The 144,179-nt window shown below is 36.6% G+C and overlaps 1 protein-coding gene and 2 non-coding genes across 8 annotated transcripts; 2 read left to right on the forward strand and 1 right to left on the reverse strand.

Annotated features, from left to right (window-relative positions):
• Positions 1–19,644: 19,644 nt before the first annotated feature.
• Positions 19,645–85,509, reverse strand: MTX2 (metaxin 2). 6 transcript variants are annotated; one of them, XM_036254796.1, is made up of 13 exons: positions 74,987–75,062; positions 73,985–74,116; positions 67,054–67,205; positions 56,970–57,017; positions 55,933–55,979; positions 47,353–47,408; positions 36,711–36,783; positions 31,416–31,492; positions 30,069–30,161; positions 29,539–29,577; positions 29,044–29,169; positions 27,943–28,019; positions 19,801–20,106 (listed from the first exon to the last, which is right to left on the reverse strand). In XM_036254796.1, the coding sequence occupies exons 7-13, from the start codon at positions 36,769–36,771 to the stop codon at positions 19,923–19,925; spliced, it is 657 nt and encodes a 218-aa protein (XP_036110689.1). In that variant the 5' UTR covers positions 36,772–36,783; positions 47,353–47,408; positions 55,933–55,979; positions 56,970–57,017; positions 67,054–67,205; positions 73,985–74,116; positions 74,987–75,062; the 3' UTR covers positions 19,801–19,922. The 6 variants fall into 6 exon arrangements, with proteins under 6 accessions (XP_036110685.1, XP_036110686.1, XP_036110689.1 ...); XM_036254798.1 differs by lacking the exon at positions 67,054–67,205; XM_036254795.1 differs by lacking the exon at positions 47,353–47,408 and having other exon boundaries at positions 74,987–75,061.
• A 28,014-nt stretch (positions 85,510–113,523) lies between these two features.
• On the forward strand, positions 113,524–113,630 carry LOC118625894. The gene has a single exon (XR_004958752.1). It is a non-coding gene; the product is annotated as a U6 spliceosomal RNA (small nuclear RNA).
• A 12,373-nt stretch (positions 113,631–126,003) lies between these two features.
• LOC118625971 lies at positions 126,004–126,110 on the forward strand. The gene has a single exon (XR_004958805.1). It is a non-coding gene; the product is annotated as a U6 spliceosomal RNA (small nuclear RNA).
• The last annotated feature ends 18,069 nt before the right edge of the window (positions 126,111–144,179 follow it).

Genomic DNA, 144,179 nt, shown 5'->3' on the forward strand with positions numbered 1-144,179 from the left:
CCTTTGGAAGACAGTGCTGTGGAGGGCATACTTGTTAGCACCAGTTGTAAATAGAAAAGGTTACACCTGCAACTGGAAGGTGTCATGAGTTCTAGGAATTTGCCATTACTATTGATGAGGGTAGAGGGAATTGTCACCTCTGCAAAATGACATGACAAGGTAGTTCTCCTACAGATCTATATCAAGCTTTAGGGACTTAGGATTTTCTTTTATGTATATATGTGCGCACGTGCACACACACAGACACACACACACACACACGATACAAATGAGATCCTAAAATGTCATTTCTAAACTATTACAATCTTTTTTTAAGAGCTTTCCAGAACCCAGACATGCAATTCAAGGCAGAATACATTATTTTTCTCTTCCTGTGATCCTCTGTTTTTACTGGGGAGGGAGAGGGGCAATAGAGGAGAACTGAGTTTAAAGATTGTCCCAAAGGGATCTGCTTAGACATCAAATAGCTTTTACAAAACCATGCATTTTGATGAATTACATGTAAATTCATCAGAAACATATGGATTTATTTTCCTATAAATTCACATGGACATAAATACCTTCCCAACCTCCCTTTTTCAGTGACGGGTGGTCGAGGGGACTAAAAGAAGACATGTGATATTTAATTCTTGTCCTCTATCATAAACAAAAAACTTTTCAAACATAGACTTTGAAAATTCAACCAAAAATACCCAATTTTAATTAAAAGAAATAATTGCTTAAAATCAATTTATAAAACAAAAAATTAATGATGTATTTGCCAAGGGAAACAGTATCCTCCCTAGGACCAGTTATGCTTAAGGGAGTAAGTGAAATAAAAGCCATCAAGACTATCTTAGTAGTGACTCTATGTGATATGATTTCCAGAAATTGAATTCTCTCAATTGAAAATAACAGTCCATTAACATTGTTCCATCAATATTTGCCACTTCTGATGATCTGTACCTCTTTCAATTAATGACAAGAAGGAAGAAAGCGGAAACATACATATGTTAATAATAAAATTATAGAAAAACAGGCATGATGAATTTTGTGAATTTACATTTGGGGAGTATGTAAGATGTGGCCAGCAGCCCCTTTAGGAGAGTATCCTGACAAGTTTCATTTACGTGTTTTTAAGTGAGCATTGTCAAGGTTGACAGCCAAATTACATCCAGTTTACCCCCTCCTCCAGGCTTTTGGTTCTTTTACACCCTAAAAATTCCAAGGATATGATTATTAAAGATCTCTCTTATGTACAAAAGCTTTTCAAAGAGATTCATTAATTTAGAACTGTGAAAATTTTAATGTCTTTTTACACTGCCTACGAACCTTTCCACTTGGATGTCCAATTCAGCATGTCCGAAACTGGCCTCCAAATTGTCAGTGTCTCATGAATTTGCTTTTCTATCAACTATACCGTTTTTGTCATTGAGGCTCAAAATCTTGGATGCTACTTTTTCTTTCACCACTTCTGTTTAGCTTTCAGCCCTGTAAGCTTTTCCTTCTGAGTTTTCATCAGCTCTGCCTCCCTGTTCCCTTTTTCTTGGCCACTGTCCTAATCAAGCCCTCATTACCTCAAGTCAAATTAATGACGAGGTCGTTCACGTTTGCTTCCCAGCTGCAGGAGGCAGATGACACGCCACTTCTTGATCAGTCTTGCTCCATGGCCAATTTAATCATATCTTATTCTTCTCTTCAATAAAAATAATAGTTTGGGTTTGTGGAATACTTCAAAATTCACAACACACTTTCACATTAGTAAATTTTTTTTTTTTTTTTTTTTTTTTTTATCTTCACACCCAGCCTGTGAGGTGGGCAGAACATGTATGGACAATTCTGTTTTGTGGATGAGGAAGCTAAAACTTGGAGAGGCACTGGCCTGAGGTTGTATACGTAGCCACCAACTGGAGCAGGAGTCCAACTCAAGGCTTTTGATGCCAATCCCAGACCAGTTTCCAAGACACGATTCTGTCTAAGATAACTGCACGTAGCCTAAATGTGGAAAGTGCTTAAGTGAACTCAAGGCCTTTTGTAATCAAGTCCAAACTTACACTTACTTATAAGTTTGTCTTTCATCCTACCCTACAGAAATCTTCTGAGGCAGCTGCATTGCTTTAGCTGTTGTCCAAAACTTCGCTGGGCACTCTTTACTCATACTGTCATCTTCTAATAAAAGTCTCCCCATTCAAAGTCTACCTACCTACCTTTCAAAATGCAATTCAGTTTACCTTCTCCATGAAGCTTTCTACAACCATTCCATTGAATGTCAATAACTTTTTCACATGTTTAAACTCAGCGTAATTTTTTTTGAACACTAGTTTGGCCCTGATCCCCGTCTGAGGCAATACCTGTCTGAGGCTCCCTCCATTCGATGCCCATGCTTTTCAGGTGATCTTTCTACTCGGACTGGTGGGAACACAAACAGTTTCCAGCCCTCTGTGAGTTCTAAAGATCGTTCTGCTTATTCTTTTTCAATGTTTTTGTGGGGGTTTTTTTTGTATTAAAAAAAATAAATTCTTTATTCTCTTCTGGAATAAAAACAACTACACCAACAGTTCTTTCCTGAGTCTTGCTGGTGTCTTCACATGGCTGTGATGATAAATACTCGGTGGAAGTCTCATAGCAGAACCCTCTACAGCTCTCCCCAGCTCTCCCTCTGTGCAGTTATCTCGTCTCCAGCGCTCTGCTTTCTGAATTCTCGCCACATTGGCCTTCTTGAACTCTGAACTCTTGTCTTCTCGGCTCAGGGAAGCTCCTGGGCGCTGTTTGTGCCCCTCTCCTGTGCCACAGCCTGGAAACACTCTCTAAACACAAGCTGGGTAACTGAAGGGCTCCCCTTGTTTCCCTTTATGCAACGATCGCTGTCCTGAACTGACTGTTGTTTCACGTCTGAAAACCTTTGTTTCATATATTTTGTCTGATTTCTTTAGTTGTTTAAAGCAGGAGAATAAATCCAGTCCCTATAACTCCTATCCTGACAGTACGTGGACATGCTCAGACAGCATTCTGAGATGTAAAGATTGCTCTAGGAGTCAGAGTAAAAATACGCCTTTCTTACTTGCAATTGTCAAAAAATAAACAACAACAACAAAACAGAAATGAAAATTTACTCTTTCTAAAATAAACTCTTCAGCAATGGTATTTAGTTCAAAGTAGAAAAAGTAAGATCTATCAAGTCTTTAGAGTGAAATCTTCATATGAGGAGGTAACAACATTTTAAAAGTAATTTACTTACCTAACCGCTTTCAAACTCACTTTAATATCTTAAAGGTCACAAAAAAACAAAACATTGTTTCAATAGCCAGAAATATTTTCCGATGTACTATTAAAATATAAGGTATTTCTCCATTTGTGTTGTTTAGTTGCAAACAAGGGGGAGGGGGGCTGGCAACACAAATCTATTGGTAGTCAGAGAGAGAGAGAGAGAGGAAATAAACAGAAAAATTGGTCTGAGCAAGCTAGTACTTTTTTTCCTTACATGCTCCACTTTGTATTGGTAAGACCAGATAATGAGTAGCACTTTTTCTTTGTAACAATTCATTAATCAGAGAAATGATCCTTGCTAGTGTTTAGATGTTTTACTTAATTTGGTACCTCTGGCCTGCTGCCCCACTAGTGCCAAAATTATTATTTCTCACCCAGCAGGTGATAAATAACAACTTCAGTCATGATTAATACCATGAATCCTTCAACCTGACTAATGCAAAAAAAAACTTGAGACCTACAGAACAAGTGGGTGATAATTGTTGTGAGAACTGCTGAAGCTCTGCTCAGTTTGTGAGGAAGAAAATCCACAGGAAATGGAGCGTTTGCTCTCAGTCCAGCTGATCTGGAGGCTTCATTAAGCCCATCTCAACGACATTCGCCATTTGAACACCATTGTCAGATTCTCTCCCTTTCAACACTAAGTTTTAAGTATCTTCAGAGACAAGAAACCACTAACTCACTTTTGCATACATTTAAATATTTATTGAATGGATGAATGCATAATAAATGAGAAAATAGAAATCTTGCCCAAGTACTCGTCATTGTTAATATGGGTCATTTGAGAGCTACATATGGTTATCTCTTGTCATTTCTCTAACAATGCAATTGTGCACAAATGTAGTTTTGCTAAAGCCCATAGCAAAATTAACATTCTCTGCTGGCGAAAAGAAAACTGTTAGTGATGACCAGTAAGTGAGGCCACATGGTGCCATCATCTTGATTATTATCACTTAGCATACCAAGGTAGTATACCAACAGTCCTCAATTAGGCAGATGGCAAGGGAAATATGTATTGTTTGAAGGGCTTCCCTGGATATTCCTTGCCTCCTGAGAAAATTCTTTAAATGGTACAATCTGTTTTAAGTCACAAGTCAATGAATGGTGGTCAACCAGTTGAATATGGCTTACAGATATACTTGTCTGGCAGGCAGGTTGTTTTAATTTTTTGCTATTTTAATGCTTTAGGTGGTGGGATGCATTCTCCAGTTTGGCACAGCCCCCACTATTCCTATTGCCTTCATGTCCAGTCTGTCTCACTCTAGTCGTCACAGGCCTGGCTTCTGAATTGAGTTTGTGATCCCTGGCTAAATGGGGAGGTGCGGGGGCTGGGGGAGACTAAGAAAATAGCTTGGATTGAGATATGTGGCTAAGTACAGTGTGTGGCAAAAATAGGACCACAGTTGTTGATGTTGTAAACCTACTTTTGCCCCACCCTGTATATCCAGAGATTTTCAAGAATGACAAATTATCTAAATATCAATTTCCTCAGTGGTTTAATTACATTTACTTAATAACTAATGACAGTAAGCTTGTGTTCATGTATTCATTAGCCATGTATATGTATTCTTTTCTATAATATCCATGTAACCTCGTTTCTTTCGCCTTTTTATTAAGTTCTAAGAGTTCTTTATCTGTTCTGGATACATAATTTTATCAGCTATATTGTTGCAAATATTTTCTCCCTGTCGGTGGCAGGACTTTTCATTCCAAAAGTGTTTCAGAAGTTTTTAATTTTGATGAAGTCCAAAAATTATTTTGCAAATTGTCTTTGTTCATATGTATTTTCTATATCCGATCTACAAAAATTTTGCCTACCTATAAGGTCCCAAAGATTTTTCCAGTGTTTTCTTCTAGAAGTTTTAGAGTTTTAACTTATACACTAGATCATTTTTGCATATGGTTGAGGTAAGATTTGTTTCTTCTCCATTTGATATTGAAGTATTCCAAAACCATCTGTCCAAAAAACTATCCATTCCCCTCACTGAATTATCTAAGATTTTATCGGTATTCTCTATTATGTCTGTTTTCTATGTCATATTGGTTTATTTTCTCTATTGTTTTTATAGTTCCTATTTTATTGATTACCATTCTTTATTATTTCCTTCACAGTACTTTTCTGCTAGTTAATTGCTCTTTTTTATCTGGATTCTAAAGGTGGAAGCTGAGATAATTAATTGTAAGCTTTTTTTTTTTTTTTTCTAATATGAACATTTAAAGCTATAGTTTTCCCCCTAGGCCAGTGGTTCTCAACCTTTCTAATGCCACGACCCTTTAATGCAGTTCCTCATGTTGTATGTGGGGGTATCTGCATGTGGGCGAACCCGCTTGGAGACCGATAGAGGAGCGGTGTCTCGGTTCCTGAGACCATCAGAAATATGTGTTTTCCGATGGTTTTAGGTGATCCTGTGAAAGGGTCATTCCACCCCCAAAAGGGTCGCAACCCACAGGTTGAGAACCACTGCCCTAGGCACTGCTTAAATTAAATCCCACAAATTTGGGTATATTTTCATTACTCCTTTTTCTATTGTTGACACTATTACAGATGCCCTCCCCCCATTTCCCTCCCCTTTGCTCATCTCCACCTAGCACCACCCAGTATCCCTTCCTCTGGCCTTCACCACACTGTTGTCTGTATCCATGGGACTATGCAAATTCAACCTATTTTCTAATTTTCTGGTGTGATTTCTTCTTTGCCCCTGTGTCATTTTGAAGTGTGCTGTTAAATTTCCAACTCTTAGGGGATTGCCCCATGAACTAAATTAACTCAATAACTATGTGTTGAGCACCTACCGTATACTCAACAAGTATAAGGGGGCTAGGAACTAGTCAGCAGATCTTTATCCAGACTATTTATATTGCATAATCCCTGGCAAACTAAAGGTGTTTATTGAGTGACTGAAAATAAATACTTTGTGGGATGTAAACATAAATTTTATTAGAAATTAACTCTCAAGAGTATTAATCTAGTGATGAAATACTATACCAAGAGATAAAGACTATATGCGTATCCAAGAACTTGACAAAATAATACTTCTTCGTGCTGTCCAATGAGAATTTCAGTACTTCTAACATCTCCAGTGGAACAGATAATGTATGCTTAATATGTTAGAGCCATGGGTCAGAAAAACTTTTAACATCATCTAATCAAATGACTGCCGGTAAATGCTACAGTGGATCTACAGATATGAATAATGTGTTAAATTATTGTTTACTGTATCATAGATTTTTAAACTAATTTTCCAGTCTATATAAAACATCAACTACTTAGCATGATAAATAACTAGATAGTTAGAGAATGATCTTTCCTATGTAAAAGCCTGAACATTTACAAAACTCATTAATTGCTTTAATTTCATTATTAGCTTTGTCTTTCCACTTTTAGACTCCTTGACTGGTCAGTCACGAGCCTCTCTAATGTGCTTTTTCTCATGTCATTTTCGTCTTGTCTTTCAGTTTCTTTTTTCATGGTATACCTGGAATGAATAAATATTGTATGCCAACTATATTTAAATTTAAGAAAAAAAACAGTAAATTCTCAATACTATCCTTAAGTACATACCTTGCTTCTTTCAACAGAAAAAAGTAAATGGGACCAGAATCCAAACTACATGTCTACAACAAAAACTAAATATAGCAATATCCTTAATGTTTTATTTTTAATTCTCTCTGGTTTTATAGGAGTGAAACGTTATACTGGTGGAAGTATATGATGTTAAACTCGGTAAGCCAACATTTCTAATTTAAAGAATAAAAAAATCACCATAAAATTTATAATTTTTCTGGATTATATTATAGTTTTTACACATTATTATTATTTTGTTCACTTGTTTTATTTGTTTTTACACATTATTATTTTTAAAACATCTTTTGTTTCATTTTAAAACCTAGCCAATGAAAAACAGTAAGGTGCTAATCCCCAGAAATAAGTTTATGCTTATGAATAGTCTTTCTTTTGAATGTATGATTAAGCCAAAATGATATAATTACATGTTTAAAACTCACAAAATACACATTTGTTATATGGGAGCAGAGATATCTAAGTATGCTGTTCCCCCAGGAACACAATTTCAACTTCAGAATCATTGAAAATACATACATTAAATATTTAGGTGTGAAATTCACAAATGTACTGAAAACATCTAATACGCCAAACTTAGGACATTGATCTAATATTCGGTGTAAGTTAACTTAATCCATCACCTAAGATATTAACTTAGGTAATATTTGTAATATGACATATTTGGTAAAGTTTTCAAACTAGTACATACAAAGTGTTTGTTTTTAAGGTACAGCCTTTTACTACCTCTCACAATGAAAGAAGGTAGGAGTCAGGATGGAGAAACATTGTTTTTCAAATTAAAATCAACAATACTTTTTCATTCAATACAACCTTATCAATACGTGAGGATAAAATGAATATTGTACATCTTCAGTGTTTAAATAGGATGTGAATAAATCAAATAAACTATGTTTTAGAACTTTATAAAAATTAATAATTGTGATCTAAACATATATATCTAGAATTCTAGCAAATAGATATATCAATTAATTGGTACTGAAATTCTTCACTCTAACTGATTTTAATAAAAATTACCCTGAAGCATTACAATATCCTAGAATACCTTCGAATTCATTCTGAGAAATTAAAATTATGTCTGATGCAATTTCACTATTACATTCTACTACATTTTAATTATTTAAAAACTGACAATCCATGTACAGTGATACCTCGGTTCTCGAACATAATTCGTTCCAGGAGGACGGTCGAGAACCAAATTGTTCGAGAACCGAAGCAATGAAACCCAATAGGAAATAATGGAAACTGGATTAATTCGTTCCAAGCCCCAGAAAATGCCTATTTACTGGCCTAATTTGTATATAATATGTAGAAAAACATAAGTCTCCACAAGAAATAAAAGTGTACAGTATGTCTAAGGGTTAAATTCAGTGTAAAGCGTGACTCTCTCCACAAAGCGTGACTCTCTCTCTGCACTCACACTGACGACGCAAGCAAGGCGCGCTGGGCCGAATGAACGCCATTCGGCTCAACTCGGCTCATCTCGGAAGTTCGAGTTCCAAATATTTGTTCGGATTCCAAGACAAAAGTTTCTCGAATCTTCTGGTCGAATACCGATTTGGTCGAAAGTCAAGGCGTTCGAGAACCGAGGTATCACTGTAATATAAAATACTATAACTTTTCATATAACTAAAGTTTCTGTAACATTTATGAAAACATTTTCAAATTGGAATGTAGTATGATGGATACGGCATTTCGAATCAGTGAATTCATACAATGGTGGTGGGACAACTGGCTAGCCATTTCATTACATAAGTAAATAAATAAACATACAAACAAATAATAAAGCCAAATTCTTAACTCTCTTATTTCTTTCCTCAAGATAATTTCCAGATAGACCAAAGGAAGCACACAAATCAGAAAGCATAATGGAAAAGAATGCTAGAACTCAATACACTTAAAATTTTTTAATTTACTTCTGGAAAAAGTCAAAAGCAAATGCCAAGCTGCCCTGGCCAGTTTGGCTCAGCAGTTAGAGCATCAGCCAGTGGACCAAGAGATCACATGTTCAATTCCCCATCAAGGGCACATACCTGGGCTGTAGGTTCTATCCCTGGCCCCAGTCAGGGTGCATGTGGGAGGCAACCAATCCATGTGTCTCTCTCACATCGATGTTTCTCTCTCTCCCTCCCTCCCTTCCATTCTCTCTAAAAAACACTAGAAAAGCCCTGGCCAGTTTGGCTCTGTGGTAGAGCATTGGCCTACAGACCAATGAGTCATGGGTTTGATTCCAGCCAAGGGCACATACCTCAGTTGCAATTCATCCTAGCCCTGGTCAGGGTTGTGCGAGAGGCAGCCAGTCAACGTGTCCCTCTCATGTCAATGTTTCTCTCTCTCTCCCTTACTCTCCCTCTCTCTCCCTCCCACTCTATCTGAAGATAAATGGAAAAATACTCTCAGGTGAAGATTAAAAAAATAAATATAAATAAAAATCACTAGAAAAAATAACTTCAGGTGAAGATTAATTTTTTGAAAAAAGAAACATATGGAAGCATGACACATTTATTGTAAAAGTAGTGATACTTTCCCAAGTAATTCAGAGATTCAATGCAAATCCAGTCAAAATCCTAGTTTTTGGTGGGATTCTAACATTTAAATAGGGCGAAAGTCCAACGTCAATTCCTGAAAATAAAGAATAAGATGGGGGATGTGCCTCATCAGATATTAAAACTTGATACAAACTATAATAATTAAGAAAATTTGAGTTTGATGCAAATAGAATAGCCAATGTAATAGACCCATGCAATACAATAGATAAGAAACAACCCTATGTGCAACCTGATTGATAGTACTACTACAATTGTGGGGGTTTTTTTGTTTTTGTTTTTTTGTTTTTGGTAAGTGCCACTAGCAGGAACCCAACTTGGGACTCTCTGGTCCGCAGGTCAACGCTCCAACTGCTGAGCCAAACCAGCCAGGGCACTACTGAGATTGTGTATCAGCAGCAGTAAAAGTCAGACCTGTCAATAAAGTCAATAAATAGTGCTGGGAAAATTAGTTATCCATGTGAGAAAATGAAATTAAATAGCTATCTCACACCATTAAAAGATATCCAAGATATATTAAGAACTTTAATATTATGAGAGGCTAAACTTGTATAAGAAAATATTGGGGAATAGCTTTATAACTTCCAGAGTGATGAATAAGGTGGATTGATGTTCAACATCTACTGTATCACCCTTTTCAGACTTCCTCTCCTGCAGAAGCTAGAAAGTTAAAAACTACACTTTCCAGACCCCTTTACATATAGGGCTCTGGATGTTATTTAAGTTCAGCCAATCCAATGCACTTGTGAATGATTTGAAAAGCAAAAGTGAGGTGGAAGGTACAATTCTACTGTTTCTCTGGCTAAGTTACAATAAAAGCTCTGATTTTTCTGTAGCAGCATCAGCAGAGGTCCTAGTATCTAGTCACTAGCACTGTGACAGTGGGGAGCAGGGCTGGGCATTTTCTAGTGTGTATACAGCAGGCACTGTGTGGTTCTGGGCAGAGTGTTACAGTGGTGGGGCGGGCATCCCATTAGGGTGCTTCTTGTCACTGCAGTGATGAGATGGTTGTGGAGCCCGTGGCTTCCTGATCACAGAAAAGGTAGACATTTGACCGGTGACAAAGTTCTGCGGAGTCATTCCAGAAAGTACAACTGAGAGTGTGTCTTCAGTATTCTCAAAGATTCTGCAAGCCATTTAATATCTAAGTTCCTTCCAGCTTAATTTATCTAGAGTACAGTGTAGTGGGTTTTTAAAAATATTTTAGAGGAATTGCTTATTAATAGAGTTATCATAAATTGTCATCAAAACACGCTGTATAGAGCACAGGGGCCAGGTGAGCAAAGTTTAGTCCTTTGTAGGATCATTGACTCCCCCCTCCCCGAACTTTATACAAGAACCTGCAGTTGAAAATTACAGTCGTCCCTGGTTTATGGTGGTTAATCTGCTCCAGACTCGAGCGGTTGCACCTGGCGTTGAAGGACTCCTGGGGTGCTCGAATACATACAGTAATTTTAATTTTAATTGTAATACAGGGGTGTATAACTGACTCAGACAACCGAGCACGTGCTGTATCATTTTCACTGTCTCCGTCAACTTTTTAATGAATATATTTGAAAAAACTGTGATAGAGTGAAGCCGCGAAAGTCGAAGCGCAAAGTGGCGAGGGACGACTGTATGCCTTTCTCAACATATTTGATGTCAATTTCCCATTTTTGTCAAAATTTCAACAAATTTTGAGAAAAAGTAAATTGAACGTGCTTAGGAATTTCCATTGTCTTTGTTGGTATTGCTTTTGACATACAGTTTTTTTACGTCTCCCTTCAGTTGCAAAGGAGGCAAAAAGGTACAAGGGGACACTATCATACACAGAAATGTTTTGCTTCAGATCACACAACAGGTTTAGTTTCCAGCCGCCTGCTCTATGACTCTGAGGTCTACTATGCCATATTGGATCCTAAGACTGATCCACTTGATGGGTTAAAATACAGAAAATTAACCAGCCTCGAGGGCTTAGGAGTCTTTCCATTCAGAACAGTAAGGCCTTCTTATTTTGGAGTCCCATAAATGATGAGACTCTAAAACTCGACCCTGACTTCTATGCATTGGGAAGGATGTCCTAAACCCAGGCACAAAAAAACTCAAATAATTAAGGAAAAGAATGATCATCACTTTGACTATATAAAAATTAAGAACTTCTATATATGAGAACACACCATATGAGGAGTGAAAAGACAAAACACAAATTAGGAGATATTTGTAACATTTATAACCAAGTAGGCATTAATATCTATAATACAATAGGACTCCCATAAATCACTAAGACTAGGCAAACAACCCAACAAAAAATAGGCAAAGCTACTATTAATAGTCATTTCACCAAAAAAACAAAGGGGAGAAGGAAATGACCAATAAATACTAACACACAACACACATATCTCTGCTCACTGGTGATCTGGAAAATGCAAATTAAAACCACATTGAAAAAACCTAATAATTTCAAATGTTGACAAAGAGGTGGATAAGTGTAAGTGTGTAAACTGGCACAAACATTTAGGAAAACAATGTAGAATTACCGAGTAAAGTTAAATATACACATACCTGACAACCCAGGAATTACACTCTTACGTATACATCCTGGAGAATTTTTTTGCACACTTATACCAGGAGCTATAAACAGGACTGTTCATAAGCAGCACTTTTTATAACAGCAAAACTCCAGACACAACCAAAATGTTCACTGACAAGAGAACAGAGAAATAAAGTGTTGTCTTGGCATATAAAAGAATACTGTATAATAGTGAAAATTAACCACTGCTAGATGCAACACAATGAATGGATAAAATTAAAAAATGTAATACTGTGTGAAAGAAGCAAAACACAGAAGAATGCACATGATATGATTCCATTTACATAAACATCAAAAAGAAAATAATAAATCATGAGAATGATTAACACAAAATTCAAGATAGCAGCAACCTCCAGTGGTGGGGTATAGAGCTGAGATTAGACTGACATGGTGAAGCGTCACATAGAGGTCTTTAAGATACTAGTAATGTACTTTTTTATTTTTAAACCTAGATGTAAATATGACCTACATAACAAAAAAATATTAAGAAAAAAGAAAATATTTATATATTACATCTTAAAAAGAAGACTTACATGAAGTCATTGCAACAAATATTATTAAGTACACAAAGCATATAAAAAAGAATGCAAGTATATACAGCCCCGAGCTGGTAACTGTTGAAGCTGGTTCCTAAGTACATGGAGTTCTTATTTTCTCTTCTTCTGTATTTAAAACTTTTCATAATAAGACCTGTTTTAAAAATCAGCACTTTTAATTCTAAATGAACATTTATCTCAAGAATAAAACACAACCTAGATTTCGCACTTTATTTTTTTATCCTCACCAGAGAACATTTTTCCACTTTTTGTTCAGATAGAGTAGGAGGGGAGAGAGAGAGAGAGAGATCTCTACATGAAAGGGACACATCGAGTGGCTGCACCAGGGCCGGGGACAAACTGCAACCGAAGCACCTGCCCTTAGCGGGAACCGAAGCCAGGTCTCTCTGGACCGCAGGCCGACGCTCTACCCACTGAGCCAAACCGGCCAGGGCTAGATTTCCCACTTTAAAATGTAGAAAGCTGACTTGCCAGTGAGACAGCTGCAGCCTGAAAGTGATGCCGTGAGGGAGACCCTCCCTTTTGAAACGGATGGGCCCACAAAGCAGGAATGTGGGCCTAAGAACCTGGAGCCATGAAGGGCTGAGAGCCAGCAAGGTAATGGATCCTCAGTCTTACAGATGCAAGGAACTGAATTATGCCAGCAACTTAAATGATCTTGGAAGTAGATTCTTTTCTCCAGGCTCCAGACAAGAACTCAGTCTAGTTGGCATTTAAATTTCACCTTAGAAAACCCTGAGAAAGTGAATAAGCTATGCCATACCTGGGCTTCTTACTTACAGAACTAAGAGATAATAAATGGGCATTGTTTTAAACCACTAAGTAATAATAATAATAATAATAATAAGTAGAAAGTTAAAATGAGCATTACTTCCACCTTTACAATAAAAATGAACATGGGACAATCTGCAAATTCATCCCAGTTCTTGAGCCCAGAGGTTACAAGGCCAACTAACCCAAAGTCTGAGAGAAGGAAACTGAGAACTTGTTTACGCAAAACAGATACTAAATGACAATGGTAAGAACCAGGCAAAATTTTTTAAAGCTGAGTGTGGGCTAACAAAAGAGTATTAAAACTCTGGGGGCCACAGACCAAAGAAGTCACACTCACAGGCTCTTCTCCAAGGAGAGGAAGTTCACACACAAAAAAAAATCTGGAAACGTGGGAGTCTGGGAAATGTCCTTTGTGGTCTCTTGGAGAATACTATTTGTTGCAAGAAAGACACACGGCCCTCACCTGATTCCTTCTCCCCTATCTCTCACATGAAACAAAAGGTACCAAAGAGTTTCAATTCCTACTACAACGCATACATTAAAATTAATTCACTATGCACCATACATTTAAATGCTATAAGAGCTAAAACAATAACTTTTTTTTTTAATCCTCACCCAAGGACATTTTTCCATTGATTTTCAGATAGAATGGGAGGGAGGAAGGGAGAGAGAGAGAAACATGGATGTGAGAGAGACACATCGACTGGCTGCCTCCCACACAACCCCAACCAGGGCTATGTGCCCTTGACCAGAATCAAACCCGTGACTCTTTGGCCCTCGGGCCATCATTCTAACCACTGAGCCAAACCAGCTAGGGCATAAAACAATAACATTTCTAAAAGAAAACATAGATCTTAGCCTAGTGTCCATCAGCAGATGAATGGATTAAAAAGCTGTGGTATATTTACACAATGGAATACTATGCATGTGTGAAAAAGAAAGATCTCTTACCCTTTGAGATGACATGGAGGGCCTTAGAGAGTATTATGCTAAGTGAAATAAACCAGTCAGAGAAAGACAAATATCACATGACCTCACTTTATTTGTGGAATATAATGAACAAAATAAGCTGACAAACAAAACAGATCCAGAGACATGGAAGAAGGGAACAGACTGGCAACCTCAGAGGGAAGGGGGGGGCCGGAAGAGATAAACCAAAGAACGTATATGCATATATGCATAACCAAGGGATGCAGACAACAGTGCAATGAAGGGGGGAAGGGAGAGGGGAGGAGGGTATCAATGAGGGGAAAAAAGGAAGGACATCTGTAATATTTTCAACAATAAAGATAAATTAAAAATGTAGTATTTCAGCCCTGGCCGGTTTGGCTCAGCAGTTAGAGCATCGGCCTGCAGTCCGGAGAGACCTGGGTTCGGTTCCCGCTAAGGGCACGTACCTTGGTTACAGTTTGTCCCCGGCCCTGGTCGGTCGTGCGGGTGGCAGCCACTCGATGTGTTCCTTTCACATCGATGTTTCTCTCTCTCTCTCTGTTCCTCTCTCTCCCTCCCACTCTACCTGAACAAAAAAATGGGAAAATGTCCTCGGGTGAGGATAAAAAAAATGTAATATTTCATATATTTTAAACCTCATTTAAAAAAGAAAAAAACAGCCCTGGCCAGTTTGGCTCAGCGGTTAAAGCGTCGGCCTGCGGTCCGGAGAGACCCGGGTTCGGTTCCCGCTAAGGGCACGTACTTCGGTTGCAGTTTGTCCTCGGCCCTGGTTGGTCGTGCGGGTGGCAGCCACTCGATGTGTCCCTTCACGTCGATGTTTCTCTCTCTCTCTCCCTCCCACTCTATCTGCACAAAAAATGGAAAAATATCCTCGGGTGAGGATTAAAAAAAAACAAAAAACAGAAAATCTTTAGAATTTTGGATTAGGCAAAGATTTTTTAGATATTATCATGTAATTAGCTAGTTAATATTAATAAAAGAAAGCAAAGAGGAGACCAGATATTGTAGGCATGGTCATCTGGGCAGCTTCACCAGGAAGCTATAGCTTCATGCCCCCCAGGGAACCACCAGCCCATTCCCTGCAAATCACTGGGGAAAGGAATCAAAGGGGGAGATGGGTACATGCAGTGAAGTCAGAGTGATGTAGGGAAGGTGCTTGCCTGTCAGTCTAGCCTGAGGAACAGTGGATGGCTAGGGAGTGGACCCCATCACAAGTGCACAATATCTTGGAAAATTAAAATCCCCAATTCCCTCTTGCTCCGCTTGTTCACCCTTTTCTCTCTCTTTTACTCTGTGACCTGCACTCGCTGGTGCACTAGCCTATTCTCTCTTCATAGCCATGTAGCCTTAAGTAGCCACATGACCCATGGCCACGAAGATCCCACATACAATGGATTGCAGCTGGGAAGACAAACTAAGCTAGCCAGATGTTGGACTGGACTGGACTTTAATAAGGAACAGAAATTCTGGGCAGTGGCCTTAATCCTGGCCCTGCTGAAGACAAGATCGGACTTCTTCCATGGTGAGGACAGAGATGGGACCTTGGAGAGGAACCCCCTTAATTTTACATCATTAATAAAGCTTTCCACAAAACCCCATCCTCCTGTGGGGGCCTCAAAAATTATTTTCCTTGTAGCACCCCCAAAAACTCCACTTCCACTGATAACAATATGACAACAAATGCATAATCCATAAAAGAAAGATTTGATAAACTGAACATCAAAATTAAAAATTTCTGCTCTTCCAAAGACACCACTGAGAAAATAGAAAGATAGCATAAACTGGGAGCAAAGTAGTATTTATTATTTGAACATAGACTTTGGTTAAAGATTATATATATATATATATATATATATATATATATATATATGTCAGGTAATTCAAGATTTAACTCTAAGCTCTATTTTTTTCTTTATTGACTTTTAGAGAGAAAGGAAGGGAGACAGAGAGAGAGATAGAAACGTGGATGAGAGAGAACATCTATTGGCTGCCTCCTGCATGCCCCCCACTGGAGATCAGGCCCACAACCTGGGCATGTGCCCTGACCGGGAATCAAACTGGTGACCTCTTGGTGCATTGGTCGACGCTCAACCACTGAGGCGCACCGGCCAGACTAAGTCTAAGCTGTTTCTAAGCTGTTAACTCTAAAATGTTTATAAGAAAAACATTTTAAATAAAAGGATATAAGTAGGCTAAAAGTAAAATGATAAAAATATATCGACCTTGCAAACATTAGTCTAAAGAAATCTTAGGTAGCTATATCAGATAAATAACTAAATAAACTTAAATAACTAAATAGATATAACTTCCAAGCAAGAAACATTACCAGGGATAAGGATAGTACATATCAATAAAGATATTCAATTTTCCAAGAAATCATATTCCTAAATATATATACACCTAACAAGAGATTTTCAAAACGCATGAAGCAAATTGTTAGAAAAGGAAAATGAACAAACAAACCCACAACTCAACACGCCTTTCTCAGCAACGTAGAACAGCTCTCGCACAGCAGTGTAGGAAAAGTAGACAGAAAACTAGTAAGAATATAAAAGACCTACCTGAACAACACTATCAGCCAATTAAACCGACTTAATATTTAGAGAATACTCCATCCAAACTAGCAAAATGTAAACTCTTTTCAATTGAACATGGAATATTCACCAAGATAAACCATATTCTGGACCATAATGCAAACTTTAACAAATGTAAAAGAACTGAAACATAAAGTGTGTTCTAGAAATATAACAAACTAGAAATCAGTAATAGAATATCTGGGAAATCCTCAAATATTTTCAAATTTAAAAATATAAATAACCCTTGGGTCAAAGAAGAAATCACAAGGGAATGAGAAAATATTTTGGTATTATTTCAATGAGGGGAAATAGGGCAGGGACATATGTAATACTTTCAACAATAAAGATATATCCGAGAGAGAGAGAGAGACATAACTGCACTGCTGGTGGGAATGCAGACTCATGCAGCCACTGGGGAAAACAGTATGTAGTTTCCTCAAGAAATTAAAAATGGAACTACCTTTTGACCCAGCAATCCCACTTCTGGGAATATATCTGAAGAAACCTGAAACATTAATTTGAAGAATATTATACACACACACACACACCTAAAACCAAATGAAAATAAAAGCCCAACATCTCAAAAATCCCTCTAGCCCTGGCCAGTTTGGCTCAGTGGTTGAGCATCGGCCTGTGGACCAGAGAGTCCCGGGTTCAGTTTCTGCTAGGGGCACATACCACTAAAAAAAAAAAAAAAAAAAAATCCCTCTAACCAGTGCTTAAAGGGGAATTTACAGTATTAAATCTTATATTAGAAAAGAAAGTTTCAAATTAGTCTAAGTTTCCATATTAATTAAAATGTAGAGCAAGTTAAACCCAGAGCAAGTAGAAGGAGGAAAATAATAGTGATAAGAGCAAAGAGGAAACTGAGAACAACAAAACTACAGAGAAAAATCAATAAAACCAAAAAGTTGGATTTTTGGAAAAATAATAAAATCGATAAACCTCTAGCTAGACTGACCAAAAAAAAGAGAAGACAAAAATTACGAACATGAAGAAGGAAAAGGAGATTATTACAGATGCTACAGACACTGGAAAGATAATAATGAAATACCAAAAACAACTCTATGCCCATAAATTCAACAACTTAGAGAAAATAGACAAATTCCATAAAGGCATATGCCAGAGTTCACTGAAGAAGAAATAGATGACTTGATGTCCTAAATCTATTAAATACATTATAAGTTAAAAATCTTCCAACAAAGAAACCTCCAGGCCTAGATAGCTGCATTGGTAAATTGTATCAAACATTCTAGGAAGAAATAATACCAAATCTAAACTTTTCCAGAATACTTATAAGGGAAATACTTCCTGACTAATATAGTGAGGAAAATATTAACCTGATACCAAAACCAAACAAAGGCATTACAAAAAAACTGGAGACCATGAACATGGATACAAACATCTTTAACAAAATACTAGGAAATCAAATCCAACAATATATTCAAAAGATTAATATATCATGACCATATGGTGTTTACCCAAGAAAACTCAAAAATGATGCAACATTTGGAAAATCAATTAAGATAATTTGCCATTTCTACAAACTAAAGAAAAAAATATCCTTTCAATAGATACAAAAAAACCTTTGGTAAAGGACACCGTTCACTCATGATTTAAATACACATATACACATACTTAGCAAACCAGAAATATAAAGAAAATTTACAGGTCATCTACAAAAACCTACAATCATACTTAATGATGAAAGATTGAATACTTTCCCCCTAAGATCACAAATAAGGCAAAGATGTCTATTTTTACTACAACTATTCAACATTGCACAGAAGTCCTGGTCAGTGCAATAAAGCAAAAATAAACAAAAAACATAAGCAAAAGGCATAGCGATTAGAGTTTTAAAAAACTTTCTGTTCACAGAAATAGGATTGTCTAAATAGAAAATCTCAGAGAACCTACTATAATCTTATCACAAATTCAATTACCATAATTTGATAAAAATGTAACAAGTTGAACTCCTAAGGGGTGTTGTAGTAGTTATATTAAACTCAGTAATGCACATCATTTAGAAGTCATCAAATGACACTATAGTCTGTACCTGTCTTGATTTAAAGTTTCTCACTACTTAAGATTAAAATTTTATTTTAAATAAGGGATCAGGACACTTACGTTAAAATTCAATACCCACAGCCATGGCCGGTTTGGCTCAGTGGTTAGAGTGTTGGCCCTCAGACCAGAGAGTCCTGGGTTCAGTTCCCACTGAGGGCATGTACCTCGGTTGCGGTTTGTCCCCGGCCCCATTGGGGTCATGTCGGTGGCAACCACTCAATGTGTCTCTCTCCCATAGATGTTTCTCTCTCTCTTCCTCCCCTCTCCTTACTACTCTATCTGAAGATAAATGCAAAAATGTCCTCGGGTGAGAATTTAAAATATATATATATATATTCTTGTCTCAAAAGTTTCCAAAAAATAAGGTCCTTGAAACAATCCCTTTATCAAATGTAAATTATAGGGGCTCTGATGAAATGTTTTAGTTTTATTTATTTTTTTTATTGAATTTATTGGGGTGACCCTGGTTAACAAAATTATCCAGGCTTCAGGTGCACAATTCTACAACACATCACCTGTACTGTGTGTTCAGCACCCGCATATGAAAAATGCTCCTAAATGGTCATCTGTGCCAGGATTTAACCACCTTGTAATCACTCACATTTTCCAAGAGCAAACCTGTTAAGAACATTTTTTCTATGACCAGGTTTACCATGTATCTAGCAAAATAACCTTGGGAATAGGAACACAAATTACTTGCTTTACAAAAGACACTGTTTATTCCATGTATAAAGCTCAGAGAGTGGTTTTCAGAAAGATCAAATAAATACACCAACCGTACAGTTGTTTAAGGTTTATTTTTATATGCATACAAGTTTCAAGAAAACAAAAATTTCAAGATACAGAGTATAACATATCAAATAAAGTCATTCAGAATTATTTCAATGTGTACATAAACAACAGTATAGAGCACATGTATAAGATACATTATATAATTTGTTTTGAGGTTTCAAAAAAGCAGTGTTTTGGTTCTTAAATTCTGATACCATTATATCATTCAAGTAATACATATTTCCAAAGTTCAGTTTTTTTAAATAACTAAATAAACACATAATTCTAAGACAATCTGATAGATGAGCTGCCTTTACCACGATCTTCGAAATAGTGCTGTTCAATTCTTCTACAAAAAGCAAGAAGGTTGCTATAGTTTTTCACCTTCTCAGAAAGTTCATCATTGGTCAATTGTGTGGTCAGAATGGTGTACAGATGGCCAAATACCAGTGCATCTAGTTCAGTAGGCCTAGAACAAAAGTAGAAATGAGAGTAACATAGTGTTTAATTTGTATGGTAGGATATATACTTTTTAAAAATATTTATTTATGTATTTATTTATGTATGTATGTATGTTATAAATGTTTCTTCTTTTTCTCCCATTGACTCCCTCCTCCTGACTCCCATCCCCGCCCCCTTCACAGTACTGTTGTCTTTGTCCATTGGTTATGCATGTGTGCATATAAGTTCTTTGGTTTATCTCTTCCCACCCTCCCCCCACCCCTTCCTCTGAAGTTGGTCAGTCTGATCCCTACTTCCATGTCTCTGTGTCTATTTTGTTCATCGACTTATTTTGTTTAGTATATTCTACAAATAAGTGAGATCATGTAATATTTGTCTTTCTCTGGTTGGCTTATTTCACTTAGCATATATACTATTTTTAAAAACACTTTATTCATCTATTTAAAAGAAAAAAGTCACAGAAAAAAGTAAATCCTACCCCAACTTGATAGACTTATTGTTTTTAGAGTTTGTTATAAGATATTAAAAACATTTTCAACTATTATTTGCTAGTTGTGTGATTTGCTTTTTGAAGTAGTAGTATTATTTAAATGTGTTAAAATAATTGCTAATAGTTGATCATATTCATTTTATTCATTAATCTATTTACTAAATAAATATAGCAGGTCTCCAATATGCCAGAACTGTGCTAGATACTAGAGATGTAAAAACAAGAAAGATATTGTAAGACATGGGGACAAAACACAAATTACCACAACAAAATTTAGTTAAGTGCTTTAATAGATGTATAAACACAATGTTGTCAAAGCACAGAAGATTTCACTGTGGTGACGGGACAACAAAATGATACCTGATTATCCAATCATATATTAACACTATGATTTTAATTTGACTTTAAAGTAACTTAGCTTTCTAAAAGAGATTCGTGAAGATGGCTTCAACGAACATTTTTCTAGAATTTTTCCCCTTTCATTAGATATTACTAACAAAAACAATAAAATTTATCACCTCACTACTAATGGTCAATATCATGGAGTATCTCCAATCTACATTATATTAAAATAGTTACTAATACAATATTACAAATGTAGAAAATACCATCATAATTATGGACTGATTGCTGCTGTTAGTCCCATAGTGATAAAGTTGTTTTTTGTTGTTTTTTATCCTCACTGGAGGACATTTTTCCATGTTTTGTTCAGATAGAGTGGGAGGAAGAGAGAGGAAGAGAGAGAGAGAAACATCGCCGTGAAAGGGACACATTGAGTGGCTGCCACCCGCATGACCAACCAGGGCCGGGGACAAACTGCAACCAAGGTATGCGCCCTTAGCACGAACTGAACCCGGGTCTCTCTGGACCGCAGGCCGACACTCTAACCACTGAGCCAAACTGGCCAGGGCCCATAGTGATAAAGTTTTTGAGAAAACGTGTTAGTCCACCTAAATGTGAAAAAATGTTGCAGTAATCTGGTTTGTGAGAATCTAAGTCTGAATCCTAAAGCTGCCACTTACTTATACCTGTGTGGCCTTGGTCACTATTGATGAATGAGTTCATGCAGTTCCGTAGCTTTAAATACCTCCTTTTTTTTGTTTTTAATCCTCACCCAAGGATATTATTCTATTTATTTTCAGACAGAGTAAGGGGGAGATAAAGAGAGAAAGATATCGATGTGAGAGACACATCGACTGGTTTGCCTTCCGCACGACTCTGACCAGGGCCAGGAACTGAACCACAACTGAGGCATGTGCCCTTGACCAGGAATCGAACGCAACACTTTTTGGTCCACGGGCCCACGCTCCAACCTCTGAGCCAAACTGGCCAGGGCTTTAAATACCTCTTGATGCCACTAATCCCCAGACATGTACCTCCAGTTCCAGTCTTGCTCCTAAACTTCAGAATCATATATTCAACAAATCAATAAAAAGTTGATGTACTTCTCATACCATACTATAACTGTATTTACTCAACTATCCCCTACCCCAATTATGCTCCAAGCTACTTAAAGGTAACACTGCAAATACTTTGATATTCCTAGTTCTTAAAATATCTAAGGAATTGAATCTGTATTTGCTGAATGAATAAATGAAAATAAAAAGAAAGCATCCTGCCTAAGGTGTGTAGAATACTAAATTTTCAAAGCCTTCTCTCTTTCTTTTGACACATTCATAAAGTTTTCATCAAAGTCATATACACAGTGGATGGCCATGTTTGAGAGGGTAGATAACAGAATAGTATTAAAAAAACACAAGTGTCCTTATACTTACTTGCACCATGATCCTATTACTATAAATGGACTATCAATAACAAATAGATCCCTGAAATGAATCAGGGATGTAGAAGGTGGATAAATGTAGAGCTGAGGCACTCTGAGAAGTAATACAAACATGAACTCTTCCATATCCCTAAACATATTACTTAAAAGATATATCTTATCTTACCAATGCAGAATTTATTTTCCTACTCCTTTTTTAGGGTTAACTACCTTTTGTTTCTTATATTAGAGCCTAAAAAAGGTGAATATACCCTGATGCAACTTCCAGTAGTGTCAATAGGCATCCTTTATTAATAAATGAAGGCTCTGGCCCTGGCCGGTTTGGCTCAGCAGTAGAGTGTCGGCCTGCGGTCCAGAGAGACCCGGGTTCAGTTCCCACTAAGGGCATGTACCTTGGTTGTAGTTTGTCTCCAGCCCTGGTTGGGTCATGCGGGTGGCAACCACTCGATGTGTCCCTTTCACGTCGATGTTTCTCTCTCTCTCCCTCCCCACTCTATCTGAACAAAAAATGGAAAAATGTCCTCGAGTGAGGATTAAAAAATAATAATAAAAATTAAAATTAAAAAATAAATGAAGGCTCTGAATGAGTTCAAGTACAAATGTATGTTTAACCTGGAGTGGTCTAGAAGTGCCCGTGGAGTGGTCAAAATGTTATTAGCTGTAAATATATATCCATATAACTCAAAAGGTGCTGAACTGCTTATGGATAACAAGCATACAAAAACCAATCTGAAGTTATATAAAGACAGTAACTTGTTAGAATATCTAACAGGAAGTATAATACAATATACAAAGTCAAACAAAACACATCCACAAATTTTAATGCATATTTGTTGCCATCTTTACAAATTTCAGCAACTAATTATATTTACTGACTCTGACATATACAAGTTACCAACTCTCTCAATCTTTTCTTTTTAAAAAGTATACTTATGGTAGTGGTTAACACAACTGTATACAATTACTAAAATTTATAGAACTAGACACATAAAAGTGTCAATTTTATTAAATGTAAATTATACCATGATAAACCTGACTTTATAAAAGCAATAAACTCAGAAAAATATTTGCAACTCATATGCAAGGCAAGCACAAAAAATACACTTTACCCAATATTTCTACTAAATTGTTTAGTCAAGCCAAGATCTTTAAGTACTTCCAATTTTAATTACCTTTCCTATACCATATGAAGAGAAAACATAACATTTCTACCCTTCTGCTTTCTAAATAGTTGGTAGATTATAATTTGGATATAGATAGCAACTCTCCTTCTAAGACTTTTAACGTCTTCCATATATATTTTTACATTTATCTTTATAGACACTTTATTAGAAAAATATTCCAGGGTGACAAATATATTTTTAAAGTCCTAAGCAATTTGTTGCCTTATCTTGTATTATCATTCTTTCCACATTTCTGTTGGTTATCTATTATTCTTTCATGTGAGTATTAAAATAAAAACAGTACTGTAAAATGTGAATGTTTTCCTAATTCTTCCCATTTAAAATGTTTTTACACTCATCTTTTTTTGCTATATTTATTATGATTCCATATTTTTTCTTTCTTTCTGATACCTTTCATAGTCAGTCTAGTTCATTTTGTTTGAGTGTCCCTAATCTTTCTTTCCAATTACACTATTAACTTGTCATGTATGCATACCACTAGAAATAATCTACATATCCTTTCTTTATAGACTGGCCACTAATCTTTAGGACTGTCATTCAAGTCTGTAAATCAAGCCCCTTGCCATCAACCTTTCCCATATTTTGCCTCTGGATATTTTTTAGCTATTTTCCCTTAATTTTCTTAACTGGTGATTTCTTAATTAAATAAACCTCAATAAAATCTTATTCCTTCCTGAAATTTTTCATCTTAAAATTCCCAAGTATAATTATTGTACCATTTCTTCAATATAGTTTCCCATCTGTATATGAAGGAATATTTTCTAATTTTACCATTTACTTAATGGTTACTAGCAGTATTTTTTCTTCTTAAAATCTAACTCCTTTTCCAGTTTCTCACTGAACTTAACCTAATTTTAACCAGTATTTATTGAGCTTCTTCTAGCTAACAAGCTTTGTTTGGAAAACACAAACCTGCAAGGAGGTCATAAATGCTTTAGAATATTATAACTCTTCCTATCCTCAATATACTTAAAAATACATATATATTTTTCTACTCTTTTTCCCCCTTTATTAAAAAGGTCACAGAGCCCTGGCCTGTTTGGCTCGGCAGTTAAAGCATCGGCCTATCGACCAAAGAGTCTCGGGTTCAATTCCAGTCAAGGGTACTACCTCAGCTGCAGTTTAGTCCCTGGCTATGGTCAGGGTCATGCAGAAGGTAACCAATAGATGTGTCTCTCTCACATCGATGTTTCTCTCTCTCTCCCACCCACTCAATCTGAAGATAAATGGAAAAGTATCATCGGGTGAGGATTTAAAAAAAAAAAAAAGGTCACATAGAAATATCACTTTAAAAAAAGTTTTAGTTTTTCATTCCAAGTCTACACTTGAAGGGAACAAATGACCTAGTAGTCTTTGTGTAGGTGTCTTAACAGATATCACACATCAGCAAGATAGCATAATACTGATTTTCTCTTTGTTGCATTTTGGAAATATGACTTAAATACTTAAAAGCAATCAACATTAAATATTTTGAAGGATAAAAAGCCACATATTTTAGTATCTACTTTATATAATTTCTAATATTTTTCAAATTCATTTTTCTTCTGCCTTTCCACCACTTAGCTTCTTTGCCTTCCTTTCAGTTACTACTCTTGCTGCGAGCTATCCCTCAACTACCCTTTTTCCCTTTCTCTCATCAAGTAAAGCTATTAGGTTTCTTTCATGAGCCCTCTCAACATCCCTAGAAGGTAAGCTAGGAGAAAAACTGATTCTAATTTAAGAGGGTAAGGGAAGGACACACAGGAAAATAAAGTAACCTGCCAAAGTTTGGTATGTGTTAGAGCCAAGAATAGAATTCAGGGCCTCTGACTTAGAATCCAGTACTACAGATCTTGACTTAAGCCAGTGCTCTTTTCACTAAGGTCTAGTGTCTTACAACATAAATACTCCCGGGACAGACAAAGAAATGAGAAAAATTCTGCCACAACAAAGTGAAAATACAAGTTACTTTTTCCTAAATGTAGTTTACTTGCATGTTTATATTAATTAAATAATTGGGTAAAATTAAAACTAAAAACTAAATCTATTATATTATTTAATCATAGCTGTTAGGGAAAAATGTTTATCTAGGTTTCATATAAAGTAGAATTTTTCAAACACCTACATCTTAACATCAATTAAACTGTTCCTCGATAGGAAACCTTTGGTTTTGTAACTGTTTTAGATTTTTTTTTTTTTTTTTTGGTACGTGCCCCTAGCGGGAACTGAACCCAGGTCTCTCTGGTCTGCAGGCTGACGCTCCAACTGCTGAGCCAAACTGGCCAATGCAAGATTTTTAATTTTTCATTACAAGTTTATATATAATTGTACCCTTATGAAAAAAAACTATTTTAATACTTTCACTAAATCACATGCCAAACGTCACCTGGTTACTAACTCTTTGACACTGAGTTCAAATAAAAAGAACAAGTTAGCTCTATTCTGCCAAGACAGGGTATATAATAATAATAACTCCTAACGCAGAATGATGCACTTCAAACAATAGAACATACCCCTTCTGAGCTTTTCAACACCTAGAGCTTTTGAACTCTATGACCTTTCTTCAGAGATCAACAGAGACTCCAATTTTATTTTAATACCAGTTACATATAGTATACATTAATATAACTTAAATATTTCCAACCTATCAAATAGTCATCTTTGCTATAAATATTAATATCTGTACCAAAAAAATGTTTGATATGGTTATGGAAGACAAATATATAATAAATAACAGCAAATACAGCTTTATAAAATTATCAATCTAAAAAGCAAGAAATTTTATTAAAAAGCCAAGAAAGGGCCCTGGCCAGTTTGGCTCAGTGGTTAGAGTGTTGGCCTGAGGACCAGAGAGTCCCAGGTTCAGTTCCCACTAGGGGCACGTACATTGGTTGCAGTTTGTCCCTGCTCCAGCTGAGGTTGTGTGGGTGGCGGCCAGCTGATGTGTCTCTCTCACATCAATGTTTCTCTCTCTCTCTTCCCCCCTCTCCCCCTCCCACTCTATCTGAAGATAAAAGCAAAAAAATGTCCTCGGGTGAGGATTAGAAAAAAAAAGCCAAGAAAGGTTAGAATTTCTAAGCAAACCACTGAGATTAAAATGTTAATTTAAGCCCATCTTAAGCTGGATCACAGGATAGCTAACTGTGATACACTAAAATTATAACTTTTTATTTAAAAAATAAAATTCACTCTTTGCCTACATTAGATACTCTTTTCCAAATTACCAAAAAAACTGTCTAAATGAAACATGAATTAGCCTATATATATAAATATTTAATTAATCCTTCATATTCACTTCTGAGCTTTGCAAATATTTTCACTACATTTTAAAGTTCATAATCATGCTTGTCTATCCAACAATATTTTTATTGTTTAGTTTTATTCACTTGTCTAGTGGTCAGGGTATCACACTACATAGATAAGTGTGGTTACACTTCATATTTTATTTTTATTTATATATTTTTTTGTTATTAATCCTCACCCAAGGATACTTTTTTCCATTAATTTTAGAGAGTGGAAGGAAAGGAAGAATGGGGGGGGGGGAGAGAGGGAGGGAAGAGAGAAGAGAGAGAGAGAGAAATGAATGGATGTGAGAGAGACACATTGATTGGTTGCCTACTGAAATGGTGGAACAGGGGCCCAAGAGGGGCAGGAATCAAACCTGCGATGCAAGTATGTGCCCTTGACTGGGAATGAACCCGTGACCCTTCAGTGCTCTGGCTTATGCTCTAACCACTGTGCAACACCAGCCAAGGCCAGTTAGTATTTTAATAGTACTTTGCAAGTTTAGAATTCTGTTAATTTAGATGTCGTATTTTGCCCTGGCCGGGTGACTCAGTTGGTTGGAGCACTGTCCCATACACCAAAGAAGTTGGAGGTTCGATTCCCAGTCAGGTCAGTGCACATACCTAGGTTTCTGTTAGATCCCTGGTTGGGGAAGCAACCAATTGATGTCTCTCTCTCTCTCAACCAATCGATGTTTCTCTCTTTCTCTCTCTCTCTCTCTCTCTCTCTCTCTCTCTCTCTCTCTCTCTCTCTTTTTCCCTTTTCATCTCTCTCTCTCTAAAATCAATAGAAACATAAACTTGGGTGAGGATTTTTTAAAAAAAAGGATGTCGTATTTCCATACAAAGCACCTTGAATTACTACCTCTAGAAGAATCTCTATCATATCATACATTAATGAGAAATTCTTAATGGCAAAACTGCATTTTAGAAATCTCAGTGTCCCACAACCTAGCACTATGCCTGACACCCAAGAAATGCTAAGTAAATGTTTAATAAAGGCAAAACTAAATTTAATATAACTAAATCTTTTCACAAATATTTCTTGATAAAACAACTCATGATAAAATAAGTTTATAACCTAACAATACAGAAAAGAAACTAACTTAAAAAAATTTCTTACTGTTTATTGAAGAAATATGGTTGTGTTCCCAGTCTTTGAGAAAGAGCTTGACAGCACTGGTCAACATCTTCTAAGACCTTGTATAGGCAATAGACCCCAAAGAGAAATATTTAAATTAGCAAAACAATAAATTTAGGTAATCTTTTATAATATATTCAAATCAGAGTATAGGTTACATATAAAATATAAATAAACTTTCTATATAAGAAATACAAAGAAAATTTGAGAGCTAATTTCCTTTCAATGCAAGTACAATTAAGTTACTTATAAAGATTACCAACAAGAAAGTTTTTACCTCAAAACTCCACTCCCTACAAAAACTGTTTTCCTGAGTCCATATATTCAAATGATTTTACATATATTAAAAAACCTTCTTCATAAAAATGACACTGCCGCAGTTGTTTTTCCACTAGTGGAGATGGATTTTATTTACTCGATGCCTGTTCATTTATCCGATCCCCCTTATGGCCAAAGGCACATATTAATTGAGTTGGCTGGCTAGGACTAGGGGTAGCCTTGTACAAGACATTAATTAGTCTAATGATGTTCAAACTCATGACCTTGACAAGATTTATATTTTTTAATCTTGCTCCTTCAGTAAATTTAAAACCAAAAATAAAATAAATAATATATACATATATATTAAGCACTGTATTTAACAGGGTATTTTTTAAGCCCCGAAGCTGCAAATCAATGTTTATTGGCATAAAAGATGCTCGTAATGTATTGTTGAATGTAGAAAACATTAGGTTATAGAGTGGCAAGTATAATACGATCTCATTTTTAAAAAAATGTTATCAAGAGACATCTAGAAAAATGTACTCAAAAGAGTTAACAGAGGCAATTTCTAGGTAGTAGTATTATTTCAGGCCACGTTTACTTCCTTTTTAAACATTTCTATATTATATAATTTGTTTTACAACAAGCATGTGATTTTTATAAAACTACTTCATGTCAAAAAAATTAAGAACAATGTTTTGTTAGTTTTTTATTATGTTGGGATTTTTTAAAGGACCATCAATACAAAAAATTAATTTCTTAATACTTTAAAGATTTATCTTAAATGCATTAAAAGTTTTGTGAACTTCAATCTGAACTGACCTGGTCCAGAGTCTTTTTACCCCATCCAATAGCTTTCATCTTACGTTTGACTTCCCACTGTTTCTGATAAGCCAAAATATGATTCAGAGGCCAAGGGTAAGGAGATCCATACCGAGCATGTGTGATCTAAAGTAAAACAATTTTGTTATAAACAAAGCCTCTTTTTACAAATAGAATTCTAAAGGGAATATACTGCCAGAGAACACAAATAGAACAATCTGAAAAAAATACAGAGCTTGCAATCTAAAAAATTAAAATTTTAAAACATTCCCTTTAAAAATATATACACTTTTATGTACTTTGCAACCAGTTATATCAAACAATGACACAGAGCTTCCCTAAAATGTATGTGCAAGCAAAATTAAAGTAAGTGAAAAACTATATCACTAATGGTATAAACCACAATGTTTCATTTATGAGCAGGGACTTACGATTCTGAGCAAAAGTGTTTTCTCATTAAATTTTAATTAAGATAAATGCTGCAGAACCACTCACCTCTCCTACTGTAGCTTCATCACACCACTGAAGATACAACTAGGAACAAAAGAAATAGTCACTAAAATTTTAGAATACCAAAGAGAAAATGGATAAAAAGTTATTTCTTGCCACAGTAATTTTTATAAGCCAATTTTATAAGTCACATACGTTAGGGGTTTTTATCTTCACTAATGTTGCTATACATAATTATTAAATTTAATGGTTGTACTTAATAAAAATATTTCTTATTTGTATAGCACATCTCTAAATAACATTAAAGTATTTTATAGATATTATTTAAGTATACTTCACAAGGCCAAAGTAAAATAATAAGTGGGCAAGAATCCTTTCTACAAACAGAAAAATTAGAACTGAAAATGCCAGGCAATTTGTTCAAAGATAATGATGAAATAATTTGGGTAAGCATCCTAGCCCTAGAATTGCTTCACTATTTTCTTATTTCTTAATAACTTTAAATTAGCCTATAAAAAAATTATCTTTTATGAGAGAAAAAGCTTATTTTTAAGGCCTATTATTTTCTATTATACCTCTGCAGTCAACAGCATATTGTTGACTAATTCCATGTAGGCTTTCATTTCTGCTTTTTGAACTTCATCCAACCCATCACTAAGAGAATGGCCCTAAAGGGAATTTAAAAAAATTTAAGAGCATCATATTAAATATACAAAAATTTTCAGTTATGTTATTACAAGTAATATAACACCAATCTTTTTATTGTAAATGCCCAATGGATTAATTTCCAAAATGCTTTCAAAAAGAAAATTATTTTATATAAAAAAATAGTTAACATTCTTTTGCTACAAAATATTAATAAGTAGTATGTCATTATAAAAATGATTCAACAAATATTTACATTATCAACTACTTCAAAAAAGAAGAAAACAAGAATGGTCAGTAAATCTTGTTATTTTAAGAAGCTAATCTTAGTAGTAATAGAATAAATGCCAAAAGATTGGCATGTGTTACTTATAAAGTGGTCAAAGATAAATAAAGGTATAGGGTAAGAAATACTAATTTTTAAATTCTAACACACTAATGTAATGAGTGAATTCATAAAATGATATAACCTTTAGTTCAATCTGGCAATCTGTTTTATGATTTTAAAAATGTATATCCTATAACATCACAATATCACTCTTAGGAATTTATCCTAAGGAAATAATCTGAGAAGTGTACAAAAGTATATGTACAGGAATATTTATCTTATCACTCAATAATAGCAAAGAACTGGCAACAACTTAGTGTCTATCAGTAAAGAATTACTAAATTATAATATATCCATAAAACAGAATACTATGCATTTTTAAAGGAATACACACACACACACACACACACACACACACACACACTCATTAACATGGAAGAATTTCCAAACATATTGATAATTTTAAAGAGGCTACAAAATAACAAATAATAGTATGATCTAGGTTTTCCTATATACAAAGAGAAAAGTCTGAAAGAATTTTCCCCAAAATGTTAATGGAGGCTGTCCTTTAATACTATTAAAATTAATACTGAATAATTCAAATGGATAAATTAATACATTCAACTTCTATACAGATCCTATATCTCCCTTCTCAAAGGTTAACTTGACATTTTTTTAACAACCTAACAGTTTTCATTTATGACCAAAATTCTCATTAGCATAAGTTAGAAAATTATCTACCATTTTGTAAAGATCAAATTACCTCTTTTGCCACTGATTTATGTTATTCAAAAAAAACTTACACTTTAGAAATATTTCTCCAGTAGTTTATACTGGCATTTTATAAAACTAGGTTAAAATCAATGTAAATGTTATGACATGCTAAAAATGATGAATGATTTATTTAAAAGTGGCTGTAATCAAATGCATTTAATATCTTTTTTATTACCTTGGCTTTAACGAATTGGACTATTGGACCAAGTTCTGATACTACTTGATTTCCTACATGAATAAAGGGTACTTTACCTGTTGAGGAAAAAAAATGTGTGAAAACACTTTCAGTATATTAAGTTTGTGCTAATAAACATAGGGAATTAACACAAAACTGTTTTATTAATAGAGAATTTCATATTATAACTTTTGAAAATTACAATTAAGTGTGTGTTAAATTCTATAAAAGTTTATACACTGTTTACTGACATTTTAAAACAAAAGAACTATCTGAATTATTCATTTCTAGAGTATCATATATAATAACAGATAGCAATATACCCTTTTCAGAGCTAACACTATCAAATCACTTTATAGCCATAAATATTAATTATTCAAATTACATGAAGCAGACACCGGTTCATGACCACTGATAGATTTCAAAGAAATTCAACTGAGCCTTCTCTTCAGAGTACAATGAATCAATCCATATTTTAAACTACATTTGAGAAGACTTCTTTTTTTATCTTCTATTTTCAAGTCTCAAATACTCATTAAGGTCAATATTTTAAGTACATGATGTTGTATTAATAAATGTCTTTGAATCAGACATACCAGGAATTAAGAGAATTAACAATCCTTGAAGGTACATTAGTTTATTATGAATTATAGTACTAAGTATGTTCCCAATACATATGGGAAAAAAGAACAAGTAGGATGCTCGCAAAAACTGGCTTCTCTAAATAAATGCCATGTTAAAAGATTAGTTCATTCTTATAAATACAAATAGTTGGTGAAATTATCAGAGATGATGAGAACAAAATAGTCTCCAAATAGCAATAAAGTTTTCCCAAAAAACTAGAGAATAAACCTTGTTGTCAAGCCTAGTTCAAATAGAGTTCACATTAACAGCAGGCTTCTTCATGGTCCTTTTCAATAGATTCACCCCTCTCTGGCTCAGTCAGCCTAAGGGTAATGGATGAGGTGCACCGCACCAACAAAAGCTTCATCTGCATCCGTAGGATAACACATTACAAAGGAAAGCCAGGCCTTTTCGAACACAACTCAGTAGATATATTTGGAAGACATATCCATGTTACCAATATAGAAATACTGAATTCCACATTCTTTTCTTCTACTGCTTTATAAATCTTGCAATAAAGAAAAAGATTTCTTATCTGGGTAAGCATTAGGTTATATTGTTTTTTAGTGCAGGTCCTCTGAGATAAAATAATCTTAGAATGAAAACTATTTATTAATGAATGCCTAAACTGAAGGGTATTTCTGGGGTGTAACATTTTGAGAGCAAAGTGTATTTCTCATTTTCAATAACCAGTTTAGAGTTTTTGGAAGATAGATTTCATTTTTTCATTTCTTAAAAATACTTTGAGCGCTGTAGTTTCTGAAATAGGGAAGCAGGATGACTAGTCAATTGAGTACTTATATACCTTTAAATATAAAGATATATACAAAAAGCAACAAATTAGAAGTGAATAATGTTTTTTGTTACTTGCTTAATATAAAGCGGAGCCAATGTTATATCCTTATTATAAGGTAAAAGTACAGTGAGACAGTTATTCTCTGGTACCAATCAAAGGTTATAAAAGCAAATTAGAACCTTTATTTCTAAAGAAAGCAAGAAGATGTTGCCAAGCAAGTATGTAGATTTTGAGAATATTAGAAAAAGAAAAGACCTTGGATGTTATCTAATCCAACCATCCCATATTACAGATTAGAGTAAAAATTTTCCTAACACATAGCCAAGTGGTCTTCTGACTATTCCATGATGCTCTCTGCTTTAAAAATCTTCCATTAACAGCCCTGGCTGATTTTGCTCAGTGGTTAGAGTGTCAGCCCACAGACCAAAAAGTCGCAGGTTCAATTTCGGTCAAAGGCAAGTACTTTAGTTTCAGTTCGATCCCTGGCCTTGGTTGGGGTCCTGAGGGAGGCAGCCAATTGATGAATCTCTCACACATCGATATTTCTCTCCCTCATTCCCTCTCTCCCTCCCACTCTGTCTGATAATCAATGGAAAAAATATCTTCAGGTCAGGATTAAAAAATAAATCATAAATCATAAAAATCTTCCACAACAGCCCTGGCTGAATGGCTCAATTGGTTGGTGCACTGTCCCATACACCAAAATGATACACCAAAAAATTCAATTCTTGGTCAGGGCACATACCTAGGGTTCGTGTTTAATCCCCAGTTGGGGTGCGTATAGGAGGCAACCAACAGATGTTTCTCTCTCAAATCAATAAATAAAAACATATCCTTAGGTGAAAAAAAAAATCCTCCACAATAAGGACAAATAAGCAAATAAAATGAAACACATTCCCCTGATCACTCCAAACCATATGATGAAAGAGTGAAAGAAAATAATAGTACAGATATAAAATTTAAATATCTTAATAGAAAGTGTCATTTTCATCTACCTATAGAAGACCTCTCCTATGAATGAATGTATGTATGTACATATGTATTATTGCAATATTTGCTTGTCTTTCATAGTCTATTAAAATAAGATAGATATCTACCTAGGTGATACTTAAGCATTCTCTAGTCATTTTAGGAAACAGGTTGATATAGCTTCTCCTTATTTGCCAAAGATATCAACTTCAGTATTAGATTACTAACCATTTTATATGTATATCTACACTCTCTGTATGATCTGCATGACTACATAGTGGGAAAAGATAGACAAAAACCAATATAATTCATTTCTCCAGAATTCAATAAAGCTTACAAAACCTATGTATAAAATTAACACAAAATGAGTCAATTAATGGCCTTCAAGAATCTAAAATATGACTTTATAAGTCTAGAAATTCTTCTATGGAAATGTTTTAAAATGTATATCCATAAACCTATTAATACAGGGTGAGGTAAAAGTAGGTTTATAGTTGTGTGTATGCCAAACAGAGTTTATTCTTGATTTTTTTTAATGTACTGAAATTTAATCACTCATAAAAGCTGTAATTATTCTAGTAGTATTATTTATTAATTATTGTATTATTTTCCATATGAACATCTGGTAAACCTACTTTAGCCCTACCCTGTATAAATGTATTCATATAAAATTTTCAGTGTGCATGCACAGGGCATTTTCACAGATTCCTACAATTAATATTACCCTTAAAAACATAAAATGGAAAAAAATATTTAACACAAGTTATCATTATAATAAAGAGATAGATGAATGTTTCCCTAAAAAACAATGTAAAATACTTTTGCCCATCAGTTATATTCAACAAGATTTATTCAAAAAGGAATAATTCTATGTTATTATTGCTCCAGCAAAACCATAGTTATAATAACCTATATTAATTCTATTTAACATTTATTTATCAGCTTTGGGGCATTATATTTTATGTTAAAAATTATCACCCTGGCTGGTTGGCTCGCGGTTAGAGCGTTGGCCCATGGACCAAAGAGTTGCGGGTTTGATTCCAGTCAAGGGGCATGCACCTCAGTTGTGGTTCAATCCCTGGTCAGGGTTGTGTGTGAGGAAACCAATCGATGTGTCTCTCTCACATCAATGTCTGTCTCTGTCTCTGTCTCTCTCTGCCTCTCTCTTTCTGCCTCTCCTTCCCTCCCTTTCTCCCTTCCTCCCTCCTTCACACTTTATCTGAAGATAAATGGAAATATATCCTCAGGTGAGGATTTTAAAAAAAAATCATCTGAATAGTATTTCTTTAAAACTGTACTTTACTAATATATAACAAACAGAAAAGCAATACTGATTATGAAAAATAGAAAAGCTAATACCTTAATAAAAAGTATCTTAAAACCTGTTAAAGCAGCTGTGGCCGGTTTTGCTCAGTGGTTAGTTACAGCGTTGGCCCACGGTCCAGTGAGTCACGGGCTCAATTCTGGTCAAGGGCACGGGCCTCGGTTGCAATTCATCCTCAGCCCTGGTTGGGGTCATGCGGGAGGTAGCCATTCAATGTGTCCCTTTCACATCAACGTTTCTCTCTCTCTCTCTCTCTCTCTCTCTCTCTCTCTCTCTCTCTCCCTCCCTCCCTCCCTCCCTCCCTCCCTCCCATTCTGAACAAAAACGAAGGAATATCCTCGGGTAAGGATTTAAAAAAAAAAAAAGAAAAAACCTGTTACAGCAAAAAAATTAAAAATCAAAAACATTCAGAGATAACATTAAGATCCATGACAAGTTAATTTAACTATTTCACACTCTCTTCTTCCATCTTTATAATGGGAAAATATAATTTAGAGAAGTCTGTTTAGTAATAGAAAATGCGTTTTGTTTAGGAGAAACAGTCCTATGTAAGTAAGGCTGGAAAAATCTGAGATTTTGTATTTTCTTAATATCTACTATTTAAAACAATTTCTTAACTTTCCAGTAACCATCTCTGACCACAGAGCTGAAATGCATAGACATGCCCACCACGATATTGTCCAATTTGCAATTTTACTTTTTAAAACCATGGGAATCAACAAATCATCAAACAACAAGTGTTGGTGAGGGTGTGGAGAAAAGGGGACTCTAGTACACTGCTAGTGGGAATGCAGACTGATGCAGTCACTATGGAAAACAATATGATGTTACCTCAAAAAACTAAAAATTGAACTGCCATTTGACTCAGTGATCTCACTTCTAGGAATATACCCTAAGAAACCTGAAACACCAATCAGAAAGAATATATGTACCCCTATGTTCATAGCAGCACTATTTACAATAGCTAAGATCTGGAAACAACCCAAGTGTATATCAGTAGATGAGTGGATTAAAAAGCTGTGGTACATGTACAAATGGAATACTATGCTGCTGTAAGAAAGAAAGATCTCTTATCCTTTGAGATAGCATGGAAGGACCTGGAGTGTATTATGCTAAGCGAAACAAGCCAAGCAGAGAAAGACAAATATCACATGATCTCACTTATTTGTGGAATATAATGGACTAAACAAACTGCTGAACAAAATTAACCCAGAGACATAGAGGCGGGATATAGACTGATAGGCCTCAGAGGAGGAGAGTTGGGGGGAGAAGAGATAAACCACAGAACTTACATGCATGTATGCATGACCAATGAACAAAGCCAACAAAGCTGGGGATAGGGTGGGGGGGAAGGGAAGGAGGGTGTCAGTGGGGGAAAAATGAGAAATATCTGTAACAAAAACAAATTAATAAAAAAATTAAAAAATATATAAAGCCTATAAAAATAAAAAAATAAAACCATGGGGAAATTCTTCAAAGAGTAAACCAAAAATATAGGCAATTTAAAAATCTAGATCCAAACTGGACTAGTACTATAATTTTATCAATGTATTATAATAGTAGACAAGAAAAAAATACTTACCAGATGGAGACATATATTCTGCATTCGCTCTACAAACTACTTTGATAGGCAGATTACACATTTGCAAAAAAGCCTGTAAATCAAGAGAAGTATGGTAAACCTAGTGAAAGTATATGCATATTTGAACACAACGTTTTAAAAACTTCTTTTCTAAACAAGAAATCGCTTATATAGTAACACTTCATTGGAAAATAATAAATCTATTGAAAGTCAAAGATTTATATTCCAAACAAAAATAAAATAGTATTTCACTACTAAAATATCAATGGCACAGACATCAATAAATTTAAGAAGCTTAAAGCATTTATAAATTTAAGAAAAGAAATGTAAATTATCCACATTTATTTTACTGTAGTAGATATGTAAGTCAACAATACTGTATATTGCTTTAATTTTCTTTAACAGATGACAAAAATCCAAATTTTATAAGGTATTACTTAATTCTATATTCTTTGCCTTAGGGAAAAAACCCTCAAAATGTTATTTCTGCTAATTCAAAGTTCTCTCCTATAATACCAAATACCCTAAGGTGTAGTTTTTATGCTCACTAATCACAGTTTATTTTCACTCTGTTTAGAGTAACAAAAATTTTATAAGTAACTTAAATATCTAATAGGGAGTGGGTAAATCATTTATGGTGAATCCAAACCATGGACTATTATACAATTTTTAAAATCACACTTTTAAATAAAGAATTTTTTATGACAGGAAAAATGTCCACACTACAATACTTAGTGAAAAATACAAAATTGCACTGACAATATATACTAATTTTTTAAATGTTTTTAAGACATCAGTAAACTCTTTGCCAAACCTATATGCCTTCTGACTGATTCTCTCCACTATTTTTTGTAACACTCAAAGCTTACTCCCCTTCTTCTTTCTTCTATGACATCCAGGTTTCTTTTTCTCCACTCACTAAATTTACCTATCTTCTTTCTATAAAATTATTCAATTGGGGAAGTCATAGGTTATAATGGTTTTAATTTCCACATACAAATTAGAAAACAAGCTTTTTACCTATTTCAAAACTGAGGGAACTACTGTAAAAAGCAGTCAAATGTCAGTTGAGATAAATTAATAAATAATGAGGCTATTACTTATCATATATTAAGATTATTAATAGACCAGCTTATCCTAGCCAATAAAGATTTCTCATAGGGGTTGCCTATTATAATTCCTTCCTTGGTTCTATATTGGAAATCAGTCTTAAGACTCTTGCAAAGTAGTAAGAATGTTCAACAGTGATTATCTTGTACAAAGTGCTCGATTTATCTAAAAGTACATCAATTCTCTTCTTCAAATTTGTCTTCCCAAAACTCTAGTCTTCTAGGAATGCTCCTCTCTAAAAATAAACCCCACCTGAGTCTGATCCCTCTCTACTTACACCTTCTGATTCCTGCATTGCTCTGTAACTTATTTCTTCATGTCTGATGTCACCAAATATATGTAATATCTCAGAGAGCCAAGGAATAAATTTGAATTTTTTGTAATTCTGTCCCTCCAATCTTCCTCATTTTCCTACAGCTACCATAAGAGAGTACACTACTTATAGTAAGCATTCAATGCTTAGTGACTGAGTCAGCCAAAGCTCCCAGAGTTTATTGTGACAGAGGCTCTTAATTATCACCCTATATATGTTCTCCCTTTTTCTATAGTAGTAGAACTCATGAATTATATCTTCACACGTGGTTGTCTGAAATAAGAACTTTATTTCCCAGGGTCCCTTATAACTGGGTATGGCCAAAGTCTAAATTCTGGCCAATGGGACCTAAAGTTCTGGGCAACTGCTGGAAAGTTTCTTAAACAGGGACCTTTTCTTCCCTTCCTCCTGTTGACTAGAATGTGAAAAGGATGACTATAGCCACAACAGCCAAATAAATCATGAAGTGCAAGTCCAGTGTTGGACATGGTAGAACAACAAGCATAAAGAAGCCTAGGTCTTTGATAGCCATGCAGTCACCAAACCTGGATTACTTGTGCTTATAAAAAAAAAATTATATTGAGTTTTTTTGTCATTCACAAACTTAATCCTAACTAGTTCACCAACAATTACTCTTTCTAAGTTTAAGGACCACCTCACCCAACTAAAAGCTGATGCCCCTGTGTCTGTGTAAGTATATACTAACATTCCTCTAAATACTATAATCCGCATTCCCAATTTATAGTAATAGTAGTGAGCTTCTTGACTGATCTCTAAGTATAGGCCAGGAAAGTGGTTCTCCAACTTCAGTTTGGCATATGTCAAAATCATGTGAAAGGCTTATTCAAACAGTTTGTTAGGAAGAGGAGAATTAGAATAAATTTAAACAGTTCTTTCAAGAGGACTTTATGAGAAGGAAGGAGGGATTAGAAAGGTCAACTCCTTTCTATTACATATGTAACCGTACTGATGATGGAGAAAGGTTGAGCTCCTTAAAACATAAATAGAAAAGAAAAAAAAGAAAACAGTGAAAATAGGCTGAAATGACAAGAAACAGGTAGAAAAACTGATATGCAAGATCCCTGAGAAGGTAAAAGGAATGCAATAAAAGCACAGGTGGAGAGACCTGTTTTTGTCAGGGAACAAAACACTTTATCCACTGTAATGTAAGGGGTAGTCAGAATCAGTGATGTTGACTGTAGTATAATAAGAAAATGAATGTAGGTAGCGTGTTCACATTCTGTGAGAAATCATCTGCTAAGAATGACGGACTAAGGGGATTGAGGCCCTCAGAAGAAGAAAAAGAATTTGAAAGAAATGCTTACTATATCTTCTCAAAGGTCTGAATAATATTCGGTTGTTAGTTAACAATCATACTATAAGAATTGTAAATATGGTATACTGTAATTTGCTAAACTACATGCATAGTAGCAACTGTACTAATCAATATTCCAAAAAGCTGCATTTCCCCAAAAAAGATTAAGCAGAATTGTAATGTTCTGTAATCAAAGCCATACTTTCAGTCCTGTAAATTTTTACTCCTTTACTGTAACTGATTTAATTTTGTCCAGTTGAACAACACTAAACTTACCACAGACCTCAATTGATGGCATAATTCTGGTCAAAGATTAATTTTACAGCGTTTACTATAATTACTCTTCATCCCTGATTCAAAAGACATTTTCTGAAATTGTACTTCATAAAAAAGTTTGATGTCATAAACACAGTATTTTCACCCAAACTTTAAAAATGCAAAACAAAATATTGTCTTCAAGAATATAAAAATTCTACAACCAAACCAGGCTTTGATTCAAACACTATTTCCCCTTTCTCTTATAGGATGGAAGAAAATCCCCTAAAGGTTCCAAAATAGTATTTTCACCTTTCATTTTCATTTTTAATCTCTTATCAGTATCCCCAAATACTCAAAAAAAAAAAAAAAAACAGGCATGATACAACAACCTAAAACACATTTACTTTCAATTCTAAAATTGCAATCTGCATGTTTTTATTCTTATGTAAATCAAAGGAAAATATAGTTCTAATTATAATAAGAAAACTTAGGATAACTCACCTAAGTCCTATTCCTCAGTTGGATATTCTATTCCAAACTAATTCAAGTGACTGATAATATAAAATATTTGAATCAAAAACTTAGCACATTCTATTAAATAATGATCTATAAACTGTGGTATCCAATATGGTAGCCACTAGTCCATTGTGGCTATTTAAATCAAAATGAATTAAAGTTGAATAAAATTTTAAATTTAGTTCCCCAGTCACACCAGCAACATTTCAAGTGCTCAAAAGTCACATGTGGCTAGTGGATACCATATTTATTGGACAGCACATACACAAAAAAAGAGAACATTTACATCATCACAGGAAGTTCTGCTGGACAGAGTGGGTCTATAACAATGGTAATCAGTGCATAAAAGGCATCTTAGCCAGGGAGGCTGACATCATCTGAAAGTGATTAGGCTAAATATTATAAAAACAACTTGCATAATAGTCTAGTGTTCACAAACCCTGCAAGTGATCAATCAATTAAACACCACCATATTTTCAATTTCAGAGAGACTATAGGATTTACTCATTTCCTGAGCAACTCCAATTGCTAAAATGGACAGCAAAAACTAAGAATGAAAGAATAAATCGATTAAAACTACAGCCAATATATATATATATTCATTCTTTGAATATAAATTTACTAAGTACTTAAGCACATGACATGGTAAATGATTTATTTTTCTTTATATTCTTTTTTCCCTTTTTAAAATATATATTTTTTATTTTTATTGTTGACATTATTGCAGATATCCCCATACTCCGTCCCTTTGCCCACTTCTACCCAGACCCCACCCTCTCCTCCCTCTGGCCCTCCCCACATTGTTGTCTATAACCATATATATTCTTTGGCTATTCTCTTCACCTTCTTTCATCCCATCCACCCCACCCACCTCCCTCTGACATCTGTCAATCTGTACCATGTATCCATGTCCCTGTTTCTATTTTGTTCATCAGTTTATTTTGTTCATTATATTCCACATATAGGTGAGATCACACGGTTTTGTCTTTCTGACTGGTTTATTTCGCTTAGCATAATAACTTACAGGTTCAGCTATGCTGTTGAAATAGGTAAGAGTTCGTACCTTTTTATAGTTACATAGTAGTCTTTGTGTAAAAGTATCACAGCTTTTTTATCCACTCATCTATCAATGGGCACTTGGGCTGTTTCCAGATGTTGGCTACTGTAAATAATGCTGCTATAAACATAGAGATACATATATTCTTTCTGATTGTTGTTTAAGGATGCTTAGGATACATTCCCAGAAGTGGCATCACTGGATCAAAAGTCAGCTCCATTTTTAATTTTTTGAGGAAACTCCATGCTGTTTTCCACAGTGGCTGCACCAGTCTGCATTTCCACCAACAGCACATTAGGATTCCCTTTCCTCCACATCTTCTCCAGCACTTGGTTGTTTGTTGATTTATTGATGGTAGCCATTCTGGCAGGCGTGAAGTAATATCTCATGGTAGTTTTAATTTGCATCTCTCTGATGATTAGTGACAATGAACATCTTTTCATATATCTATTGGCCATCTGTATGTTCTCTTTGGAGAAGTGTCTATTTAGGTTCTTTGCCCATTTTTAAATTAAATTGTTTGTCTTCCTAGTGTTGAGCTGTGTACGTTCTTTATATATTTTGAAAATGAACCCTTTACCAGATGTATCATTGGCAAATATGTTCTCCCATTTAGTGGGTTCTCTTTTCATTTTGTTGATGGTTTCTTTTACTGTGCAGAAGCTTTTTAGTGTGATGTAGTCCCATTTGTTTATTTTCCCTTTATTTCCTTTGTCCTAGGAGATGTATGAGTGAAAATCCTGCTACTTGAAAGTGGTTGTCTCTAGGTATCAGCATTGGGGTGGGGTAAGGGTAGAATAGTAGACTGGCTTTTCGGTGATAAGCTTCTCATACATTGTTGGTGGGAATGTTAATCAATCCAATCACTTTGAAACTGTTTGGTAATATTTACTACTGAGAATATGCCTACCCTATCAGCCAACAATTCCACTCCCAGAAATTCCACTCCCAAAAAGAAATGAGGTACACTGCCACTAATATACATGTACAAAAATGTTCATGGCAGCTTGACCCATAATAATCAAAAACTGGGAACAATTCAATGTCCATGAGTAGCAAATTTCACTCTAAGATTCCTAATACCAAGCCCAAAAGGATATATAATATGTCACCAATTGCTATTATGAGAAAGAAAAAAGTAAACATAAAAGTATTATATATTTTGACTCTAAATAACACTTATTGAGAACTTTAAATTAGAGAAATTCTAGAAACAGTCCCAGAAGATGACACCTGCAACACTCTATGAAGATTCTAAATTCTATTTTTTCAGTAGTTACTTCTGAATCATATCTTCTGGGAACTATGGCTCAGACTTTTTGCAAAAATTAGGTTTGAAAAATAAAAAAATATTTACACATAATTAAAAATAAGGCCAGGAATCTAAAGAAACAAGAACAATCTGTTCAAGCCTTACAAATACCTTTTTTTATTTTTTTAATCCTCACCAGAGGATATGTTTTTATTGATTTGAGAGAGAGAGAGAAACATCCATATGAGAAACATTGATTGGCTGCCTCCCATATGTGTCCCAACAAGGGATCAAGCCACCAACCTAGGCATGCGCCCTAAGAGGGAATTGAGCCCACAACCTTTTGGTGTCTGGGACAATACTCCAACCAATTAAGCCACCCAGCCAGGGCAACCCTTACAAATATCTTAAATCCTAGATTCAAAAGTTGTATTGTAGGTAACAATGCCACTGCTTTCATTAGATTATAAAACTAGCAGCTTAAATTGTGGAAGACCCCTTTCAAATGTTGCAACTAACAGAATATCAGGAATATGGACAGGGATCCTATTACAGCAATATTTCAGTACATGGTAACAATGCTTCCTCTTGCTTCTCATTTCAGATTCCTTTGTCTTCTGAAGCTAGCTTTACTGTTGTAATTCCTATTTATATGCATGGTATATAACTGGCAGATAATGATTATCAGCTCAATGAACAAATTTAAAAAATGAAAACTTGAACCATACATCAAATCACAAAATAAACAGAGAACTCTAAATCTCAGTAAATCTACTTCTTAATATGTGATTTTTTTTAATGAAGCAACAGAAACTTCTGATAATAAATACATAACTAAAAATGCTGCTTATAAATAATTAAAAACACAAAATGTATACTCCACCACTGGCTGAAGTATAAATCAATGTACTCTTTTTGAAAGGCACTTTGGCAACATCTACCAAAATTTTAATGTGCATATTCTTTGATCCAGCAATTGTATTGTGAGAAATATATCTCATGGACATATTTGCATAAAATTATATAAGATGAATATAAGGATATTCACACCTAAGCCCAATTTATAGTAGCAAAATAATAATTACAACAATAGCTTAATACCCCATCAATACAAGACACTGGTTCAATAAACTGTGGCGAATCTATCAATGGAATATTCATAGCCTTCAAAATAGAAGAGGGTCACTCCTCAACTGAACTCATACTAAATTCCAAAAGACATTTCTCATATGGATTCTTCTATAAGGGCTACTTAATGACATGAGACAAAATACACCAAATGCATAATTGCTTTTTGTGTGATTTTTTTTTCTAAAGCCTAGAGCAAAACATAGCCCAATAAGGCCTGTAAAAGGCTAATTTATTTAGTCCAATGCGTAGCTTCCTGTGAATTAACTTTATAGGAGGATACGTTTGAATATCTAGAAGAATAAATGAAAAGCACTTATTCATTCATTCATTCATACACTCATCCTATATTTACTGAGCACCTACTATGTATCAGGGACTGTGTTCCAGATACTGGGAATAGAGCAGTGAATATAAAGTCTCAAACCTCATGGAGTTTACATTCTAATAGAGGCAAATAATAAGCAAATAAACCAGAAAATATTCATTGTAATTCTTGCTACTTAGAAATACAAAGCAGTATGAGGGTATATGTAGAGTGGTCAGATAAGGACTCACCAAAAAGGTAACATTTAAGTATAAAACTAAAGAAAGTAAGGGAGCAAGCTATGTAGAAGAGAAGAACTATCCAGGTTCAAAGGTGTGAAGCAGTCTTGTGCTTAAACTGGCATGATTGAGGAATAACATCAAGTCCAGTGTGATGATGAAGATGTAAGGAAGTGAGTGGTAAGAGATGAGATCAGAGAGACAATCAGGAGATCATGCAGGACCTAGATAATTGTAAGGACTTTGGCTTTTACTTTGAGTAAGATGAACAATCACTAGAAGGTGTTGAACTGAAGATTGCTGGAATCTGACTGACATTTTAAAGGATTACAAACAACCATACAGAGATTAGATTGTAAAGATAGAAGGGTGGAAACAAGAGAACTAGTTAGAAGAATTTTGCAAGAATCCAGGCAAGAAGTGATAATGGTCTGGACCAGAGTGGAAGTGAGGGAGGTGGTAGGAAATCAGACTCTGGCTATATTTTTAAGGTAGGGCAAAAGGATTTGCTAATAACTGGATATGGATACAGGAAAAAGAGAGGACTCCAAACACAGAATGAGAGGACTGCCATTTACCAAAATGGGATGAGCAGGTTTTGGTGGGAGGAGGGAGACTCAGGAGTCTTTAGATGCTCTTCTCCAGTCATTACTTCTCTGTCAGACTTCTGACAGGAAATGAATAGCAGACAACTCTGCTCTCCTTTTAAAGGCCTGGAGTTGCAAGGTACAGCTATATTCTTTGAAACCAGACAAGCAGGTTCTATTGAAACACTGAGAAGCCCAATTTTGAAGGCTACCCCATCTCTTTTGTGGACACAGGTGAGAGAAGTATGTACAAATCAATATCATCTTTGTTAACACCTTCCTGCAGGCCTGTAATATCAAGGTGTTAAGAAATTGGTAGAGCCTGGCCAGTTTGGCTCAGCGTCGGCCTGCAGTCCGGAGAGACCTGGGTTCGGTTCCCGCTAAGGGCATGTACTTCGGTTGCAGTTTGTCCCCGGCCCTGGTTGGTCGTGTGGGTGGCAGCCACTCGATGTGTCCCTTCACGTCAATGTTTCTCTCTCTCACTCTCCCTTCCTCTCTCTCCCTCCCACTCTATCTGTACAAAAAAAAAAAAAAAAAAAGGAAAAATATCCTCGGGTGAGGATAAAAAATAATAATAATAAGTTTTTTAAGAAGGTAAGAAAAGCCATCCAATTAGAGCAGTATTATCTTCTGAAAATTTACTGAGACATGAGTGACATGAAAGAGCCACTGCCAGCAGGAGTCCTTTAAAATCTCAGCAACTATGGCTAAACATTCAGGAGATTAAAAATAAGCATGCAGGCCACTTATACTTAATATAAGTAGGAAAGTAGAATAACATTAATGAGCAAATCAAAAACAAAACATCTCAAGGATTATGCATACCTAGTTTCTTCACATCTTTATTCATGGAGAAATATACTAATATTCCAGAAAGAAATTTGGGGAGGAAATCAATGAAATTAAATTTAAAACAAAAACATTATTCATTTCTTTTACAGAGAATAATAAATATGACAGTTCCTTACAGAAGCAAGGAAATAGAATCTACAACATTAAAAACCTTAAAATATCAAATATCCTTTGATTTAATCACATTATATCTTTTCAAAAAGGTAACTAAAACACTTTGAAAAGGGCTCAACCCCAGTTGAATGGAAACAAAATCAGTCAGTAATAGGCCTGCCTTGGGTGCTACATTTGCGCAGGGAAGGTGCTGCCTCATTAAGATACTATCCTTACCATCATTTAGATCAATTGACTTTCTGCTGCTGACTCATAAGCCATACCACTCTTAAGACTGGGCAAACCATTAGCACATTCCCACTCCTTAACTGTCACTAGTTAGGTGCCCTAGCAGAACTTAATGGATCCTACCAGAATAAAGATTTAAGAAGCAAGTTGTTTAAATGAAAAACTAGAGTATCTTTTGAAAAATGGGAATGCTCTGCATCAGTCTTAAGAATCAGCATAAAACAAAAAGGAGTTAATAGAGCAGAGCCTCCCAGTGAGACATCTCTCAGTACAGTCTTGGCAACTGACTGTGTTAGTTTGAGAAAGTTCCTTTTCCTTTACCTCATACACTTTCTGATTTCTAAAATTTTAAAAATGTATTATGCAGATTAATTGAGGTGCCATATGTAAAATACTATTTACAATCAAAATAACAAAATTGTACATTAAGATAAAAATCTCTAAATAGATATTAAAAGGGTAAATAAGGGAACATGACCAAAAGCACGTTTTAAAAGAATAATGTAAAAGAAAAGATATGATTTCTGTTTTCAATATCTATCTCATATAATATAAAACCTTTTCTAACAAGGCAAAAACAAGTGAATAAAGATATTGACAGAAACCTTTACAGATAATTTTTCAAAGTGATACACACTGATGAAACTGATAAATGAACTTGACAAAAGGCCTCCACCTCGGGAATACAAGCTCCATTAGTACATATTGACCATGTCTACCTTATTCACTTCTTTATCCTTGGCATACAATAGGCTCTCAATAGCCCAGCCAGTGTGGCTCAATGGTTGAGTGTCAACCCATGCACCAAGAGATCTCAGGTTTGATTCCTGGTCAGGGCACATGCCCAGGTTGTGGGCCAAATCCCCAGTGGAGGTCTTGCAGGAGGCAGCTAATCAAGGTTCTCTCTCATCAAGGTTTCTCTCTTTCTCTCTCCCCCCCCACACTTCCTCTCTCACTAAAATCAATAAAGAAAAAAAATTTTGTTTTAAAATAGGTTCTCAATAAAATGTGTTTAATGAATAAGATACTGATATTCATAATAATAAAAGCATACATAACTACATAGAAAACTAGTAATCTACAACAAAGCATACTGTTTTAAAAAATTAGATGTACTCCTGTTAAATTCAGAGGTATTTTTAAAAGGAAATATTACAAATTTCAATAAGCAGATAATGTTTTTAGAAAACAGTAACAAGAATTCCACTTAAACAAAATAGCTGTGTAGAAATCATCAGAAGCCACAATTCAATAATCATAAATAAGCTTTAAGTAGAGCAGATTTGTTACCACAAACATAAAATGCTATTGAGAGCACATACGAAGACAGGTCACATCAGAGGACCTTCCTTAACACAACTCTCACCTGAAAACTACTCCTGGAATATCTGACTCAGTTTTAGATACATCAACATCTGACAGCTGTAGAAAAAAAATCAAGTTCAGAAAGAAAGCAACAAAACTGATAACCAGAATAAGAAAAGATACAAACTTTCCCTGTTAGAATAAAAATAAATAAAAGTAAGTTGTAGGGTCAAAACTAAACAAAAAAATTATAAAATAGGCAAAGGAAGAGAAAGAATCATTCTCGTAACCCAAGAACCTAATGTAATACTAGTTGCATGGTTGGCACTCAATGAATAATTTGGGAATAAAGAAAAGAAACTACTCTTTTTTTCCTGAAGTCCTATAATTAATGTTTTAAAGTTTTGTATATACAGATAAAATAAATATTCCTAACTGAGAAAAATAATAATAACAAAAAAAATTAAAATTCTTAGGATAAGCTATATAGTAAATAGCAAGGATATAAAATGTATTCCTGTCATTTTAATAAAATAATAGTAACTCAATATGGAATCATTTACCAATGAGCAGTAACAACTATCTTCTTTCCTCTTCTGTATTCCAAAAACAAAATGAACATTGATCTTACAAGTAAAATACATAACAATACTCCTTAATTGCACTTAAAAAAGAAATTCAACATTGCTTCCCAATAAAGATTTTAAAATAATTCAAGATTTTAAAGAATTGTCTTTAATAAGTTTTTTAAAGATTAGATACTTTATATTGATTAATTCTGTGGAATTTAAGGAATTATAAACATAGCTTCTAAAATATATATAATCACATTAACAAAGTTATCCAAATTCTAGACAATAAACAATCAATGAATTTTCAGTCCAACCAGGTAAATCTATCCTTAAAACAGCAGACCTCAGGCTTTCTTCTTTAGGACAAAGCTTCTATTTATTTCATAATTAAATTTGAAATACTTTATGTAAAGATTCAGCAAGGACTCTTCTAAAACATGCAAAGCCATTTTCAGGACACAAAATGAAAATGGTTCTGAGTTTTAATTCATATCTTCTTTTACTAGGATACAAAGGAAAACTGTGATGACAACTGAAGAATTATTTTCCACCTTACTGAAGAGGCATGTTTTAAAAGTAAAAACCATGAATAAATCTATCTACAAAATAATTCATTTTTATATCAAACAGCTGCAGACCCTGTAATTGAAATAATGTATCTAAGGTTACAAATGAAAAGTGTTAGGTATCATTCTTGAAGTGACAGATTAAGTACCTAATCCAGTTAAAGTAATAGCCATATTTGTAGTTTAACATAAATTAAGACCTTAATTATATTTGTGACTCTTTTAAACAAAATAACAAACTCCTTTGTACCTGGAAATGTAATTTATAGAAAAGCCAGGTTCATTTTCCAAACCAATCTATTTCACACTGTAGAAGTACTTTGGTATAATGTAATTCTTGTTGTAGAATGTTGAAAGGGTAGATTCACTAAAAGCACAGAAGAGGGTTGAAGATAAATGAAGATGCTATTCATTCAAGGGTAATTTCATCTTAGAACTATATGAAAGATGTTTCACTCACACAGGGTAGTGTATGGCTTCAAATTTAAGTGTATTTTCAGCTCAAATATAATGCTGCTAGATCGATTATGTTGATACTGTATATCTAATAATGAAGAATTCTAGCCTTTTTCTGTTTAAAAAATAGACTGTCATTTTTTTCATCTTACTGTTATGTCTTTATTGCTCTGTTTAACAGCAACACATTTTAAAATACTGTTTGCTATTTACTTTTTAAACAGAAAAGTATAGAGTTGATATTCTAACTTGCGATCTCTCAGAACCACAGGAGTACAAATTTTTGCTAAGTTAAATAGATATTTATATTAGGAAATCATTATCCTTTTTAATCATTTTATAGTATTTCACTAATTGGCAACTCTAATCACCACCTAATTCTATTTTGAATATTCTTCATTTTCACTAATCTGGTAAGACTAATTTAAATATTTTATATAACCATAGCATTTGTATGACAGAATAATATTAACAATGAAAAGCTTTTAATCTGCTAAATTCTGTTTGCAATTTAAGTTTTACATATTTCAATCATTCCAGGTATTATAAGCATAAATCATAAAAATGCTTTCATACTTTTGATATATAAAAACTGATGAGGATATACATATGTTCAATCTGAAAAACTGTAGTTCAGTGATATCAAGGAAACATTGCTCACTTTAGAATACTGAAAAGGATTTACAAGTCCCCTTTATAATAAATGTTCACTAAATTATCTCTATCCCTTAGATTTCCTTTCCTTCTCCTAATCCTAAAAGTGAATACAAAAGCATCATTTTGCAGAGGACGAACAAAGTAGGAGGGATGAACAACATTAAAAAACTAAAATTTGGCCCTGGCCTGTGTAGCTCAGTGGTTAGAGTGTTGGTCTGCACACGGAAGGGTCACAGGTTCAATTCCCAGTCAAGGGCATGTACCTGGGTTGTAGGTTCGATCCCAGCAGGTCAGGACCTGTGTGGGAGGCAACCAATCGATGTGATTCCTTCTCAACAATGTTTCTCTCTCCCTCTCTCTCTTTCTCTCTCTCTCTCTCTTCCGCACTCCCTTCCACTCTCTCTAAAAATTAATGGAAAAATAACCTCAGGTGAGGATTAACAAAAAAAAATTATAATTTGGCCCCTGGCCTGGTAGCTCAGAGTATCATACCAATATGCCAAAGTTGAGGGTTTGATCTCCGGTGAGGGCGCATACAAGAAGCAACCAATGAATACATAAATAAGTGAAACAACAAATCTGTGTTTCTTTCTCTCTCTCTCTCTCTCCCCTTCTCACTCTCCTTTCCTTTCTCTCTCTAAAATAAATAAAAAATAAATTAAAATTTTCATTTTATGAAAGATATCAATTTTTAAATGTTTTCCATAATATAGTATTCTATTAATTCTCTATTAAAATATATCCACTGGTATCATCCTACTTGTATTTGCATGTTTAAATTAAACTGAGACAAAAAATTGTATACAGCCATACACAACTTGTTAAAGCAAAAATGTATCCAACTAAATTACAAATTAAAAATCATTTCCTCCAAAATTCTGCAGGTGAGCTGTACACGGTGGCCATTTCCTACACAGCATTTTCGTAATCACAATGCAGTCCCTCTGCTCTTCCTCACCACTATATCAGGGTACTACTATTTAACCACTAACTGATATGTCCACCTAACCCTGACCGGTTTGGCTCAGCAGTAACAGTATCAGCCTGCAGACTGAAGGGTCTCGGGTTCAATTCCTGGTCAAGGGCCTGGGTTTCAGGTTCGATCCCCGGCCCCAGTCAGGACTGTAGGAGAGGCAACCAATCGATATGTCTCTCTCACATCAATGTTTCTCTCTCTCTCTCTCCTTCCCTCCCTTCCACTCTATCTAAAAATCAATGGAAAATATCCTCAGGTGAGGATTAAAAAAAAAAAAAGTACACCTAAAAAGCATAATTTGCTAAAAGGAAAAAGCAAGGGTCAGCTATCAGCAGATCTGACATGTTAGTGTTCATGACCCAGCATTAATGGGGCCTATAAAAATGGTGACTTTTTAATGATAAAATATATTCAACAGAAAGAATATTGTTTTTTCCTACTGCCTTACCTTTAGTTTTTAGAGATAAAGTATTTATTCAAAAATAGAAAGGGAAAAATGAGAATATTACATGGAATAAGAATATTTCCCTTAATCTGAGCTTAACTGTTATTCTTACTTGAAGGAAAAACTTAGATTACTCTTTCATGCAACATTCTCAAAATAATCATCAGCTTGAGACACTCTCTAAAAATAAATTCAAACTTTTACAATATTTAGATTAACCCATACAAAAGAAAAACAGGTTTCTTTTTAAATTAGCTCTTAAATACTAAACAAAATCCTCTCTAAAAGTGACCAGAAATGAACATAAAGACATTTAAAAAATATGTATATAAATCTTTGAAGTCAAAATAGGCACTAATTCAGCATTTAACATCCTATGTTTTTATTGCTTTTACTTTTTTCAAAAGAATTTCCCATTTACTACCAAACTTGAACTTCATAATAACTCATAATATAGGTAAGACTTGCCTTTGTCACATTTCAAAGATGCAAAAACTAAGACATGTTTATCTTTCACATCTTAATGTAATCTATAAGATATAATCTTCTAGGAATCAAAAATAATTTTGAATTAAAAGTCCACTTATTTTTTAATCAAAATTCAAAGATCTGTATCACTGTATTTAACTGATATGCAGCAAAGTGTTATAAGTGTGAATTCTCAACTCAGACTCTCTGCTCTGGGTCTGTATTCTAGCTCTGCCAAATACTACTTATATAACTTTGAGCCAACTGCTTATATTCTCTGCCTCAGCTTCCTAATCTGTAAAATGAGAATAATAATACTACCTACCTCACAGGGTTGCTATGTGAGGATTATCTATGATACCTAAGGGGCATATACAAGACCTAGCACACAGAATAAGCTGTGTAAATTCTAGCTACATTATCATTACTGCTCTTACTAATATTATTTACAGAATGGGAATAATAACAGCACCTACCTTATACAGCTATTATAAGGATTAAATGAGTTAATAAGAATTAAGTGCTCAGCACAGTGATGAGTGCATGGTATGCACTCACCCAACACGGTTGTCTGTTTCTGGGCTCTATGACCTTGAATAGACTTTTCTAAGCTTCAATTTCCACATCTTTAAAATGAGGTTATCTTAAAGCAGTGTTATGGTAAGGACTGAATGATAAACTTTACATAAAAGCTCTATGCCTTTCACAATAAAAGCATTCAATAAATATTCAATTTTAAAATAAATCTTATTCAGTATTACTAAAATAATACTTTGATTTGAAGCATTCAATTTTGGGGGTATGGAATAAAGCATGCATGATTACAAAAATTATTGATGTTCACATAAATTAAAATATGTACTAACATTTGCTTTAACAACTTCGGTGATTTTAGGCATTATAATAAAGCCTGCAAGCTTCCATTCCTCCTTCTGATATTGATTATGTGCATTTCTCTCAAAGAATCAGAACAGAAGAAAACAATAACCAACACGCAGTGCACATTTATAATATGCCAACTACTTTTTCTAAGTGCTTTATACATTAACACATTCAATCCTCATGACACCCAAGAGGATAGCTTCTGTTATATCTCCATCATCTATTATATCTTACAGATGAGGAAACTTGAAACAAAGAGTACTGTTTAAGGTATGCTGTATTTGGAACAGAGACCAACTGCCCATTTCAACTGCTGTAAAATAGCATTTGATGAAAATCAAATAAAACAATTTTTTTTTTTGCAGAAAACTTGTAAGTAGAGTTCATAAGTGTTTGTTCATACTGTATTTCTAGACATGTGTTGTCAATACAAGAGCCACTAGCTAAATGTAGTTAGTAAGCACTTGAAATGTGACTAGCACAAACTGTGATGTGCTATAAGTGTAAAATACACATGAGATTCTAAACTTAATATAAAAAATGTAACATCCCATTAATAAATTCTGCATTGATTACATGTTAAAATGATATTTGGATACACTGGGTTAAATAAAATATATTATTAAAATTAATTTCACCTGTTTCTTTTTACTTTTTTAATGGGGCTATTTCAAAATTTTAAACTACGTATGTGGTCCACATTATATACATTATATATCTATTAAATAGTTGGTTTAGGTTTAGGGGTGAGAGTAGTAACAGAAAATTATTATCAAAGTTCTTTTACCAATCAATATAAGCTTAAGTCCTTCAAAGTGGAAGTATTATGAAATGTAAGGTTTCTCTCTCACTCTGTGTGTGTGTGTGTGTGTGTGTGTGTGTGTGTGTACTATGTATCATGAAAATTAGAGGAACACACACTACACTAGTACTTCACTATATTCAACACACAAGATTATTTTATGACCAGGCAAACACTTGAGGTAATACCAATACTGTGTAGGAAAGGAAAGCAAATCTAAGAGGAAATAACAGCCATGAGAAAAAAAAAAAATTATTTTCTTTTAAACTGAAATTATAAAGGTTCCTTTAATCAAAAAAGATCTAACCACTTAGTTTCAGGGGTATAATAAATGCCAAGTCTATGTAGTAAGTAAAATTTAAATTTCCTGATGGTTTAACTAGCAGACTATTAAAATATCTGATGTTTCATATCTGGTATCTTGTAGAAAATATCTAGTTTACGGATACCTGTCACATTGTTTTGAACAATTTTATACATTTAACTGATTCTTCTAAACGGATACTGGTCCACTATATAGATGAAAATTACTCCATAAAGTTTACATCAGATATCTGGAAAAGTCACATTTATAGTCATGGCTACTATCAGCTGTCAAGCCAAAGAATATTGAAGAAAACCAAGAATTTTTAATATATGCTGGTTAATTTATCATCTAAGTGACATATGTAGGATAAAAAAAATTGAAAATGGTTAAGTAAAATTCTGCATTTTGAAGAGTTCTTTTTTTCTGGTTTTATTTTTAATTTCAACTATGATTTGAGAAGCCATGGTGAGAAAGCAAATTAACAGGAACCATAAAAATAAAGTTGCTAAATAAAGTACATGCTAAGATAGCTTTTTCCCTTCCACAGATTATTTAAAGCATTAATTTTTTATCTGTAATATACCAATATTTTAGTTTGTAATGAAAACTCGTTAAACCATCTATTCCAGGGTTTCTCAACATTGACACTATTTACATTTGGGGCTGGGTAATTCTTTATTGTGGAAAGACTGTCCTATGCCTTGTAAGATGTTTAAAAGCATCCCTGCCATCTACCCAATAGATGCCAATAGCACCTTCCCCAGCAGTTGAGACAACCAAAAATGTCCAAACATGGTCAAATGTCCTCTGTAGGGTAGAAATCTCCCTTAGTTAAGAACACTGATATATTCATACCCAAAATACCTTCCTACTTAGTGAAAATTACTTCAGTACTTCCTAAACTACTCTTGGTAGTGGATATCCAGACAGTTTCAACAGACAGATCATATGCAACCATATGCAAAATAGTCTGGGTATGTTTTTATTTGTGTGTGTATACTAGAATGTGTTTCATCAGATCTTGAAAGAGCTATCCCAAAAATGGCAATTAAAAAATTAAGAATTAGTGCTTCAACTAAAATATTCGCTGTCTATTCAAGGCTATAAAGATTGAAAATATGAGTTTATACACAGCAAATAATTTACTGATGCTATCAATTATCAGACAAGATGCTTTTATCACACTTATGAACCCTTCATTCAACATTTACTGAGTACATTTCTATATTCTAGGCATTATGTTATTAGTATTTGAAAATTAAACTTAAATTCCATCTTTATCACCAAAAACAAATAATTTTTTAAAAATTTAAATAACAGTATAAAATCCATATTCGTTGCCTATAACCAACTAAAAATTCTGCTTCTCAAAAGTTAACATAAGAAAATACAGTAATTATAATACTAGTGCCTAAAAATGAAATAAAGGAAAATAAAAAAAACATAATTTATATTCTTGTTAAAAAGCTATAAATCCTCTAAAAGAAAGAAATTTAAAGATACTCAGACTCATATGAATAAATTATTGTCCAACACATTTCTTTCCATTTCTCCTCCTTTCCCTGCCTTAAACAAAATACAAATGTATTGAATGACATACCATGTATCAGACATGGTTATTAATCCCAGAGAATATCAAGTTGAATTAAAAAATATAATTAGATAACCAAGTGCCTACCATCATGCCTAGAACACAGCAAAAGTTTACAGTTCCTTTCCTTCCCTTTCTGTCCTCAAGATGCTCACAGTCTCATCTTTAATAAATATCACATGTCTTTCATTTCTCTTTTAAGTTATCTTTTAGATGCTGGGGGAAAAAAATTCCTCTAACAATAAACAGCAGATAAGTATGTAAAATGTTTGAATAATTATAATTCTATAATCTACATAAACATTTCTCTCTCTCTCTCTTTTTCAAGCAAACCCCAAGTATCCTATTTTTCCTACAAGTGCAGTTTAAAGTTTACAGGGCCACTAATTGTTTTTTTGGATTACAAAACTGTGATATACAACTTAAAGAAATATTGCATTCAATAAGTGGTTTGGGGATAATAGATACTAATGTAATCAATAAATGCATATAAAAAATGACTAGAGAAGAATATGTCCGCTTTAATATTACCAAATAGATTAATGCTAGAATGAGTACAATGAGAAAATGATGCTTTAAAATATGTGAATAAATCTTTACAAGTAAGTCAGAAAATAACTCTGTGTCCAAAAGTGAACATATCACCCCCCAGAAAATCAACACCATCATATCTAGCCAAAAGCAAACTAAGAAACAGAAGTGATTTTTTATAAAAACAACAAATGAAAATGTTTATTTTATATACTGACAACAATTAACTGAACAATATTACATAATAACATAACCCTTCACAGAAGAGATGTTATGTTGATCATTATAAATCACACAGAAAAATTCTAAACAGACTGCATCAAATTATCTGGGGGGTGGGGAGGTGCAACTCAAAGTGAAAAAAATATTACATTATTTATATATTTACCTGCACAGCAAGAGAAGCTGCATTGTCAGAAAGCAAAATTTGCTCCCCTGTGGAAATACAATAAAAGGTTTGAGTCAAAAGTGTGGATGCTAAAGAAGTAAGATATACTTATATTTTTATTTTTAAAAACTATTCCTAATTTTAAAAAGATATAGCCTTTCACTAACATAATTATGAAGTTCTATATCGACACTATTGTGTAATTATAATTTAAATCATATTATCATATGTAGATAATGATAAAACAAGACTATTTCTTCTAAAACAGATCATTTATCATGTTATCAGCAATATGTAATTAAAATCTCTCATTTAAAAACAAATTCATTTTTCAAATTTTCAAGATATTAAGTATATTTTAAAATTAAGTACTATTTGTATCTAGTCAAACCTCTCTAGTTAAAAGTAAAACCATTTGAAATCATATAAAACCAGCTTGCAGTTAATATTGCACAGTGTGTCTAGGTCTGTCACACAAAAGAAAGATGACAAGTTCGCTGCAATAAAAATTCCATGCTTAGAAGACTAGGGCTGCTGCCTATTAGTCTTCATTACTTTGCAGTCTTCTGACAACTGTAGCAGGCTGCTGAGCCCCAAATGGGGTCCATAATGTGATCTGATGATATATGAAGAGCTGCTAAAGGGAGCCTGAACCATCCTAGCCTATACATTTTAACAGTTCCTTTTTACTGAGAGCCCACTTTACCACAGGACTTCAAAAATCTGCTGTGTCAGCTATTGGTGCAGTAAATCTGCCAACTGCTCCTGCAACCACATCATTTTACACTGCCTACAGCAGCCAATATAATGAGTCAATAATAAACTAAGGACCTTATAGGCCATGAAGAGCTGGTTTACACTGGCAGATACAAGTTTAGGCAAAATCTCCTGGACAAATTACACAAGGGAATCCCTTTTTTTTTTTTTTTCGTATGTTTTATGTTCCCTTGCAGTAAGTTATATTATTGAGGGATATTTTTCTTGATAATAAATATATTTTGATGCAAAGTCATTTTTAATTGTGAACAAACTCCTACCTTTCAGTTGTTGATATAATGTAGCATTTTCAGGCCAAGGTTCTGCAGCTGTGGAAACAAGGCAGTGATAATTAGGTACATATAGCAAAAACATGAATAACCCACCAAATTAAATAAGCACATGCACTGGCCTAGAGCACCCAAAGTCAATTGCCAAGGTACCCTAACTGTGGCAACTAATCACACTACCTTAGATTCTGTGGTAACCTGTATAAGTAGGTTAGATAATGTTTTAAATGCATGTTTGGTTTATTGTTTGGTGGTAATTTGTTTTTGTTTTTTATGGGAAGGAGGTGGAAGATCAATCAAAAGTGAGAATTTAAAAAATAAAAGATCCGCCCTGGCCAGTTTGGCTTAGCAGTTAGAGAATCGGCCTGTGGTCCAGGGAGACCCAGGTTTGGTTTCCACTAAGGGCACGTACCTCGGTTGCAGTTTGTCCCCAGCCCTGGTTGGGTCATGCGGAAGGCAGCCACTCAATGTGTCTCTTTCACGTCGATGTTTCTCTCTCTCTCTCTCTCTTCCTATCTCTTCCTCCCACTCTATCTGAGCAAAAAATGGAAAAATGTCCTTGGATGAGGATAAAAAAATAATAATAATAAAAGATCCTATATGCTACTATTCCTTTAGCCTCCTTCAAATACAGACATATCCAAAATGTTACTCCTACATATAAAAAGATATTAAATTTTAATTCACTATAAAAACAATAGTGAAACAATATTTATAATATTTTACTATAAATGTTTAACAAAGTACAGACAACACTGCATAAAATAATCAAATATATCTGTATGATGCTGTGCATGTTGCCTTATAAGCTGGTAGCATTTAAACATACAGTGGAATCCTGTTGTATTCTAGAACATTTCATTGCCTTTACCCCACCACCACCACCCCACAAAATCCAAGGGGTAGATAGTAGCATGATGAAGCAGTAAGTTCCTACAATGTCAAATAAAACTGGTAAAGCTAATTTTAGGCCTAACATCAGGGTTGACCTTGACTCTTAACCGTTCATCTACAGAATACTCTAGTAGCTACAAAGAAAATATTAGCAACCCATCAGTGCTTGGAAAAAGCACTAGATTTAAATTTTGTCTAAACTGCACTTAAGAAACAATGTCTCCACTGATGGAATATACAGAACATTATTTGTTGAATTTTCCTTTATAAAAGCTGTAAAACATCAGAATCACCAATTCTCACATGGTAAATATATCTGCTCTCAGGAAAAAAGCAAATTAAATATATGAAATTTAGTAATAATTAGTATTTTCTTATTCTGTTTAATACAGTTTCTGTGACACGGCAAGAAATTATTTTTTAATATATAACTCTAGCTGATTTTTTAAAGAATGTTTATATGAGAAGCATTTGTTTTCTTATGAATGATCATTTAAGATGCATTAAAACAGTTCCAGTGATAAGGGAAGCCCTAAAATTTGCTTTTATTTACACTTTAGAATGAAAAGAAAAATATACTGGTAGTATTATAAATTATAAATGCTATTTTTACTTTGGTTTGGTTTGGGCTACACAAAATTAAATTCATACTTAAGGATAATACCATGAAATCATCAAGTAAATAATGAACCGTACATAGTTTTGCATGCTGTTACCCACAATATTTTATATATATATATATATATGAAGGTTCCTGAGTTTCAACTCACATACCCAAAAGGCAGTGAAACAAAATATTTACTATGTTACTGTAAACTTTTTAACAAAGTGAAACTTCAGTAAGAACCCAATTAACCTGTGTAACACAGTTTTATAAAAGTAAGGGAAACAAAAACAAGCTGACATCAGCAAATTACTCAAAAATAACCTTTTAGGATAAATTGTATGGTCAGCACACCTACACTGTTTACATCTGTAGGGGAAACAATACAATGAGGTTCATTATAAGATCCTGCATCATCAAAGATTCAATTGTATGTACTATATTAATATTATTAAAGCAATAAAGTATAGAAACACATTTTACAAAAATTCCAAAGATACTGAAACTAAGTTCCTTAAGGACACAGATGTGTTGTATGCATCTTGTGTACCATGCTGTGCATATAACTGGCAAATCAAAATTTTACTGAACTTAATATTATCAACTATGTTAAAGTAATGGGTGCTCTAATTAAATAGTCTGGTAATTTTAACTGTTGGTTAATCTGTTTTGTACAGATTAAAAAAATTTTAAACAATGGAATAGCATTCCCTTAGCACTAAATACATGCTGAATATAATTTAAGTGTTCTTTGATAAATCAGAAACTATTTCACTACTCTACAGTATCAAGAGTTCTCATATAAACAGTAATTTATGTGTTCAGTAATTCAAGTTAAGAGTTAATTTATCATCACCCCCATGGATTCTCTAGATCTATTACAACAAACATATGTAAAAGTAAAAGAAATCTTGCAACATATTACATGACTACAAATAAGAATAAAGAAGTTGCCTACAAATACAAAAGTTCGGGTATTAAGGACCTAAATGCTGAAAACAGGTGAAAATGCTATGCTTTTCTTGATCTAAGATGCAAACTATGTTCCAACTCAAAAATTATTATTGAAAATAAATTCTCAGAAAGCAACTGCCAAAACGTCTGATGCTATCTTCACAAATAGAACCTACCATTTAAAAAGAGAAGGTAAGGCCCTGGCCAGTTTGGCTCAGCGGTTAGAGCGTCGGCCTGCGGTACAGAGAGACCTGGGTTCGGTTCCCGCTAAGGGCACGTACTTCGGTTGCAGTTTGTCCCCGGCCCTGGTTGGTCGTGCGGGTGGCAGCCACTCGATGTGTCCCTTCACGTCGATGTTTCTCTCTCTCTCCCCTTCCTCTCTCTCCCTCCCACTCTATCTGTACAAAAAATGGAAAAATATCCTCGGGTGAGGATAAAAAAAAAAAAAAAAGAGAAGGTAAGGAAGTTATTTTAACAGCCTAGAATTCCAGTGCATCCATAGACCAGGAGGCAAGAAATGGTAGAGGAGGCAGAGATTGGTCAGCTATCTATCTCACCCATAAGCAGCTCAGAGTATACAAATATCGCTGATTTAAATGTGTCACCCACTTAAACCAGCTCAAATAATTACATTTTACGCATGACATGGGACAAGAAATGGCTAGTGTGGTAATCGACAGAGTGACCAAAATGAAAACCCTAAATTATGTGGATCGACAAATCAACCATGCAGATTTTTATCTAGGAAATGAGCTCTATAACTCCCTTCATAAATAAGTCCATGAATGATGAACATTATTATCCATACAAAACAAAGTGCAAAGCCTACTTCTTGGTTTGGGTAATATTAATTCAAACCTTTTTACTGAGAATGCCTATTATGTAAAAGACAAAATCCAATACAACTTCTTCCCCACTCCTCTTTCCCAAGGTTAGGCAAGTCAATACCCATCCTTCGTTTCTGACCATTTGTAAAAAAAGAGAGAGAGAGATGAAGAACTTAAATTATAGTGCTGACAATAGGCTTTTAAAATCTGTAGTATTTAAAAAGAAAAATATTTTTAAAACATTCATCTTGGACAAGTGTTACTTCTGTCGACCTAAAATGTTTTACACCACAGATTCTTTTTATTTTATTTTAAATGTATTGGGGTGACATTGGTTAATAAGATTACACACACACACATAAACACACACACACACACACGTAGGTTTCAAATGTAGATTTCTATGATATGTGATCTGTATATAGCATTGTGTACCCACCATTCAAAGCCAAACCATCTTCTGTCACCATATATGTGGTTCCTTTTACCCTTTACTACTGCCCAACCCGCTTTCCTCTGGTAATCATCATACTGCTAATTCAATAGTGAATAAAATTTCATAATTCATCCATCATATTTTCAATTTCTACCATCAAAGTACTCACTGATATGAAATGTCTTTTTAAACCTGCCTTAGGGAAGGGTCACCCTTAGATTAAATATAAAAGGTGAAACTAAAAGTTTCTGAAAAGAAGGCTGGTAGGAAATGGGAACTGAGAGAAAATGTTATCTAATGTTGTCCAGGTGCAAGTTACTGGTATTATTGGACATCAAAAGTAAAATTTATGCTTAACATACATCAACAATTTGTGTGGCTCTTGAAATAAAGATCAGAATCGTCAACCTGGCCTTACACATCACTATCTCTACCTCTCTGGCCTCATCGCACCTCCACTCCACTCACTCTGTACTCCAGTCACATTGTCCTACATCCAGTTCCTGAATGAATCCCGTTCTTTCCTGGGCTAGAGATTCATTTGGGCTGTTCCCCCTGCCCTGGAGCAATCTTCCCATCCTACTGTGTCCTCACATCTCTGCTCAAATATCACTTCTTGGGGTTGGGCCAATTTCATGGACATGCAACCTGAGCAGTTGCACAGGTCTGCTCTTAGAAAGGCTCCACCCTCAGATTAATGTTCTTCTATCTCAGTTCCAGAATTCTTTTGAACAAGGGGCCTCTCATTTTCATTTTGCACTGGTCCTACAGCCAGTCCTGTCCTCAGGGAAGCCTTCTTTGACCTCTCTGAATAGTTCAAACACTCTTTCCAAGCTAGAAAAGCATACACACTCTATCGACCACTTATCACAGTCAACATTTTTACACAGAAGCAAGGACTATTTGACTGTTTATCTCCCCCAACAGAGCATAAAAACATCATAAATCCAGTGTTCACGTCTGATCTTTGTTACCACTTCATCCCTAGAACTCAGCACCTAACAGGCAATCAGTAGAGGTTGGTTGAATAAATGGTCTGTATTGTTACCACTATCATTATTATTATTATTATAATTCTGTACCATTTAGACAAAGAATGCAGCAGGAAAGATTAGGAAACTACACAATATGCCCCCAAAATGGAAACTTTACCCAGAAAACTTCAATAATACAACCAATAACACAACTATAAAAACATTTATTCTGAAATAGTTGGCAGAATTTAATTCTATAAACTCACCTATACGCTGACCCCAACACTAGAAATTTGTTTCTATACTTTATATTAAATATATAGTTTTCATGATATATTACTGTTGTAACATTCCTAAAATTAACATAAGGCCCTCAACAATTAACAAGTAATCTTACTAATCCCCTTTCCACATTCTATATCCAACCCAGGGATCACCACTTTTTAAATCTTTGGTGCCCATCAGTAAAATATTTGAGCATGCAGGCCCAAACAGATTTAGAAATCACATGGTTGGCATTTCTGAGCTAATAAATAAATCACTTAGGCCCTGGCCGGTTTGGCTCAGTGGTTAGAGCGTGGGCCCGCGGACCAGAGAGTTCCAGGTTCGGTTCCTGCTAAGGAAGGGCACATACCTTGGTTGCAGTTTGTCCCCGGTCCTGGTTGGAGTTGTGTGGATGGCAGCCAGTCGATGTCTCTCTCTCACATCGATGCTTCTCTCTCTCTTCCTCTCTCTCTCCCTCCCGCTCTATCTGAAGATAAATGTAAAAAAAAAAAAATGTCCTCGGATGATGGTAAATAAATAAATAAATAAATCATTTACATTATAAAACATACGCTATAAAAGTAGAGTTTTAAAAACTTGAAATCCAAGTTCCAATCATTTCTTTCTGTATTTCAAAGGACTGTCTTCTATAACACAGGGTGTATTTACCCCACCCCACTTTGGAAAACACTGCTCTAGTTAAATAACTACCTTTTTGAAATTTTAGCAGAAAATCTAGCCATTCATGTACCTTGAATAAAGAAGAGTACTCCTCGACTTCCGGTCAAGATGGTGGCGTAGGTAAACGCGGTATCGCGTCCTCCCACAACCACATCAAAGTTACAACTAAACTAAAGAACAACCATCATTCAAAACCGCCTGAAATCAAGCTGAAAGGAAGTCGTACAACTACGGAACTAAGGGGAAAAAAAAAGCAGCTACATCCAGATCGGTAGGACGGGCGCAGCGGCGAGAGGGGCTGGTCCCACACCCAAGTGTGGTGGATAAAAATCAGGAGGATCCCGTGGCTGGGAAGGTCCTCCCTGAGGACTGAGGGGTCCCCGTCCCACACCAGGTGCCCCGTTCAGGGTTCCAGTGCCAGGAAGAGAATCCCCATAACTTCTGGCTGGAAAAACCAGCGGAAACTGAGGCTCAGGGAAGCTGAAGCGGCTGGAACCCCAGGCAGCTCCCTAAAGGGCCCGCGCACGGACTTATCGGACTCTCTCCCTCTAAGCTTGGAGGGGAGGCAGCTCAAGGGGCACCAGAGACATACAGGGAAGAACTGAGCTGTTTGGCACTGGAGCGAGCGCTGGAGAGGGGGCTTCCTCGGGGACAAACGTGCTGTCAGAGGCCTTTGTTCCTTTGGTGAGCCCTTCCTGGGGGCGGCAGACAGCCACCATATCTGGGACTCCAGCAACCTGGCTCACACTGGTAGCCCCGCCCTGCTGACTCCCTGAGGCCCCGCCCCGCCCCACACAACTTTCAAGCTGTTGCCACTTGCTTAACCATAGGATTGGCCTCTCTTGGATCCTGCTTCAGGTTTTTCCTAATTCTTTCAAACGAGCAGCACCAGGTCTCAGCGAGCCCCATACTTCTCATTAAGTAATACACAGAAACAAACACAGGGAGGCAGCCAAAATGAGGATACAAGGAAACAGGTCCCAAATGAAAGAACAGAACAAAACCCCAATAAAAGAACTAAGCGAAAGGGAGATAAGCAACCTAACAGATACTGAGTTCAAAATACTGCTTATAAGGATGCTCAATGAACTTAGTGAGAACCTCAGTGAACTTAGGGAGGGCCTCAAGAGCATAAAAAAGTACCAGTTAGAAATCATGGATACACAGTTAGAATTAAAGGAGGCATTAACTGAAATAAAGAATAATTTACACAGCTTCAATTATAGAGTATGTAGACCCAAGGAGCAAACCATCGATTTGGAATATAAGGAAGCAAAAAATCCCCAATCAGAACAGCAAAAAGAAAAAAGAATCCAAAAAAATGAGGATAGAGTAAGGAGCCTCTGGGATAACTTCAAGCGTGCCAACATTCGCATCCTGGGGGTGCCAGAAGGAGAAGAGCAAGAACAAGAAATCGAAAACCTGTTTGAAACAATAATGGCAGAAAACTTTCCTAACTTGGTAAAGGAAACAGACATACAAGTCCAGGAAGCACAGAGAGTCCCAAACAAGATGAACCCCAAGAGGCACACACCAAGACACATCATCATCAAAATGCAAAAGTTTCAAGACAAAGAGAGAATATTAAAAGCAGCAAGAGAAAGGCAGCTAGTTACCTACAAGGGAGTACCCATTAGGCTGTCAGCTGATTTCTCAAAAGAAACTTTGCAGGCCAGAAGGGAGTGGCAAGAAATATTCAGAGTGATGAAAACCAAGAACCTACAACCAACATTACTCTATCCTGCAAAGCTGTCATTTAGAATCGATGGACATACAAAAACTTTCCCAGACAAGAAAAAGTTAAAGGAGTTCATCACCACCAAACCGTTATTATATGAAATGATGAAGGGTCTTTTTGAAGAAAAAGATAAAATGTATGAACAAACAAAATGGCAATGAATACATATCTATCAACAATGGAATCTACAAACAAAATGAACAGGAAGAACAGAAACATTCTCATAGATACAGAGAACATTTTGTTGGTTGCCAGTTGGGAAGGGGGTTGGGGGAATGGGTGAAAAAGGTGAAGGGATTAAGAAGCACAAATTCATTGCTAGACTGACAAACCTCAAAGGGAAAGGGGTTGGGGGGTAGGAAGAAATAAACCAAAGAACTTATATGCATAACCAATGGACACAGACAATAGTGTGGGAAAAGGTGGGAAGGGGGCGGGAGTGGGGAGGAGGGGGGTCAATGGGGAAAAATGTGGAACATCTGTAATACATTTTACATCCAACAATAAAGATTTGGAAAAAAAGAAAAAAAAAAAAGAAGAGTACTCCTCCATTTTAGCAAAATCATTTTTTAACTACAGAAAAGGCTTGAAAAGAACACAAATGAATAGGAAGGGATATCTGCCTACCTTATCTACCTAACAACAGAACCCTCATATCCTATGAGAGCACCTAAAATTTCCCCCATACATTTCATACTTTCTCACATTCCCAAATTATTCCCCTGTCCAGAATACTCCTTCAGCAGCACAAACTTAAATCCTATACCTTTCTCAAGACCAAGTTAAAAGGCTACCTCCATCAAGAAGGCTGTTGTAACTAAACAAATCTAACTTCTCCTTTATCTATACTGTCCATAGCAGTTTGCATTTGTCTTAGATCATATATTACTTTCCACTCTATTCTATTATTATGTCAATTCTTATCTCCCTTTCCAGGCAGTAAGTTCCTAGAATGTGAAAAATTCCTATGGTCCCAAGATTATTTATTAGAGACTTGGTTTCTCAATTGCTTCAAACTAAATGTGGCATTTATAATAACACATGTCAAAATATAAAATTCAAATTATGCAACACAAATTTTTTGGTATAAGTATCATTAAAGCTAATATTTTTATTACAAAAGTTCAAAAGTAAAATTACCCATTTTTCAGAAATGTATTCTTCACAATAAGAAACTACTACATCATTTTAATACCAAAGCAATAATTTACTCTAAAGTACTCAGTGAGCTACATTAATTCATTCTTTAAAATTAGAATGATTTCACCCTGGCTGGTTTGGCTCAGCAGTTAGAGAGACGGCCTTCGGACCAAAGAGTCATGGGTTCGATTCCGGTCAAGGGCACAGTTTGATCGCCAGCCCTGCTTGGGGTCTTGTGGGAGGCAACCAATCAGTGTGTATCTCTCACTTCGATAGTTCTCTGTCTCTCTCTCCCGCTCTCTCTCCCTCCCTCCCACTCTATCTGAAAATTAATGGAAAAATATCTTCGGATGAGGATTAAAAAAAATATATTAGAATGACTTCTTATTCTCTTGCAAAAGACCCATGAAAGTTTTTATCATTTTTATAAAAAAGAAATATATTCCTATTTTATAGCTATAAAGAACATCTAGAAACAAGGCAGGGCATATGACCTGCATATCACAGCACTTCATAACAAAGTTTCTATTCAATTAATGTTATTAATGTCTTTTACCCACCTAGTCCTTTACCCACAGTCCAATTTTGCCCAGGCAAAATGATTATTTTACATTTAGTATCTCTTTTACAGAAGCAAAGGAGCTACCTCTTAAGGTTTCAGTCTTCAGTGGAATAGGAAGGTGTTTTTGTTCTTAATACGCTTTTATTGATTTTTTTAGAGAGAAAGAGATAGAAACATCGATGTGAGAAACAATAATCGGCTGCATCCTGCACGCCCCCTATTGGGGATGGAGCCTGCAACCTGGTCATATGCCCTGACTGGGAATCTAACTGGGACCTCTCAGTCCACAGGATGATGCTCAATCCACTGAGCCACACCAGCTGGGCAAGAGAGAGTTTTGGTTTTTTTTAATCCAAACAAGAGTTTTTGAATTTTTCAAAGAAAGTTTCTCCATTCCTAATAGCATTTATGTTGGAGAACAAACTTTTAAAAAAAGAGAGAGGGGCCCTGGCCAGTTTGGCTCAGCAGTTAGAGTGTCGGCCTGTGGTCCAGAGAGACCTGGGTTCGGTTCCCACTGGGGGCACATACCTTGATTGCAATTTGACCCCAGCCCTGGTTGGGTCGAGCGGGTGGCAGCCTCTCGATGTGTCCCTTTCATGTCGATGTTTCTCTCTCTCTCTCTTCCTCTCTCTCCTTCCCACTCTATTGGAACAAAAAATGTCCTCGGGTGAGGATAAATAAATAAATAAATAAATAAATAAAAATAAAATTAAAAAAGAGAGAGGTGATCTATATGCTTGGACTTTTGAAAGTTGTAAGATAATCAATATTGCATAAATAGTGTTTAAAATGTACACATGGTAAAGAAACACCTACAACCCAATAAAATACATATTTTCTTCTCATTTAATTATCTTTAGCTTTATCAACCAATACAATATAACAAAAAAAAATCAATATTCTTCACTATTAATCCCTTGTAATTTTCAAAGAAATGACTACTGGCCAATAAATTCTAAGAATATGTCTATCCCTAAATCTCTTAAAAGACTACATGTTACCTGAAGTACTCTCTCAAGTGTCAAGTTGGTTGATAAGTCATTGTAGTAGCGGATGATCTAGCTATTCCATTCAATTCAGGGTATGTCAGGATGAAGGTGCTATGACCTAATAAACAAGTCTAACTCCAAAGTCCATCTCTGGATGATCTAACCTAAGAGGACAAGAGAAAGGCCATGAAAAGAAGTGCCCTGTGTTGTTGGTTTTTAAATTCTGCATTCTTAATGTACAACATGCCTCCCCTGGCATATGAATGTAGGTGAAGACATAATTTGTAGAATAATAGGCACTAATATCACATGCTGCTTCAGCACTGTCATATTTCCAATCCATCAAATTGATTAATGTTATAATAACTCTACACAAACCTATCATTTGGGCACTAATGAAGTAAAATCCAGTTTATCCTTAGGCAACTGGATTCCAAAAGCTCAGAGATGTCATCTCTTCAGTTTCCAAAGATGATGTAGACAGTGTTATACAAAAGGAGTAAGAAACATGTGCAGCCTATCTCCAAATTTGAATGGCTTTCTGCCAAAGGTGTACGTATAAATACTACTAATATAACAAAATGCTCAAAGATGTGACAACTCTTAAACATGGACAAGTTACTGCAAGACACAGAGAAGGAAATAAATGTACTAGTTTGATATAAATACTATTCTGATGATCTCAGTGATATCAACACAGACATTAATTTCAAAACCCATCAAGTTTTAGGCAGTTATGATATGAAGGTCTCATTTAAAGTAGATTTTAAAGATGTTTAGACTTAAAATATGACATGTGACTTTATCAAAACTAGAATTTTAAGAGCTATGTATTTCAACAGCAATTCAACCTGCAAACTATAGTACAATTCAAAGATAATACTATATCTCAGATAACACTAATAATGATATGATTCAATAGTGATGTCCCTGAGCTACTGTTTCATAGGGGATGTTTAATGATATTACACAAGATATGTAAGCAGGAAGTGACTCTTTCCACACACACAAAAATTAAAACTAACCTCCCATCACCTCAACAGCTCATGATAAAAAAGGGAGAAGTGCGCCCTGGCCGGTTTGGCTCAGCAGTTAGAGCGTCGGCCTGCGTTCTGGAGAGACCTGGGTTCGGTTCCCGCGAAGAGCATGTACCTTGGTTTCAGTTTGTCCCCGGCCCTGGTTGGGTCGTGTGGGTGGCAACCACTCGATGTGTCCCTTTCACATCAATGTTTCTCTCTCTCTTCCTCTCCCTCCCACTCTATCTGAACAAAATATTTTTTTAAAAAATGTCTTTGGGTGAGGATAACAAAACAAACAAACAAAAATGGAGAAGTGCAGTATAACGCTGTCATTTCCATAAACCTTAAAAACTGGAAGGCAGCATTTTGAATTATTAGCTTAATTCTACTGTCTTAGTCCATTTATAACAAAATACACAAACTGAGTGACTTATAAACAAAAGAAATCTATTTCTCACAGTTCTGGAGGCTGAAATTCCAAGATTAGCATGGTCAGAATCTGTTGAAGGTCCTCTTCCGGGTCACTGACTGCTCACTTCTTCATGTATCCTCACATGATATCAGGGCAAGGGAGCTCTCTGGGTCCTCTTTTATAAGAGCACTAATCCCGATCATAAGGGCTTCTGCCTTCAGGACCTAATTACCTCCCAATGGCCCCACCTTCTAATACCATTAGCCTTGGGGAAAAGGATTTCATAAATGAATTTTGGGGGAAAACAAAAATTCAGATCATAGCAGGTACTTACAGAATATACTACAATCAACCTGGCTGGTATGGTTCAGTGGTTAGAGTGTTGACCCACGCACCGAATGGTCCCGGGTCCAATTCCCAGTCAAGGGCACGTACCTGGGTTGCAGGTTCAATCATCAGCCCCGGTTAGGGCACATGTAGGAGGCAACCAATAGATGTGTCTCTCTCACATCAATATTTCTTTCTCTCTCTTTCTCCCACCGCTCCTCCCTCCCTTCCACTCTCTCTAAAAATCAATGAAAAAAATATCCTCTGGTGAGGATTAACAACAACAAAAAGAATATACTGCAAGCAAGTGCAGATACAAAGATTGAAAAATACCTTAGTCCAGCAGGTGTGGCTCAGTGGTTGAGCGTTGACCCATGCACCAAGAGGTCGCTGGTTCGATTCCCAGTCAAGGCACGCACCCAGGTTATGAGCTCAATTCCCAGTGAGGGGTATGCAGGAGGTGGCCGATCAATGTTCTCTTTCATCAATGTTTCTACCTCTCTCTCCCCCTCCCCTCCTCTCTCTCTCTAAAAATCAATAAAGAGAAAAATTTTGAAATCCCCTGGAAAAAAAAAAAAAAAGAAAACTACCTTAGATTGAAATAAGGGCCCTGAAACAAAAGCAAGAAGTAGACATTCTGGGACAGACTGGAGAAGTGTAAGGCATACATAAAGGGATTCTCAGACTCTGAAAGAAGATTCACACCAGAATTATTTCCTTGGCTGCAAGTTATGTTTAGACCTTACAGAGAAGAAACTTGCTGCTGACATCAGAATCCACTGTATATTATTTACTGCTTGTGTATATAAATATGTGTAGTAAGTTGTATGTATATAGTTCTCATTTTAGAAAGTAAATTTAACCACATTCTACAAATCTGTTTTATCACTCATTCAATAAGTATTCACAGAATACGTATGTATTTGCACACACTCAACACCCCCCCACACACACACACACAGACTGTGCCAGGCACCATTCTAAGCACTAAAGATAAAATTATAAAGAAGACTGTGTCCAGCCAGTATGGTTCAGTGGTTGAGTGTCGACCCAGGCACCAAGAGGTCACCGGTTTGATTCCTGGTCAGGACACATGCCCAGGTTGTGGGCCTGATCCCCAGTGGGGGGCATGCAGCAGGCGGTCAGTCGATGTTCTCTTATCAATGTTTCTATCTCTCTCTCACTTCCTCTCTCTCTAAAATCAATAAAAAAAAAAATTTTTTTTTTAAAGAAATTTGCCTCAGCCAGTGTGGCTCAGCAGTTAGTGTCAGTCCATGCACCAAAGGGTTTCAGATTTGATTCCCCGTCAAGGGCACATACCTGAGTTGCAGGTTCGTTCCTCGGCCCAGTTAGAATGGGAGTGGAAGGCAACCAATCTATGTGTCTCTCTCACATCAATGACTCTCTCACCCTCTCTTTCTCTCTCTCCCCCCCTCCCTCCTTCCCTTCCACTCTCTCTAAAAATCAATGGAAAAAATATTCTTGGGTTAGGATAAGCAAAACAAAAAAATTATAAAGAAAAATCAAGGTACTTAGATTTTAGTGGTACCGTGTGGTCTACCTTCATAGTTGTTGCCTTTATAATGTTTCAAATTTAAAACTGACAAATACTGGAGTCTATCTGACTATGACAATAAAGAATATCTAATCTACTCATAACAAGACTTAATTCTGTTTTGGTCTATATGCTACATAAAACTAATAAAAAATTACATACAACAGTGCATGATCTGCATAATGTCAAATGAATGCCAATAATACTGAGCCTATGGCAAATAAATCATATCCCAGAAATCCCTCATCAATATATTCCTAACCACCCATTCATTTTTAACAAAGTGGTAAACAAAAAATTAAAATGATCCAAAGTGAGAGCACATGAATGAATGATATAGAATTAATATCCAAGGCAAATGGATTTTAATATCCTGCCTTTCATGAAGTAGAAAATAGAAGCAAAACAGATTGAAAATTCAGGAAATAGAAGAGGGCAGAACTTCTCCCTCACAACTCAATGTTGAGACCCAAATGAAATGAGAGAATAATAAGAATCTATCTTCTTGTGGTCAAACACTACCTAGACTTCTGTCTAGGCAGATGATGATTATAATGACGACGACGATGATGATGATAGTGGTGATGGTAATAGCAGTTAAAATTCCCCAAGAGTCATAAAGTTTATTTCCAGAATATAAAAGAACTTTTACAAATCAATAACAAAAAAGACAAATAACCCAAAAAATTTGTATGGGCATAGAGTTTGAATATACATTTAAGAAGATGATGGCCAACAAGCACATGAAAAAATACTCAGTATCATTAGTCATTAGGGAGATACAAATCAAAATGACAACATACCATTTCACACCCACTAGAATGGCTATATCAACAAGACAAAATAACAAATGTTTAGAGGATGTGAAAAATTTGGAACTCTCACCCACATTGCTAATGGAAATATAAAAAGCTTGGTAATTTGTCCTAGCCAGTGTAGCTCAGCAGTTAGAGCATCACCCGCAGACCAGAGAGTCCCAGGTTCGGTTTCCGCTAAGAGCACGTACCTCGGTTGCAGTTTGTCCCCAGCCCTGGTTGGGATTGTGTGGATGGCAACCAGTCGATGTGTCTCTCTCACATCGATGTTTCTTTCTCTCTCTTCCTCCCTCTCTCCCTCCTGTTCTATCTGAAGATAAATGCAAAAATGTCCTCGGGTGAGGATAAAAAAAAAAGTTTGGTAATTTCTTAAAATGTTAAACACAGAATTACCATATGACCCTAGGTATTCACTCAGGAGAAATGAAAAAACATATATCCACACAAAGACCTGTATGTGAATGTTCACAGCAGCGTTATTCACAATAGTAAAAAAGTGGAAACAAAAGACCATCAAGTAGTGAATGAATAAACAAAATATGGTATATCCATACAATATAATACTATTTGGCAATAAAATGGAACCTAGTACGTATTGATATAAGCTAACAACACGGATGAGCTTCAAAAACATCATGCCCAATATAAAAATCGGGACACTAAAGAAAACATATTGTTTGATTCCATTTATATGAAAGGTTCAGAATAGACAAATCTCACAGAGACAGAAAGTAGATTAGTGATTGACTCGGAATGGGGATGAGAAGCGACTGTAAACAGGCAAGGGATTTTTTGGAGTGATGGAAATGTTCTACAATTAAATTGTGGTAATAACCACAACTCTGTATATTTAAAAATCCTTAAATTGTACACTTAAAAGGGGTATTTAAATCATATCTCAGTAAAACTGAGGTAAATAGTAAATTTTATTTTTAATCCTCACCCAAGGACATTTTTGCATTTATCTTCAGATAGAGCGGGAGGGAGAGAGGGAGGAAGAGAGAGAGAGACACATTGACTGGCCACCACTTTCACGACCCCAACCAGGCCGAGGACAAACTGCAACTGATGAACGTGCCCTTAGAGCATCGGCCCGTGGACCAGAGAGTCCCGGGTTCAGTTCCCACTGAGGGCACGTACCTCAGTTGTGGTTCATCCCGGGACCGGGTTGGGATTGTGCGGGTGGCAACCAGTCTATGTGTCTCTCTCACGTCGACGTTTCTCTCTCTCTCTCTTCCTCCCTCTCTCCCTCCTGCTCTATATGAGGATAAGTGCAAAAAGTGTCCTCGGGTGAGGATTAAAAAAAAAAAAAAAAAGACTTCTTGCATTTACTAAGCACTTAAGTGGTTGACATATTACCATCTCACAACTTTATGAAATATACATTATTATTATTATCCTTATTTTACAATAAGAAAATCGAGGCACAAGCATAATTTGCGAAGAGCCATGGTTTGAACCCAAGTAGTCTTATTCCAGAGACAGTGAACACATAACTATTATTAGCTAACATCATACAAAGCCCACAATAAACATTCTTGGGCAATAATTAATTATTAGAATTAAAGCAATTATAATCATCGTACAACAGTTGTTTTCAACCCTTAGAGTAGAAGAATCACCTAAGGAACTTCATAAAATTGTGTACTTCCACCAAACCCAAAATTCAGAGATTCGAATACTGTAGAGATGAGGGCCAAGAATCCAAATATGCCACAAGGACTCCCAGTAAATCTGATGCAGACAGTAAGTGAACACCACAAAAAAAGACCCTAGCCGGGACAAAGAATGCACTTGAAATAAAACTGAGTTCTTTTCACCTCTTTGATTCAGTTGCCTCAAAGAATGTGGTATTGAGGATCTATCTAGATTAATTTGATTCAAGACTATTTTTGCCCATCTTATTCTACTCAAGTATTTGTGGATATGGCTTAAAGCCATGTTTTATAACATGTCTTTGTAATATGTTGCAATTTTACAGTGTTCCAGAATAAGCCTTTAAGATTAATGAACTGAAGCCTCACTAATTTTGGAACCAAAGTGGCTAAATGATAGTTTTTCCATTAAATGTAATCAATAAAAAAAGTAAAATTAAGTTAGTAATTATGAGACTTGAACATGGGTCACCTAAATCTATCTATGTGAAACTAGAGATCAATTTCAAAATGGTATTCAAGGGTCAATTTCATAAAACTGACAAACTTCTGGAGGTTAACAAGGATCAAGAAAACTAATGCACATCATCAACAAGCTAATAACTCTGGCTGAAGTGAATACAAGTTAAATTTAAAACCTTCCATTTTTTCTTCGTAAGTATTCATGTGTCATTTCAAATAGTTATGTTTAGACTGTCCCATTAAAAAAATCAAAACATTTTTCATTAGTTTCCAATAAAAAGCAAGTCAACTACATGTGATTATGAACACATATGAACCTTGTAGGTAGAACTCAAAATATGAATTCACAAAAGAGGAAACACTAACACCACGTCTGAGCTTTTCTCAGAAACAGAGATCAATAGTAGAACTATACAAAAACAAGTGGTTAAGATTACAAGTGTAATTTCTGGCAAAAAAAAATTAGAGAGAAAACAGCCCCGCACAGGTATCAAACCTCAACAATGTTAACAGTGTTAACCTTCAAGATTTAATGGTTCCTAAATCTAATCCTAGAAAATGGAAAATAGATTTCCCTCAAACTAAGGATCAATTCTCCCCACTACTCTAAGCCAAACACAATCATTGTAATAACAGCACTTATTTTCTTTAACTATCTTTTATTTACCCACTATTCTAAGTACTTTGCATATACTCACTCTCTCGCAGCAAGCTAGATAACCAAAAAACTCTCCATTCCTGCTTCCTCACTCCCCCAGCCAGCCATGAAACACAGGATCCTCTACAAAGGGGTTGGATCTCTCATTGCAAGTACTGAAATCCTGGCAGAACTGCAAAATGCCCCAAGAACAAACAAACAAAAAACAAGAAAATAACATAGCCTAGTTATCACAGAATCTCTTTATGAACAGAAGTTCAGGAGTAGAAAATCTTCAGAAACATAGAAAAATATATACATTAACTGAAAAGACAAGTTATTAAGCTTCCAAAATGTACCAGAGACTATAATAAAAAGATAAAGATGAATATGAAATTGTCATTGCTCTCTAGAATCTATTTTTTCCCAATTTTTATTAATTTATTTTTGTTACAGATGTTTCTCCTTTTCCCTCCTAGACACCCTACTCCCAACCCCACCCCCAGCATTGTTGTCTATGTCCATACGGTTATGCATACATGCATAAAAGTTCTTTGGTTCATCTCATCCACCCTTTCCCCACCCCGCTACTCTGAGGTTTGTCAGTCTGAACTATACTCCTTTCCATGTTTCTGGGTCTATTTCATTCGTCAGTCCACCTTGTTCATTATATTCCACAAATAAGTGAGATCATGTGGTATTTGTCTTTCTCTGATTGGCTTATTTCACTTAGCATAATACTCTCGAGGTCCCTCCATGTTGTCTCAAAGAATAAAAGATCTTTCTTCCTTACAGCTGCATAGCATTCCATTGTATATATGTACCACAGCTTTTTTATCCATTCATCTATTGATGGACACTTGGGCTGTTTCCAGGTCTTAGTGGTTGTAAATAGTGCTGCTATGAACATAGGGGTACATATATAGAATCTATTTTTAGTGAGTCTGTCAGGGGCCAGAGATGGGGTAGTTGAGAAGAGAACTGAGATACATAACCATTTACAATACAGTAAGTGAATGCAGGTAGTAGAGGGGAAAAACATAGTTTTTGAAGTGAGACATACCTCCCAACTCTACAACTTATTATTTGAGTCACCGTGGCCAAGCTGCTTAATCTCTTCTTGTCTCAATTACCTCATCTGTAAAAAGGGGGAATAGTACCTACCTTGTAAGGTTGTTGGAAGAATAAAATTAGATAAATTATGGAAGTGCCATATACAGTCTCTAGCTCACAGAATGTACTCAATAATTATTAATATAAGCATCACACCAGAAGTATGTTTGCAGCACTATAGGAATCCTCTTGAAGAAATAACTAACTCTGCATGGGGACAACAGGAAAGAATGCACAAGAGAAGATGAAATCTGAACTGGGTCCAAAAAATAATCACAAGTATCACAGACTAGAACAGTGGTTCTCAACCTTCCTAATGTCGTGACCCTTTAATACAGTTCATCATGTTGTGGTGTCCCCCAACCATAAAATTGTTTTCGTTGCTACTTCATAACTGTAATTTTGCTACTGTTATGTCTGAGGTGACCCCTGTGAAAGGGTCATTTGACCCCCAAAGCGGTCGCGACCCACAGGTTGAAAACCCCTGGACTAGAAGGTAGAGGGGCAGGGAGAGGAGTTGAGATGTTCACTAAAAAACTACCACCCCTAACTCAGTTTGAGAGACGGTAAAATGCTTAGAAAAGGCACACTAAATTAGAATTTCTATTATAGGATTCACCACTTTATATTGAAATTACGTGCTTCAATAAATGTGTCCTATACAAGAATGTAAGTTTATCAAAGGCAAGAATTGTTTCCAATTTTTGTACCCCAGCACCTAGAAGAGCACGTAAATTAGGTAATCTTTTTTTTTAATCCTCACCCAAGGATATGTTTATTGATCTGAGAGAGAGAGAGAGAGAGAAACATCGGTTGCCTCCTGTATGCACCCTGACTGGGGATCAAACCCACAACCTAGGTATGTGCCCTGACCAGAAATTGAACCCGCAACCTTTTTGTTATATTGGATGACACTCCAACCAACTAAGCCACCAGCTGGGGTAGGTACTCATCTCAACAAATAAATGTATTCTGTAGAAAATGCAAGCAAGTCTTTTGCTATCTAAAGCCTGAAAGCAAAAAATTGCCATAGTTCTGAAAGTAAAGGTATCAAACCAAATTAAGGCACAACATCTCAATAATGTATACTAAATTAACAGTATGAACTCATAAACTCACTTTCTCTCCAAAGTGTCCAATGCTCCTAACCAGAGGTACCAATCATCTATGAAATGTTTTAAAAATATACTTGCCTTAGAGCTATCCTTAACCTTCACATATACTAGGACTTTGGTAAGAAAAAAGAATGTGTGTGCCAGTGTGTGCATGAGGGTAGGAAGTACAATGCAAGGCAAGAGAGCTCCACAAACAACTGACTGCAATGTGCAATACCACCCCCTACACCCTTACACACTATTCTACTCACCGCCACCTCCCATCTAACCCCATCCGAATTTACAACCTCTATTAGGTCATGAATGGGACTAGTCAGTTCCCAGCTCTTAAGACTCAGTTGAACCCTCTGCACCAGTATATCATCACCTTGGTTACTGTAGCAGACTATATTTCTTAAATATGGCCACAACAATATCTGTCCCACAAGCTCTTCTAGAACTCCCCAAACTCCCATATCCCCATCAAGAAGTGAAGTCTAATTCCCCTCCCCTTGAATCCCCTTGTAACTCTCTTGTGGCCAATAGAACATGGTAGAAGTATTGCTTCAAGACGTCCAAGGCAAGGTCATAAAAGGTGATGCAGCTTATTATCCCTTCTTACCTTGGAACCAATACTTTGGAGAACTGAGTAAATAGTCTCACTACCCTCAGGCCCCAGGCTCTGAGGAAGCCCACGCCACATTCACAGGCCACGTGTAAAAATTCTAAAAGACTACCCCAGCTGAGATCGTAGCCAGCATCAATTTTCAGACATGTGAGTGAAGATGCTTCCAGATGTTTCCAGCCCTCATCAGTTGGATCATCTCTAGCCTTTGAGGTTTTCCAGCTGAAGAACCAGACATTGTGAGGTAGATACAAGCCATCCCTCCTGTGGCCTATCTGACTTACTGACCCACAGGATCCATGAAGGTAATAAAACAGATGTATTACAGCCTTAATTTGTGATGTGGTTTATACACTACAACAGTATGAATAGTTATATTTTAACAATTACTATGAGTGACAGATTTAGCATTAAAGACAGAATTAAATGCTGATTCATCTGAAACTTCAGAATTCCCTCTGTTCATCTAAATCTATTATCAAACTGATTCCTGACTATGTTACATTTATAAATTCCACTTTACTGCTTCAGGCATAGATTTTTTTACATTTCCACCTACCCACCAATCAGTTCCATTTTATTAACCCATTACCTTGAAACTTTACCTTTCTGAAATTTCACTCTCCAGCTTCCTTACCACCCGACAACTCCCTGGCCTCTAGTCCCCAGAATTTGGAACCCAGTGGCCACAATGCCTTACCACCATCATAAACTCTGGTCTGATGGCAGTTGTTATGTTATTCAGGAAATGAGGAAAAAAAAAAGAGAATCCGAGAGCAAAATGACTTAATCATACTAGCTAAATTCTAATCTTACCCTAATCTTTTTATAAAAGGCTAGTAAAGTCATTTACCTATGAGACAAAGATAATACAAAACATTAAATAATAAAACATACTTTATATTTATTTTAAAACGTATCTCCCTTTATAAATATTTGTTTTAATATTAATATTAAAATTATTTTATCTTCTCCAAACAGCCACCAAATGTTACACTATGGGAAAATCAGTACAAGTAAATGGCAAGGAGAAATCTGTTTTGGGAGAAAATACATAAAAAATAATGCACAATCTCAACTAAAGAACAAATATCAATTACCATTTAGTTAACTGTACATAATTAGTTCTCATTCACTAGCCAAATCAGAATGTTAAATAGGTGAATAGTAAAAATAACAATAATAATGTTCAATGAAAAAATATAGTAACTTTTATTTTTACACTATTTTTCATTGACATATTTTTTTAATTTATAAGAACATTAAAAACATTACTCATAATTCATGATGTTGCAATATTTTCCTATAATGTAAAAACTAATAAAAAGAAAAGGAGGTCAGTAATAGGCCAGATCACTAAAGCATCATCTGTGAATACTACCTTACAGAAATAAATGCTGGTACAATGACAGCCTCTTCATGGCTAACAAAACGATATAATTTATTTGTATGAAGTTTTAGTCAGTGCTCTAGTTAGACCGGGTAATGAAATATAACATGAAGGGAAAAATATCTAAGGATACTGTATTCACTGGGATAAATATATACAACTACATACAACAAAAGTGTTTTTTAAAAATCCAAAGGCAAGTTAAGTCATGAAGAAGCTTCTTTGGCTTATAAGAGTTCTTAGAGATAAAAATATATGATCAGCACAAAAGCATAGCTAAGTGTATAAGCACAATGAAATGCTTTTTATGGTTTCTATTTTGCTAACACAGTTACAGTTAATGGGAATTGCCATGACAAAATGATTGTTTTTATGAAAAGAATCTTCTTTATTACTAACCAATCAAACTTCACTTTTATTACTGATGTTGAAAAGTTCAAAACCATGATTCATTTATAGAGTACAAAAATAAGAAAAGTGTTCAAGAATAGAGTAGAGGATCATTTGCAAAGCAATAAAAAATTAAAACATGCATTTCTCTTACTGGCAAGGCAAATGCTTCTACACAAATGTCTGTAGCTGAATTTGCTGAATATTATATCTTTGAACAATGAGAAGCCTGAATTTAATATCTCATCTCCATTTGATATCTCAGTCCATCTGATAACTGCTTACCAAGAAATTATAAAAATGTTTGAAAAATGTTACGAAGTTTGATGATGTTTTCTTTCCATCTTCACTCAAATACGGAAGACTTAAGCTAACAATAATAACTCAAATATCTTCACAGAAATAAGAATGACAAGTTTTATGGGGGACCCATCACCAAAATCTTTTAAGTTAAAAACTAAAAGTCATGTCATTTCAGAGAATAAAATGTTAATAAAGCACACAAGAAAATTAAAACTCACATTATGTTTTACTATGGACTATTTCAAGATCAGAAACAAGCCATTCAAGTGATCTTGACATGTCAAAGTTTTCTAAAAGGCCATAAAACACTGCCTTTAAGAATTTGGCCTCCAACATATTCATGAATACGAGTATGATAAATTAAAATAGGCCACACTGCTGTCAATAAATAGTACTTTGCCTCTTCAAATAAAAGTATAACCATTTTGTCTGTTTTGCTTCTCCATCTGTCCCCTCAATATCTACTACACATGTGCCAAGGTGATAAGCACTACAGTGTAAGACTATTCTTACAACGAATATGAACCCAAAGACAACTGTCTGAAATATGACAGCCAGTTCAATAACTTCTCAATAATTCCTCAGTGCCTTCCTCAATACTGGAGGATCCTCAGAATACTGAGTATAAATAACTAACAAAATATCTTTATTTTCAAGAACAAAAGAATTAAATGCATTGTATTTTTCCTATTATCTGCTGCAATTATCATCCTTAGATATTCAGACATGCAGATATAAGAGCCTTGATTATCATTTTCTTCATTTTCAATAAACCTTGTGAACAATAGCATCACTTCTATTTTAAAAAGGACTTTTAAGCTATGTTTTCCACTTCTTTGCACCTCTAGAACCCTACTGATTTCCCAGTACTCATGTGGAAGTGGAATGAAATAGAAACACTTTATTACTGATATAAAAAAATATTTTTAAACATGCCTGCTTTGCCCTGGCCAGTTTGGCTCAGTAGTTGGAGCATCGGCCTGCAGAGCAGAGGGTCCAGGGTTCGGTTCCCACTAGCGGCATGTACAAAAAAAATTAAATTAAATTAAATTAAATTAAAAATAAATAAATAAACAAACATGCCTACTTTGATTATACTTACTTTCAAGATGCTTACATATGAGTTCCATGGAACCTATAAAACTACTTTCTTAGATCATACTATAAATTAACACTACTGCTAAAATGAAGTTATTAATAAATTTAAATAATTAAGCACCCACATGCCCACAATGAGATAAATGAAATATTCCAAGTCTTCTTTTTTCATCCTTTATATAGTTTTGAGCTTCTAAATAAAGAACAGACAGATATTGTCCTGATTTCAAAAGATTAATAATTACAGTATGACAAAATTAACCGATATGCTTAAAATATAGCAAGGCACTGGGAAGTAATAAAATCATTCAGAAAAGATGGTATATGAGTTAATAAAAATAAAGACACTCTGGACATTTTCTGCTGTCCAAAATGGTAATGGGATAACGTCTTCGAAGGCTCTTAGGTAATAAAAGTAATAATAGAAGCTACCACATATTGAACATTCATCAGGTACCACCCTATACCAGGTGTTTAATATATATTATAAAATACATTATCCTCCTTTTACAAATAAGGAAACTTTGGCCCAGAAGGGTCTACCCAAGATCATAAACAAGTAAGAGGCAGAGTGGAGCTTAGAACTCAGTTCTTCTGTCTTATCTTCAATGGCCTGTTCCTATCCTTTATGCATTCTTATGTAAGGGAGGCTTAATTTCTTCATCTATTAAACAAGAACAACACCTATCTAACAAGATTAAATTATTAATATTAGCAATTATGTACAGAAATCATCTAGCACAGTGGCTCAAAAATGGACACTTTTAATATCAATAATCAGATAATTATCAGCTAAGTTTTTAAGGCTAAAACTTTTTGGCACTGTCTAAAAAAAAGACTCAGAATATATGTATACACCTATGATCTATACCAGAAATTATATTTTATAATAAAGATAAACATGGCTGGAGTTCATCAAATGTATAATCTTGAAATAAGTATCTTAGAATAATTTGTTATAGGAGTAATTTTAATAATTGTAAAAACTGTAGATGTTTCATATTATTGAAATAAATTGTGTATTCTATTTATAAATAACATTTAAAAACTTGACCAAAAATATGTTTACACAGGAAGTTAGAGGCAAAACCCAGTAGAAGAGAAAAACAGATAGGCAAACAGCTAAAAATAATATTAATGAACAATTATTGAGTGCTTACAATGTGCCAGACACAATGCTAAGCATGTTATACCTTTTCTCATCATCTTTAAATAACCTATAATTATCTTCACCATTATGCAAATAAGAAATATGAGGCTTAGACCTGGCTGGTGTGACTCTGTGGTTAGAGTGTCAGCCCAAGCAAGGAAGAGTCACAGGTTCAATTCCTGATCAAGGGCATGTACCTGGGTTGCAGGTTTCATGTCCCACCCTGGTCAGGATGTGTGGAGAAGGCAACTAATCAATGTGTCTCTTTCACACTGATGTTTCTTTCTCTCTATCTCTCTCTCCCCCTATTCCTTCCTCCTTTCCACTTTCTCTAAAAATCAGTGGAAGAAATACACACACACACACACACACACGGCTTAAAAAGGCAAGTAATTTGCCCAGGGTCACACATTTAGTAAGTAGCTGAATAAGAACACAGATCTGACTCTCACTCCAAACTCCGTAGGCAGTGCAAAAGCAAAGTGAAGGAAGTTATCAACACTATACAGATGTCTCCTGCTTGTGCTCAGCACCTCTCTCTCCTTCTTTTGTATGTATCTGGGGGCATTATGGAGCTCTAAAGTCTGGGGCCAATTTTGGCACAGGAATGGGCAAGTGAATCAGGCCTGTGCATTATAGTACTCCATCCTTTTGGTGACAGTGACTGCTCCAAATAAGGTCACACAATTCAAATGGGACTACTCAATCCTCCCCTAGGATATATTCATACTCAACTGACAGTGAAAAGAATTTTTTTAAACACAGAAACTCAAGTACTGTACTGGAATATCTTGTCATTAAAAGAAAAAAAGGCAAGTCAAAATTTAAAATACACAAGTTGTTATAAAAGATTTTGAAAACCATTCAATATCCAGGACCATTTATATCCTTATTTTAAAGTTCTAAATCTACCATATCATCATCTAGAGATCCAAGCTACTAATTCAAAATCATAATTTATCATTCCTTTCCATATCACTGAATTCAAAGAACAATTAAATTCCTTTCCACTTTAAGAAATGTATTCAAAGAAACTACTCAGTAGGTATAAATATGTCTATGTGATCACTATTTACATAGAGAAAAGTCATACACACCTGTGATGGCTTTAGGCTGCATCAACCTGGCTAGACTGAACTTTCAGCCCTTTCTACTGTATTTCTGATTAGGCTGAACTACAAGCAATATTCTCTAGCAGACTTTGGGAAGACAGAGGGGGTCAACAGCCGTTCTATAGCATACAAAACACCTCCTAGTTATTCAAACGAATTGCTGTGAAGGGATTTTGCTGATATAATTAAAGTCCCTAATAAGCTGACTTTGCATTTATCAAAAAGAAGATTATCCTGGTTAGACCCTATTTAATCACTTGGAAATCCTTTAACAGAGGCCCTAAGTCCTCCCTGAGATCAGACACTGCAAACAGCACCTGCTATATGTGCTCTCTTCCTCCTGGATCTCCCCCCTTCCTGCCTGTCTGTCTTGTGGACTTGGTATGTGGTTGGTCAACCCACACAACAACATAAGCCAATTCCGTGTGTGTGTACAGAGACAGAGATACAGATAAATAGAGCTAGAGCTAGAGCTCTTACTGCTTCTACTTCTCTGGTTTAACTGACTAATACACATGCTAAATACCCATCAGAATAAGATTAAGTAAGTAAAGTTTGATTTTTATTACAGTGAAATACTACACAAGCATTTTTCCTGTCAAATGAGGTTTCTTTCTTTTCTGAAAAATAATGATACATGGCCATGTAAAAAATGAAAACACCCCCCCAAATAAATAAAAATAAATAAAGAATAAAGTAAGGATCACCTAAAATCATAACACCCAGATTAAGACTTTAAAATCCCATTCTCATCATTACAACTTTAGTGGGTAAAGCATTCCTTTCCCTCTCCTTAAAACTGAAAAAAAAAAAAGACATAGGTATAAAAATATGCATACTTTTTGTAACCTGTTTTGTCATTAACATGTCATGTCTATGCATGGAATTATACTCATCATTCTTAAAATACAAACAGGAGTTATCCAAGTAAAGTGGATATTTCAGGCAGAGGGCAACATGTGCCAAAGGTGGACACTACAAGTCGTTTAGAAAGAGAATGTTCAAGGAAAGGAGTGACAAGATATGAGGCTAGAGAGACTGAATTGGTTTAATTTATGGAGATTTTTACATGCTTCACCTCACCTACTGACAATGAGGGATTAATGAAAGTGTTAAAACAAGAGGAGTCACATTTGCATTTTTGCAAAATAAAAATAAAACACAAGCAAAACCCCACTGATGCTTGCAGTGTGGAGACTGTATTGGAAGGAGAACAGACTGGAAGCAGGGAAACCAATTCAGAAACTACTACAGTAACCCAGGCAAGAAAAGCAGTGGAGGTGGAGAGAATAAGCCACTGAGTCAGTCAGTAAGGAGTAAGAACTTAGTGGGGGATACACTGGTAGTACAGAGACAGAAGTGGTTCACTTAAAGTGGGGAGTTCAGAGAAGGCTTCCAAAAAGATGTTCTTATGCATAACACTCTCAAGGATATCACAGACAGCCCTAATGGCAAGATGCCTTTAAGTGTTTCCAAAAAATATCCATGTGTGTTTGCTCACGTCCACTAAAAGGAAGAATGATAAGCAAAGTGTTAAATACATTAAAAATTAGAGCTCTTGACTACAAAAACAGACTCACAACTATTTATTAAGTTATAATAGGGTTAGGTATGTATATATCTCAAATCTCCTGAGGTTGAGCTCTTCCAACAAAATTATATTACTGCCAGAAATAGAATATTCTGAATAGCTGGATTTAAGTCACACTTAGAAGTCACTTCAAGTCAAATGCAGGATTTCATATAAATTATTTCACCTGCCTTTTTTTCACTGTTTGCCAAAGTAAAATATTTTAAATCTTTAAATTAGAATCACTTAAATTACAAAAGTATCCAAACAATTCAGAAATGTAGTTCTTCCACCTTCCACTAATGCCCTACCCTAATTACCCTGAAATTACTATTTAAAATTAGTTGAATAGTCTTCTATGTGTTTTTTTTGCTTACATAAATATAGACATGTTTACACTGGATTTACTTATTTAACTATAATGGGTTGATACAATACATTATTTTATAACTTGTTTTTACTTAAGATAATCATAACTCAAGCCAATATATTTAACAGGTGTACCTCTTCATTTTTTAGTATCTGTAATAATGTGAGCAATACCATTTGATATACAATTTAGGACATTTCTGGGTTTTTGGTATTATAAATAATGCTGCAATTAATATCACTTTATAGTTCTTTTCTTTTTCTGTATATTTCTTTAAATACTGTGCATTTGTATCAGATAAATCCCCCGAAGAAGAATTTCTGGGGCAGTTATGTTCAACCCATAGGTAGCCCTGGCCCGGTGGCCCAGTTGGTTGGAGCGTCCTGCGGAACACAAAAAAGGTTTGGGTTCCATCTCCAATGGGGGTGCGTGTGGGAGGCAACAGATTCATGTTTCTCTCTCACGTAGATGTTTCTCTCTTTCTCTCTCTCTCTAAAAATCAATAAAAGACAACATATCCTCGGGTGAGGACTAAAAAAAAAAGATTTAAAAATAAATAAAATATGTAAAAGTACTTATACATTTTAAGACGTTTCAGTGAATCCTAGAGACCTAGCATATGACTGTATTGTGTCGCTTGAAGATGAAACAAGAACTTCGTTGCCCCCCCCCCCCCGCCCCCGCAAAGACAAAAGGGCGACTCATTAGTGACAATCACCTTGAACTTCAGGTCCAGCCCCCAGGCTGCTCCCACTCACACTGCAGCCTTGGGACGCCAGGCCCCTTGTGGCCACGCCCCCCATCTCAATCCCAACCCACCGCCTTCTCCACACACCCCTGCCCCTCTGGGCCTATTGGGGAGCTGGGCAAAGCACCGCCCAGGGGAAGCCGACGGGGCTCAAGCCACTGCTAGGTGACCTTGACCAAGAGTCTCCCCCTCAGTTTTCTCATCCGCGATATGAGGCTGGTACCCCGTGCCCGCCTCCATCCTCAGGCCTGGGTTCTGCATCTAATGCGGCAAGGCCGGGGGAAAGCTGCAGCCCTAAACCCCACGCTGCTCCCCGCACCTGTCCCGCGCCAGCCCCCGCCTGCTCCGCGGTCCGCGGCCACGCGCGCTACCTGCGATCTGCGAGACGAAGGCTTCCGCCACTAGAGACATGTCGGCTGGGCGGCCCTGAGCCCGTGGTTCCTGCTCCCCGAGGCCTCAGCTCACTGCTCCGCAACCCCGGCGGCTCCTAGCAGCTAACAGGCCTGGCCGGGGCAGAGACTGCGACTTGCAAAGCCCACCACCACAGGGTTCGTGGCGGCCAGGACCCCAAGGTTACCGCCAGGCCAGGCCCGTCAGCAACTTCCGGCGCAGCTGACAGCCGCGCGCGAGCGCTTCCGCCGGCCCCGCCCCCGCCCTCGCGCCGTGCGGCCCGGCTGCTGCCTGGAGCCTGGAGAGAGCTGGAGTGGGGTCCCCGGTTCCCGGTGACCCTGGACTCAACCTCGGGCGTAGGCAGGGGACCCCGGAGGTTTTTAGTATTCTTTCTGTAAGCGAGAATCTTGTAAACAGTCACATTTTTAAGCGCATACTAAATACCGGGCACTTTAAAAAATATATATATATACAGCATTCTATTTCATTTCATCCTCTCCCCAACCCAATAGGATGATACTGTTATCGCTATTTTACTGATAAGAAAGCAGTCTCAGAGAGTTTAAACGCTTGCTCGGGGAGTCCGCTCAGGCCCAGATTCACACGCATGTTAATTTCTTCTGTTCTATACTGCTTGGTTGATTAGTACATAGACAGACATTAGTGTTTACTTATTCCTTTATTCAAACATGCTTGCTAGGGGGAAGGAGATTTGAGCAGTGCCTAAGCTGAGAGTTTGCCCTTCAACTCTATACACCCCAAATGAAGCTCATCTTGGAGAATAAGTATACTCGAGTTTTCATACACTTCTCCCCTTTTGGGGGTGAGAGAGGCAGGAAGAGAGGATAGTAAATCTCATAAATGACTTTTTAACCCCTTAACCTGTAACTTCTTAAATTATACATATACAGTTAAAGAAAAAACAGGCCTGGCTGGTGTGGCTCAGTGGATTGAGTCATCCCATGGACTGAGAGGTCCCGGGTGGAGTCCTGGTCAGGGCACATGCCCGGGTTGCAGGCTTGATCCCCAGAGAGGGGAGGTGCAGGAGGCAGCCTATGGATGTATCTCTCACATTAATGTTTTTATCCCTCTCTCTCCCTTCCTCTGTCTCTAAAAAAATCAATAAAAACCTATTAAAAAAGAAAAAATATATATTTTACATAAAATATAATAATTGAAACACTTCAGAGATCATCTCCTAGGCCAAAGCCCTCTCTCACTGATGAGAAACCGGTTCAGAGAGATGAAGTGACTCATTTTATTTTATTTATTTATTTATTTTTATCCTCACCCGAGGACATTTTTGCATTTTTTTGTTCAGACAGAGAGGGTGGGAGAGAGAGGAAGAGAGAGAGACAGAAACATCGATGTGAAGGGACACATCAAGTGGTTGCCACCCGCACGACCAACCAGGGCCGGGGACAAACTGCAACCGAGGTACGTGCCCTTAGCGGGAACCGAACCCGGGTCTCTCTGTACCGCAGGCCGACGCTCTAACCGCTGAGCCAAACTGGCCAGGGCTGAAGTGACTCATTTTAAATTACACAGTAAATCAAAAAAAGTCTGATAGCTTACTAAATTTTTGCAAAAAAAAACCCTGGTGTTCTAAGAATTACTGTCCATGACACATGGTATTTAGAAACCTGTTTCTTCTTTCTTTATGCTTCCATAACTCTCTAAACCTCTATTACAGTTTATTGTTCATATTTCTGCCTACTTTACTAGTGTATTAGTTTCATAACAGAGTGCCACGAACCAAGTGGCTTGAAACAACATAAATGGCTTGTCTCATAGTTCTGAAGGCTAGAAGTCCAAAGTTAAGATGTCCACAGGGCCATGCTTTCTCTCAAGGCTCTAGGAAAGAATCCTTCCCTGCCTCTTTGTAGCTTCTGAGAATTACTGGAAATGTTTAGCCTTCCTTGGCTTTAGGCATATTAATCAAATCTCTTTCTTCATCATCACATGGTATTCTCCCTGTGTGTCTGTGTCCAAGTTTCCCTTTTCTCATAAGGGCACCCACCAATCATTGAACTAGGGCCCACACTAATACGATATGACCTCATCTTCATTTCATGTGCGAAAACTCTATGTCCAAATAAGGCCATATTCACAGGTACCAAAGATTAGAAATTTGAACATATCTTTTTATTTATTTATTTTATTATTTATTTTTTGTGGGTATGGGGTAGATTCTACCCACTACACTAGATTTCTTTTTTTTTAAATGTCTTATCAACATCTGCATCACCCTCCGCAAATAGAAAACTGGTTGAATTAATTTTAAATTTACCCAAAAGCTTACATGAACATAAACACAGTAATGTTTTAAGAAGCAGAGTTTTTTCACCGGCTGAGATTCAGAGTTGACAAGAGGCTGAGATAATAGGTTTTTCTTGTTTGTGCTGAGGGAGGTTAGCACTGATGGTAAAGAGCACCACTATGCAGTTTCCTCCTCCTCATCCCGTGGGTGGTATTGACCAAGAGAAATTAACTGTTCCAGGTATTTTGGTGTCAATTGAAAGAAAAGCTTTCAATTCCTGTGTGTTCTCTACACAGTGGGGAATGATGTATAACCTGAAAAAGTGAAAAAGAAAATCAGCTATTCAAGTTCTATTATCAGATTTGTTTGGTCCCCATTAAAAAGCTGAAGATAAAGTATTTCGACTACTTTTTGACACATGCAGGGTTTTTTAGATTTCTCTGTATCATAGAACCTGAACCAAAGTTCTTAGAGAGTACTTAGAATTGGGCTGGGGAAACCAAAATCCAAAAGTCCAAAGGGCAGAGGTGAGCCCCAAAGTGGAAGTAAATGGCAAGAGCCAGGACTGGGCGTCCAGGCAAGAAAAACAGCAAGATGAGGGGCAAAGGAGAATGTGCCCTTGAAATGTCAGCAAGCGTCTGTGGCTTGGTGCATGGCATCTTGATGAACTGGGCTGGCTCAGAGGTACTGGGTCGGGACTGACACCAACCCTGTTCTAGCACACTTTTGAGAAAGAAACAGGGATCTGCTGGGGTCACTGTCTGTGCTCAAGCCTTTCTTCATTGTAGCCAGGGAAACAGAAGCATCAGCGCCATATGGATTCACTTTTTCTCCCTGACTGATGGTTCCTTTGCTTCCCACACAGGCTAATTTAGGCTGGAAAGAATCTATAATGTGGGAGGTCTTTATTACTAAAAATTAAATCCAATAAAATGCAGATGTCCTGATGGTACCCACAAACAAGCTGTCTTTGTAATAAATAACCAACTGGAGAAAATATATTTATGCATCTGTATTAGAACAACTGGCAGCTTTAAAACTGAAGCTCTTTTTAAGATCACCACAATTAAGGAAAATACAAGAAAACAAGCCACTGGAATTTTTAAGAATGAGGTTATAAAACAAAAGTGTTAGGGAATCCATATGTTTCTAAAAGGATAATTACACAATTATTTAAAATAAAATATTAATGCATGACATTAAGAGCCTTAATGTTTGCCCTAATAAAATCACTTTTCTTGCAAAACTATCATAATATTTTCATGTCTATACTAGAGATTTTATGTTACTATATTAAATAGAAAATATACAGCTATCATGATGAAGATATACTTTATAAAGATTAAAAGGCATTTTGTCTGCATTTCATTTTTCTTTGACAAAGTGTTAATATTTTAAATGTAAATATTTTCTTTTTTTAAAATGCCTGCAAGAGAAGAGTTTTGGCTAAGATTATTTCAAAATTACACTATGTATTTAACAATGATATAAAAAATTTAGGACTTTTTATGAAGTTAGTCCACCCTCCTCCCAGTGCTTATCAACAAAATTACGTATTGTTAATTCAGTCAATCTAAGTAGAACGTTAATACAGTTGAAAACACTAAGGTAACCATGTTCATCTGTTATGTTTTTCTGTTCAATTGTTAACAGTTTTTACTTCTTTGAAAACAGTAGAACTGCCCTGGCCGATTTGGCTCAGCGGTTAGAGCGTCGGCCTGCGGTCCTGAGAGACCCGGGTTCGGTTCCCGCTAAGGGCACGTACCTCGGTTGCAGTTTGTCCCCGGCTCTGGTCAGTCGTGCGGGTGGCAGCCACTCGATTTGTCCCTTTCACATCGATGTTCCTCTCTCCCCCTCCTACTCTACCTGAACAAAAAATGGAAAAATGTCCTCGGGTGAGGATAAAAAAAAAAAAAGAAAACAGTAGAACTGTAGACAACCACAAGCATTCTAATGTATGGGGTTTATAAAGATATTTTTTAAAGAATACAGAAATGTGTAGCCATTTGCTCTTCTATCTCTCAAGTCCTTTTTTTTTTTTTTTTAAATCCTCACCCGAGGACATTTTTCTATTTTTTGTACAGATAGAGTGGGAGGGAGAGAGAGGAAGAGAGAGAGAGAGAGAAACATCGATGTGAAAGGGACACATCGAGTGGCTGCTACCCGCACGACCAACCAGGGCCAGGGACAAACTGCAACCGAGGTTCGTGCCCTTAGCGGGAACCGAACCCGGGTCTCTCCGGACCGCAGGCCGACGCTCTAACCACTGAGCCAAACTGGCCAGGGCTCAAGTCCTTTTCTTACATTTTGTTTAATTTCTAAGAAACCATGACCAATCCAGGGCTAAGTTCTTACCTTTTTCTCACTTCCTGATCCCATCCTCATATTTTAGGCTAGCACACCTTCACATAAACTACGGGTTTATTGGAGGTACACTTTGGGAAATACCTACATTATTGATTATAATGGGCCAAGATTCTTCAAATATTAACTGTTTTTCAAAAGAAATTAAAATGCTAAACTTTCAAATTATTCTGTCAAACTGGGCAGAATATGTATGTTGCCTCACGTTCATAGCTTTATGTTATTATTGACAGCCGAGTCTTTTAACTGTATCTACAGTTAACTGCTCTTCACTGGTGATTGATAAATGTCTTACAGGAACTGAATTAGTTAGGAGTTTCTGGTTGCAACTTATAAAAATACAATTAAACCTAACTAAAGCAAATTTAAGTTTAGTGTCTCATTGTGGCGGAAAAGACACCAGGTAATTCACAAAACTGAATGAAGAGCTGCAGGAACCAGGACCTTATAGTTTCAGCTCCCTGTCTCTATCCACCTCTCATCTCCATTCAGCTTTATTCTTTTTAACTGAAGACACACCTTCTCCCAGGTGGCAAGAAACATGGCTGCCAGCAGCACCAGCTTGACATCTTCTTAGTTCGACAACCCCTTCCATATATTAATCCCAGAAAAGAATTATAATTGTTTGGATGTTCTCACCTCTGCGTTAAATACTTTGATCAAGTGAATGGGTTCAGTAACTGACCAGGCCAAGAAGGAAAATGGGAGAAAAAATGCTAGGCAGACACAATCTACAATAAGAATCAAAAGTTCTATACTGTGGCTACCACTTGTTTTAAAACTAGAAAAGTCATTTAAGCTCTTTAGTATTTTTCATTTCACTTCATAAAAGGAGCAGTAAAACAGCTCCTGGATGGAGGAGGGGGAGAGAAATTTGAATGATTATATTAACTAAAAGGAAGAGCTGAGGATGCCTTCAACAGATTTATTATATTTATTATTTATATATATTCATTATATTAGTATACTTATATGAAAGTAACTACTTCATGTAAATTTAATGAACTAACTCAACCCTGAATCACTAAAAGCAGTAAACTTACAGGTTTTCAAAACAAAACAAAAATCCATACACAACTGTCCCTTGGGGTATATATACCCTTCCAGAGCTGCCTAACAACTATATACATTCTCTGTAGCTATAAATAACATGTGTAAATATAACAATGTGGAAAACATGATTAATACAATGTTAAATAATAACAGCAGAACACAAAATGTATTTTGTTTTATCAAGGGGGTGGGATTATTCTTTTGTTTTTGTTTTTGTTTTTTTGCTGTCTAAACTTTCTGTAATATTTTTATGACACTTTTATCACTTAGGGGGGAAAGTTTTTTGATCATACTGGGGAGAATTTCTTTAAAGGTGACTATTGGCCTGGCCAGGTAGCTCAGTTGGTAAGAGCATCATCCCAATCCTCCAAGGTCGCATCCTGCAGTCTGGGCACATGTAAGAATCAACCAATGAATGCATAAATAAGTGGAACCACCAATCTCTCTGTCCCTCTTTCCCTCCCTCTCTCTCTAAAGATAAATAAATAATAAATAAACAAGCAAACAAGTCATTTCAACACTGGGTTGTAAGGGCTATGAGTGTCCAAACCTACTTAAAGTTGTAGGCAATCTTACCTAAAAAAATGTTTTAAGTTGCTGTGTTGCCATAGTTACCACAATCCTTCAGTGTAAGTGAAATGCCCTTGCCAGGATACCAAATGCCTTTCTGAAATTTAGATGTATAAAAAATAACTCCTTATGCTGATGTAAAGTACACCTTCAGTAACCCAACAGCTCAACAAATATGTTAGCATTCAAAGGGGTAATGAATGACCTTGTTTTGTCACATATTTTAACCTCACAGTCTCTCAGAGGCACAGCATGCTTCTGTTCATGACAATTCCTTTTTTTCCCTTTCTAGATAAAATGAAAAATCTCACTTCAAAACTAAAAGCAACCATCTTAAATTATTGCTCGGTTCAAATTTCAGTGTGAGATATTTGGTGTCTAACCAACTTCCTTTAAAAAAAACAAAACAAAACAAAACAAAAAAGCAGTACTCCAGAAATAAAACACAGGAACTCAAAAGGAATAGGAACAACTAATACTGGGTAGCAGCACCTATTGCCAGTCATACGAATGGTTCCCATTTTCTCTCTAGAAAGTTTTTATTTTATTTTTAAAGACAGCTGTTTTATTTTATTTTTAATTTTTTTTTCTTTATTGATTTCTAGAGAGAGAGGAAGGAAGAGGGAGAGAGAGCTAGAAACATCAATGAGAGAGAACAATCGGCCACCTCCTGCATGCCCCCAACTGGGGTTTGGCCCACAATCTGGGCATGTGCCCTGACCGGGAATCCAACCAGCGACCTCTTGGTGCATGGGTCGAAGCTCAACCACTGAGCCACACCAGCCAGGCTTTATTTTAATTAAAAAACAAATTTTTTCTTTATTGATTTGAGAGAACTTAAATTAAAATTAATATCATAGCTTTCCCAGTATTTTTATTGACTTTTTAATTTTTTTTTTTATCCTCTCCTGAGGACATTTTTGAGTTTTTATCTTGAGATAAAGCAGGAGGGAGAGAGGGAGAGAGAGAAACATCTACGTGGGAGAGAACCATCAAGTGGTTGCCACCCACACGACCCCAACGGGGGCCAGGGACAAACTGCAACCACTAGCCAAACCGGCCAGGGCTCCCAGTATTTTTAAATATATGTTCTTCAGTATTAAAGTATGTACTTTTGAATGCCAAAAGTGTATCCTATTTTATTTGTTTTTAACTTTTGTTTTGATTGTTAGACTCATAGAAAAGTGGCAAAAATTGTAGTGTTCTTGTATACACTTCACTCAGTTTTATCTAATGTTAATAACTAATAGTAAAATATAATTTTGTATCTTATGTAAATTTTATGTAAATACAAAATTATATTCGCAAATATAATGCACTTGTATTTGTAAAATGTATGTGTATCTGTAAATGTAGAAATAAAATTACTGAAACCAAGAAGTTAACATTGATTTGGTACAATTAGCAAATCTGCAGACCTTATACTCATTTCTCCAGTTTTCCCACTCACTTCCTTTATCTTGTCCAGTCTCCCAAGTTGCATTTAATTGTCATATCTCCAGTCTCCTCCAGTATGTGACAGTTTCTCCTTTTTTTCTTTTCTTTGACTTCCATGACATTGACACTTTTGAAAAAGAAAAAAATAAAAGGTCAGTTATTTTGTAGAATGTTTTTCAATTTGGGTTTCTCTGATACAGCTACGATAAATTGAGGTTATGTGTTTTTGGCAACAGTGTCACAGAAGTGATATTGTGCCTTTTTAGTACATCATATTGGCTTGCAAGTAATATATCTTATAACAGGTCATGTTAAATTTGATCACTTAGTGCCCTGGCTGGTTTGGCTCAGTGGTTAGATCGTCGGCCTAAGGACTGAAGAGTCGTAGGTTCAATCCCTAGTCAAAGGCGGGAACCTGGGTGACAGGTTAGACCCTGGCCCCTGTTGGGGTTGTGTGGGAGGCAACCAATCAATGTCTCTCTCTCTTTCTTCTCCCTCCCCCCTCCACTCTATCTAAAACTCAATGGAAAAATATCCTCAAGTGAGGATTTAAAAAAAATTTTTTTTTAATTTTTGATCACTTAGTTAAGGTAGTGTCTGTGAGTTTTCTCCACCATACAGTTATAGACTTTTTTTCTTTGTAATTTAATTAATAAATACATTGTGGCAGGTACATTGAGACTTTGCAAAATCCTCTCTCTAACTTTTATTCACTAATTTTAGTATCCATTGATGCCTCTTACTTGCAACAATTATTACTTCGTGGTTTGCCTAATGGCGATTTTCTATTTTTATCATTTCTTCTACATTTATTAATTAGACTCCTACTGCAAGGAAGAACTGTGCCCTTTCCCTTTTATTTATTTGTTTATTCAGTTATTCATTTGTATCAGTATGAATTCATGGATATTTATTTTATTCTATTGGTTATAATCCAAAACTAGTTTGTTCATTTTATTGCTCAAATGTCCCCAGATTTGGCTACTGGCACATTTTCCAAGTTAATCCTGTGTCTTTTCACATGCCCTTATTATTGTTTGAGCATTTCCTTCTTTTCTGGCACTAGAAGATGTTCCAGGTTCATTTTGTATTTTCCCTGTTCATTGAATCAGCCATTTTCCAAGGAACCCTGGTTTCTACTAGTGAAGCACAGTATTTAGAAACCAAGATCTGGTTGCTAAGTGTGCCCGATGGATGCTACTGGATGTCCTTGCTTCCAGTCCGGTCAGTGGACAAAGGTAGGAAATATATGTGGTTATAGTAACACATGTACACACACATCTGTATTTATTTCTAAAACTATTCATCTGTGTGTATGTGTATGTGTGTGTGTGTGTACATATATAAAACCATGAATTTATACTGATACCTTCCATTTTAACCCAACACCACAGAATTCATTCTAGCCTTCCCCCTTTCCTTGTTTGTAACTTCTTTCTCTGACAGTGAGAAACCTGGTTTTCATTATCCACAATATCTTTTCTTGTTTGTTCAATCATAGTATATGCATAAAGTAGTTTCAAAATTGCAAACCCATACCCCCATGAGAAACAAAGTTATTAAGTAGAGCACAATATTTCTGTGCAGGATTTTTGGCTTTCGCTTTATAATTTATAGTCTTTTCTTCCCTACCCACTTCATGTGATTATATTATTCTTGAATACACTTAGGTTCATGAATTACTCTTCATGTTTGTTTGAGGTTCCCTCCAAGTCCTAGCTAAGTAGTATTATTTCTTTGGAGGGGTGTGGAGCATGCAAAACATTAGCATGGTTCCCAGAGTCAAAGCAATTTAGAAAGACATCCACAGAGAATTGTCACTCCTCCCTCTTTTCTACCACACAATCTTTCCTTTTAAAAATAAAAAAAAAAAAGTTTTTATTGATTTTTTAGAGAGAGAGGAAGGGAGAGAGAGATAGAAACATCGATGTGAGACAGAAACATTGATGGGCTGCCTCCTGCATGCACCCTACTGGGGTTTGAACCCACGCCCAGGAATGTGCCCTGACCAGGAATCGAACCGGGATCTCTCAGTTCATGGGAGTATGCTCAGTCCACTGAGCCACACTGGCAGGGTGCTACACAATCTTTCTATTCATTCCCATCCACTCCCTATTGGTAACCAATCTCATTGTTTCTGGTTTATCCTTCCTGCATTTCTTTTACACAAATGAGCAGATAGGTGTTTATTTTTTTTTAATTCTCCTTTCTTTTTTTCATGAAGTAGTTTATTTTCTTCAATGTCTTTTCTCATGATCTTGAATGTTATCCTGGATATTCCTGCATGTTTACTTTTCTACATAAACTTTAATATCAGCTTGTACAGCCCCATAAAAAATGTTTGCTGGTATTTTTACAGGATTTGCATTAAATCTGTAATTCAATTTAAGGAGAACTGACACCTTCATAATGTTGACTCATCCTATCCAAGAAGAGAAAATGTCTTTCTGTTTGTTCAAGTTTCCATTTTTGGCTTTCAGGAGTGTTTTAAATTTTTCACATCTAGGTTTTACACATTTCTAATTAAGTTTGTTCCTGAGTAGTTAATCATCTTTATTGCTGATAGAATAAGGTTTTCTCTAACTTTGTGGACTGTAACTGGTTACTTTTTGTGTATACACACAGAAGGTGTACATGTCATGGGAAGACAAGTGTAGACGTGATGAGTTAGCAGCAGAATATACAAGTGAAAGTGTTCTGGAGGTATTTTGAGATGCAGGCCAAAAGTTAGGAAGAATATTAGGGATTGATTTTTTTAAATCCATATATGAGCGATGACTGAAACCAGGAGATGGAATGTGATCCCAAATGAAGAGAGTTATAAAAAGAAAGAAAATTAAAGGAACCGAAAGCTGAGACCTGAACCTTGGGGAATATGCAGGTAATTCTAGTATTTTCCAAAACATTAGTTCCTTCAGAATGATAGTATGGATTGCTCAAAAAGTGTTATAGGGATCAAACAGTTTGGAAAATGCTGGGTTAATCAAAACTAAACAAGTTTCCTTACTGTAGGACTTCTCAGAGCTATTAATATGTTCCTATGAATTATTAATTTTTGTAAAAAAAAGAATAGTATGCAGATTTCTACACATTTTTTTAACCAATTAACCTTAAGTTTTCTTAACCAATCTTTTTTTCCAGAAGGATTTCTCAGAATGAGACCTATCTTGGAAGACACTTTGGAAATTTTAGAGCACACTGTAAACCAATTTTTTTTAGTCTCTTCTCTACCCTCAAAATCAAACACAGAATTGAAGAAATTCAATTTTATTTTAGAGGAAACAGAATTTTCTGACTCTGGAAGATTGCCGCAGATCCTCGAGGTGTTTACACACCACAGCCGCAGCTGACCGGCTGCTGAAAGTGACTTTCGGGCAGGCACCTAAGAGCGGAAGACAGCGAGAGGTTGAGCTGAGGGAGAACAAGGAACCATTCCAGTCAAAAGGCCCAAGAGCATTCGGAACCTCACATGCATTCTGGCAGCACAGTTCCCAAGGGGTCTGACCAGGAGGGTCAGAGAGACTCTGTAGTCCGCAGAAGCAGACCCTGAACCATGCCGTCCAGCAGCAGCAAGTTCTTTCCAGAAGCAGTTCCTGCCAGGACCCATTCAACCTGAGCCTACAGATAGGCAACATCATGGCAGATGGGTAGGATGGAGGCAGGGCTGACTGAAATTCCATCTTTTAAACAGAAAACATTCTAAACTCAAACATTTTAAATTTCATTGAAAATTTTCTAAAACAAAAAAATCACTCCTCAAAAAAGAAAAAAATACTTTATCAACAAAAGAATAGGTGCTTTTCTTAACGAATACCTTAAAATAAATCATTGTGACAGTGGAAGCCAATAGGAAAGAGTTGGATGAATTTATCATAAATCTGTTCATTGAGATGTAGCATTAATTTAAATAGAAGTTATATTGTATACAGAAAGAAATATTTTGCATGATATTTTGTAGTACAATAAGGGAATGACAATTGCTTTTTTTTTTTACCAGATAGTAATATAAGAGTTTTCCTCTTTTAAGTCCTAAAGGCATTTCACAGTCTAGATATAAGTGGATATATAAATACAGTCATGTTATCAGTACCTGGCTCATAGAACTTCACCTAACTTTAGATTCTAACTTTGCTAAAGTTTTAAGCAAGTCCTAACCAAGACTGGCAGCATATTGGAAACCCGATTCCCATCAGTATGTGTCTGGAATCAGACTTGTTATTATGAGTCTGATATCCAGAGCACCTGTAGTTCAAACCCTGAGCTACATCTTCCCTGTTCCGTAAATTCGTACATGCCTAGTCTGCATTACAGGCCTTCTTTTCTAATTTGTTTTGTAACTCATTTCTCTCCTAGGATATACATCTGCCCTAAACTCAAGCCCTCTTGACTACCACCTTGGCAATAATTCTATTCCTTGTCAACAGCTATCCTCCAATACCACCACTACCCCTACACTCTACCTGATAGCTGGGGTCTTGCTTCCAACTGAACAAATATCCCACAGCCACTCTTCTTTCATCATTTGACTTAAATTATCACCATTTCATAGAGCTTCCTGCCACTATGCCTCACCCAAACTATCTGACATTTTTAGTATAAGCATTAATTGAGTAGGGTGGAGTTCCCACCAAGCCTATGGACCTTAAGATTTGGAGTGCTGACAACTCCTAACTATTAGTCTTAGCCTTGCGTTTGCCCAAATAATTCCCCTTTCCCAAGCAGTCTGGCCAGAAAGAGGCCCCAAAATACTTTTAAAATAATTTGTTCTTTTCTTATGTTCTTAATTTCTTCTTGAAAGTCTACAGTTGCATAAATCAGATATTTGGTAAGATCAAACCAATGCTTCCATTAATTGAAGTTCTTGGAGTCTAATTATTCTATTTGATGTATTTTCTGACCTTCATTCATAGTAGGTTATTTCCCTGTATATTTTCTTTCTTTTAAAAAAAAAATATTTTAATGCTCACCCGAGGACATTTTGCATTTATCTTCAGATAGAGTGGGAGGAAGAGAGGGACAAAGAAAGAGAGAGAAACATCAATGTGAGAGAGACACATCGAGTGGTTGCCACCCACACGACCCCAGCTGGGGCTGGGGACAAACTGCAACCAAGGCACATGCCCTTAGTGGGAACTGAATCAAGGACTCTCTGGTCTGCAAGCCAATGCTCTAACCACTGAGCAAAACCAGCCAGGGCTCCCTATATATTTTCTAATTTTAATCTGTGCAGCTTTCTCTGTGGGAATTATGTGCAACTCAGGTTAAATGTATATCCCCCCAGGAAGGTTTTGCCTTTGCTTCTACCAAGTATTCCGAAGGTAATCCCAGCCTACCACAGACTATTTTTTGTTATTGATTTATCAGTGTAGGAGAGTTCCTGGACCCCTACACATGGTATAAATTCAAATGACAAATCCATATGAGGGCTCATGGTTAAGAACTTTAAGTGGATATGATTTTGGTTCACCCAGAGCCCAGTTGAAAAACATCAAGCTCCTAATTGCCTCCCTGTGTTGGTAGGCAGATTTTTACTAGTTTGTCTTTTCTCTGAGGGCACAAACTTTCGGGGGTTCCAGCATTATGGAGGTGTCTAGCCTGGCACTGGCCCAGGCCTCTCGTGTTCTTGCATGGGATAATAAACCCACGGCTCTAAGTTAACAAGACCAGCACGCTTTCCAGGGGCAGCAGTTCATCCTCTCCCATGAGAATGTTTTGGCTTTCAGTTCACTCTTCACTTTTGGTATATGGGAATGTTTTACTCTACCCTGACTGCCAAGTGTTTTGTAATGAGTTTTTCAAGTTATCTAAACCACAGTTTCGCTGGAAATAGAAGTGTCATTGTGCCTTCTTAATAACAAAATCAACTGGTAATTCTATCAGTGTAATTATATTTTATTTAATATGATTTTTACATAAACAAAAAGTACCTTCAAGAAAAATAATACAAGACTTTACAACGATATGCTTCAGAGAATATCTCACTGTAGTTTATGTTTGTTATAAATTGAAGGCCTAGAATATAATTTCTACTCTGTGAAATAATAAAATATCATTCATTTCCTGTAACTTTTTCCATAATCTTCATGGAAAAAGACTACACTACCACTCTGGTTTAAGCCATTATCTCATGCCAGGATTTATGAAATAGACTCTCAATTGATTTTCCCATTTCCAGGCTCTCTCAAACTCCAATTCAGATAACCACCAGATTAATCTTCCTAAAATTCTGCTTGTTCAGTGACAAACTTTCTACATATCTCTAATACTTAGACGTTTACTCACTATATTCCTATACTGCTTGTAAATTCTTGCTGCTATTCATAATTCCCCTCTCATCTAGCATGCCCTTCTTCCTTCTCTCTGCCTTTCCAACTCCTGCTCGTTCTTAAGTGTTTTGTATAAATCTTCCGCCTTAAAAAGCTCTGTCTCCTACCCACTCCAGACGCAGAAGCAATCTTGGCCTCTTTAGTGCACTGCTAGTGTCCAGTATTTGAAGTTTTCACTTAACATTTATCATATAGAAAACAAAGAATCCCCAATTTACAAACAAGTTGTATTCCAAAATTATCTTTGTAAATTGGCTGCTTGAAATGGCAAATTCAATTTCCCTCCGAAGTCAGATTACAAATGCTGGTGTTTGTAATGAGTTTTTTGAAGCAGGAGTCCCAGAAGTCTAGTCAGCCCTTGATGAAATTGAACCCAAAGTACTAATAGTACCAGTTCAGGAATCTGTAAGTCAAACTTTATGCTGTCCAGAGAAAGCAAAAGGATAATATTAATTTATTCCTCTGTTTTGATAAAGCAATAATTTCCACTCTTGGGTAAATTCCTACTTAATGTAACAAACATTTATTGGACAATTACCCAGAGTCATGTACTTTAGAAATACGATGATTAAGACAGATACATCCCTTGGCCTCATAAAGGTCCCTTATCTCTACCTGCTTCATGTATGCATCCTCCCCCATTTCATCACGCCCTTCTCCCAGGGCCCACAGTTTCTGACCTGGTGACTGGGGTATTAGAGGTAGTGCCACTCACCAAGGTGGTAATTGCCACAGAAAGGATAGTTTTGGTTGTGTTTGGTTTGGAGTTTTTGGTGGCTCTTTTTTGAGATGGAAATGGTTTCTGCTTTTGTTGCATTTTGTTTGGGAGAGAGACGGTGTGTCGGGGACAGATTTCATATCTGTATTCTACTGGAACTTAAAGTTTGGCATGCTTATGGGACACCCAGGAGAGATGCAGAGTGAAAAAACAAAAGAAATAGACTTAGAGCTTATGTGAATGAGAAAGGACCTGGGCCCTGGCAGGTAATTCAGTTGGTTAGAACATTGACCTGAAGGTCCGAGGTTGTGGGTTTGATCCCTGGTCAGGGCACATACAAGAATCAACCAATGAATGCATAAATAAGTGGAACAACAAATTAATGTTTCTTTCTCTCTCTTTCTCTCAAATCAATATTTAAATAAAAAATTTTTTAAAGAAGTGACCTAGACCAGAGCTAGAGGTTTTGACTCATCGGTGTACGAAGGGAATCATTCTCATCATGGGTATGCATAAGATCATTTTTGTGAGTATAGGTTACTTGGAGGTTTATTTTTTAAGTGCTAGGCTATGTGATCTAGCTCTTTATTTATTTATTTTTTTCTTGAGGGCATTTTAGATTTTTTTTTTTTTTTTTTATCCTCACCCGAGGACATTTTTCCATTTTTTGTTCAGGTAGAGTGGGAGGGAGAGAGAGGAACAGAGAGAGAGAGAAACATCGATGTGAAGGGACACATCGAGTGGCTGCCACCCGCACGGCCGACCAGGGCCGGGGACAAACTGCAACCGAGGTACACGCCCTTAGCGGGAACCGAACCCGGGTCTCTCAGGACCGCAGGCCAACGCTCTAACCGCTGAGCCAAACCGGCCAGGGCTCTTTATTTATTTATTTTTTTCTTGAGGGCATTTTAAAACAGCAACTAGTCTGCTCCCTTAGGGCAAGATCCTTTCCAATCCAACTTTTGCCCCATAAGGACTTGCACATTATATAGATTCAATATATATTTGTCTATGTTTTCATTGTGTTAATGTTATATTTTGAGACACATCAATAATTTCCCTAGGGTTAATAAAAGTAATTATAAACAGTTGGATAGTCTGGTGTACCACAGGCTGGCTAAATATAGCAATAATAGCTACCACATTGCTAAAATAACAGCTAAACTGCTATACACAGTTTGGGATTAAAGACTCATTAAATAATAAAATAATTATTTTCAGCCCTACTGACCCCACTCATCATTCCAAGACAGGCATTGAATATTTCTGCTCCCATGTTTCTAATAACTCTATTGATCTCACCTGGAAAGACCTTATCGCTTCTTTCCAGATGTCCATATTCTTTTTTGTTAACCTTTCTCGAGTCCCATTTGGGAAGCCTTTCCTAAACACTCTAGCCCCAGGTTTTCATACCCCCACCCCCACCTCACAGTACACATTACTTTTAATTTTATCTATCTAACCTACCTTCTCAGCCAGAATGAAGAAGAATCTTTTAAATAGGTAAAAGATGCCTTGTCTAGTCCAGTATGATAAACAATAGGCACCCCATAACCCGTTATTGGTGATGATGATTGAAGGATAGGCACCAAATAAGTCATAGGACCGTAGATTGTTAGAGTTGGAAGGAAACTTTGGGAATTCTGTGATCCCAGCATAACATCTTGCAGACATTGTGTTTTTATCCTCAAGTTAACTACATAAGCTAATTGGAGCTTCTCAACTAGGAGTCCCTAGATAGCTGCTAAAATAAGGTCCTCTGCTAAAATATGGTGAAGAAGGTCAGAAAAACTACTCTAACCTAATTTTGTTATTTTGAAAATGAAGAAATATGCTTCTAAAGAGCCAAAATTATTTTTCCAAGGTTGCACCACTGACAAAGTGTGGGATAGTCTAGAAACCCCGTTTACTGACCCTTACCCTGAAGGTTTTTACATATGCCAACTATTTGGAGACTAATACCTTCGTTATATTACCAATAAAAAGACATATACACTTGACAATTTTCCCTTACTGCTTTTAATTTTTTGAATTCAAAATCTATTGAATAATTGAATTAGACAGTGTTTAGATAAAAATTATCCTTTGGGTTAACCAAAATAACTTTGCACTTGAAATGTTCTTTATGGTTATTACCACTGAAACTCAACTCCAGTGGTAAATGGAGTCAAGGAGGGGAAAAGCTTCCAGGATGAAGCTGCTTCCACTGTTCTGTCCTTGCTACAGACTCCCACATGGGCAGGGATGCTATGAGGTACTAAATCCTCTAAAACTTTCATAATGTAGGTATGGCTTTTTTTACATAGCAAAATTGTCACACTCCATTTTGTTTTGGACATTCTAGATAGAATTCAATCAATTGTCTTAAAAGATAAGGAGTTTTTAAATTGAGTAAGCTAGAACACAGTCAAAAGGAGAGTTTATTAAGTAAATGAGCATATTGAGCTTCCATTGCATCCTCTTATAGCTCTGTAATGGGAGTAATAAATACCAAAATAAAACACTATTCAGTTCATATCTATGCTTATTAAGAATTTGGGGTATGCCCTGGCCGGTTTGTTTCAGCGGTTAGAGCGTCGGCCTGCGGTCCTGAGAGACCCGGGTTCGGTTCCCGCTAAGGGCACGTACCTCGGTTGCAGTTTGTCCCCGGCCCTGGTCGGTTGTGTGGGTGGCAGCCACTCGATGTGTTCCTTTCACATCGATGTTTCTCTCTCTCTCTCTCTCTGTTCCTCTCTCTCTCCCTCCCACTCTACCTGAACAAAAAATGGAAAAATGTCCTCGGGTGAGGATAAAAAAAAAAAAAGAATTTGGGGTACTACCTCCATAAGAAAAAATACCAGTTACTAGAGGAATTAGCTTTCTTGTTCCTTCCCTTTTCCCATCTTTTAAACTAGCAATAAAAAAGGAAATATGAATTTTACTTTTCAGACAATTTATTCAGTCTTGCTATTGTTATATCTCCAGGGACTAGATTTACACTTTAAAAAAATACCATGCTGTACAAATGTGCATACCCTACTCAGCCAACATATCATAGATCCTGTATAACAACATGTGGGAAGATTAAACTTTGCCTTTACTGGCAGCCCAATTGGCATCTTTAATTTACATTGCAGATGTTTTATACTGATATGTTTTGGAAATATTTAAAGTATTCTTCAGACAGTATTCTGAGGTTTCTGCAGTGGTTCACTTTCCTCTTTTGAAGTTCTTTAGACAAAAGGATATATATATATATACATAGATTTTCCAAAACATTCACATGCTTTGGTGGCAGGGGGGAACGAAAGAAAAGTTCAAGTTGGCATCATCCAAAGTTTTTCTAAGTGGTCTGTGCCTAACTCCGTTTTGGCATGTGGTTTTGGCAGTCAGTGAGCTTTATGGTACCCACCTGATAAAACCATTTCTGGTCCCAAACTGCTTCATGGAATCTGAATCATTTGTAACGCCTTGCATTTATGAAATACTGATATTTATAAAGTAAGATATGAAAATTTAATTTTACTTCTGAGCACATCGTATTTGGGCTGCACATTATCCAGAAGATGATGCCCCTTGATAGCAATTATTGCCTGTGTGTGCAGAGACGGCTGATGAACATGTGCGGGAGGGTACCCCAGTGCTCCCACTGAACAGTGTTCTCTCATTCAAGGCCTCTGCCACTCCTCACGGAGCTTGCTCCTGTTTACGCCACTGGCTTCTCAACTTGAGCACAGGCTGGCTTTTGTTTAAAAGGAGCTGCCTTAACCATGTGTTGCTAGTGTTTGCCAGTGGTCCACTCTTATGCCACATGCTTAAAATGTGGACTTTGGATCATTTTTAAAGCAGAGTTTACATCTCTTCTATTTTATCTTCTTTTATGATGAAGACAGCAATACTTTTCTGATCAGGCTGCAGTGAGGATGAAAGAAGAGGAAGCGGATAGAACACTTTTCACAGTGTCAGACCCCCATTAGGGTGTGTAATTAACATTCTCTGAACTAGCTTGGACTAGCAAGTGTTAAAATGCACACTGCTTTGAGTCTTTTTTTTTTTTGGTAAGTGCCCCTAGAGGGAACCAAACCTGGGCCTCTCTGGTCCGCAGGCCGATGCTCCAACTGCTGAGCCAAACTGGCCAGGGCGAGTCTTTTTTTTAATTGTGGTAAAAAACTCATGCCATAAAATGGATCATTTTAACTATTTTTAAGTGTACAGTTCAGTGGCATAAAGTATATTCACATTGTTGTACAACCACCACCACCATCCACCTCCAGAACTTTTTCATCTTCCCAACTGAAACTCTTCACTCATTACATGTTAGCTCCCCTCCCCACTCCTCCAGGCCTTGAGAACCACCATCTACTTTCTGTCTTTGTGAATTTGACTATTCTAGGTATCTCATATAAGTGTATCTTATACATATAAAGGTATCTCATATCATACAATATTTGTTTTTCTTCTTCAATTCTTATAAATTAGCTATAATTTGGCACTTCGTTATTAGTTACCTTGTCTTGGCGTTATTTTTTTCTTAATATTTTTTCTTTTTTATTGATTTTACAAAGAGAGGAAGGGAGAAGGAGAGAGAGATAGAAACATCGATGAGAGAGAACATCGATTGGCCGCTTCCTGCATGCCCTCCATGGGGGATCGGGCCCACAACCTGGGCATGTGTCCTGGCCAGGAATCAAACCGATGACCTCTTGGTGCATGGTTGACGCTCAACCACTGAGCCACACCGGCCAGACTGTCTTGGCATTAAATCATTAAGTTAACATTGACATATGTATATTGTGTTCAAGATGTTAGGGTTTGCCCAGCCATTGAGCGTCATTCCATGGACTGAGAGGTCCCAGTTTGATTCCCGGTCAGGGCTCATGCCTGGGTTGCGGGCTCTATCACCAGTGGGAGAGTGCGCAGAAGGCAGCCGATAGATGTTTCTCTCTCACACCAATGTTTGTATCTCTCTCTCCCTTCCTCTCTCTCTGAAAAGTCAATAAAAAAAAAAAAAAAGATGTTAGGGTTCAATGCAGTGCACGTATATGTATATGCATCTCGTTATCCTTCTAATGGGATATTAGTCTACATAATGATGATGATTTATCCTTCCACTGTTATTTCTCCAGACTCCTCCTTTTTAGCCTGTGGAACATAATTCTATTGTTAGCAAATTTTTCTCATCCTTAGCTTTTTCACAAAATCTGACTCACCTCTTGCCTATGGAGAATTCAAGAACCAGTGACCCCCTGCAGCCCTCTGGAATGGAGGCTGCCCATTTTCCACCCCTCATATTTAATCCCCTAGGGACTGTATTGGCATTCTCCTAGTATTTCTGTTTTTAAAGGCTTTACTCTTCTATCTTTATTAAAATCTCTTTATCATTTGGGTCTCCTGTAAACTAAGATAGCTAACAAGATTTGCTGAGGGGTTAGATGTGGGCTGCAAGATAAAAAGATGTCAGTGATGCCAAGGTGTTAGGGCTTTGGAAGGATGGAGTTGCTATTCACTGAAATAGAACTGAGAAAGTGTTTGGGGGCAGAAGGGAATATCTGGAGCTATGTTTGAACACGTGAAATTTGAGATGCTCCAGTGCTCATAACACATCCAATGGGAGATAAATTGGCAATCTGGGGTTCAGGAGAGAGGTCCAGACAACTTGAGATTCATCAGCCTATAAAGGAACAGGATCATCAACAGTTAAATGCTGCCAATGAGTCCAGAAAGATGGGGACTGAGAAATGGCTACTGGTTTAGAAATGCGAATGCCATTGGTGAGCTTAAGAGCAGTTTCAATATAGTGATAGGGATAAAAATCTGCCTAAAGTGGGTCCAACAGAGAATTAGGGAGCGAAATTGGAGATAGCTGGTATAAATAACAATTTAAAGAGTTGTACAGAAAATGGACAGAGAAGTGAGTGTATAGCTAGAGCTGAAAGAAGGGTCAAGAGATGTTTTCTAAGATGGGAGAAATAGCAACGCGATTGTATGCTGATGGGAAGGATGCAGTAGAGAGGGGAAAGGGGGATAATGATGCAAAAGAGAGGGGCAGAACTGCCAGGGCAACATCCTTGAGTTGAGAGGGCATGAAGCCAGCGTAGAAGAGGTGAAAGGATTGACCTTTTCTAGGAGCATGGTAATTCATCCATAGTAACATGAGGAAGGATAGAGCATATGGGCACAGATACATGTAGAGAAGTCGACATGATGGTAAGAGCTTATGAAAACTCTCTTCTGATTCCTTCAAGTGTCTGAGTGAAACAAGTCATCAGCTGAGAGTGGAAGGGCAAGGAGATGGTGAAGGTTTGAGGAGAAGGGGGAAGGTACAAAAGAGTCTAGTCATTTAGAGCAGTGCTACTCAAAATTATCCTGCAGACCAGGGCTTTTTTTTTCTTTTTTTTTTTCTGAAAATTCTTAGCTGTTTGTCCATGAAAAGATAAGTACAAAAATTAAGAACAAGCATTTAGAAACTTTTATAGCAATTGGAGAGAGTAATTTTATGACTATTAAATTTTTTAAAATTTGGGACTTGCATTTTCTATGTTTTGTTTTGTTTTATTTCCTTTTTCTTGCAACTCATTTTTGTGGGTTTTTTTTTTTGTTTGTTTGTTTTTTTCACAAAAACATTATTCCAAGATGGATTTAAAATCATAAGAAGCTGGCCCTTTACCACAGATAGTTTGAGAAACACTTGTTTAAATAGCGGGAAAGACTGAACTAAGCAAATATAGTGTAACTTCTGGGAAGCATTAAGCGCCCACTTGCTGTTAGTAATCATAAATTTAAAACATGCACAGTTAACATAGTTGTTTTTGTCTCATCTTATTCAACAGCACAGATCAATTTTTATTGGCTGGAGAGTTGGATTTAAGTAGGGTTATGGTTTCTCCAGGTGAGTACAATAAAGAGAGAAGGATAAAGAGAGTGGGGGAATAGCAAGGGATCAATTATAAACAGTTGACTATATACTTAGTCAAAACTCAACAAATGTAAACTTAAAATTTGTGCATTCTTTTGTATGCAAATTTACATCCAAAGAAGAATACTATAAACAAATATTTTACTCAATGATATGCATGTCAAAGAATTTGGGGAGAGAGTAGAGGTGTCTGTAACTTATTTTTAAATGCATATTTAAAAGATAAATTGATGGATGGATAGAGGAATGGCTAAATGGATAACTATGTGATAAAACTTAATGTTAGAATTTAAGTGATCGAGATATGGGTAGTCACTATAAAATTCTTTCCATTTTGCTTTTTGAAATGTTTTATAATAAATATTGGAAAAAATATTTCCTAGAATTTTTTGGAATTGTTCATTTTATCTTCCACCAGATTATTAGTTCCTGAAGGACTGAGAAAGATGTATATGGAAGGTTATCTAGTCCATGCTTCTTTTCTTCACAGATGAGGAAACTGAGTCCTGAAGATGCTGAGTAACTTCATCAAGACCAGACTGCAAGTTGGGGGCATATTTGACACCTACTTAATTACTTCCCAATACAGTAGGAAAAACTGAAGTACATAACTTACCCTATATCCATGGAAGGGATTCTGCAAAGCCCATAAATGTAAATTTTTTAGTGTATGTTTAAATGTGCGTTTTCTTTTTGTTTGTTTGTTTTTATATTTTATTTATTTATTTATTTATTTATTTATTTATTTATTTATTTATTTTTGTTGCAGGTGTTTCTCCTTTTTCCCAAAAATCATCTTTCCAAAGATCCTTAAGTAGTCTATGACTCAAAAGAAGTTACTGTTTCTTAAAAAGTTACTAGAGTAAATTTTATTTTCATCTGCATTTCTAAGAAGACATTCAAGAAATACTTTCAAGCTGATAAAGTTTTACTGATAATCAGTATTAAATTGATACTATTTTAAACTGATTTGTGATCATGATATTCAAGAATGCTTTTTATAGTTCCAAGACTGTAAGAGTGTTTATGATTTAAGACACTCAAACCTTTTATAGTTTTTAATTATTGTTGAGCTTGTCCCTTAGTGAGCCACAGAAGGCTGGCTAAGCTTTAACAAGAAAAAAAACATTGTTTATCTGTTTATTTTATACTGCTTTGAAATTCACAGATCAATGGTTTAACAAAATCCATCCAAGGCTTTCAGTTCTTAATTTTCAGCATAATATTTTATTATCTAACACCCTTTAAGGTCAAGTTATGAGTTATCTTGCCTTTGATTGTGAAGTGAGTGAGCCCTGGCCGGTTTGGCTCAGTGGTTGGAGCGTCAGCCTGCGGTACAGAGACTGTGAAGTGAGTGAGGGGTTGCCTTTGAGAACAGGGTTAGGTTTCTGTGCTCTGGCCTAGTCTTCTGCTCTACCACTAGCTGGAGGAAAGCCATCTTTCTGAGCTTTAGTTTTTTGTACCTATAAGTTAAATATTTCCTAAAGTAGTCACAAGTTGTTTTTGTTTTTTTCACTTTTAAGTGAATTCTTATTTTTTAAATTGTTTGAAGAGTATATGAGACAATAAATAAAATACATAGTATCATATTTGGTCAAGTCAAGGGAACAATATGTAGATATAGTTTATATACTTCAAGAGACCCAAGATGCTATAAATTACTGAAGATATGAAATGATTTGGCAGAGCTGCTTCTAACATTGAGGAAAAATATTCATCTCATATAAACATTCCAGAGTGACTCTCCATCTATCTGTGCCTGAGTTTGCCATCCCCTATTTTTATTATTTGTCTACTCTGTCCATGCCTACCTTAATCTCCTAAAAGCTACATTTGTTAGGTAAATATCACAAAAGCTGATAAACTGAATAGATAGGTCAGCAAAGCTGAAACAGGATGGTCTGTAAATCTGCTTGGGCTGTCAAAAGAAAGAGAAGAAGAATTGTACAGGAAGTAAAAGAGTCAATGAGACAAATTAAAGGAAATAAAGAATTCTGGTGTGGATTGAAATGACAAGCTCAAGAACAAAATGATAAAGACTTTCAATCACTTCAGAAAGTCTATAGAACTGTATTAAGTACCAGGACTACAAGACATTAATAATAAACCTATCCTATTACATAAGAGACCAAATTAACTGCCAAAGTTTCAGAAAGATCAGCTCTATCATATGTTGTATCTGTATTGAATGCTCATACTGAAAACTAATTGGAAGTCGAATGAAGAATTTGCTTTGCTAAGAAAGAACAATCTTTTTAATGAGTCAAATGATTTCAAATATGTAAGCCTCTTAGACCCCTGTAACTGCCATGAGAGCATGCTTGGGCTAGCCTGCTATAGGATGAGACACAGGAGAAGATGAACCATCCCACCGGAGTCTATCCTAGGTCAGACAACAGCTGGCCAACTAGTCAGTGAGTCTTAGCTGAACCCAAAAAACCCAGGTAAGCCTAGCCAAGATGAGCAAAATTACCCAGCCAACCCCACAGCTAGTCCCTCCATGGAAAATATCTCTTACAGTGTGGGAGCAAGGACAAAGTGGGGAGACCAGTGAGGAGACGACTATTACTGCTGATGGCCCCCAAAGTACTGATCAACACTAATGTCACAAAAAGAGAAACAATGAGGCATCGTGTGCCTTCTGATGTGATGCAGTAGGAAGTATACAACATCACTTATGAAAGTGTTTTCCCAAACAATAAACCTGCTCTGACTAAGCATCCAGGTCTAACTACCAATTTACAGAAAATACAGGAGACACAAAACATGTTAAAAAATAACAGGGGGATGCAACCAGCAAAATCTAGAGTATGGAAACCTAGAGTATGGAAAACAAATTAGCTAGTTTCTGCAACAAAGAGTAAGGGAAAAACAGAGCAGGAGTAAAAGGCAATCTATAGTCTATATACAAGTCAACTGTAAAAAACACACATACACATTTATGAGACAAACAGGAAAATTTTAACAATAATTAAATACTTAATATTAAGAAATTTCTAAGGAATTTTTTAAATGCGATAATCTTGTGGTTACTTTTCTTGAAAGTCCTTATAAAAATACATACTAGAATATTTATGGATAAAAAGATATGATATTTGGCTTTGTTCCAAAATTATTTGGCTGGGATGGGAAGAAGGCAGAAATATAAACAAAATAAAGTTGCACATAAATTGATCATTGTTGAAGCTGGTTGATGGATACCTGGATAGGGGTTTATTGTACTACTCTCTCTGCCTTTGTGTGTTTTAGAATTTTTCCATTAAAAAAATGTTTTTAAAGTATGAAAGAATAGCATTTACATACAACATATGACAGGAAATGTACATAAATATAGATCTTCCTCATGATTAACAAAAAGCCCTTCTCCCTTTGCAGACACTTGCTCCTCTTGGGACCTCCAATGACATTATTAATGCAAAAATTCCCCTGAGCTAGAGAGTGATTCTAACCAACTCAAAAATGAAATTGAAAGCATTGGACAAAAAGCATATGTATAATGCATGCGTATAGACTGTAGTATGTATTTTAGGGTATGCTCACTGAATGACTACCCTTTTTAACTAGCCAGCTTTTAAATTATTAAAATAAAATCATGTCCCTGGCAAAAAAAAAATCCAAATAATACAGAAGATGGGGAAAAGGCAAAAAAGTTTTTCTCAACACCCAGTCTCCCTCCCAGAGGTATGTTGGAACCATGTATCCTTCCAGAAATGTTCAATACATAATAGTGGTGTGTGTGTGTGTGTGTGTGTGTGTGTGTGTGTGGTGTGTTTGGAAAAGTTATTTTTAGGAAATATTTGATTAAGTGCAAGAATGATCTGGCTTCTGGTTAATTTTATTACAAACAATTATTAGTGTATATGTAATACATCTTTATTTTGCAGCAACACTTTTATATTCACAAAGCTGTTCATTATACAATTTAATCATAGCTCTCTTGTCACATAGGATTTTCCATGTCATTCTAATATAGTTATTTATATTTTTATTGATCATTTGAAAATACAGCTGAATTTTTCACCCTAATATAAAAGAAGATACATTAAAATGAAAACAAATTAATGGCTTATTTATCATTGTTTCTTTAAAACCTTTCAAATTGAATATGTTTAAAAGGATTTTCCTTTGGGGTTATTATGGTGCTGTCTCTCATCAACAAAGTAATACAAAACTTTATTGCATAAAAAGAAAGAAACAAGATTGCTATCTTGGCTTATTCTTCTTTGTTGTTGTTGTTAATCCTCACTTGAGGATATTTTTCTCATTGATTTTTTTAGAGAGACTGGAAGAAAGGGAGGGCAGAGGAGAGAGAGAGAGAGAGAGAGAGAGAGAGAGAGAGAAACACTGATGTGAGAGGGACACATCAATTGGTTTCCTCCTGCACACGTCCAACTGGGGCCAGGGAATGAACCTGCAACCCAGGTCCATGCCCTTGATGGGGAATCAAACCTGGGACCCTTCAGTCAGAAGGCCAACATTCTAACCACAGAGCTACGTTGGCCAGGGCATCTTTGCTTATTCTTATGACATCTACCTCAATTAGGAGTAAAAATGGTTGTTATAGATATATGCAGCAAATTTTTCAAAATATATTCAAATTGTGAGAGTAGCTTTTTTATATTACCTCTCTGTAATTTTTAGTCTTTTTTTTTTTAAGTTGTAAGGTTTGCATCAATGAACAAAATGTTTCAGTCTTACCATTTTTTAATCTACAATTTTCCTCACAACTATGACATTATCACACTCAAGATGACTCTCAAATGAACATTGGCCACAAGTTCTTTTTTCCCAATAACTTGTTTACCATATTTCAAGATTCATCTCAGGCATGCGTTACCCATTACCATGTTACTCTCCAATATTGCCTCAATTGGTCTGTTTTCATTTTGTTTGTGCTTTTTCAATGATTGCTGATTTTTCAAATTAAAGATAACTCTTACTTTGGTTACATGTAGAGCTGGCTTCAAAGATGTATGACCTATGTGGTCACACAGGGCCCCACATTCAGAAGGGCCCCACACTTGGTTTAATGCTCTGCTGTCACTGTCTTGAAGTTCATAATAATTTTATCTTTGAACTTGTGTTTTATAAGTCAAGTCTAAAGGGACAATGGAGCACTGCATGAGCAGATATTCGTGTGTTCGTTGGTCCTTGTCACCACATTTGCATGTAACATTCCAGATGTTGACCTGGCCAGTTTGGTTCAGCGGTTAGAGCATCAGCCCATGGACCAGAGAGACCTGGGTTCAGTTCCCGCTAAGGGCATGTACCTTGGTTGCAGTTTGTCCCTGGCCCCTGTTGGGGTCGTGTGGGTGGCAACCAGTCATTGTGCCTCTCTCATATCAATGTTTCTCTCTCTCTCTTCCTCCTTCTCTCCTTCCCGCTCTATCTGAAGATAAATGCAAAAATGTCCTCGGGTGAAGATAAAAAATAAATAACATTCCTGATGCTGCATGAACACAGAATTTCAGTGGATCCAGCATGGGAGTTCAGCAGGACTCAAAGCAAGTACAGGTCAGCATTTCATGGACGCCAATGGCTTCCATAAAGTGTTGGTAGAATGTGCATGTATGAAGAAGTGAAATAAAACATAGTCAAGTTAGTTTTTGCAGCATTTTCAGTGTTCCGGTAAGAATAAAATAAATATGCAAGGTATGAACTACAAAATACAAATTGTGTAATTTTGGTGATTCTGCATACAAGTTTGCATTTTAATCTGGCATTCCACAATTTAAAAATGAATGATAAACATTATGCCAGTAATTTGGGATTTTTAATTTTAATTTTAATTTAGGGAGGCATTAAATAAAAACAACAACAAAAAGCAACACCTTGACAAATCAAGAGAGAAACTGGAGGAAAGGAAAAAGCTTCTGTTTAATACCTCTTATGGCACTTTTTTCCTAACTTTTGGACAAGGAGCCTCACGTTTTCAGTTTACACTGAACCTCACAAATTCTGTAACCAGTACTGGATGCATGTTCTTTGTCTGCCTGGGGAATCCTCCTGCAGGAGGTGTCTGTCTTCCATTCTGAAGTCGTCAGTTCACTCTTGCAGCTGACTGGGTGGAGACAGGACATCCTTATTTTGGCAAATGGGCATAACTGGGAAACAGAAGTAGCAAAAGGAATAATCTCGTGCCCTAAAATCTAGTATGGTAAAATGCTTAGACTCAATGATTAGGTTTTGTTTTTGTTGTTGTTGTTGTTGTTTTGCTTTGCTTTGCTTCATTGCGGTTTTCAGCTATGGGTCTTTCACAATGAAGAAGCGTTGTCAAATAAATATTTCCCTTCATCACGTTTTTACACAAACATAAGACTTCCCATTGCTGTCTTGCCGTGAATTTTTTTTTCTCTCTCTTAGAACTGCTAGAAATGACCAGACTAGTCCAATGCTATGTTGTTCATACCAAGTGAAATAGGAAGGGTGCCAGGCCTCAAGGCATTGAGATCGAAAGTTCCTCTCGAGGATACAAGTGAGGCCAAAAGGCAATGGTGAAAGATCTGGTGCTTCCTGGGGGAAGGTCTTTTTTTTTTTTTTATTCCCATACAAACCAGTGGACTCTATTTTGCATGGTACATAAATCACTCCCTAATGGTGAGTGAAGAACCGTGGGTTAACGTAGCGCTTGCGTCGGCAGCATGTATACTAAAACTGGGCCGATACAGAGAAGATTAGCACAGCCGGGGCACAAGGATGACACGCAAATTCGTGAAGCATTCCATATTTTTTTTTATGGTTTTGTTAACCAATATCACCCCAATAAATTCAATTTCAAGAAAAGAACGGTAAGTTAGCTTAAAGTACCTCTGAATAAATGTATCATTGCTGTGGGAAATGGCAAGAAGGGGTTGAAACGGGGTCATTAGGGAGGAAAAATGCTCCTTTGAAAAAAACCATTGTCATTTTGAGTTGAAATTTCAGTTTCTCTGATTTGAAAATCTAAGTACAGAAATGCTGCCTAGGAGAATCCAACCAAAATAAAACTCCCCAAGTCCCAAATCTGTGATTCAGAGTAACTCTACTGACAATGATCAAAATCATTCCTCAAGTTGTGACAGGCTGCTGTTCCACTTCTAGAGTCCATTTATCCACAAGTCTCTGAGGTCTTTGTTCTCAACATTCACTCACCCTTCTTCATTCTCAACACCCATAGTAGGAGTAATAATTTGTGATGTGCTTCTAAATCCAGGTTCTTGAGAGTTGTGCTTGTGGCTCTGTTATAAAAATGTTCCTGAAATGATTTAACATATATTTAAAATGGTTAATATTGGAAGGTAGAAATTCTTTGGGACCTGTTTTCATAAAATGCTTTTGGATCTTTTTACCCCAGTAGTTACCAGTTACATCATATGTATCTATTCCCCAACATCTATTCTATTCTTTTTTCTTGCAATAGTACTCCTGATTTTTAGCTGGGCATGTGGCCACCTGGTATAAAGACATTTTCCGGGCCCTGGCCAGATAGCTCAGTTGTTTAGAGCATCATCCTAAAATGCCAGAGTTGTGGGTTTGATCCCTGCTCAGGGCACATACAAGAAGCAACAAATGAATGCATAAATAAGTGGAACAATAAGTTAATGTTTATCTTTCTTTGTCTCTCTCCCTTCCTCCCTCTCTCTAAAATCAATCAACAAATTATCAAACAACAAGTGCTGGTGAGGGTGTGGAGAAAAAGGGCCCCTAGTACACTGCTGGTGGGAATGCAGACTGGTGCAGCCACTGTGGAAAACATTATGGTGTTACCTCAAAAAATTAAAAATTGAACTGCCATTTGACCCAGTGATCCCACTTCTAGGAATATATCCTAAGAAGCCTGAAACATCAATCAGAAAGAATATATGTACCCCCATGTTCATAGCAGCACTATTTACAATAGCTAAGATCTGGAAAGAGCCCAAGTGTCCATCAGTAGATGAGTGGATAAAAAAGCAGTGGTACATATACACAATGGAGTACTATGCAGCTATAAGAAAGAAAGATCTCTTATCCTTTGAGACGACATGGAGGGACCTGGAAAGTATTATCCTAAGTGAAACAAGCCAAGCAGAGAAAGATAAGTATCATATGATCTCACTTATTTGTGGAACATAATGAACATAACAGTCTGAAGAACAGGGTAGTCCCAGAGATGTGGTAGTAGGTTACAGACTAGCAATCCTCAGAAGGGGGGGGAGGGGGGAATAAACCACAGAATTTATATGCATGTATTCATAACAACAAAGCTGGAGATGGAGTAGGGGGGATGGGGAGGAGGGTGCCAATAAGGGGAAAAAGGAGAAACATCTGTAACAAAAATAAATTAATTTTAAAAAAAAAGAAAGAAAGAAAATCAATCAATAAATGAAACTTTTAAAGGACATTTTCCAGCTTCCCAGAAGCTAGGTATGGCCTTATGACGAAGTTTTATCTAATGTGATATAAGCAAGGTATATGTATCTAATATCTATCTTTCTGGTTGGATGGAATGGAAATGTGACAGCTGGAGCTTCAGCACCCACTTTGGACCATGAGATAGAACATTAAACACAGTAAAACAAAAAGACAGGAGGAGCCTAAATCCCTAATGACTTCAAAGACTGCCTACTTCCAGCCTTTTACACAGAGAAAAATAAAGCTCCATCTTGTTAAAGCCATATTAATTTGGGTTTCTGTTACTTGCTGCTAGATTTAATCTTAATTGATACATATTCTTATAGATTCCTGGCCCATTCTGCCTTAGGTGAATTCAGTCTTAACACTTATACCTTCTTCCTACCTTGAAAATTATTGCTCCTTCTGCTAAAGATTACTTAAGGAAAGTTATGCTTTCCACAGTTCCAGTTAATTCATCCTAGTTATAAAAAAGATTTAAACACCATAACAGCTATAAATATTAAATAGCACAAATATCAATTATTGTCTTTCTGCCAAAGCACATTTCTAATTCTGCCAAAGCAGTCTCATCTAGTCTATATTATAATTCAATATCCCTGTATTCTAATTCTATCTAAAGCATCCATCCATAAGCTCACCTTTTGTTTGGTTTCTGATCCTAAATCATCCCGCCAGCTTCCACAGTTCAACACTTAATTAGTTAACAGTTTTGTGTGTGTGTTTTTGAAGAACAAGGCATCTGAGTTCCACCTAAAGCCTGGAACAAGTCTGATAGAAGCATCATTTCCCTTATTAAGTGGAGCTTGGGAGAGCATTTTCCGTGGTAGCCACTGAAGTTGTTGCTGGAAGGGGGAGTCAGAGATGCCAAAGTTGTGCAGAAGACAGAATGGTGTGCTTCCAATCCAAAGGACAAGGTGAGACCTAGATGTATAAATGAACTATGTGTATAAACAAGGTACAGAGTTACTAGTGGAGAAAGTCTCAGTGGGATGGGGAGCACGCGACTGAGTCTAAGAGAGCATTTAGAGCAGCAGCAGAGAATCCCTTTACCTAGTTCCCTGCAGACACCAGTGAGAGAAGTTCCACCGACTTTAAAGTTCAAAATAAAGCCTAAGGTCTTGAGCAAATTACTACAGATATGAGTTGGACATGCTGGACAGTTAAGGTAACAACTTAAGAAAAAATCATAATTGTGATTAAGATGAATGAAAATTAAGGTAAAAAAATAGATAACCACATAAAATATAAATGTAGAAGAAATGTATGCACATAACTGTAACTGATTTAACTCTTTAATTTGAATATTTGGGGATCTAGATGAAAGGGGTGGCATTAATACCAAATGACAGTGACCAATATAAAGGCTACTGTCCTTTTAAAACTACTTCATTTCCTTGCAAAGAGCTATTTCCATAATGTAAATCCTGATGCATTTAACAAATAAAGTTCATTTTAACTAAAAATAAAAAAATACTAAGAATGTTGAAAAATAAATTAATAATTGAAATAAACCATTCCCAAACAATATTAGAATATATTGGTTTGAATAACCATGTGCCTAGTTCCTAAAAGAGCAATAGCCAGATATATCAGCCAGTGGCAATAAATATCCACAATATTTATTTACAAAAGCTCAAGAAATAGATTATGAGCCTCACACAAAGTCTTTCCCTTGCTGTTCCCTTCAAAGAAGTGATTTGGAGAATGGTTTCTTACCCTTGAGAGATGAAACTGGTTTAGCCAAGGAGCTCACTGCTCTTTCCTCTGTTTTATTTTTCTTACTGGAAAATGGTTCTTTGCAGTGAGCTAGAGAGGTTTATCAGTGAGGGGAGCCCCTGTGCCTCCAGGAAAAAGGACTAGAATGGGGAGCCAACCCAATCTATTGTACATCCAGAGCTATCTAGTCTGATTTGTGTCCCACAGTGTACACAGAATGCTAAGCAAGCATCAGTTGTAATCTGATTTCCTTCTTTGCCTTAAGGCTAGATCCAGTGTTTGACACCAAGGCAGGCAATGTAACAAACTCTTAATTATTAGCAGGAAACTTATAAAACAAAGTATTTACTGCATGTCACCTATATACTTTGTACTCAGTGGATACAACACAGTAGATATGAATTCTGCCTTCAGCTTATAGTAAAGTTGGTAAAGCAAGGAACAGAGGTGTACTTATCTTCTTGTGTATCAATATCCTCCACTAGACCATAAGTTTCATGACAAAAGGGACTGTAGTCATCATATTTATAGCTGTCTGTTATAGCTCAGTTCCTGCCCACTCAATAAATTCTTGAATGAATAAACATACACTATTGAAATAACAATAAAAGACAGCCTCTTACATAGTCATGTACCAAAGTGAGGGATGGAGAATTAAACTAGAAGCAGTTAGAAATGTGAAGATAACTAAGTGGACAGTCAGTGGATTTAGAGGTAAGGTTAGAATTGGACCTTCCCATTGCATGCAGAATAAAAGAAGCTCTCCAAGCTGGCTAGAACCTGACAGCTTTGGGGCCCTGACTGTGCCCCTCAAATGTATCAAACATTCCCAAGAGAGGACATTAAGCAGCAAATGCCCCAACCCTGTGTCAAACCTGTCTTCCCCACAAAGGACAGCAGTGGAATCATGGTAGCGGTCCCAGGACAACATCTTCTCTGGAGTCTAACAGATAACACTTTATGATGAGACTTTCTTTAGTCACAACACTGTTCCTTAAAATATCCAAAGCCTGAAAGTCTTGGCTAAAAGCTTAATTACTACACTGTAATTTATGTGCCAGTGATAGCTCTGAAATGTGAGGATTTGTTTGTCTTTTATCATTGTGACTCTTAAAAGTAGGTAGACACCTGAGCAGTCCAGCCCCAGATTACCCGGCCACTCCTGACAAGAGTTCAGGCTAGCCCTGGCCGGTTTGACTCGGCGGTTGAAGCATTGGCCTGCGGACCAGAGAGTCCCGGGTTCAGTTGCCACTAGGGGCATGTATCAAAAAGTAAAAAAAAATAAAAAGAAAGAGTCCAGGCTATATCCCGAAGAGAAACCTTATGGCCTTCCTTCCAAGACATCCCTGGGCACCAGGACACCATGTAGTCCAGACCTCTCTTCTTGATCTGATGAGATCCCACTGACTGGAAATGTCATCTCACCTTTGACCGGAAGAGGAAGGGTCCAGTTGTCTTGAGGACTGATAGCTATTGGAACAACTCTACTCACCTTCCTTTGCCATCAGCCTGTGCTAAACCTAGTCTGGATTGGTGAGAAACTAGATCCCTCTTTGGCCAGGTTACATTCTCTTTCCTTGATAGCTTAATAATCAGGAGTTTTCCTGATTCTCTTTTTGCTCATCTCTTCAAAATCTCTCTCTCTCTCTCTCTCTCTCTCTCTCTCTCTCTCTCTTTATGTTCTTTCCTACTGCACTTCATCTGACACTGGAATCTGCTGAGTGGTGTTGTGCTGTGAAAACTCCTGTGGTTTAATTCCATGTTCATTGTTTCTACTGTTAAGCTCTGAAAAAAGCTAATCCTTCAAGATTAAGGGGAATCTTAATCTAATGGCATTTTTTACAATTGTGATAATATCACAACTTGTTCAAAACATAAATATTATTCACAATTAGTTTTTAAACCTCCTTACAGTACAGTATATGACAGAAGCAGTAAAATGCCAGAAATCACAATATTCAAAGAACAACTGATTATATAGGATTGTGAATGGTAATAATGATGATGATAAACATTGTGTTTACATATTGCATATTTTTATGTATTATTAAATAAATAGTGGGTGTTTACTATGTGCCAGGTACCACACTAAGTACTTTACACATATAATTTCATACCAATTCTTAGACAATGACATGGGAAAAGTTAAAGTGGTGAGAGAAAATAAAAGACAGTATCACATACACAAGATGATGGTTGCTATATTATTTTTTATTTGAAATTAAATAGAAAGTAAATAAAATGCCCAAAGAGAATGAAAAATTATAGTACTTTCACTTGAAAGAATATTATGTAGCCACTAAAATGATAAGTGCAAAGATTATAGTAACATGGAGTTACCTATGGCTTAATGTTACATGAAAGAATAGGATGCAAAATTTTATTCACATGATGCTTACCAGCAATATAAATATATGAGTACATATGTGTGCAGGCAGAAATAAAACATGCAAAAATTAAAGCCATGGTTGTGATTGAGTGTAGAATTATGGGTGAATTTTTTCTCCCTCTACTTTCCAAGCTTTCCGTAATGACATTTCATTGTTGTATTAGTTATCTGTTGTTATGAAATAAATTACCTCAAAATTTAGAAGTCAGGTATTTATTTTCCCACAGTTTTTGTGGGTCAGGAATCCAGACACAGCTTGCCAGATGCCTCAGCCTCAAGGATGACAGTCAGCTCAAGGCTTGACCAAGGAAAGATCCACTTCCAAGCTTACAAAAGTGGTTGCGGACAGAATTCAGTTCCTCTGAAGTCATTGCATTGAGGGCCTGGGTTCCAACTCCCTGGCTGTTGCCCAGAGGCCTCTCTCAGCTCCTTGCCCCATGACCTCTCCATAGAGCAGCTCAAAACATGGCAACTGATTTCATCAGAGCAAAACAGAGCAAGCGTAATGGAAGCTGCAGTCTTTTTGTACCCTAATCTAGGAACTGAGATCTCATCACTTCCACCCTATTCCATTGATTGGAAGAAGGTCACTAGGTCCAGACTATACTTAAGGTATCAGGGATCATTTTCTACCACAATGGTCATTAAAATAAAATACTTATGGCCCTGGCCAGTTGCTCAGTGGTTAGAGCGTCAGCCTGCAGTCCAGAGAGACCCGGGTTCAGTTCCCGCTAAGAGCACGTACCTCGGTTGCAGTTTCTCCCCGGCCCTGATTGGGTCGTGTGGGTGGCAGCCACTGGATGTGTCCCTTTCATGTCGATGTTTCTCTCTCTCTCTCTCTCCCCCTCCCACTCTATCTGAACAAAATATCGAAAAATGTCCTCGGATGAGGATAAAAAATAATAATAATAAAATTAAATAAAATACTTAAGAAATAAGAGCTTTTCTTTTCTTTTTATCGTCCGGCAGGGTCTAAAATCAGCCTGTGACCCATTATTCTTGGGGAATAAGATTCAGTAATTTCTTTTAACTGAAGTGTCAGCAGGAAGCTTCTGGGCAGGTAGGGAAGCCCCTTGGGGCTGTTTATGAAAAGTGTGAGGGTGAGAACTGGGGAGTGGAGAGGTACAGAAACAGTCTACTACTGTGACCTCAGAATAAAAAGATTTCTTCCCCTTACCTCTCTCCCCAACATGTCTTTGTATCTTTTGATTTGGGAAAGACTCTTTATATTATATTTTTAGAAGGTTAGAGAATGAATGAGAAGACAACAGAGAAAAAACAAGCCCAATCTGGTGTTTTGTCCCAGACAGCTAGAATTCTACAACACAAACTACAAAGGTTTCGCCAAACAGGAACTTATGCCTTTCCATTTGGGGGCCACTGAGCATCTCTGGCAGGCAGAAGACACAGCAGGGGAGAAATGAGAGGTAGGAAGAAGAAAGGGAAATAAAGATGACCCCTACTTCCACATAATCAGAGAGAGAAAGGAAAAGATGCATCGATTTCAGTAATATTAAGTATCTAGTTATGCCCCAGCTGCCGGTAAAAGCCCCTCTGCCAAACTGCCCAGCCCGCATTGCCAGTGCTGTAGTCAGAGTCTTGACACCTAGAACAGGCACTTGCAATTTAACCTCTGGGTAATGGGAGACTTATCCAGCTATCTGAAGCTTAGTTCAGATTAGAATGATACATACTTTCCAGCAAAGTCATTGTTTACCCCAGTTTACTATCTGAAACATGAGATGAGCTCCCTCTACACTACAGAATTCAGTTCCTCTGAAGTCATTGCATTGAGGGCCTGGGTTCCAACTCCCTGGCTGTCGCCCAGAGGCCTCTCTCAGCTCCTTGCCACATGACCAACGAATTGCTAAAATAAAGCTTTTTTAGTCTTAGACTGAATGGTTGTTTTACTAGGAGGGGTTGCACAGAAATATATGAATTATTTTGGGCCTGGCTTAAAGGACTATTATGGAAGCAGTCTAAGCCTGCTACTGCAGTCATTAGAAGTGGTCACAAAAACAGGAGTCTTCAATTCCTCATTGGCTTTTTGCCCTCAGTTGTGATAGTAACTTTCATCCATTGCAGAAATTTATTTCAGTTAGTGAAGAAACTGGAAAATATAGGCTTGTTTACTTCAATCGAAATGAATGGAAAAATAAAGACATTTAACTTCTGCTGATATTCTGAGAGCATAAAGCCTGTTCTCAGCTTTAAGTTCAAGAATTCAGACACATTTTGGCCAAGGACAGAAAAATAGAAAAAAAGTCATTTAATGTCCATGTAAATCAGAAGGATCTGGCTTTTTATTTTATTTTTTTAATCCTCACCCAAGGATATTTTTTGCATTTATCTTCAGATAGAGTGGGAGGGAGGAGGGGTGAAGAGAGAGAGAAACAGCGACGTGAGAGAGACACATAGACTGGTTGCCTTCTGTAGGACCCCGACCAGGGCCAGGGACCAAAGTGCAAATGAGGTACATGCCCTTGACCGGAATTGACCCCACAACTTGCTGGTCTACAGGCCAATACTCCAACCGCTGAGCCAAACTGGCCAGGGCAAGGACCTGGCTTTTTAAAGCTTGTTCTTCGTAGGGTAAATTAGATGAAATCCCATTAATATATTCTAGAAAGGTAAAGAGCAAAGTTCATCCTCCAGGGATGGGAATACATGATTCCAGAGGTTAGCCACTTAAATCTAAGGCTGTGCAGTGGAGAACTGGTAAGAGTAAAGAGATGGGCTCCTCTTACTTGAACATTCCAGGAGATGTTCTTACTTCTTCCACTCCCTTCAAGAGCCTGTGAATGGAGACTGACAGATAAACGTGGATATTAAGAGGCAGGTTCTTCCGATGATGCACTTGCTGAGCTTTCATTAACACTTTGGGGAATTATGTGCAACTATCAGTGGGAGAATATATCCCTAATACTCTATTTAAATTTATTTTTTCAATTAACAATTATGTCAATCCCCAGCAGGATTTGTTGGTGAGATTTCTGGCTTCCTGATGAAAATTCTTTTCAGTTAGCCGAGCTAACGCTGATGACCTGTTTTTACTTGACGATGCACCATTAGATATACCCAGTGTCTACCTAAATGCACTTGTGAATTAAATCTTGTCTGGGAAAGCTTGCTCATCCAACCTAGGGATTAGAAATTATATTGATCCAAGGAGCAAGACTTGTTATATTTAGTTCGGGAGCAGTGCCAAACACCCATAGCCAGACCAAGAAATTAGGGGGCCCAGACATCATTTTTATTCCAGTGCCTTATAAAACATCCGAGGTTAACAATTATGCCACATCATTTGAAGGATACAATTCCCAGGTTTCAAATTATTTAAATTTTTTGTAGGGAACCTCATTTTCAGATCAATGATATTCAGTGCTGGAAGAGAAAGGAAGGAACTAAAAGGGGAAAGAATCAGCCTTTAGCAAAGACCAACTGATACTTTTATTCCCATTTTGCAGTGGAGAAACCAGTCCATAGAGAGGCTAATTAAGTAAATTACAGAAAGGTACAAACAAATTTGTAACTGAATTAGTATCCCAGGTCAAACCTATCTAGCTCCAAAAAACTATGCTCTTATCTTACTCTTCATCTATCTTTGTGGGAGAGAAAAGGGGTGCGGGTGTTTCATTTCAGCTGGAGAAGTGAGACCATTATAATAATGAAATGAGTTCAGAATATCCCAAGAAAAGCTGAATAATAGCTTCTGACTCAAACTTCCATCCCTTTTTAGACAATCATTTTCCTCTTCTCTGCCTTTCCTTCCTAATAAAAGCACGAATGAAATTAAACATTAAAACTCCAAGAGGAAAAAATTCTCCAAGAGGGCACAGATTGCCATTTATCTTTGTATCTCCCATGCCTTGTGCATTACCTGGCTCAGATTAGGTGCTTGTCACTGATTTGTCATAGGTAATAAATAATGAATTAATAAACCAGTGAAGATTGTTCTATTTATAATGCTTATTGAATCTGCTGTTTTGCTTTCAAAGGTAGGAAAGTATTTTGTTATTATTTGAAGCCAGTTGTTTTGAAAATGTTAAATATTCCAAATTTCTGAAGTGTGTTACTAAGGACTGATTCTGACATGGAACTATTTTTCTCTCTCAGGATACACAGATATACATATACATATATATTTAGGCCCTGGCCAGTTTGGCTCAGCGGTTAGAGTGTTGGCCTCTGGATGGAAGGGCCTTGGGTTTAATTCCCAGTCAAGGGCACGTACCTGGGTTGCAGGTTTGATTCCCAGCCCTGGTCCCAGTCATGCAGGAGGCAACCAATCTATGTGTATCTGTCACATTGATGTTTTTCTCCCTCCCTCCCTCCTTTCTATTCTGTCTAAAAATCAGTGGAAAGATATACTCATGGGAGGATTAACAAAGAAACAAACATATATATTTAGTATTATATTTTTATCATGCTCCCCAGAATGATTTGAAACGGTTTTTATTCAGACATGAAGCACTCTGGGCTCCCAAGTAATATTCTCAGGAAGGGCATTGTAAAATTTCATTAATTAGCCCTAGACAGTTTTGTTCAGAGCATCAGCCCAAGGATCGAAGGGTTGTGGGTTTAATTCCTGGTCAAGGGCACATACCTGGGTTGCAGGTTTGATCCCTAGCCCTGGTTGTCGTCATGTGGGAGGCCCAATAGATGTATCTCTCTCACACTGATGTTTCTCTCTCTCTCTCTCTCTCTTCCTCCTTCCCTCCCTTCTACTCTATTTTTAAAAATCAATGGAAAAATATCCTCAGGTGAGGATTAACAACAACAAAAAATGCATTAATTAAAAATAAGATTTCTAAAAATGAGGGCATTCAGAGGTCTCTAAAATGTAGATACCTCTTGGACAGGATTTATAAATTGTCCAACTATAAAATAGTTTCAGAAGCTTGGGTACATGTGGATGATGTTACCATTAATAAGAAATTAAGAACAAAACAGTAGTTCATAGCCCTGGCCGGTTTGCCTCAGCGGTTGAAGCATCGGCCTGCGGACCAGAGAGCCCCAGGTTCAGTTCCCGCTAGGGGCACGTACCAAAAACAAAAACAAACAAAAAAACAGTAGTTCATATGTAAAATTTGGTGGTATTTGAAGCAGTGGTTATAACTGTTATCTTTACAACCCCGGCCACAGTCAAAACTTTCCAAAAGTAATAGGTAATGGTGCTCTGAGAGTTCTACTCAAGATGCACTCCTGATGTTTCCCACATTAGACTTTTCTTTAGAGGAAAGGGTAGCATCTTCAGTGTCTTTCTAGCAAAAAAGCAAAAAATTATAATTTTTCTTTTTCTTTTTTAAAAAAAATGTGTATTGATTTTTTAGAAAGATAGAAACATCAGTGTGAGAGAGATACATCGATCAGCTGCCTCCTGCACGCCCCCCACTGGAGATCAAGCCAGTAATCCAGGCATGTTCCCTGACAGGGAATCAAACCGGAACCTCTCATGGGACCTCTCAGCCCATGGGACTACACTCAATCCACTGAGCCATACCAGCTGGGCAAAAGTGGGATATTTTCTATGAAAGATCTTAGTTTATATCCTAAAAAATAGAATTTTTTTTTTCATAATACCACCTTTGGAGGATGTATTGGTATAATGAAAATGTCAATACATGTAGGTCATACATGAGGTGTGTTTGGATTGATTATGTGTTCTAATAGCCTGAAATCTAAATGAAGAGGTTTTAATAAGAAGGCAATAGGACTATAGAGATCTTTGTATGGCATAAAAATACATGGGGAGGTATGTTGTAATGTGAATAAGACTAATTGATCATCTTATTGGAGAAACACTTATTTCAAGATGAAAAATGGCCACATTGTTATTTGACATTTGGCTTATCGATGGCTTGACTGGAAGAAACCTTAGTCAAACACTCCAGAGACACAGCAGTTCAAGAGAGCAGTTGCTTGCCAAAGGTCACTGATAGAATAATAGGTTTTTTCTTCACAAGCTTAAGAAAGTCATCTGATGCTGCTTATATCCCAGTGAGGGGGAAATAAAAAGATGGCCAAAAGTCATGCTTTTATTTAAAATAATACCATTCATATAACAACCAATATGACAGGAAAAACTCTAAAATCTTTCCCTAAATAACATATTAAGGGAAATAACCTTTCCTTTGCTCATCTGATGTACATCAAAAGTAAAGTATTTAATTCTTTTTTTGAAAACATAAGCTAAGAAAAAACCCAAGTTGAATCACTAGTTATCTAACTTGAAAGTCATTCAAATGAATAGAATTCTCAAGATAAGTTTAGACTCCATATTTGTTTTTAAATTTCCATTATAAAAAGAGACCTTTAGGTAGGCTTAAAATTATTTTTAAAAAGAAATAAAGAGTGCTCGCTTCGCCTTGGCCGGTTTGGCTCAACAGTTAGAGAGTAGGCTGCGGTCCGGAGAGACCCGGGTTCGGTTCCGGCTAAGGGCATGTACCTTGGTTGCAGTTTGTCCCCAGCCCTGGTCGGGTCGTGTGGATGGCAACCACTCGATGTGTCGCTCTCACGTCGATGTTTCTCTCTCTCTCTCCCTCTCACTCTATCTGAACAAAATATCGAAAAATGTCCTCGGGTGAGGATAAAAAACAAAAAACAAACAAACAAAAAAAAGAGTGCTCGCTTCGGCAGCACATATACTAAAATTGGAACGATACAGAGAAGATTAGCATGGCCCCTGTGCAAGGATGACACGCACATTCGTGAAGTGTTCCATATTTTTAAAGAAGAAAGCAAGCAAGCCCTGGCCAGTTTTGCTCAGTGGTTAGAGCATCAACCCGAGAACCGAGTCTCGGGTTTGATTCCAGTCAAGGGCACGTACCTCTGTTGTGGTTCAGTCCCAGTCCTGGTCAGGGTCGCATGGGAGGCAACCAATCGATAAGTCTCTTTCGCATCGATATTTCTCTCTCTCTCTCTCTTGTTCTTGCTCTCTCCCTCCCATTCTGTCTGAAAATAAATGGAAAAATATCCCCGGGTGAGGATTTAAAAAACAAAAACAAACAAACAAACAAAGAGATCCAGTGGGTGTCTCTTCTCTACTATGGAGTTAAGGTTTTCAGATAAAGGATGGGTGGATGTTCTTAGCCATTCTATCACTTTTGCTAATTTCTTTATTTGCTACCCCTTGAGCTGCTCACATTAAGAACTTTAATTTTTAAAAACTGTCTGGGATTTTGTCCAGGCCAGTTTGGCTCAACAGTTGGAACATTGGCCCGAGGACCAAAGGGCACATACCTGGGTTGCAGATCCCATCCCTGGCCCTGGTCAGGGTCCCGGAGGAAGCAGCCAGTAGATGAGTTTCTTTTGCATCCATGTTTTTCTCTCGCTCTCCCTCCCTCCTTTTCACTTTATTTAAAAATAAATGGAAAAACTATTCTTGGGTGAGGATAACAAGAACAACAAAAATATGTCTAGGATTTTAATATCAATTAGCAAATACCACATGACTAAATTAATTATAAAGGTGTTGGTAACATTATCAAGACTACTGGTGGACATGAGGTTCTTCCAAACCTTAGATTTCTCACTGTTCACGGAAAAGATTTTGTAAAACTACAAATTTTAACCCATGTAATGCCACCCAAGGAGATACAAAGCCTAGGATTATATCTAGGGAAGTTAAAATTTGCCCCCTGCCTCTCACCCCAGAATTTTTGCACAGTGAATTTCAAGTTGAAATATGCAGTATGGGCAGATTTAAAAGCAAAAAAAAAAAAAAGTCAAAACAACGCAAGGTGTAGCCTCAATTGCATTCAGGGGAAAGGGAGAAGCAGTTCATTCCCCTTCATCTTGATAAGAGATGGTTGTATATGAGCTTCAGTCTTCCTGCTCCGACCTTCCTCCCACACAACAAATACACACTCCTTCCTTGCCTATGTTGGTCACTCTAGCAAAAAAAAAAGGGGGGGGGGGACTCTCCAAGCAGCACTGTCCCAATTCATGCTGCATCTATGGAATGTACTGAAAATTATCTGCTGGTGCTTATGAGTACCTAAATTGGCCACCAAACTTTTTTCCTACCCACAGCAATGTGAAATAAATTTTGAGTTCTCTGAGGCATGAACAGCCTTATCTTTTTTGACTAATGGCATTATTTATTAGTAGGTTCTAATAAGTGTTACAATTTGAGTAGAATCAAAATTTGACATAATAACCAAGTCACTGTAAGATTCAAATTCTTACTAACACTCCCTTCATCTGTGGTGCCTAGGTCATCCCCATATAGCTTCAAGAGTGCAGAAGTTCAAAAACAACATCTCATTTGTCTTCTTCAATCAGGAATCCATGCGTTTAAGTCCCAGAGGAAAATGTATGGACTTCTGAAATACCCTTTCTTAGGTAGCTACCAGTTCTCTGAATTCAGTAAAATTTGTTTTTTGCAAACATTGTTTTTACAAGCTTATCTGCAGATCAAGGTATTATTTGCAGCCAGAGATTATCAAAACCTCAAAGCTTCTTATGATCCATGTACAGGAGATAGCTACAGGATCCTCTGTCACTCCAGAAATAGTCTTGGGAGCCAGCAATCTTTAGGAAGCTGAGATATTACTTGAAACCATAGTGTCATGAAGCACTGAGCTGAACTGCTCATCTACAGAAAGATGGTAGCATCCAATCCTCTATTTGATTTTGAGGGTAACTTGCATCCCAATCAAACCATTCAAGTGCTTGAACAGTTTTATCATTGTCTCCTCTGAATCATAAACCTTAAGTTAAAAAGGGTAAACCAGAACTCCCAAAAAGCACCCTGTCCACCAGCATGAACTTTGTCACTAACTTCTGTGATGTCTCTGACTACTCTTTAGAAAGAAATCCATGTATATAACTCCAAAGCGCTCTCTCTCCTCTTTCTCTTGTTTCCTACTTTTTAAGGTTTATAATAGTCACATTACTTAATAATTGAGTCTTCAATAATGGATATCTCATTAGGAATGAAGAAGTTTAAATTTGTCTCGAATTTTCATGTAGCAGAATCAGGTGAAAATTCTGAACCTATCAATTCCAAGCTGCGTGATCTTGGGAAAATTATTTAACCTCTCCAGGCTTTTTCTTTTTCTTTTTTAATTTGTAAATGGAGCTAATAATACATGCCTCTCTGGAAATGCTGTAAGGATTAAAGTAACCAGAATATCATAGGCACATAAAAAATGTTAGAATCTTTTTAACACATATTTAAATGTATTTACATAGAAATTTGTAAATTGATGTGTTTTTCTTTTGTCGGTATGTCTTTTAGTATTAAATTGTCTTTTCACCATTTTAAAACAAAAACTAATCAAGCTTGTTTAGAATTTTCATATTAAGGACTGATTTAAAACATTAATATACATACAATATTACATTCTGTTTCTCCTGTTTAGTTAGCTTTATATTTTAAAGAAACATTTACATATAATTACATAGTCTTTATAATATCCATTTTGTGCACATGCAATTTCCATAGAGTGATGTATAATTATTTGGTTCTATTATTGAATATATAGTTTGTTTCCAGTTCTTCAATATCATCAATAATGTTGTATGGAAGAGAAAACTTTATGCACAAGAGCTTTTTCTAATATTAATTGTTAAATTCTTAAACTACAGTTCTAAAAATGGTATTAGTGGGTCAAAGAGTATGAACACATTTTTTTTATTAAATTATACATTTATTTTATTGTTATTATTTTTTATTAATTAACTTATTTTTGTTACAGATATTTCTTCTTTTTTCTACCAGACACCCTCCTCCCTATCTTGCCCCCCCCCCAAGTATTGTTGTCTATGTCCATTGGTTACACATACATGCACATAAGTTCTTTGCTTCATCTCATCCCTCCCCCTGTCTACTCCTCTGAAGTTTGTCAGTCTGAACCGTACTCCTTTCTATGTCTCTGGGTCTATTTTATTCATCAGCTTTTTCTGTTCATTAGATTCCACAAATAAGTGAGATCATGTGGTATTTGACTTTCTCTGATTGATTTATTTTGCTTAGCATAACACTCTCCAGGTCCCTCCAAGTTGTCTCAAAGGATAAGAGATCTTTCTTTCTTACAGCTGCATAGTGTTCCATTGTGTATATGTACCACAGCTGTTTTATCCACTCATCTATTGATGAACTCTTGGGCTGTTTCCAGATCTTAGCTATTGTAAATAGTGCTGCTATATAGGGGTACATATATTCTTTCTGATTGGTGTTTCAGGCCTCTTAGGATATATTCCTAGAAGTGGGATCACTGGATCAAATGACAGGTCAATTTTTAATTTTTTGAGGAAACACTATGTTGATTTCCACAGTGACTGCACCAGTCTGCATCCCCACCAACAGTGTACTAGAGTCTCCTTTTCTCCACACCCTCGCCAACACTTGTTTGATGATTTGTTGATGGCAGCCATTCTGGCAAGTATGAGGTGGAGTATGAACACATTTTTATGGTTTTATTGATTCTGTTGTTTGTAAGTGCAGGAGGAAAGTAACTGTGAGGTAGGGTTATCAGAAGTCAGACATGGAGATTTGGATGGTGGGAAAATTAATCTTTTAGGAAGAAAAAAAAATGCCTGAAAAAAAATAAACAGAAGCAAGTAGGAGCTTTATATGAATAAAAGACAAAAGTAAGTTAACCTGACTGAAGTAGAAGTAGAGGTGTTTGGGGCAAGAGTGGAAAATCAGGCAGAATGAGTTAAGTAGATTTTTGTAAAGGTGGCTCTTAAAAGTGAGATAAATAGTTTAAGCTTGCTGTGGTTTTCCTAGAGGGAGTAATAAGGGTAGAGATGGTTCATGAAGAATCACTGGTGATAGGATTGAAGATGAATTAGATGGAAAAGACACTGAGGTCATGGGAAATAGCTATAATCAACATAAAGTAAATCTAAACACCTGAATAGAAAAATGAATAAAGAGATTTAGAAAGAGGTTGGTGTAAGAAAAGAAAGAAAATTATATTTCCCTAGAGTTTTCGTTTGAGTACCTGGAATTGAAGAGAACTGGGTGTCACTAAAGTGACAGCAATTAGGTCACTGGGAAGGGGAACCAGTTTACTGAGGGGTAACTTGGGCAGGGGATATTGATTTTGAGTTGAGAGTAAGATGGACGTTCAAGTGGTAAGGCAAGTGTAGGCAATTAGAAGCCCTTACGTTCTTTAGAACTTTACTGGATTAAGTTGGATACGTATAAAACAAGGAGTTTATATTGCAGTACAAGATATCTTGCCAGAACATGGAAAAGAGACTGTGGAGCTTCTGGGATGGTCAGATTAGCCTAAGGCCTTGGACTAAGGCAGCAAGTAATCCTGACTTATCAGCATGTGACCTCCCAAGACCAAGACATGAGTGTCAGGATTTAATCAGAAAGCATGTCCCATTCTATTGTTTTAATATCATATATGTAATAAAACAGAATTATGATGAAATATTAAGACAAAAAAGAGTAAAATTCATAATTATTTCATTTAAAGTAGATGCAGCCTGGCTGGTGTGGCTCAGCAGTTGAGTGTCGACCCATGCACCAAGAGGTCGCCGGTTTGATTTCCAGTCAGGACACATGACCAAGTTGTGGGCCCGATCCCCAGTGTGGGGCATGCAGGAGGTGGCCAGTCGATGGTCTCTCTCATCAATGTTTCTATCTCTCTCTCTCCCTCTCCCTTCCTCTGTCTCTAAAAATCAATAAAGAATAAAAAAATAAAGTAGATGCAAACCTGGCAATGCAATTATAGCTCAACCCATTTTATTTGGGGGCCAATAACATATTGTTCATAAATTATTAACTCTTTTACTTCAGAAGGCACCTATGTCAAAGTCTTCTCTAAAATACATGGTGGAGACCCTGAAACTCAGAAAATCTTCTCTGAAGAGCAGTATGAATAGCTTTCAAGAAACGACAAACAATAGTGAAAATCTGGCAGCCCTGACACCTGCAAAAACTTACAGATGAGCTCCAATGTCCACACCAAACAGTCAGAATTCCAGATTCATCTTTAACTATAGAACATTCCACAAGAAAAATCTAATAATCCCGTGGGTCATCCAGAACCACTGAACACATACCCTATATTCTAAATATAACTCTCTGCATTTTTCCTTAGAAAAACACTAATCACATGTGTGGGCCATATGTTGCAGTCTAATATCTCCCTAATCAGCCAGGAATTTCCTTGGATTTTTCATAGGATCCCCGAGGAACTAAAAATAGACAGCAGGAGAATCCAGTCTGAAGTAATCATCTTAGATTGAGTCAACTATAATCATATATGTAATGGTACCAGGATGGGTAGATAAATTGGGGTGTATTAAATGTTCCTGAATTTGTTTGTTTATCTTTTTTTTTTAACCCTCACCCAAGGATATGCTCATCAATTTTAGAGAGAGAGAAGAGGAAGGGAGAGAATGAGAAAGTGAGAGAGAGAAGAATGAATGTGAGAGAGAAACATTGATTGACCTCCAGTATACATGGTGACCGGGGATCAACCCAGGTATGTGCCCTGACCCGAACTGAACCCATAAACTTTTGGTGTATGGGATGATGCTCCGACCAAATGAGCCACTGGCCCAGGGCTTATCTATTTTCTTTTTTTATCCTCACCCGAGGATATTTTTCCATTTTTTGTACAGATAGAGTGGGAGGGAGAGAGAGGAAGGAGAGAGAGAGAGAAACATCGATGTGAAGGGACACATCGAGTGGCTGCCACCCGCACGACCAACCAGGGCCGGGGACAAACTGCAACCGAAGTACGTGCCCTTAGCGGGAACCGAACCCGGGTCTCTCCGGACCGCAGGCCGACGCTCTAACCGCTGAGCCAAACTGGCCAGGGCCTTATCTATTTTCAATTATTACTTTTAAATTATGGGGAAAATCTCTCATCAAAATATTTTATAATTCATGAATCATAAATAAGACCGTTGGTGTAAGGCCATAGTTACTCACTTCAAAAACACTGTATCTTCACAATGGAAAACTAAATGCTGTAAAAAAGAAGGATCTTTTACCCTTTGCGACAGCACGGATGGACCTGGAGATTATTATGCTAAGTGAAATAAGCCAGACAAAGACAAGTATCACATGATCTCACTTACATTCAGAATCTAATGAACAGAATAAACTGACAAACAAAACAGGTTCAGAGGCATGGAAGCATGGAACAGACTGACAGACCTCAGAGGAGAAGGGGATGGAAGGGAAGGAAAAAGATTAACCAAAAAACAAATACGCATATATGCATTGCCCATGGACACAGACAATAGTGTGGTGAAGGCCTTGGGAGGGGCAGGGGCTGGGTGGAGGAGGCAAAGCAAGGGGAAAACAGGGGACATCTCTAATACTGTCAAAAATAAATTAAAAAATAAACCCCTCACCCTGGCTGGTGTGGCTCTGTAGTTAGAGTGCTGTGTATGTACTGAAGGATCGTGGGTTCAATTCCTAGTCAAGGGCACATACCTGGGTTGCAGGTTTAGTCCCCAGCCCGGGTTGGGGCACATGTGGTAGGCAACCAATCAATGTCTCTCTCTCTCTCTCTCTCTCTCTCTCTCTCTCTCTCTCTCCCCCTCCTTCCCACCCTCCCTCTAACTCCCTCCCTCCCACCCTCCCTCCTTCTCTCTAAAAAATCAGTGGAAAAATATCCTTGGGTGAGGACTAACAACAACAACAACAAAACCCCCTATGTTTGAGGTGAATAGGAAATGCACCAGAATAACTCACAGACAGTGGGACCGCTTGTGGTTAGAAGATTCCCCAGTGCAATCTGTCTGCTGAGCATTTCTCTATCTGCAAAGGAGGAAAGCTTTGGAAATTGCTATTGATGAGTCACTCTAAAGCCCTATATCAGAATCAAACCCAGAGCAAATTGGGTATATCCATCTCCCAAGAGTTCTGAGCCACAAGTTTTGAGCCTCAGGTCTCCAAGGCCTTCTGAGTATAGAAACTGCTGTGGCAGGGTCTCCTTCTTTCTCAAGGTCTGTGGAGCTGGCGTGAAGGGAGAAGAGGGAGGGGGAGAATGAGAATATAAGGAAGCACTTTCTTGCCCATTACCATAGGTTGTTTGATTCTTTTAAATTGATAGTTCACAGAATTATATATATCTTTTCTTTTCTGTAACTCCAGTAAATATGTTCACTGCAATTAAATAAGATTTTTCAGTCCATTACCCTGTAATGGATGCAGCCTTTGGGTATTTTTGAAAACTAAAATTAAAAGAAAAATGAGCAAGTAAATATGTTGATTAATGCATCTATAAGGATCTTTATACTATCTTTTAAACCAACTAATGAACATTTTAAAGCAAAATAATAACATGAAAATAAATATACTGTGTCTTCGTAATCATAAACCTCTTTTTCAAAACACCAATGAATGAATAGTCAACCCCATTCCAAAGATGAAGACAGTGAGACATGAAGAGACCAACTTGCAGTCACACACAGTAAGTTGGTAGGTGCAGCAGCAGCAGCTGTCTAAAACTGCTGACTCGGCCAGGGGACAGGGATGACCAGGACATTTATCAAGTTTCACAGTTGCACCCAATTTGCCCTGGCTAATTTGGCTCAGTGGTCAGAGCATTAGCCTGCAGCCTGGAGGGTCACATGTTTGATTCCCGGTCAAAGGCACATACCTGGGTTGCAGGTTTGATCCCCAGCCCTAGTCAGGGTTGTGCAGGAAGCAACCAATCAATCTCTCTCTCTCTCTCTCTCTCTCTCTCTCTCTCTCTCTCTCTCTCTCCCTCCCTCTCTCCTTCCCTCCCTCCCTCCCACTCCTCCCTTTCATTCTATCTAAAAATCAATGGAAAATATCCTTCAGTGAGGATTAAGCAACAACAATTTGCTTAAAGGAAGAATGGCTTTATTTATATTTTCCAGTCTGTACCTTCCTTCAGAGGTTGCTTTTCAAGCTCTCTGTTAGGGCAGAGAAAGGCAAATGAAGCTTGTTTTCATGTCTTCCTGCATCCCCCAACCCAGGGCCAGTTTAAGGCCTTTCTCTAGACCCTAACCCACCTCTATGTTTCTCCTATTTCTGGGTTAGGAATACAACTAGGATTGGAGCTGAAGATGGATATGGCACCCAATCTCCAAGATCTCACCTCCTAGTCTTCAGCCTCCCACACTGGCCTGTGTGACTCATAGAACGTTCCGTCATGATAGTGTGTCATTTCAGAGGTTAGATCATTAAGGCATTGCAGCTTCTGCCTTGGTTTCTTGAATTTCTTGTTTTGAAGGACTCAGTAGCTATGCCATGAGCCCTTGGGCAGCTGCATAGAGAAGCCCATATAGAGAGGACTGAGCCATCTGAGTGAGCCGCCTTGGGAGGGAATCTCTAGGCCCAGTCAAGCCATCAGATTGCTGCAGCCCAACTGACATCTGGCTGCAACCTTGAGAGATCCTGAACCAGAACTACCCAGCCAAACCACTCCAGAATTCCAGACCCACAGAAATTGTGAAGTTTAATAAATGACTATTGTTGTTTTAAGTCACTAAATTTGGGGGTGATTTGTTGCATTGCAATGGATAACTAATACAGAAAGTTAATGTATAACCCCTCTTGAGGGGCATTTATACTTTAACCAGAGTCTTTTACTAAAGAAAAAAATAAATGGTAAAATGACAGCCCCTCCATCACCAGGCAGCCCCTCCCCTGCTCTGCCTTCTTAGTAAGTCTGTCCTTTCTATTGTGGGAAAATAAAATGTAGTGATTCGGGCATCAGGTTACATTTTCCCCCTCAGGCCTAGGCAGAGAGATTCATCATTATAACTTAGTCCCCTCCTCCTGGTTTCAAGAAAACCAGAGAGTTAATGGGCATATAAAGGATCTGATTATTGTAGTTCCAACCCTGGCTCTACATTGAGCCCCCAGTGCAGTATCTCTGGGCCTTTTTTTTTTTTAAGGTAAAATGAGGGATGGCTAACATACATTTAGTGCTTACTATATACCAAAAGCTATCCTTAAATACTTTTTATGTATTGTTTTATTTAATCCTTACAACAATCTCATAAGATAATACCATTTTGGCCCTGGCCGATTTGGCTCAGCAGTTGGAGCGTCGGCCTGCAGTTCAGAGAGATGTGGGTTCGGTTCCCGCTAAGGGCACGTGCCTCGGTTGCAGTTTGTCCCCGGCCCTGGTTGGTCATGCGGGTGGCGGCCACTCGATGTGTCCTTTCACATCGGTGTTTCTCTCTCTCTTCCTCTCTCTCCCTCCCACTCTATCTGAACAAAAAATGGAAAAATGTCCTCGGGTGAGGATTAAAAAAAAAAAGGGTAATACCATTTTGTTCATTTCCCCACAAGGAAAGTAAAACACAGAAGAGGTCAAATGACTTGCCCAAAGTCAAACATCAAGTACTAGTTTGAACCCAGACCCTCTGATTTTCAAACATGTTCTGAGCCCAAACAATTAGGATTCTGTGCTGTGAGAAGCTGCTCCTCCACTCCCTGATCATGCCACCTTTAGCCAGGTGTGCTGGGGCTATATAGCCATCTTAGGTGCTCACCTGCCCTGGCCACGAATCTCACTTCCTCCTCCATCAACTTTCCCCTCTCTTGAAGTTTTCATTTCCGCATTGACTTGGACTCATTAGGGTATACTAAAAAAATAATTCCTGGTTAAAATGTAAATATGTTATCTGGGAAATGCACAACAACCTGCTGTCATCATCCTTGACCCGGTAGCAGAGAACAGAGCCCAAAAGGAATAGGAAACAAGGCAGATACAATTGAATCTGGGGGGAATTTGGGGAAGACATAAAATGTAGCATTTCTGGGTGTTGGAAGGCCACTTGAGCAGTGGAGGAGTACACAATAGGTGAGCAGAGAGTACCACCCGCACACACACTCCAGACACAAAGAGAAAACTGTAAGTTCAATTATCCGGAAGTTTACAATCAGAAAACTCAAAAATATGTTTTTTTTATTTAAGCATATATATAATTTAGTGTCATTTTAAAAATACAATTTTATCACAAATGACTTATAATGAAAGTGAGGTACAGCAAAATAATTTGTTTTGAAAACATTATACTAATTGAAACAAGCCAGATACAATAGGCCAAATATTATATGATTCCACTAACTTGAATTACTTACACTAGACAAATTTATAGAGCTAGAAAGTAGAAAGGTAGTTACCAGAGGCTGGGGCAGGGGGGATGAGGAGTTAATGTTTAATGTGTGCATAATTTCAGCTTGGGAAAATGAATGTGTTTCATGCCACTGAATTGTACATTTAAAAATAGGTAAAACAGTGTTTTAATTTATGAATATTTTACCATAATAAAGTTTTAAAAATCATTTCTGTTTCTATAGCTCTAAAGTCTGTATCTGGTCTTATCTCATGCCTTTTGCCTCAGTTACTAACTCCTTCACATTTTTCCTCCAAAGTATCTGTTTCATGTTTTATGTTTCTTCATTGCCTCAAGCCCTCATCATCTCTCAGCAAGTCTATTGAAATGAATCCTTAAGTGGCCTCTCTGACTTCTGCCTCTTCCCATCTAATCTATTTTACAACACTGCTTTCTAGATCATCTCAATGTTGAGCACTCATAGTGCCTCATTCTTGCCTATTCTTGCCTCTAGAAGAAGCTTGAAACATATTAAAACCGTCTTCTCTTTCATTCAGAGGGAAACTCAGTACTATATGTAGTGGTGAACACATGTTTTTAATGTGCATTATTTCAGTTAATCTTGATTGTGAAATATAGCATACTTCTAGAAGAGTGCATTGAACTTTTGGGTACAGTTTAAAAAAACAATCACTTGTGCAACCAGGTTACGTTTGAACATTGTCAGTTAGTACTTTAGAGCTGACTCGATTCACTACTGACTGGAAGGTGTGGGTTGACCTACAGGGTGAGCGGTGGCGGAAAGAGCCTTAGAAAAGGGAGATATAGAGGCGAACTTCTCTTACTTTATCATATTAACCCAAGCATGGGAGCTAGCACCTTCTAGAAGGACCAGAGTAGGACACATATACAACTCTTTTTTTTTTTTTTTAATCTGTTTGGTAATTATGGTATATAAAATCAACATGAGCCGGGCTGGTGGGGCTCAGTGGATTGAGCAACATCCCATGGACTGAGAGGTCCCAGTTTGATTCCAAGTCAGGGTACCTACCTGGGTTTCAGGCTTGATTCCCAGTGAGGGGATCAACATCGATGTTTCTAGCTCTCTCTCCCCATCTCTCTCCAGAAAAAAAAAATCAATAAAAACATATTTAAAAAATAAAATAATAGCAATATGACACTAAACATAGCAAAAAAGAGTTAGGAAGATGAATGTATTCCAACTCCTGCCCTGGAGGAGATAGACACGGATGCAGATCACTGCAGTAAACAGCGAGCGCTCCATAATTAAGATGAGTACAGAGTGCAATGTGGCGCACAGCAGGGCTTGGAAACAGAAGGCACTAAAATGAACCAAACTATGAAACAAAGCAAGAAGCAATTAGTAGTGGGATCTTTGTTCATCATTTAGTCCAAAATTCCCACTTTGAGCCGAGAAAGTTCTTGGGAACCAAAAGACATGAAGGAAAAAAACCTACTCCATTTCTCCATTGCCAGTCTGTGGAGCAATTGACAGCCAGTTACCTGTGGAAGTTTTGGAATTCCCTTCTCCGGAGATCTTATGATTGACTCTGAAGGCTTATGTAGTCAATGGGCTGCCAAATTTGTTAAAGCAACTGGGTGTGCGCCAGACTGCCACTTCATTTTGTGCTGTGTAGACACAGTCCTAGGCATGTGAAGCTCCCATAAAGCACTTAACGTTATTTTTGGACTTGTCTGATCTCCCTTACTACTGAGTTTATAAGTTCCTTGAGGGCAGTGCATCACATAGGCTTCTGAGAAACAAACTGCACCCACTCAAGCTAGTTTAAATGGGGCCGGGAGTGGAAGGGGGAGCTTTAATTATCGCCAGGAGGGTCACAGACCTAGGTTTGTAAGTGGCTTCCACAGCCCTGAATGTAAACCAGATACAGGACCTAGAGCTGACATCACCACCATGGATAAGCCTCAGAAAACAGTGAAGAAGGGCTGTTAGAGGAAGAAGTAGATTCCGGGCAAGCTCAAACAAGCAGCCTTGTAATAAATGCTCCACAGAATTTTAATAATCTCAGCCAAATGAAGATACTGAATATAGTTACCAAAAAAATATACACAGTTCTTTTAAGTTTTCCCACACATACCTAGAGGTATCGAGTTGCTAATGAAACAAGCCTACTTTAAAATAAAACCAGTGAAAGAATGATAATTTTCCTCACTGTGGTTATCTAACCTTCAATTAGCCTCATAAAGGCTTAACCAAACCTTTTTTTGTGTTTGGTTTGTTTTTGGGATTGTTTTTTTTTTTCCTTCTTTTAATTCACAGACCACTAAAATTTTATGTCTTCGTACAACTGAAAGATAGAAATCAAAGAATGTTTTTGGTGTTGCTCTCCAGAAAAAATGCAAAGCTATTAAGAATACACATTCTTATTTTAAAAATTGATGTTATCTTTATTAACTTGCTTTTAGCATTAAAAGCAACATTTCTTAAGTTTGGCTTTATAAGTATTGAGAAAAATGTTACTCAGAAGTATAGTTTTCCATATTTCATGGTTCTCCATTTTACTTAAGCAAAAGTATTCTTTTCTTATTCTTTTGCTAATCATGAATTCTGCTTTTATCAGCACAATTTGGAGCTTGTTTCCAACTGGTAGGATGAAAATTGAACATATGTGACAACCAAGTACTGAATTCCCTGTTGAAGAAATGAATGATAGACCTTATCTATCATTTATTTGACTCATGTGTACACCCATGTATATTACAGACATTTTTATTTAATTATTCAGGAATCGGCACATGAGATGCATTATCTAATTCCTTTGGGGTCTCCCACTGGCAAAAATAAATGTAATGACTATGGCTACCAAATGTATTTTTCCCTTTATCACACATTTTAAAGTAATGACTTTATTACTTCTACATTTAATGATTTATTATTTAAAAATTTCTTAATATAAGAGGAAAGTACTATAAACAATCAACAAAATCTATGTAGAAATAATCATCAGCAACATTAGGTGAACATATTTCTTGACATCTCTTTCTGTGTATACACACAGATATGAAGAGTGAGGAGCACATGGAGAGAGAGTTTGGTACACAGCAATAATTTTATAAAACTGGGTACATTCCATGCATGTTATTTTTAAAATAAAAGTATTATATTTAACAAAAGAAAGAAATAACTAACAGATAACTGTCTCTTCTTCACTGCGAGGGTAGCTTTAAAAGAGCCTTCCAATATTAAAAGGGAAATATATTTTTAAAGTTTGAATTTTCTAGCAACCCAAATGTGTTTTTGAATTTTATTAGTGTTCCCCTTTAAAAAAATAAAATAAAATAAAGTGTCCCTAATACAACCTAATCTTAATTGAGAAAGCTTTAGGCTAACTCTACTTGTCCTCAGTTCAAAATAATAATTGTTTTATAACCAAAATTGGAAGTGGCAGAATTGGAAAATATGAAATTTTTATTTACAAGTAACCTCAGGCAACTTACCTTTGTCTTTGTGATACATATTGAGTCAGGGACATTTATAAAGCAATACCTTTATTTATCTTTGATCATTCAGAATAAAATGTATTCAGTTTTTTTGGTGTAATAAAATGTGTAGCATAAAATAATTTGAGTCTATGAGACCAGTTAAGAAACCTATGACATCTTCCTATAAAATACATAAATTATGAAAATGAAGGGCCAAGCCAAAAATCACAAACCTTCTATAAAAGTGGACTTGGACAGTTCTTGGATAGCACCACCATGTGACAAATTCCAAAGCACTTTAAGAAATTCAAACACAGCTGTTTTTAAACTTTGCAAAGAAACCATATGCTGGTAGAAAAAAATAAATAAATAAACGAACAAACAAACAGAAACAATTAATCTGGTTGCATGTGGGCTTTTATTTGCAGTCAAAACAGAGGAATAAATTGGGCTTTTTGACAGGTAAATCCAAGAAAGTTCAAATTGCTTTTAGATTTGATTGAAAACTTTTAGGGATAAGTAGTATACTATTTTTTGCCTGAACAAGAAGTATTATAGTTTTAATCTGTCCTTTGGAGCTTATTTTATTTATTTACATTGACTATCTTTTCTTTTCTTTTCTTCTTATGTTTTATTTTATTTTTATTATTTTTTAATTCTCACCTGAGGATATTTTTTCCATTTAGTTTTAGATATAGTGGAGGGGAGGGAGGGAGAGAGAGAAGGAGAAAGAAACATCGATATTAGAGAGACACATCAACTGGTTGCCCCCACATAGGGACAAATCACAACCAAGGTGCGTCCCCTTGGCCAGAATCGAACCCACTACTCTTTGCTCCACGGGCCGACTCTCTAACCACTGAGCAAAACCGGCCAGGGCAACTCTCTATCTTCTCTATAATTCTTTCATAATAAAGCCAACAGAGTTCATGAATTTGAAATTTAGATCAGGTTTGAAATGTAAGAGGAGATATAAACATTTATATATAATAGAGTAATCATTCATTCAAGCAGTTGAATATTAACACTATTTGGACAAGGAAAAATAAAATACTTTCTATTTTATTTAGGACTATCCTTTAGCCATTAATGAAACCTCAAAGTATTGTCCTCTTTGCAGCAAGCGCCCCCCCCCCCCCCCCCCCGATTTAATAGCAGGCTTTCATAAACCGACAATGGACATAGTTACAGGTTTATGTGCATTTGGGGAAAATTCATGATTCCCCACTGCCAGAGCAGGTAGAGGAAAAATTTTCTTCTTTCCGTAGCAACAGAATCAAGAATGTGATTGATGCCATTTTAACTTTGATGTCAACAGAACACAGCTTTAGTCTCTATTTTTGAGAAATATAAATTCAACCTGGGGAGGCAGCATAATGTAGAAAACTCATGTAAATCATCACTGCATTCTAATTTACAACACCTGACTCTCAAAATACCAGGCATGCCAATTCACATATTCTTTGACATAGGAAAACATTGAGCAGAAGTGTGATGAATTTCAGTTTTCTGCATTGCCCGGAATGGTCCAGTAAACTGAAAGTAGTGTTTAATGTTCTGATGCCCCTTTTGTCCTTTATTTCTCCCAGGCTTCTTCTAAGGTCTTGGGCTCTTAATTCATGGGTGCTCAGCCATTGCTCATATCAAGTATCCATCAGCTGACACTTTACTTTCTCCTGGTATCACGTGCCACCAATATTTGGCAAATTTCAGCAATAACACTAAGCCCTTTCTCTTCAACCTGATTTCCTGTGATTCTTGTTCCCCTCTCAATATCTCTTTAATTCTAATAGTCTGTGACTGGCACTTGGAACTCAATAAATATTTCTCTCCCTCAGCCAATGTCTTTCCATGCTAGCTGCCTATTATGACTTTCAGAATCTATTCTGTCTTAATAGTTAGCAAATTTTTATTAAGCATCAGACATTGTACTATGCAATCTACATTATTACCTGTGTTCATCCTCAGAAATCAATGAAGTAAGGATATTATTATTCCTATTTTTAAGAGAGGAATGTAGAACTGAGGAACATGGTGTCACTTGTCCCAGGATTTTCTCCCAAGCCTATCTGCCTCCAAGGTGCACTACTGAACCACTACATTTAATTGTCTCCAGACCTTTCTTGAGAAACTCCACACTGGACCTTGTTTGGTTTCAATAACCTTCCTCCGGTGATTTTGTTCCCATAAGGAACACAAGTGACAGTAGCAAGCAATAAATGCAATATGTTAAAAAGCCTCAAACAACAACCAAAGTGCATTCTAAATTATATTCTGTAAGGATAAAAGGGATCTTTTAGATAACATTTCACACTCTTTGTTGGTTTACACTGTATTCAATAAAAAGAATGTGCCTTAAAGCATAGGAGGGAAATCTATAGTTCCTCCTTCAGCTCCCAGCCTCCTATTTGTATTTTATTGTGTGGTCAAGAATAGCTATGTTCTACTGTAAATAATGAAATCCAAAGAATACTTAGCAATAAATCGTTATAGTGCTCTTCACCTAGCAGAAGAGGTGCCTGATGAGTAGCACTGTACCATTTGATCTAATAAAACTATATACAACATTCAGCAAATAGTGTAGGACCACTGTTATGTACAAGGTACTCAATGAGAGATAAAATATATACCCGTGGAGAAAGAACTAATGGGGAGGGGGAAGAGGGAGACAGCACCAGAGAGGGAGAGGAAGAGGGGTAAAGGGGAGGAAAAGAGAGAGAGAGAATAAAACAAGATCTCATAATATGGCAGCAGATTGTAAGTGTTGAGCGAGTATTACAAACAATAAATGCTGCAGAAACTTGGAGGAGCTTTAAAACTGTGTGGTGCAAAAATAATTTTACAGATGTGGTAGGATCTGAGCTGTGCTGTTAAAGAATGACTTTGGATAGGCAGGGAGAAAGTATGAGATAATTATGAGAGCAGAATGGCATGAGAAATCGTTTCAAGGCAAAAAAAAAAAAAAAAGCATAAATTTCCTTGAGGAAAGAATGAACAGACTATTCTAATGGGGTGAAGTTTTTGTGTCAAGAAAAGGTATAAGATTAACATAGAAAATACAGGTGTTGGGGGACTTGAATCTCAGGCTAAAGATGTTTCAATTTCTCCCACTGGCAACCAGGAACTTCGGAGAATTACAGTGGATTGGCTGGAAAGGCTACCAGAGGCAAGGAGACCAGGGAGGCACCCATTACATGTCTGAAGGAGAGATGATAAGGCTGAAGCCGGCGGAGAAGGAAAAAAGAGAGTGCTTTGGAAAGGAGTGATTTCCTTTAATAATAGAGGTTGTTCATTATTTCTTTTCTTCAACAGAAGCGAGCATTTATTTTGCAATCCCACATATCTTAAAGGAAGAAAAATTCAAAATTATTTCTCTATTCTGAAAGTTGCCCACTTTGAAGTATAAAATTAAGGACAAGGAGATTGAGAATCTGAATGCAAAGTTCTGACACCTATTTGAAAAGCTTCTTATTAGACCCTAATTTATCTGTTGAAAGGGAAGTGGTAACTTTGGGGTTGAGGGGGCAATGAGCATTGCTAGATTTTTCAGTTCATCAACTAAAGACCAGTGAGAAACATTGCCAACTCACACATACAAACACACACATATACATCCTAAAGCTAGAGAGATGAAATTTTAAAGGCCTCAAACATTACTCCAATAACACCTCTTGTTGATGATAATATTATAGAGCTCCAATATTGTTAAATATACTCTTCAGTAATAAACAGCAGAGTAAAGGATTATGGAAGAATACTAAGGTGATAAGAAAACTTAATGACCATCCAGACCAATTTCACCATTTAAAAGGAGAAACTGAGACCAGGGAAGTTATTTTCCCTTTTAATCAGAAAACACAACTGGTGCTAAAATCCAGGTTTCCTCCCTTAAGAATAATGTTCTTCATAACAGTCTGAGGAATACAGTAGACCCAGACACATGGAAATAGGGCACAGACTGACATCCCTCAGAAGAGGGGATGGGGGGTGGGGGGATGGGAAGAGATAAACCACAGAACTTATATGCATGTATGCATGACCAATGGACATGGACAACTAAGCCGGGGACAGGGTGGAGGGGGGGTGGGGTGGGGGGTGCCCATGGGGTAAAAAGGTAAAATATCTGTAACAAAAAAATAAATAAAAATTCATAAAAAAAAAAAAAGAATAATGTTCTTTTTCACACAATCCTTTACCTCAGCCTCAGTGATTCCATCCTTCTGGGAAATTCTTAGAAGCTAAGAGTGTAGCTGTGGGCTCTCCAGCTCTGCATTTCTCTTCTGTTTGTGTCATTGAGAAGGAAGCACAC

Source organism: Molossus molossus, unplaced genomic scaffold (assembly GCF_014108415.1).
Source record: "Molossus molossus isolate mMolMol1 unplaced genomic scaffold, mMolMol1.p scaffold_m16_p_11, whole genome shotgun sequence".
Classification (NCBI taxonomy): Eukaryota; Metazoa; Chordata; class Mammalia; order Chiroptera; family Molossidae; genus Molossus; species Molossus molossus.

Excerpts from the sequence above, each read along its gene's own strand:
- MTX2 (XM_036254792.1), bottom strand. The coding sequence starts at position 85,297 with ATGTCTCTAGTGGCGGAAGCCTTCGTCTCGCAGATCGCAG. Across the intron at positions 36,784-55,932 it reads CAGCTTCTCTTGCTGTGCAG|GCTTTTTTGCAAATGTGTAA; the intron begins GTAAATATATAA and ends CTTGATTTACAG. Across the intron at positions 29,170-29,538 it reads ATGAAGCTACAGTAGGAGAG|ATCACACATGCTCGGTATGG; the intron begins GTGAGTGGTTCT and ends GTTTTACTTTAG.